This window comes from Halichoerus grypus, chromosome 11 (genome assembly GCF_964656455.1).
Source record: "Halichoerus grypus chromosome 11, mHalGry1.hap1.1, whole genome shotgun sequence".
Classification (NCBI taxonomy): domain Eukaryota; kingdom Metazoa; phylum Chordata; class Mammalia; order Carnivora; family Phocidae; genus Halichoerus; species Halichoerus grypus.
Genome location: NC_135722.1, coordinates 48411084 through 48555262, shown reverse-complemented (window position 1 = coordinate 48555262; position 144179 = coordinate 48411084). Strand labels below are relative to the sequence as shown.

At 38.8% G+C, this 144179-nt stretch overlaps 7 protein-coding genes and 1 pseudogene across 9 annotated transcripts; 5 read left to right on the top strand and 3 right to left on the bottom strand.

Moving 5' to 3' along the window:
- The first annotated feature begins 4209 nt into the window (after nucleotides 1-4209).
- OR10A4 (olfactory receptor family 10 subfamily A member 4) lies at nucleotides 4210-5157 on the top strand. Its single transcript, XM_036089256.2, has one exon. It carries the CDS (start codon nucleotides 4210-4212, stop codon nucleotides 5155-5157), a length of 948 nt encoding a protein of 315 aa, XP_035945149.2.
- A 2343-nt stretch (nucleotides 5158-7500) lies between these two features.
- On the bottom strand, nucleotides 7501-8448 carry OR2D2 (olfactory receptor family 2 subfamily D member 2). Its single transcript, XM_036089257.2, has one exon. The coding sequence runs from the start codon at nucleotides 8446-8448 to the stop codon at nucleotides 7501-7503; it is 948 nt and encodes a 315-aa protein (XP_035945150.1).
- Nucleotides 8449-10562: 2114 nt separating this feature from the next.
- Nucleotides 10563-11663, top strand: LOC118533816 (heterogeneous nuclear ribonucleoprotein A1-like; annotated as a pseudogene).
- Nucleotides 11664-36980: 25317 nt separating this feature from the next.
- On the top strand, nucleotides 36981-37886 carry LOC118533826 (olfactory receptor 2D3). The gene has a single exon (XM_036089273.2). The coding sequence runs from the start codon at nucleotides 36981-36983 to the stop codon at nucleotides 37884-37886; it is 906 nt and encodes a 301-aa protein (XP_035945166.2).
- Nucleotides 37887-44973: 7087 nt separating this feature from the next.
- On the top strand, nucleotides 44974-72946 carry ZNF215 (zinc finger protein 215). The gene is made up of 6 exons (XM_078058448.1): nucleotides 44974-45188; nucleotides 53957-54535; nucleotides 59070-59153; nucleotides 60735-60867; nucleotides 61184-61279; nucleotides 70627-72946. The coding sequence occupies exons 2-6, from the start codon at nucleotides 54134-54136 to the stop codon at nucleotides 71565-71567; spliced, it is 1656 nt and encodes a 551-aa protein (XP_077914574.1). The 5' UTR covers nucleotides 44974-45188; nucleotides 53957-54133; the 3' UTR covers nucleotides 71568-72946.
- A 4784-nt stretch (nucleotides 72947-77730) lies between these two features.
- ZNF214 (zinc finger protein 214) lies at nucleotides 77731-97596 on the bottom strand. 3 transcript variants are annotated; one of them, XM_036089259.2, is made up of 5 exons: nucleotides 97335-97596; nucleotides 96897-96955; nucleotides 96208-96295; nucleotides 85790-85951; nucleotides 77731-84652 (listed from the first exon to the last, which is right to left on the bottom strand). In XM_036089259.2, exons 4-5 carry the CDS (start codon nucleotides 85914-85916, stop codon nucleotides 82968-82970), a joined length of 1812 nt encoding a protein of 603 aa, XP_035945152.1. In that variant the 5' UTR covers nucleotides 85917-85951; nucleotides 96208-96295; nucleotides 96897-96955; nucleotides 97335-97596; the 3' UTR covers nucleotides 77731-82967. The 3 variants fall into 3 exon arrangements, with proteins under 3 accessions (XP_035945152.1, XP_035945153.1, XP_035945151.1); XM_036089260.2 differs by lacking the exon at nucleotides 96897-96955; XM_036089258.2 differs by lacking the exons at nucleotides 96208-96295; nucleotides 96897-96955; nucleotides 97335-97596 and adding an exon at nucleotides 95992-96141.
- A 14839-nt stretch (nucleotides 97597-112435) lies between these two features.
- NLRP14 (NLR family pyrin domain containing 14) lies at nucleotides 112436-143003 on the top strand (the record flags this gene model as incomplete). The annotated part of the gene is given in 13 exon segments (XM_036089278.2): nucleotides 112436-112739; nucleotides 113515-113583; nucleotides 116951-117661; nucleotides 117664-118543; nucleotides 122262-122426; nucleotides 124836-125003; nucleotides 129227-129426; nucleotides 129792-129957; nucleotides 132162-132179; nucleotides 132181-132327; nucleotides 134812-134976; nucleotides 141543-141713; nucleotides 142871-143003. Coding segments are annotated over 13 exon segments (3297 nt in total), but the record flags the coding sequence as incomplete, so codon positions are not given.
- LOC118533828 (large ribosomal subunit protein eL39-like) lies at nucleotides 130543-130715 on the bottom strand. Its single transcript, XM_078059170.1, has one exon. It carries the CDS (start codon nucleotides 130696-130698, stop codon nucleotides 130543-130545), a length of 156 nt encoding a protein of 51 aa, XP_077915296.1. The 5' UTR covers nucleotides 130699-130715.
- Nucleotides 143004-144179: the final 1176 nt, after the last annotated feature.

Sequence of the window (144179 nt, the reverse complement as noted above, 5' to 3'; positions counted from 1 at the left end):
GGTTTTTATGATTGAGGAATGTTCCCTCTATCCCTATACTCTGAAGAGTTTTAATCAGGAAAGAATGCTGTATTTTGAAAAGTGCTTTTTTCTGCATCAATTGAAGGGATCATATGGTTCTTGTCTCTTTTATTAATGTGTTTTATCACACTGATTGATTTGCGAATGTTGAACCACCCTTGCATCCCAGGAATAAATCCCACCTGTTCATGATGGATAATCCTTTTAATATATTGTTGAATCCTATCTGCTATGCTCTTGTTGAGAATTTTTGCATCCATTTATTAGGGATATTGATATGTAATTCTCCTTTTTAATGGGGTCTTTGCCTGGTTTTGGGATCAAGGTAATGCTGGCCTCATAGAACGAGTTTGGAAGTTTTCCTTCTGTTTCTATTATTTGAAAGAGCTTCAGGAAAATAGGTATTATTTCTTCTTTAAATGTTTGATAGAATTCACCTGGGAATCCATCAGGCCCTGGACTCCTGTTTTTTGGGAGGTTTTTGATCACTGCTTCAATTTCGTTACTGGCTATTGGTCTATTCAGATTGTCAATTTCTTCCTGTTTCAGTCTTGGTAGTTTACAGGTTTCCTAGAAGGCATCCATTTCTTCCAGGTTGCTTAATTTATTGGCATATAGTTGCTGGATAATAATTTCTTTTTTTTTCTTTTTTGGATAATAATTTCTAATAATTGTTTCTATTTCCTTGGTGTTAGTCATGATCTCTCCCCTCTCATTCATAATTTTATTAATTTGGGTCCTTTCTCTTTTCTTTTGATAAGTCTGGCCAGAGGTTTATTGATCTTATTAATTCTTTCAAAGAACCAGCTTCTAGTTTCATTGATCTGCTCTACTGTTTTCTGGTTTCTATGTCATTGATCTCTGCTCTAATCTTTATTATTTCTCTTCTCCTGTTTATTTTAGGTTTTATTTGTTTTCTTTCTCCAGTTCCCTTAGGTGTAAGGTTAGCTTGTGCATTTGGGATTTTTCTACTTTAGCAGTAAGGTGTAAGGTTAGCTTGTGCATTTGGGATTTTTCTACTTTTTTGAATGAGGCTTAGATGGCTATGTATTTCCCCCTTTGCAGTATCCTATAGGTTTTGGATCGATGTGTTTTCATTCTCATTGGTTTCCATGAATAATTTAAGTTCTTCTTTAATTTCCTTGTTGACCCAAACATTCTTGAGCAGAGTGGTCTTTAGCTTCCAAGTGTTTGAATTCCTTCCAAATTTTTTCTTGTGATTGAGTTCCAGTTTCAAAGCATTATGGTCTGAGAGTATGCAGGGAATCATCTCAGTCTTTTGGTATTGGGTAAGACCTGATTTGTGACCCTGTATGTGGTCTATTCTGGAGAAAGTTCCATGTGCTTTTGAGAAGAATGAGTATTCTGTTGTTCTGAGATGGAATGTTCTGTATATAACTATGAAGTCCATCTGGCCAAGTGTGTCATTTAAAGCTCTTGTTTCTTTGTTGATCTGCTTAGGTGATCTGTCTATTGCTGAGAGTGGAGTATTGAGGTCTCCTACTATTAAAGTATTATTATCAATATGTTTCTTTATTTTGGTTCTTTTCTTTTATTTGGTTAACAGTTGGCTTATGTAGCTGACTGCTCCCATGTTGAGGGCATAGATATTTACAATTGTTAGATCTTCTTTTTGGATAGACCCTTTAAGAATGATATAGTGTCCCTCTGTATCTCTTACTATAGTCTTTAGCTTAAAATCTAATTTGTCTGATATGAGAATTGCTACTCCAGCTTTCTTTTGAGATCCGTTGGCATGAAAAATAGTTCTCCATCCCCTCATTTTCAGTCTGGATGTATCTTTAGGTTCAAAATGAGTCTCTTGTAGACGGCATATGGATGGTTCATGTCTTTTTATCCAATCTGCAACCCTGTGCCATTTCACGGGAGCATTTAGGCCGTTCACATTGGGAGTGATTATTGAAAGATATGATTTTATTGTCATCATGTTGCCTGTGAGGTCCTTGTTTCTATAGATTGTCTCTGTAAATTTCTGTTCTATATTACTCTTGGGGTCTTTCTTCCTTTATAGAACCCCCCTTAATATTTCTTGCAGGGCCGGCTTGGTGGTCACATATTCCTTCAGTTTCTGATGGTCTTGGAAGCTCCTTTTCTCTCCATACTTTCTGAATGACAGTCTTGCTGGATAAAGTATCCTTGGCTGCATGTTCTTCTCATTTAGTACTCTGAATTTGTCTTGCCAGCCCTTTCTGGCTTGCCAAGTCTCTGTGGACAGGTCTGACATTATCTGATGTTCCTCCCTCTGTATGTAAGAAATCTCTTCCCCTTAGCCGCTTTCAGGATTATATCCTTGAATCTAAGATATGTAAGTTGTACTATTATATGTTGGGGCGTTGGTCTGTTCTCATTGATCTTGGGAGGGGTCCTCTAGGGCAGAGATTTTTGTTCATTTTATTTACAGATATATTATCTTCAGTATCTAGAACAGTGCCTGGAACACAGAAGATAATCAATATTAATAAATTACGCTTTTCTTCTAGCGATTGAAAAGTAGGGACTATAGTGAGTTTGAGTTTGGGAAATAGGTTAGACAAGAAGTAGATTTTGAGGGGCGCCTGGGTGGCTCAGTTGGTTAAGCGACTGCCTTCAGCTCAGGTCATGATCCTGGAGTCTCGGGATCGAGTCCTGCTTCGGGCTCCCTGCTCGGCGGGGAGTCTGCTTCTCCCTCTGACCCTCCCCACTCTCATGCTCTCTCTCTCATTCTCTCTCTCTAATAAATAAATAAATAAAATCTTTAAAAAAAAAGTAGATTTTGAAAGCTAGATCTAGCATTATATCATAATAACTATAATGGTTAGCATTTATGGTTAGCATGTGTTAGGTACCAGTCACCATGCAAGTGCTTTAGATATATTCCTTCATGTAAGTTTATAATCATCAGAGTTTCAGGGTCCCAATTTTCAATTTGTATTGATTAAACCTTCTGCTTCTTTCTCACAGGATTTAATATTATTAGTCTATTTTTTGAGTTGGTCTTTATTAACATGTAACACTTGAGCTCATATTTCTTGAAATTCAAGACACAAGGCAAACAACAAAAGCTGATGAAGGGGTTTATATGTAGTACATCTGGATTCTTTCTATGGTCTGACACTATCTTGAGTCTGTGTTCCCTTTTCTGATCATATACAGCCACATCAAGTATATTTAACCCAGGAATCAAAATAAACCACAGTCTCTATATTCCATGTCTCCTTGTGTAAACTGCCATATTCTGAGTTTGGAAATGAAGAAATACTCTAATATATTGAAGATTCCTCCAGTATACTGAAATCATTGTGAGTGTGGGCTGATTGAGATTAGGACACATTCAGGTCTCCTCCTCATGGATCATTGGTAACTGCTGGTTCACTTTCCTTGACTTTTTCTTTCCTACTCTCATTTTGCAGAAAATATACCCTGGATGACCTCACCACCTTTCATTGTGCATTAAGACCCCTCTCTTCAGAAATTCTTGGCCTGGCTTCTTAGGAACCCCAAAGGGAAGCTGTGATTTTGAACTCTGTAGAGCAAAGAAAAATCAAGGACTGTATAGATATATATGGTGTGCCTCAGTTCAGTCTGAAAACAGGTTAGGATTCTTCCAAAATATCGTGAATCTAAAGAACAGACTTATTTTTTTACATTGTGGAAGGTACAGCTTTTTTAAAAAAATTTTATTTTATTATGTTATGTTAGTCACCATACAATACATCATTAGTTTTTGATGTAGTGATCCATGATTCATTGTTTTCTTAAAACACCCAGTGCTCCATGCAGTATGTGTCCTCCTTAATACCCATCACTGGGCTAACCCATCCCCCCACCCCCCTCCCCTCTAAAACCCTCAGTTTCTTTCTTGGAGTCCATAGTCTCTCATGGTTCATCTCTCCCTCCAATTTCCCCCCTTTCATTTTTCCCTTCCTTCTCCTAATGTCCTCCATGCTATTCCTTATGTTCCACAAATAAGTGAAACCATATGATAATTGACTTTCTCTGCTTGACTTATTTCACTTAGCATAATCTCCTCCAGAAGGTACAGATTTTGATTTGAACCACTATAACAAGAGAGGTGGAGAATGAGGCCACAGGAGATTTTCTTTTTAAGGGTATAATAAAGGTCTAAATAACAGATGGAGACTTCTAACTTCTGAAGCATGAATTCTCAATGAAATCCTAGGCAGAAGAATGACGTGGGAAAACTGGACAATTGTCAGTGAGTTCATTCTTGTGAGCTTTTCAACCTTGTCCTCTGAGCTACAAGCTCTATTGTTTCTCCTTTTTTTGACTATTTACCTGGTTGCCCTAATGGGCAATGTTTTCATCATCCTGGTCACTACAGCTGACTCTTCTCTACAAAATCCTATGTACTTCTTCCTCAGGAATTTGTCTTTCCTGGAGATAGGCTTCAACTTGGTCATTGTGCCCAAGATGCTGGGGACTCTGATCATCCAAGACACAACCATCTCCTTCTTTGGCTGTGCCACTCAGATGTATTTCTTCTTCTTCTTTGGGGCTGTTGAGTGCTGCCTCCTGGCCACAATGGCATATGACCGCTATGTGGCCATCTGTGACCCTTTGCGCTACCCAATCATTATGAGCCGCAGGGCCTGTGCCCAGCTAGCAGCTGCCTGCTGGTTCTCAGGGTTTCCAGTGGCCACCGTGCAAACCACATGGATTTTCAGCTTCCCTTTTTGTGGCCCCAACAGAGTGAACCACTTTTTCTGTGACAGCCCACCTGTCATTGCCCTGGTGTGTGCTGATACCTCTCTGTTTGAACTGGAGGCTCTGACAGCCACTGTCTTATTCATTCTCTTCCCTTTCTTGCTGATCCTGGGGTCTTATGTCCGGATCCTCTCCACTGTCTTCAGGATGCCCTCAGCTGAGGGGAAACACAAGGCCTTCTCCACCTGCTCCTCCCAACTCCTGGTTGTCTCCCTCTTCTATAGCACTGCCATCCTCACATACTTCCGACCCCGATCCAGCACCTCTCCTGAGAGCAAGAAACTGCTATCTCTCTCCTACACAGTGGTGACTCCCATGTTGAACCCTATCATCTACAGCTTAAGGAATAGTGAAGTGAAGGCTGCACTGAGGCGAGTCATCCACAGGACCCTGGGCCCTCAGAAACTATGACTGACTGAGATGCAAACCAAAGGGGTAGAATGCAAGGACAAGGGAAAGAAAAAAGAACTGCTCAAATGGGTTTTGGTCCCTACTCATTCTAAGAGCCATGATATACCCCCCAGGATTTTGGACTTCACAAGTATCTGTTTCTGAATGAAAGAACATGAGTGATGAAGGAGAACTTCTGTAGGCCCAGGATTCTGTAGGACTGTGGGACCAACATATCTGAGGATGCTGCTAGTTTACACAGATTGGGAGCTAATGTGAAGGTTGACAATTGTAGTGACAATACTACAATTTGCCATTCTTTACTTGTTTTAACTTTTCTTGAACTTCTTCATCCATTTTTTTTATAATCTCCTGCTTTACATTTTCTATTTGTCCAAAAATTCTCCTGCAACTTTCAAGGATCTTTTTGCTTACAAGATAAACTTATGACAACGGTGATAATAAATAGTAGAGTTTTGTGTCATTCTTTCACTCATTTTTTGGAACTCACAATTTCAATACATTTTTATTCAGCATTCAGCATGTGTCAGACCCTGTTTAGGCCCGGAAGGCACAGTGCTGAAAAAAATAGACAAATTTCTTACCTTGTGGAATTTTATTCTAGTGAGAAAGAAAATAATAAAACAATACTTAAAAACTTCCACTGGCCTATAAAGTACCCATGTACTACTAGGCTAGCAAATGAGGACTTCTTCCTCTGCTACCATAATTGGTCTGTGCCTCATCTGGAGAAAGACTACTCCACACAGACACTGCCTCAATCTCAAATTAGTCACCTTGGATATGAGAATTGTTTGATGGAAAGGGTGTTAGGCATCCCAATTTAAGTGGACAAAATTCTAGGAAACTGCTGTGAATAACCCAAAGATTCGTTGTTAACTAGATTTTTATGTAATCATATTAGGGTTAGATGAAATCAACTGTCTTTCTTAAAGTTGCCTAGCACTCAACCAGCGTAGCAGCCCATCTTTATGATTTTGTCCAGTGAACATAGGCCAACTGTGGATTCTTGAAAAATAGCAAACTTGGGGTGTGGACACCATAGATATGTGTAAATTATTCATAAGAATTTATTGATAATTAACAATAAAAAAGCATTTACTGCATAGGCATGTCCTCTCCACAAACTATAAATAACTCTAACTCTGTGTCCCATGGAGGTACGAGGACCAGTTCAATCTCCCACACAGTGTAGCCTTCACCTTTCATGTAGCAGGGGCTCTAGAAAGTCAGCACATTCTGAATTATCACTATAAGAATTTGCAAATGAAAATGTAGATCCTGGGGTTCTGTTTGATGATAGCAATCACATACCTAAGTAGATTGGCACCATTATACATTTATAATCTCCAATTTTAGCCAAACTTTAATCATTCCTTCACATGTACTTTACTTGTTCTTTTATGGTAGGCAGAATAATGGTCCCCCAAGATGTCCATGTACTAAACCCCAGAACCTATAAACATGTTACTTAACCAGGAAAAGGACTTTGTAGACAGAATTTTCAGATGGGGAGGTTATCCTAGATTTTATTTGGAATACAGTAACAGGATAGCAGAAGGTAAGTAGAGAATGAGCTTGAAATATTTATTCCTGTGGCTTTCCCGCCTCCATACACCTAAGTCCACAACCCCTGTCTCATGGCTTTCTATATACAGCAACCCTCTCCAAGTCCAGGTTGTCCTTCAGGCCCAGGGTTGGTACCAGCTTCTTTCTCATTCTTGCTAGCCTTCCAATGTCACTATTTCTTGTTAGTTTCCAAAATCCTGTCTTTACCTTTATCTGAGATATAAAATATCCATGTCCCTAATAAGAGTGTGAGAAGGACAGCAGAACTCATATATGCTCTTCATTGTACCCAGGCTCTTCACATCCACTTCAAACACACATACAGACACATGTGCCGGCACACATACATCTAGCACCTAGCTCATAGTAAGTGAATAAGTAATGCTTGTTAATGTATTGATTGTGTGATGATGCAAAGAGATTCAGAAATGCCAAAGAAAAAAGAATTGGAGTAGGATCTGGGATAGATTAATAGTAATATATAACATGGTAAAAAAAAAAAAAAAGATGGATTTTAGAGGTACCAGTGTTCATAAAGTGTGAATGTATTTTGCAGGATTTCCTAACTCTTAGATGCCAAAAAACAACAAGAAAAAACCAGACCCTCCTTCTATTGGTCTGTGAATTACTGTCCTTCTTTCACAAAGAAAGTGCTTGATGAAGGAAGGAGGGTAGGTCCACAAGGCCCAAGGATAAGAATCTTACAATATTCCAATCTTGCTAAGGCAACTACTTCGCAAGTCTTATAAGTAGGGAGCCAAGAGGTTCTCACAGTCAGTGGCAGATTTCAAGCCTGCATGGGAAATTCCTTGTGGCTACTTTCTTCAGAGCTCCCTTCACATCCTTGTTCCTCAGGCTATAGATGAGGGGATTAAGCATGGGTGTCACCACAGCATAGAACACAGACACCAGTTTTTCCTGTTCTTTGGAAGACTTTGGTGTCATGTAGGTGACAATTGCTGATCCATAAAAAAGGATGACCACCATGAGGTGGGAGCCACAGGTGGAGAATGCCTTGAGCCTCCCCACAGCTGACTTCATCTTGATCACAGTTACTATGATGTGGCTATAGGACACCAGAATTAGGGAAACAGGTATGAGGAGAATCATGACACCCATGAGGAAAATGGCCGTCTCTGAAGTGCGGGTGTCTGTGGATGCCAGGATCAACAGTGCAGGGGCCTCACAAAAGAAATGAGCAATACTATTGCTGCCTCGGTAGGGTAACCTTAGTGTAAAAGTGGTATCCACCACAGACACCAGAATGCCGCTGGTCCATGATCCTGCAGCCAGCTGGGCACACACCTTCCAAGTCATGATGCTAGGGTAATGCAAGGGGTTGCAGATGGCCACATACCGATCATAGGACATCACAGCCAGAAAGGCACACTGTGTACATCCAAAAATGAGGAAGAGTATAAGCTGAGCTGCACAACGTGTGAATGAAATGAACTTCTTCTTGGATAGCAGGTGGACTAGGGCCTGAGGAACGATGTTGGTAGAAAAACAGAGGTCAGCCAGAGATAAGTTGCAGAGGAAAAAATACATGGGTGTGTGAAGCCGGGAGTCACCCTGAACAAGGCACATAAGAAGCAAATTTGCAAGCACAGTGACCAGGTAGACGCCCAGGAATAAAATGAATAGCAGCTTCTTGGTGTGGGGGTCATCAGAGAGTCCCAGAAGGAGGAATTCCATCACCTGTGTCTGATTTGTTTGTCTCATAGTTTGTCTCTTTTTTTCAATGAGAAGTCACCTCATGCTAAACATAGGTCCATATCAACTGTAAGATTATATAAATCAGATTTGGAGGGCTTTGGAATTGCCCTCAATCACTACCAACCATTCCAAGAATCCCCTTTATGTAGAAGAGGATCATGATGCTTTAGTTGGAACATTTTCAGTGTTGGAAAACTTAATATTTTAAGGATGGGTGCATTCATTTTTAGTGTCATCTGCAAATGTAGAGTAGATCAAAAGAATCATCTTTATTTGGAATATGAAACATCTAATAATAAAAAATATTCAATTAATCTATAAAATATTGGCATTTAATTTCATTTTATTATCAACCAAAACCCTTGAGTCTTATGCTGCTATTGCCACACTCCCCTGTCTTATGATGGTATAGTTGTTGTTTTTTTAATTCTTTGGGGATATGACTGTTGTCATATCCTTCAAAATACAGTCACTAAGATATAAGAAATTTTAAAAAGCCAAAGTACTTTGAAGAACTGACATTTTGTTTGGAGAAAATAACCTGTTTTTGAAAGAGCTGGGAAGCCAAGGAGTAATTGGGTAGTATGTCATCATCTCTTTGGCAACCCCATCCCCAGCTTCGGCTGGAACTCCCAAATATCAATCTTAACCATCAATAAACTTCCAAAATAGGAGACACACCACCACAATATTTCCATCTGATGCCACCAGGTTGACTAGTTTTCTGTGTTCAGACTAAACAGCACTAATCCACCATCTCTAGCCCATCATCTCTCACTGCCTTGCATCATCAGTCTATATCTCCCAGAGATGAAAAACTCCTATGAAAACTATATCTTTTTCATTTTTGTGCCCTTTTATAGACATGGAATAGGGATTTATTTGATCAATTATCATTAATTAAATAAGGTACATAATGATAATTTGATCATATGGTTTAGTAGGCTGGGCTGGTAGACGGGCTTTGCAGCTTCCAGTGTGCTCTGGTTAGGTCTTTGGCTGGACAGCTGAAGGCTGTATTCAGTGATGAGTGCAGCTACAAATTAGATTTCTTGCCTGAGCACAGTGGGAGAGCAGCTCTAAAGCTGGCTAAGCTCTTTGTTGTCTTTTTTTTTTTTTTATGTTCAGTTAGCCAACCCAATTACAATAGCATCAAAAACAATAAAATATTTAGGAATAAATGTAACTGAAAAAGTGAAAGTTCTCTACTATGAAAACTATAAGATATTGATGAAAGAGATCAAAGACACAAATAAATGGAAAGCTAACTCATGTTCATGATTGGAAGAATTAACACTGTTAATATGTCAATACTAGCAAAAGCTATCTATAGATTCAATGCAATCCTTATCGAGAATGCAATGACATTTTTACCGAAGTAGATAAAACACTCCTAAAATTTATATGGAGCCACAAAAGACCCCAAATAGCCAAAGAAATGCTGAGAAAGAACAAAGCAGGCAGCGTCACACTTCCTGATTTCAAGCTATATTATAAAGCTATAGTCATCAAAACAGTATGGTACTGGCATAAATACAGACAAATAAACCAATGAAACAGAATTGAGAACCTAGAAATAAACCCAAACATATAGGGACAACTAATATTGGACAAGGGAACAAAGAGTGCTCAAGGAAGGAAAGACAGTCTCTTCAATCAATGGTTTTGGGATAATTGGATATTCACATGTGTTAGAATGAAACTAGACTCACAAAAATTAACTTCAAATGAATTAGACTTAAATGTAAGTCCTGAGACAAGGAAACTCCTAGAAGAAAATATAGGAATAAGGCTCCTTGTGATGAGTCTTGATAAGGAATTTTTGGATATGACACCTACAGCATAAGCAACAAACTAAAGAATTAACAAGTGGGACTACATCAAACTAATAAGCTGCTGCACAGCAAAAGAAACTACCAACAAAGTGAAAACCAACCTATGGAATGGGAATAAATATTTGCAAACCATATATCTGACAAGGAGTTAGTATACAGAATATATGAAGAACTTAAAAACTCATTAGTCATTAGGGAAACCACAAGGACACGTATCACTGCATGCCTGTTAGAATGGCCATCATAGCTTTCAGCCCGTGGATGCCGCCGAGTAAGGAACGTTAAAGTCTCCCCTCCCACCGCCGTCATGTCTAAGTCAGAGTCTCCCAAAGAGCTTGAACAGCTGAGGAAGCTCTTCATCGGAGGTTTGAGCTTTGAAACAACCGATGAGAGTCTGAGGAGCCATTTTGAGCACTGGGGAACACTTACGGACTGTGTGGCAATGAGAGGTCCAAACACCAAGCACTCCAGAGGCTTTGGGTTTGTCACGTATGCCACTGTGGAGGAGGTGGATGCAGCCATGAATGCGAGGCCACACAAAGTGGATGGAAGAGCTGTGGAACCAGAGGGCTGTCTCAAGAAAAGATTCTCAAAGACCTGGTGCCCACTTAACTGTGAAAAAGATTTTTGTTGGTGGCATTGAAGAAGACACTAAAGAACATCATCTAAGAGATTATTTTGAACAGTATGGGAAAATTGAAGTGATTGAGATCATGACTGACCGAGGCAGTGGCAAAAAGAGAGGTTTTGCTTTTGTAACATTTGATGTTACCATGACTCTGTAGACAAGAAAATATTGTAGAAAAATACCCTACTGTGAATGGCCACAACTGTGAAGTAAGGAAAGCCCTATCTAAGCAAGAGATGGCTAGTGCTTCATCCAGCCAAAGAGGTCGAGGTGGTTCTGGAAACTTTGGTGGTGGTCGTGGAGGTGGTTTTGGTGGGACTGACAACTGGTCGTGGATGGAACTTCAGTGGTCAAGGTGGCTTTGGTGGCAGTCGAGGTGGTGGTGGATACGGTGGCAGTGGGGATGGCTATAACGGATTTGGTAATGATGGAAGCAACTTTGGGGGTGGCGGAAGCTATAATGATTTTGGCAATTACAACAATCAATCCTCAAATTCTGGACCCATGAAAGGAGGAAATTTTGGAGGCAGAAGCTCTGGCCCCTATGGTGGTGGAGGCCAATACTTTGCCAAACCACGAAACCAAGGTGGCTGTGGTGGTTCCAGCAGCAGCCGTAGCTACGGCAGCGGCAGGAGGTTTTAATTATTGCCAGGAAACAAGGCTTAGCAGGAGAGGAGAGCCAGAGAAGTGACAGGGAAGCTACAGGTTACAACAGATTTGTGAACTCGGCCAAGCACAGTGGTAGCAGGGCCTAGCTGCTACAAAGAGGACGTTTAGACAATACTCATGTGTACGGGCAAAAAACTCGAAGACTGTATTTGTGACTAATGGTGTAACAGGTTATTTTAGTTTTTGTTCTGTGGAAAGTGTAAAGCATTCCAACAAAGGGTTTTAATGTAGATTTTTTTTTTTTTTTTTGCACCCATGCTGTTGATTGCTAAATGTAATAGTCTGATCATGACGCTGAATAAATGTGTCTTTAAAAAAAAAAAAAAAGAATGGCCATCACAGGCCTGGGTGGCTCAGATGGTTAAGCGTCTGCCTTAGGCTCAGGTTATGATCCCAGGGTACTGGGATCGAGTCCCGCATCAGGCTCCTTGCTTGGTGGGGAGATTGCTTCTCCCTCTGCCTGCCCCCTCCCTGCTTGTGCGTGTGCACTCTCTCTCTCTGACAAATAAATAAACAAAAATTTTTTTTAAAGAAAAGAATGTCCGTCATAAAAAGAGAAAAGATAACAAATGCTGGCATGGATGTGGAGAAGGGAACCCTTGCACTGTCGGTAGGATTGCAAATTGGTACAGCCACTATGGAAAAGAGTATGAAGGATCCTAGGAAAAATAAATAGAACTACCACATGAGCCAGCAATTCCATCTCTGGGAATATATCCAAAGGAAATGAAAACACTGACTTGAAAAGATATCTGCATCCCCATGTTCATAGCAGCATTATTTACAATAGCCAGAACATGGAAACAACCTAAGTGTCCCTTGATGGATAAATGAATAAAGATATTGTGGTATATATATAAGGGAATATTATTCATCCATGAAAAACTAGGAAATCATACCGCTTGCAGCAACATGGATGGAACTTGAAGGAATTAGGCTAAGTGACATTAAGTCAGACAAAGACAAATACTGTATGATCTCACTTTTATGTGGAATCTAAAAACAAAAACAAACCAAATGATAGAAAAAGAGATCAGACTTGTTACCAGTGGTGGAGGATGGGAGGAGGACAATATGCAGGAAGGTAACCAAAAGGTACAAATTTCCAGTTATAAGATAATTAAGTCCTAGGGATGGAATGGACAACACGGTAACTATAGTTAATACAGCTTTATAGTATACACAAAAGTTGTTAAGGGAGTTCATTCTAAGACTGTCATCACGAGGAGAAATTTTTATTTTTCCTTTTTTTTCTTTTCTTTATTAATTGTATCTATAGGAAAAGATGGATGTTAGTTGAACCTACTGTGGTAATCATGTCACAATTATGGAAATCAGGTCATCATGCTATATTCCTTAAACTTATACAGTGATATATGTCGATTATTTCCCAATAAAACTGGGAGGGTTGGGGTGTGGAGTGTCATTATTCCTAGAGAGATTTGCAAGACTTTGGGAGCAATAATAAAATTTCATGGAACTGTTCAAAAAGTAAGGAGGGAAATTTAAAGTCTGAAGTTTAAGGCACTATGCAAAGTTTAGGCTTTCAACCCTTTATCTGTTTGGTAAAGGTGCCTCAAAATAATGTTTTAAATGCATCACATAGAATGTATAGGATTACCAAGGAAACAATTCATATCAAAGTACGGTTTTTCAAAAAAGTTTTAGAAAGCAAATATGTAATATAATAATACATGTGTTTCTCCATTAACACATTAAATTTCAAAATGTTGTGGCAGGTCTAATAACCACCTTAATTTCTGAATAATGAGCTTAAAGGAGATATAACTGCAATGTGATATAAAAATACCTGTGGTTTCTGTTGGTGATAAAGTCATCGATAACTGCTAATAATACTTTGGCTTAGTTACCAACATTCAAACAAGAAAGAAATTTTGAATTCCAGTTTAAAAAGTAGAAATAAAGAAGTAGCATTCACATCTTAATTGAGGAACACTCTGAAATTCAAGTGAAGAAGTCCTAAGCTAAAGAAATGCCCAGTTTTCTCAAAAAGACATGATCCCATTCTATGTAATCTGATAATGGAGTCTTAGGCATCTGGATAGGTCTGTGAGTCAAAGTGATGAAAGGTTCCAATTCATCATTGAAAGAATACATGAATAAATAAAACATTAATGTGAACAATCACATCTCTGCTGGATGATTGTTTATGGTTCCCTTATCAGACCACAGGCCATGTTTCCAGCCATTTTCCTTGCCACATACCTAGGACACACTGTATTTTTATACCCCACTGATTTTTGCTGGGCATAATCCCTTTATTCAGAGGTATACCCACTACTAGAGTGAGCATCACTTTTCTTGAACATTCATCACACTTTGAATATTCAGTCACCTTATTTGTAGATCAAATGTCATTGGCCAAGCACATGGTTGGTACTAGAGATACAGAAAAAAGACCCAGCTCCTGAGGCCAAAGAATCTCAGATAGGGGGGACCAAACTATAGTCACAGTTCATCCTCAGTGTCAGGGTGGTCCCAGAAACATCATAGATCTACAGCAAATAATAGTTTAATGAATGCATGTACTGGGCCAAGTGAGTCTATATGACCTAACAATTACTTAAATCTAGCTAATAAAGAATTGCTTCTAAAGAAAAATGTAGTCTACTGCATAAATAGCTGCCATAAAGTAAATTTTGAGACCACGTGCTATTTTGTTAGGTACCTTCAGAATTACCATCCATCTAGTGGAAGGTGTTACCTGGTTAGTTCTTAGAGTCTCCCCAGGTCCTTTAGACTTTGCTTCTCTCTCCACCACAGTTCACACCCCTCACAGAATAGAAATTAATGCATGTGTCTAATCTCAGGGAAAATTAAATGGTAAGTAAACATTCTCAGTTTTGATGAAAAGAGAGAAAGAGAGAGAACATACAACTAAACACTTCTCACAAAGTTTTATGTGATGCTTATAATCAGTGGTTAACTTAATGGAAAGGCAGCTACAGGATATTGCTGATTTCTATACCTTCATCTTGCTAATAACTACAGGTTTTTAAAGATTCCATTTAGTAAAAGTATTATCCAGGAACACCTTCCATTCTAATCCACACATGTTTCCCATTCCCCACCCCCACTCTCTCCCAACACATGCAGACATACAGAAATAAACACATTCACAAATATCTAGAAACTAGATAGATTAGTGTACCTTCAGCATCATGTACTTACTGCCATCATAGTTAAAAACATTACATTGATATTTGTTTCCCTGTGACAATAAGATGTTGAATGGCAGGGACCTCATCTGACGCCTCTTTATTCACAGCAAATAGAATAAGCTGGTACAGACTAAGTGTACAACACATGGTTTTTGAGGTGATTTTACTTGAGCCAAAACACTGGGAGACAGAGAGGTCAGAGTGAGTCAGAGATGAGTGTGACTTGTGATCTGTCAGATGATAGGAGCTCTCACTGACCCTGGTACAACAGTAGAAGGCTACACCCCTGAACTCTCCTGATTTGTTTTTAAAAGCATATTATTCTCTAATGCAAATTTGGAGGAGAAAATATTCCCCCAGGTGACGGTGAATCTGCCCCCCGGGTCAGGAAGCTTCTGAATGGAAATCATGTGTACTGTCAAACTTTCTCTCCTATTATTCTGCCTTATCCTTAGACTTAACATCGACTTTTAAGTTCATTTCTCTAAAAATGACATATATTATGAATTAAACAAGATGATAGGGTCAGGGAGGCATGCGTTGTCTAATCTGACATTTCTTGTAGGAAGAAGATAGTGAGGGAATCCATAGGAACCAAGAGAAAATACTAAATTTCAGTTCTGATTCTAAGATCTTTTGTGCTCAAGATCACCCATTCCCTACCCTCCATACCCACTTACTGTCTTCCAAGCCCAGCTCAACAGAGGCATAAAATTCCCACTCAAAAGATCAATACTGATTCCATGGAAGTTCTCCTTATGTCTCCTCTAGGTGAAGACCATGGCTCTTCTTTACAGAGAATTTGACCTTGTAGTTGTGGTTTGATTAGGTAAATCCACTATGGAAAAAACCTTGGCTAGATTTATTACAGAAGATTTAGCCCTAAGAATCTGATTGGACAAAATTAGTTGAATTTTAAAAGCCAAATTGGTGAAGAGATTGAAACCAATTCACTCCCAATATACACCAGGTTATTACCTTTGTTCACCTTGTGCCATCTCTTTCCATCTTTCCATTCCTTTAATAGTCTTACCAACATTTTCTCATCTGGTGAAGGAAAAAAAAAAACAAATTAACATGTCAAAGCCAGTAAAAACATCTCAGTGTTGAGGGGAAATCTGTTGCAGGTGTATTGGTTGCAGGAGTGGGCAGAGTGGAGACTGCAAGACTGAGGGTATCTTGTCATAAGTCATCTGAGTCAAAGAGCTCAGTAAAATCTCTGAGGTCAACATCAAGGACAAGGCAGAGAAGGGAATCCCCAACACTCCCTTGTCCTTTTCTTCTATCTAAAAGTCTTCTTGGGGCACCTGGGTGGCTCAGTCGTTAAGCGTCTGCCTTCGGCTCAGGTCATGATCCCGGGGTCCTGGGATCGAGCCCCACATCGGGCTCCCTGCTCGGCGGGAAGCCTGCTTCTCCCTCTCCTGCTACCCCTGCTTGTGTTCCCTCTCTCGCTGTGTCTTTCTCTGTCAAATTAATTAATTAATTAATTAAAAAAAAAAATAAAAAAATAAAAGTCTTCTTGACATCAGGACATACTATGCCACAATAGTTCCATTTAAATGAAGACAACAGAAGGATAGTAGGAGCAGTTTCTGGAGTGGATTTGTAATTATTGCTCCTGAGCACTGATTTACAGTGCTCAGGAGAATTCTGAATCACTAGGGTGGATCTTGAGCTGTGTTTCCTCTCAGAGGTTCCCAAATGGTTATAAGGAGAACAGAAAATAACATGCAGTTAGCACTCACATCCCCATTTATAGGCCCCATTACCAGTTCTTCTTACCTATCTTCTTTTTTGGGAAGTGATGTATTGTTGCAATTAAGTATTTGGTTTCTAGGTTCTAGGTTGCAGCCCAGTTACGTTACATACTCTATGTAGGATTTTTAAGAACTTCATCAATTGTAGAATGGAAATATGATGTGCCCCAGATAATGATATTCTTCAATTATTAACATTTTAACAATATTTTCTTTGTCTTTATTTATACACATAGTTATTTTAATAACTTGATGCTAAGTTGTAGACTAATGCCCAAAATATATAAGGAATTCCTACAAATAAGAAAAGTCAGAAAAATCCAGTTTTTAAAATAGGCAAAGACTAGAACATGTACTTACAACATAGGAAATACAAATGGCTAATAAGCATGTAAAAAGATACACAACATAATTAGCCACCAGAATACATAAATTAAAACCACAGTGAGGGGCACCTTGGTGGCTCAGTTGGTAGGTGTATGACTTTTGATTTCTGCCCGGGTCATCATCTCAGGTTTGTGGGATCAAGCTCCATGTCAGGCTTCATGTTCAGGGTGGAGTCTGCTTGTTCCTCTCCCTGTCTCCTCCCCATGCTCGTTCTCTCTCTTTCATAAATAAATAAAATCTTTAAAAAAATAAAACCACAGTGAAATACCACTAAGCTTCATAGAAATGGATTAAAATGACTGAAGATGTGGAGCATAATTTGGTACAATCAGTTCAAAATGTCCATTTGGAAGCATCTTTGAAAACTAACCTTAAATATATGCCTTCCCTCCTACAATCCGGTCGTTTCACTTCTCTGTGGTATACACCCATTATGGAGATGGGTGTTTATATCCACCACAAGTATGTACAAGCATTTTTATAATGGCCTTACTCATAATAGACAGAAGTGGAAACAATATAAATTTCCACAGATAGTAGAAAGAATAAATTGTGATACAGTCATGCAGTGGGATATTACTAAGTATTTTTAAAAGAATGAACTACTGGGGCGCCTGGGTGGCTCAGTCGTTAAGCGTCTGCCTTCGGCTTGGGTTTACGATCCCAGCGTCCTGGGATCGAGCCCCGCATCGGGCCCCGCTTAGCGGGAAGCCTGCTTCTCCCTCTCCCACTCCGCCTGCTTGTGTTCCTGCTCTCGCTATCTCTCTGTCAAATAAATAAATAAAATCTTAAAAAAATAAATAAATAAAAGAATGAACTACTGTTACATGCAACCACGTACAGAAAGATGTTTAGTATAAGAAGCTGGACACATAAAAATTATATTCTATAAATTTCCATTTCTATGAAGCTGAAGAAGAGGCAAAACTAATTAATATTTTTAGAATTCCAAATAACAGTTACCTTTGAAAGACTGTTGATTTGGAGTTGACTGGGAGCCTTTTGATGGCTGTGAGGGTTCTACATTCTGATCTATATAATAGTTATACAGGCATATGCATACATAGACTTTCTTGAGCTATACAAAAGATTGGTGCACATTCTGTATGTAAGTAATACCTCATTTAAAGAGAGGGAGAGGAAAGAGAAAAAAAATGAAGTTAAGCATTTAATTCAAACTACTGGGGACAGGGGTGTGGATTAGCAGAGCAAATCCAAAAGCAGAAACAGGTAAATAATAAAGATAAAAGAAGAAATCAATGAAATAGAAAACAAAATATAAATATGATAAGATTAACAAAATCCCAAAATTTTCTTTGTAATGATTACTAAGATAGCCAAAACTGTATCAAAAATTATTTATTAGAGGGAAAATAGTAAAGTAGGGAACTCCAAGTGGCCCTCCCAACAACAACAACAGCAAAAATACAAAAAAACGTGATAAATACTGTCAGAGAAAACTTTATCTGGATTCTGGAAAATAGAAGTTTATAGCAACCGAATGAATGTTTAATCAGGAAAAAGACAACTGAAACCATTTTTGTTGCTTAACTTACTCTCACCATGAAAGTGAAATGACATCTCACAAAATGGGAGGAAATATGTGCAAATCAAATATCTGAGGAGGGTCTAGTATGCAGAATATATAAAGAACTCATGCAACTCAAAACCAAAAGAGATGAACAACACAATTTAAAAATGGACAAAGGACTTGAAAAGGTCTATCTCCAAGATATACAAATGGCTGACAAGATTATGAAAGGATGCTGCCCATCATTAGCAGGCATTTAGGAATTGCAAATTAAAACCATAGTTAGAGATAGAACCTCTTCCTTTTCTACTGGCAATATTGCCAAGCCACAAAAATTAAAGCCAGGTGGCGCTGGTGGAAAAAAAAAAGGACTAAATGTGGAACAGAATTGAGAGCTCATACACTGGGTGTTATATGCAACTGATGAATTATTGAACACTGGCATCAGAAACTAATGATGTACTATATGTTGGGGGCACCTGGGTGGCTCAGTCGTTAAGCATCTGCCTTCGGCTCAGGTCGTGATCCCAGGGTCCTGGGATCGAGCCCCACATCGGGCTCCCTGCTCGCGGGAAGCCTGCTTCTCCCTCTCCCACTCCCCCTGCTTGTGTTCCCTCTCTCGCTGTGTCTCTCTCTGTCAAATAAATAAATAAAATCTTTTTTAAAAAAATGATGTACTATATGTTGGCTAATTGATTTTAAATAAAAAAAGAATTGAGAACTCTTAGGTAGACATATGTGAAATTTAATGTACAACAAAGTTAATTCCAAAAATCATATGGAAGAGGGCAAAGAGTTCAGTAAAAAGTATTGGTAAATACTAGCTTACTAGCTAGAGGAAAATAAAACTGGATTTCTACCTAACATGACGCAAGAAGGTAGACTCTAAATGGGCTAAATAACTAAGAGTTAAAATAGAACAATGACATTGTAGGAGAGAACATAAGAGAACATCTTTTGACCTACAGCAAGGAACCTTCAAAACACAGACTATAATGAAAAACTTGACGAATCTGATTTCCTCAAAATCTGGGATTTGTCTTCAAAGAACATTATGAAAAAAGTTAAGAAGATAGATGAGAAAATGGATGAGATATTTGAGCTATGTAAAACAAATAAGAAATAACTTACTATCAGGAATTCATAATAAATTCTAAAAATCAAGAAGAAAAAGAAGCAACCCCCAATAGAAAAAAAGCAAAGGATATACAATGGAATTCACAAAAATTAACTTCAAAGGGCTACAAGAATAGAAAAAAATACTGAAATTCATTAGTATTGTACAAATTAAAACAACAAAGAGATATCTATTTACCCCTATTAGGCATGCAGAAATTAGAAAGTCAGATACTGTAGAGCGTTGGCAAAAAGTAGAAGAGAGAGGCACTCATTTTCATTTGGGAAAATGTAGAGAGATACAGCCATTCTGGGAAGGAATCTGGTATTACTGGGTCAACTTATGCCTGTGCATATTCTATGATATAACAATTATTGCTAAATATAGAGCCCCAAAATTTCTCACATAGAGAATGGTACAGTCATATGGTATATTCCTGTAATATTTCTGGTTCTGTTATTTGTGTTGACAAGGTGTTGTGTAATGTGGATATCCTTCACTGGAAGATGCGATAAATGAAAATGCAAGAGATATGCACCAAGGATATTGCACAACAGTAGGGAGAAAGATTAGATGAACATGTGGCATTGTAAATGATCTTAAAGACTCAGTCAAGTAAAAAGGTAAACAAAGAGGCATATAACACAGTATCATTTATGTAAAATAAAAATATATGCACAAACACAAAATCATTTTTTGAGGACAAACTAAAAACATCACATACATTAGAATGGTTATGAGGTCAATGGGAATAAGGTATGGGTGTATATTAAGCAAACAATAAAATAAATGCATAAATAAACAAGAGAGGGGCTTTGAAATCACTAATCATACAATATGTCATATACTGAGGAATATAATTAACTCACTTCTTCACACCTGAAAACAAACAAACAAAAAAAAACAGGAGAAATTAAGATTGCATGGTACTGTACAGAAATACAAAGTCAGTGAAGGAACAGACTACAGAGTGTAAAATAGACCAAATTTAGCAAGAGTTTAGTATCTAGATGTTTAAATTCTAGATGTATCAAGATGTAAATGAAGCCATATATGTAAACAAAACTGAAAATCTTAGAAGAAAAAAAGATGATTTTTAAAAAGCATACCCTTTTAACAACAGAGACCTTTCAAATATTAACACAAAATCAAATCATAAGGGAAAAGACTGATTAAATTATAAATGTGTGATATAAAAATCCATAAAGTCAACTGGCAAAGTAGAAAAAGACTTATTTTTAACACAAAATCAAAGAGCAAATTCCTGATAATACTCAAGGGTTCTACACAGCAGTAAAGGAAAACTAGCAAAGGAAATAGTCATGTCACAGAAAAAGGAAATGAAAACGATCAATAAACATATAAAATTACGCTCATCCTTAAGTATAATTAAGATATCATATAATAAATTAACAGTAAGATACCATTTTTTTAACCTAATGGATTAACAAAATTGAAGTTTCACAATACCAAATGTTAGTAAAGGTGTAACTAAATAGGAACTTTTATGCAATTTTGATAACTGTAAATTAATGCAACTTTTTAATAGGGCAATTGACAATATCTATTGACATTTTAAAGGAATGTAACTTTAGACCCTGCAATTAAACCTCAGGAAGTTATGCTTCCAAGTATATTTGACAAGGACACAAAGATATATGTTCAAAGAAGTTCACTATGGCACTATTTTATTGTCTAAAGATTAGAAAAAATCCATATGTCCATAATACGGATATGGTTAAGTAAATTACAGCATATTTATACCATGGAACATAATCATGTATTTTTAATGAGTTAGATTTATAGGTGCTGTGAAATCAAAACTAAACTGTAAATAATGTGTAAATCAAACCACAAAACAATAAAACAATAAAATTCAAATTACTAGCATTTCCTTAAGGTGATGAATGATGTTTTGCTGAAACTAAATTGCCACTTGAAATATGATTGGGGGATTGACAACTTTAAGCCATTTCCTTGAATCCCACATGGCTATACTACCATCTGATAACCTGATTCTTCCACCTGTTTTCTCTTACACTTTTTGACCTTCAGATGATATCAATGCATCATTTGGATCTAAAATTTACCTTTTAAAAAATGTTTTCATTAGCTTGAGAGTGCTATAGTAGTTCCATTTTCATGTGCCCAAACCAAAGCCTTTTTTTTTAAGATTTTTATTTATTTATCTGACAGACTAAGAGAGAGAGAAAGAGAGAGAGAGCACACAAGCCGGGGGAGAAGCAAGCTCCCTGCTGAACAGGGAGCCCGATGTGGGGCTCGATTCCAGGACCCTGGGATCATGACCTGAGCCGAAGGCAGACGCTTAACAGACTTAGCCACCCAGGCGCCCCTCAAAGCCTTAATTTAATAGTTTAAAAGTCTCATTCTATAAGATTGTTCTTTGTGAATTATTCCCACAAAAAAAAGCTTGGACTTTATGTCCAGTAAATTAACAACTTTAATACAAGAGCCCACCCAGAACCCCTGCTATCATGTTGCTATTAAGACCATGCTAACCAAATTCAACTCCACCACTTAAGGTGATCATATGGCACCAAAACAACCATAAACCAAAATGAAAACACAAGGCCTGCAGTGCAGCTGCAGTACTCAGAAAGTTGGCATCCAGACAACCCAATATCGGCTTATTTTCACTTATATTTAATTACCATATAAATGAAAACACAAGTTTGATAACTTGTGAACCCCTGAGAATACATCTGCTGAGCTATTTGGAATGACATGGGTGTAAGGTTTGGAAGAGAGGTGTTTGTATGAGTTGGAGACTTTAGTCTGTGACCTCAAATATAACCCCGAGTACCCTAGGATGTCTCTCAGAGGATGGAAAGGTAATAAAGTTAAGGGCTTTTAAATCTCCAGGGAATGCTCTGTTTACATACTCTCAGGACCTCACCTTTAAATATATCCTTGAAGGAAAAATGCTCTGTTCCAGAACTGGGACCTAGGAGAATTGGAGTTTGCACCTTGAATGAAGTTAAGGCAGAAAGGCTGGGGGTGGAGTCAGACTCCTAGGGATGACTCTAGTGCAGGCCCTGGGAGGCATTGCTTAGGCGCCAACCCACAACGGGTGCTGTCCTTTGAGACTGGATCTGCAGGCTACAGAAATCATTCCCTCCCACACTTGATCCTCGATTCCTTCACCAGTGACCCTGCAGCCCAGAGTCTGCCTCCTCTCTGTCCTCAGGTGAGAGTGGACAAGCTGTTGATGGGTCTCAGTCTGTAGGCATCTTCAGTACCGTTTGGGGGTTGGGAGGTGGGCATGGCATTGGGAAAGGTAAATTTGGTCATTTACTTTCTTACACATCAATGTTTCTCCTTGCTAGACTCCCAGAGACAACAATTTCATTCCCACTCTTCTCCAGAATGCCAGCCCAAAAATCCTATTCCAGACTTTCTTCATCAGGAATGGGGCTCCTTCCAGAGAGATCACAGAGGCTGTGCTTCTTGCTGTTGAAAAGCAACTGCCTGATTTTCCCTTTCCCTCCTGTGTCAGCCCTTCAGGCTTCATTGTTTCTCTCAGCTTGCCTGTGTTCCACCATCTCCCATTGAACAGGCAAGGGGCTGGAAGGAAAACAGGAATCTTGCTTTGAGGAACCCCATCAAGAGCTCCTTGCTCTTGAGTGTTCTCTGGGTCTAGGAGATGTGGAGGAATCAGGACTGCACGGTACACTGTTCTAGGAAGGCCGGCACTGCTGCCTCCAACCCCCTGGTGACTTAGGGCAGACAGCAGAGCGTGGGTCCCGTTACAATCAGTGCTGTCCTTCTAGTCCCGAAGAGGATCCTAGTCCCCACTGCTGGTGCCCTCACACACACACCCCATACTGTGGTATCCTTCACATCAAGTCAGGCATGGTGGGTTCCCAAAACACCCGGCCTTGGTCAGTATCAGTATCCAGTTGGCTCAGTACCTACTCTGTGACATCTTATTGTGAAAGATTTGGTGGCTGTGAGGGTACATGTATGAGAATATGAAATACTTCAGTGAGTATATCCGTGGTGTGTGGATGTCTGCTTGTTTATATAAGATATTGTGAGCTGAGAATGTGTAGGTATATGCAGCATGTGGTGTGTGTATATGACAAGGAATAATGCCATGTATGCAATTGTGTGTGTGCGAGACAGTCACTAAGAGGAGAGATCTGGAAAGGCCATAGTTACCATGTTATTAGGGCCTCCGAGGATAAAAGATACATTGTCTGTCCCTTTGGTTTGGGGACACAGCCAGGCTTACGGATCTCTTCCTGTCTTTCTTCCTTCTTCTTTTTCTCCACATCTCTAGATTCCTGTCCTCTAAGTTCAGTTTCCGTTCCCTGATTTTTTTTCTAACTTCTTTTCTCCTTATTGTATTTTCCCATTCCGATTTTTTCTTCCTCATTTTTTATCTGAATTAGATAAAGATACATCATTGCTTCATTAATTAGTAAAGTTGACAAAGTTATATGAAATCTTTAGGACACGAAAAAATCCTTATCCCTGGCCTTCTTTGGAATGTAAATGATACTACATTTCATCATATTTAACCTCCTTTTCCACTGATTTTTATTACTCTCCTGTTTGGAGGTCTTCCCAATCCACATAGACACGTACATATGTAGATGTGCAAATCCTACCTTTAAGGGATAGAGTGATAGTCATTTTTTAAATATACTGTGCAGGTCTCCCTGGATGCTAAGTTTTTGTCACGTGTTAAGAGTTTATAAATGAGGTAAGGGTATTTAATGGAATCATCTCTAGAGAAAAAGATACACAACAAGCACACACACACACACACATCATCTGTATGAGTCATATCCATTCATGTTTTTTCACAACCCTCTTTTGAAACTCAACAGTGAGAGCAACATCGTTCTATGGAAAATATAGATCTACTTACTTTTAATGGCTTAAGGTTACTGCATCTTGATCACAACAGCCATTTAAATGTAGCTGTCAGACATTGTGTGAACTACTTTCCATTAAGTTCTTAGTTTAATCTTTATATCCATACTATGAATTTGTGGTTTATATCTATTTCACACTAGGGAACAGAGGCATAAAGGAGCTAAATCAATTGGCCAAGGCCACAGAGCTAAGAAATAGGGGAAAATGATTTAACCTATGTCTGTATGATTCACACATCTCTACTCTTACACTTTTATCTATATGGTATAGATTATATTATATAGGAAAACAATAATTTATTTAACACATAACCTATTGTTAGACTGTGAGTTGTTTTATTCTGGAAACAATCCTATATGTGAATATCCTTTGAATCAGAATTTTATGCATATGCGTAACTATTTCCAGAATGTAAAGTCCTAAAAATAGCACTGTTCAGGAAAAAAGGCAAGTCCATTTTGTAATTTTTTTTCTTATTTTTTTCTTTTTTTTTATTATTATGTTATGTTAATCACCATACATTATATCATTAGTTTTTGATGTAGTGTTCCATGATTCATTGTTTGCATTTTGTAAATTTTTAATATTCAGATTGCCTTCCAGAGAGATTTTATAAATGTTACATGCCTATATTTTTCATATCTGTTTGCCCCACTCTCAAAAAAACAGTGGGTGATTTCAATCTATTTCACCTTTGCTAATCTAATGTGAGAGAAACAATAGCTATTATTTTATTTTCTATTTCTCTGAGGAGGAACATCTTTACCCAGTCAATTTTGGGGCATTTGCATTTCTTCTCTGAATTGCCTATTTAACATCCTGTTTGCACATTTTCATTGGAATTCTTTTTATTCTTTTTAAATCTCTTTGATGTTGTAGTTTCCTATTTGATGTTTATATTTTAAATGTGTATGTTCTTTATTTAACCACTCAGTTTTACATTGTTTTATAATAAAATATCCCCATCTTAAGTTAACAGTTATGGTTTTCATGGCATCCTTAGAAGGTGCTTTCCCACAGAAAGATCACAGAAAGTATTCACTTACAGTTTCTACTAGTAATATTATAACGTCTTTGTGTTTTGTTTTGTGTTACATGAAGTATTTAATCCATCTGGATTTGGGGGGAGCATAAGAATTGATGTGAGAGTGTTTTGTTTCCAAACCAATAGCCAGGTATACTAACACCATTTTTAAGTAAAATACCTTTCTCTATTAATTTAGATGACACTTGTATCATCCATTTCCTTATATTCTTGAGTTTGATTCTTTATTGTCTACTTTATTGCATTGAGATGTTGGTTTTGGAGCTAATACAATATATATAAATTAATCAGATTTAATAGTATATGTTAATATCAGATAGGTTAAATCTCCCACCCTCACCCCCAAAACAGTTCTTTTCATTTTCCTTTTTTCAGATATTTTCCCTGAATATTTTCACATGTATTCTTCTGGATAAACTACAGAATTTTCTTGTTAAATTTCCCATCAGAAATTGCTTATGGATTTTGATTATTATTGCATTTGATTTTTAGAGTGTTTCTGGGGAGTGTGTCTCAAAATATAGTCCATGGAATAATCATATCAAAATCACCAGAATACTTGTTAGAAAGGCATATTTCTTTGTTCAACCACAAATGTACTGAAAATCTCCAGAGCCCAGAAATATTTATTTTTGACAAACTCTCACAGAGAGAATTATTAGGAACATTAATATATGAGAATCAATGGTTTAGGAAGAATTGATATCTTTATAATTTTTTAATTTCCCATCTGGGAATTAGGCATATTTCTCCATTTATTCATGTTGATGTCTGTGTTCCTCACTAGAGTGTAATTTTCCCCTTGCATTGGTTTTGACCATGTTCTATTAAATTCACAACTGAATATTTGGGAGAGGTTGCTGTTATGAACTGTAGCAACATTTAATTAATTCTCTAATTAGTTCTCATTAATATATAAGAAAAGCATATTATATGAAAATGAATTTGTTTGCAGAGTTCTTATTGTTTCTAATCAGTTTTCAGTAGATTTTATTAAGATTTCCAGACAGAAAATAAAATTCATTTACAAATAATGATAAATTTACCATTTGCTTTCCAATATTCTAGTTTCTATTTTTAATTTCTGTTGCGTAACTAACGCTTTGCAAACAGACACCTTTTCTGAACCCAGAATTTAATGTGAATGTTTCTAATATTTCACTATTGAGCATGATGCTACCTTTGATTTTAAATAATACATAATATTATGTAAAAGGAATATTCAAATTCCTCCTAAACTGAAGTATATCTAAGTTCCTGTTTTACTAAAAATGCTCACTAGAAATGAAAGATGAATTTTATCAAATGGCTTTTGCAGCATCTACTGAGATTAAATTTTTATCCTCATTTTGATCTGTTAATATGAAGAAATGCTTTAATAAATTTCCTAATATTGATCCTTCTGAGCATTCATGGAAAAAATTCACTTGATCATGGTGTTTTATTCTTTTGGGATACTGTTGTACCCTATATGCTTTTATTTTTAATTTTAATTCCAATATACTTATCATACAGTGTTATATTAGTTTCAGATGTACAATATAGTGATTCAACAATTCTATACATTACTCAGTGTTCATCAATGATAAGTGTCCTCTTGATCCCCTTCACCGACTTCCCCCATCCCCCCAACAACCCCCCTCTGGTAACCATCAGTTTGTTCTCTACAGTTAAAAGTCTATTTTTTGGTTTCTCTTTTCTTTGTTTATTTTTTTCTTAAATTCCACATAAGAGTAAAATTATATAGTATTCATCTTTCTTTGACTTATTTCACTTAGCATTATAGTCTAGATCCATCCATGTTGTTGCAAATGGCAAGATTTCATTCTTTTTTATGACTGAGTACTATTCCATTGTCTATATACACCACTTCTTATTTCTCCATTCATCTATTGCTGGGCATTTGGACTGCTTCCATAATTTGGCTATTGTAAATAATGCTGCAATAGACATAGGGGTGCATATATCTTTTCAAATTAGTGTTTTTGTATCTTCGGGTAAATACCTTGTAGTGGAATTACTGGATCACATGGCAATTCCATTTTTAAGCTTTTGAAGAACCTCCATACTATTTTCCACAGTGGCTGCCCAAGTTTGCATTCCCACCAACAGGGCACAAGGTTTCTCTGTCCCCATATCCTCACTAACACTTGTTGTTTCTTGTGTTTTTGTTTTGCCATTCTGACAGGTGTGAGGTGATACCTTATTGTGGGTTTGATTTGTCTTTCCCTGACGATGAGTGATGTTGAGCATCTTTTCATGTGTCCATTGGCCATCTGCATGTCTTTTTTGGAGAAATGTCTGTTCATGTCTTCCACCCATTATTTTAATTGGATTATTTGGGTTTACACTGTTGGGTTGTATAAATTCTTCATATATTTAAGTACTTCCCCTTTATTGGATATGTCATTTGCAAATATCTTCTCCCATTCAGTAGGTTGTCTTTTAGTTTTGTTGATTGTTCCATTGATGTGCAGAAGACTTTTCTTTTGTAGTAGTCTCAATAGTTTATTTTGCTTCTGTTTCCCTTGACTCAGGAGACATATCTAGAGAGATGTTCCTATGGTTAATACAGAGAAATTTCTGCCTGTGCTCTCTTCTAGGATTTTTATGGTTTCAGGTCTCACACTTAGGTCCTTAACCCATTTTGAGTTTATTTTTGCATATGGTGTAAGAAAGTGGTCTGGTTTCATTCTTTTGCATGTAGCTGTCCAATTTTCCCAACACCATTTGTGAAAAGACTGTCTGTTTCCCATTGCATATGTTTGCCTCCTTTGTTGAAGATTAATCCACCATATAATGATGGGTTTATTTCTTAACTCTCTGTTCTGATCTATACATCTATGCACCTGTTGTGCCAGTACTATATTGCTTTGATTACTGCAGCTCTGCAGTATATCTGGAACTCTGGGACTGTGGTACCTACACTTTTTCTTTTTTCTCAGGATTGCTTTGGCTATTCAGGTTCTTTTGTAGTTGGTTCTATACATATTTTAGGATTATTTTAATTAGTCCTGTGAAAAAATGTTGTTGGTGTTTTGATAAGGATTGTGTTAAATCTGTAGATTGCTTTGGGTAGTATGGATATTTTAACAATATTTGCTTTTTCAATCCATGAGCATGAAATATTTTTCCATTTGTGTCATCTTCAATTTCTTTCATCAGTGTTTTATAGTTTTCAGAGTAGAGGTCTTTCACCTCAGTTAAGTTAATTCCTAGGTATCTTATTCTTTTTGGTGCAATTGTAAAGGGATTGTTTTCTTAATTTCTCTTTCTGCTGTTTCAATTATTAATGTATAGAAATGCAACAGATTTCTGTATATTGATTTTGTATCCTGTGACCTTACTGAATGCATCAGTTCTAGCAGTTTCTTGGTGGCATCTTTAGGGTTTTCTATATGTAGTATCATGTCATCTGCAAATAGTGAAAGCACATCCTTACCAATTCAGATGCCTTTTATTTTTGTCTTGTCTGATTGTTGTGGCTAAGACTTCCAGTACTATGTTGAATAAAAGTGGTGTGAGTGGATGTCCTTCTCTTGTTCCTGATCTTAGGGGGAAAGCTGTCAGTTTTTCATCATTGAGTAGATGCTAGCTGTGTGTTTTTCATGGAAGGCCCTTATGTTGCGTATATTTCCTCTACACCTACTTTGTGGAGGGTTTTTATCGTGAATCGTTGTCGTATTTTGTCAAATGCTTTTTCTGCATCTATTGCAACAATCATATGGGTTTTTTTTCTTTCTTTTGTTGGTGTGATGTATCCTGTATCATGTTGATTGATCACTGTGAAAGATTTTTTTAATGTATTGTTGGATTCAGTTTGCTAGTATTTCATTGAGGATTTGTGCGTCTATGTTCATCAGAAATACTGGCCTATAGTTCTCTTTTTTTTTTGTAGTGTCCTTATCTGGTTTTGGTATCAGGGTAATGTTGGTCTCATAGAATAAATTTGAAAGCTTTTCTTCCTTTTCTAATTTTTTGGAATAGTTTGAGGAGAATAGGTATTAACTCTTCTTTAAATGTTTGGTAGAATTCACCTGTGAATCCTTCTGGTCCTGGACTTTTGTTTGCTGGGAGTTTTTTGATTACTGATTCAATTTCATTGCTGGTAATCAGTCTGTTCAAATTTTCTATTTAATCCTGATTCAGTTTTGAGAGCTTATATGTTTCTAGGAATTTTCCCATTTCTTCTAGGCTGTCTAAATTGTTGGCATATAATATTCTTCTATAATTGTTTATATTTCTGTGGTGTTGTTTATTATTGCTCCTCTCTCATTTGTGATTTTTTATATTTGGGTCCTTTCTCTTTTCTTTTGATAAGTCTGGCTAGTGGTTTATCAAGTTTATTAATTTTTTCAAAGAACCAGCTCCTGGTTTCATTGATCTATTGTTTTTTTAGTTTCTATATAATTTTTTTCCACTCTAAACTTTATTAGTTCCCTTCTTCAGCTGGCTTTAATCTTTGTTTGATGTTCTTTTTCTAGCTCCTTGAGGTGTCAGGTTCAGTTGTTTATTTGATATTTTTCTTGCTTCTTGAGGTAGGCCTATATTGCTATAAACTTCCCTCTTAGAAAAGCTTTTGCTGCATCCCAAAGATTTTTGACCATTGTGTGTTCATTTTCATTTGTCTCCATGTATTTTTTAATTTCCTCTTTAATTGCTATCTTCCTTCCTTTCTTTCTTTCTTTCTTTCTTTTTCATTTTTTAGAGAAAGAGGGCATGGGCACACATGAGCTGGAGGGGATGGGCAGAGGGAAAGGAAGAGAATCTTAAGCAGGCTCCATGCTCAGCATGGAACCAAACATGGGCCTCAATCTCAACACCCTGAGATCATGACCCGTGCTAAAATCAAGAGTCAGATGCTCAACCAACTGAGCCACCAGGCACCCCAATTGCCTCTTTGATTTCTTGATTGACCCATTCATTCTTCAGGAGCATGTTGTTTAGCCTCCATGGATTTGTGCTCTTTCCAGATATTTTCTTTTGTTTGATTTCTAGCTTCATAGTATTGTGGTTGGAAAGATGCATGGTATAACTTCAGTGTTTTTGATTTTGTTAAGATTTATTTTGTGGCCTAATATGTGATCTATTCTGGAGACTGTTTCATCTGCACTTGAAAAGACTGTTTATTCTTCTATTTTAGGATGGATTGTTCTGAATGTATCAGTTAGATCCATCTGGTCCAATGTGTCAATCAAAGCTACTCTTTCCTGTTGATTTTGTTTGGATGATCTCTTCAATGATCTATCCTTCTCGGTCTCTTGTTATAGTTTTTGTTTTTAAGTCTATTTTGTCTGATATAAGTACTGCTACGCCAGCTTTCTTTAAACTTCCATTTGCATGGTAAATGTTTTTCTATCTATTCATTTTCAATCTGCATGTGTTTTTAGGTCTGAAATGAGTCTCTTGTAGGCAGCATATAGATGGGTCTTGTTTTTTTATCCATTCTATCACCCTGTGTCTTTTGACTGGAGCATTTAGTCCATTTACATTCAAAGTAGATATTGATATATACTTATTGCCATTTTGTTACTTGTTTGTGGTTATTTTTGTAGTTTTTCTCTGATTCTTCTCTTGCTCTCTTTCATGGTTTGTTGGCTTTCTTTAGTGATATACTCAGATTCCTTTATCTATTCTTTGCATATCCATTACTAGTTTTTGGTTTGTGGTTACCATTCAGATTGTATATAACATCTTCTGCATATAACAGTCTATATTAAATTGATGGTTGCTTAAGCCTGAACCCATTCTTTACTCCTATCTGCCACCCCACAAGCACACTTATATTTTAGGTATATAGTGTCATATTTGACATCCTTTCATTTTGTGATACTTAAGTCTCACTTAAAGTCTTTCCTTTCCACTCAAAGAGTGTCTTTTCATGTTTCTTGCAGGGGTGGTTCAGTGGTCATGATCTCTTTTAGTTTTTGTTTGTCTGAGAAACTCTTATCTCTCCTTCTATTCTGAATGATAACCTTGCTGGATAGAGTATTCTTGGCTGCAGATTTTTCCCATTCAGCACTTTGAATATATCAGCCAGTCTCTTCTGGCCTGCAGAGTTTCTGTTTATCTGCTGATAATCTTATGGGGTTTCCCTTGTATGTAACTATCTTCTTTTCTCTTGCTGCTTAAATTTTTTTTCTTTACTACTACTTTTTGTCATTTTAACTACTATGTGTCTTGTGGTGGACCTCCTTCAGTTGATTTTATTGGGGGAATCTCTGTGCCTCCTGGATATGGATTTCTGTTTCTTTCCCCAGCTATGGGAAGTTTTCAGCTATTACTTCTTCAATAGATACTCTGCCCCCTTTTCTCTCTTTTCTCCTTCTGGAATCCCCATAATGCAAATGTTATTAGGCTCAATGGAGTCAGTGAGTTCCCTATGCCTATTCTCTTTTTGCATAATTCTTTTTTCTCTCATTTGCTCAGCTTGATTACTTTCAACTACTCTGTCTTATGAGTCATTAATTCATTCCTCTCCTCCTCTGGCCTGCTATTTATTCCATCAAGTGTATTTTTATAACATTTATTGTGATCTTCATCTCTTATGGATTCTTTTTTATCTCTTTCCTTAGGGTCTCACTGATGTCCTCCACTCTTTTCTCAAATCCAGTGAGTATTTATATGAACATTACTTTATTTTTTTAATTTAATTTAATTTTATTATGTCATGTTAGTCACCACACATCATTAGTTTTTGATGTAGTGTTCCACAATTCATTGTTTTCGTATAAAATCCAGTGCTCCGTGCAATACATGCCCTCCTTAATACCCATCACCAGGCTAACCCATCCCCCCCACCGCCATCCGCTCTAAAACCCTCAGTTTGTTTCTCAGAGTCCATAGTCTCTCGTGGTTCATCTCCCCCTCTGATTCCCTCCCCCTTCATTTTTCCCTTCCTTCTCCTAATGTCCTCCATGCTATTCCTTATGTTCCACAAATAAGTGAAACCATATGATATTTGACTTTCTCTACTTGACTTATTTCACTTAGCATAATCTCCTCCAGTCCTAACCATGTTGATGTAAAAGTTGGGTATTCATCCTTTCTGATGGCTGAGTAATATTCCATTGTATATATGGACCACATCTTCTTTATCCATTCATCTGTTGAAGGGCATCTTGGCTCTTTCCACAGTTTGGCTACTGTGGACATTGCCGCTATGAACATTGGGGTACAGGTGCCCCTTCTTTTCACTACATCAGTGTCTTTAGGGTAAATAACCAGTAGTGCAATTCCTGGGTCATAGGGTAGCTCTATTTTTAATTTTTTGAGCAACCTCCACACTGTTTTCCAAAGTGGCTATACCAACTTGCATTCCCACCAACAGTATAAGAGGGTTCCCCTTTCTCCACATCCTTTCCAACATTTGTTGTTTCCTGCCTTGTTAATTTTTGCCATTCTAACTGGTGTAAGGTGGTATCTCGATGTAGTGTTGAATTTCCCTGATGGCTAGTGATGTTGAACATTTTTTCATGTGTCTGTTAGCCATCTGTATGTCTTCTTTGGAAAAGTGTCTGTTCATGTCTTCTATCCATTTTTTGACTTGGTTATTTGCTTTTTGGGTGTTGAGTTTGAGAAGTTCTTTATATATCCTGGATATCAGCCCTTTGTCTAGTGTCATTTGCAAACATCTTCTCCCATTCTGTGGGTTGCCTCTTTGTTTTGTTGACTGTTTCCTTTGCTGTGCAGAAGCTTTTTATCTTGATGAAGTCCCAAAAATTCATTTTTGCTCTTGTTTCACTTGCCTTTGGAGATTTATCTTGAAAGAAGTTGCTGTGGTTGATGTTAAAGAGGTTACTGCCTATGTTCTCCTCTAGGATTTTGATGGATTCCTGTCTCACATTGAGGTCTTTCATCCATTTTGAGTTTATCTTTGTGTATGGTGTTAGAGAATGGTCAAGTTTCACTCTTCTGTATATAGCCGTCCAATTTTCCCAGCACCATTTATTGAAGAGACTGTCTTTTTTCCATTGCATATTTTTTCCTGCTTTGTCGAAGATTATTTGATCATAGAGTTGAAGGTCCATATCTGGGTTCTCTATTCTGTTCCATTGGTCTATATGTCTGTTTTTGTGCCAGTACCATGCTGTCTTGGTGATCACTGCTTTGTAATATGGCTTGAAATCAGGCAACGTGATGCCCCCAACTTTGTTTTTCTTTTTCAACATTTCCTTGGCAATTTGGGGTCTTTTCTGATTCCATACAAATTTTAGGATTGTTTGTTCCAGCACTTTGAAAAATGCCATTGGAATTTTGATCAGGATGGCATTGAAGGTATAGATTGCTCTGGGCAGCATAGACATTTTAACAATGTTTATTCTTCCAATCCATGAGCATGGAATGTTTTTCCATCTTTTTGTGTCTTCTTCAATTTATTTCATAAGTGTTCTGTAGTTCCTAGAGTATAGATCCTTTACCTCTTTGGTTAGGTTTATTCCGAGGTATCTTAATGGGTTTTGGTGCTATTGTAAATGGAATCGTTTCTCTAATTTCTCTTTCTACAGTTGCATTGTTAGTATATAAGAAAGCAACTGATTTCTGTGTATTGATTTTGTATCTTGCCACATTACTGAATTGCTTTATGAGTTCTAGTAATTTGGGGGTGGAGTCTTTTGGGTTTTCCACATAAAGTATCATGTCATCTGCAAAGAGAGAGAGTTTGACTTCTTCTTTGCCAATTTGAATACCTTTTATTTCTTTTTGTTGTCTGATTGCTGTTGCTAGGATTTCTAGTACTATGTTGAACAATAGTGGTGAGAGTGGGCATCCTTGTCGTGTTCCTGATCTTAAGGGAAAGGCTCTCAGCTTTTCCCCATTGAGGATGATATTAGCTGTGGGTTTTTCATAGATGGATTTTATGAACTTGAGGAATGTTCCCTCTATCCCTACACTCTGAAGAGTTGTAATCAGGAAAGGATGCTGTATTTTGTCAAATGCTTTTTCAGCATCAATTGAGAGGACCATATGGTTCTTCTCTCTCCTCTCATTAATGTGTTCTATCACACTGATTGATTTGCGAATGTTGAACCACCCTTGCATCCCAGGGATAAATCCCACTTGGTCATGGTGGATGATCCTTTTAATGTATTGTTGGATCCTATTAGCTAGGATTTTGTTGAGGATTTTGGAATCCACATTCATCAGGGATATCGGTCTGAAATTCTCCTTTTTGATGGGGTCTTTGCCTGGTTTGGGGATTAAGGTAATGCTGGCCTCATAGAATGAGTCTGGAAGCTTTCCTTCTGTTTCTATTTTTTGAAACAGCTTCAGGAGAATAGGTATTATTTCTTCTTTGAATGGTCGGTAGAATTCCCCAGGGAATCCATCAGGCCCTGGACTCTTGTTCAGGTCTTATGTTAAGTCTTTAATCCATTTTGGGTTAATTTTTGTATATGATGTGAGATAAGGGTCCAATTTCATTGTTCTGCTTGTGGCTATTCAGTTTTTCCAACACCATTTATTGAAGAGACTGTCATTTCCTCATTGTGTATTCTCAGCACCCTTGTCAAAGATCAGTTGACTGTATATGTGTGGGTTTATTTCTCGGTTCTTTATTATATTCCATTTGTCAATATGTCTGTTTTTAACCATTATTATATAACATGATAAACAAATTTCCCTGTGAATATTTTTCTTCAATTTAGACCATTTATTTAGAATAGATTCCTAGAATTGGATTTAGAAATTGGGATAATATTTGGGGGTATTATATGAAATGAGGCCTAGGGACTCAGGAACTCCTAATACTCTTCTAGTCCTAGTCATTCCTCTTCTTAGATTTCTACAAAAGAAACAAGAAATATGAAAAATAAGACCCTGCTTTTTATCAATTGCACTAGTCCCTAATGTCACTCAAGTTCAGAACTCTGATAAGCCTGGGTTGGAGTACTTGGCCTAGTCTAAAGTCTTTCAAAATCTTCAATCTCCCTTACAGCTCAAGTGGGACTTTGCTAAATTTATCAGTCCAGTTCCATGAAGAAGTGAGGAAATTGAACATGCATGACCTTTTAAAGCACAGTAACGCTAGCCGGTAGTAAATATGGACCAAGCAGCATCCTAGAATGTCACAAATCAGATTCTTCCTCATCGGAAAAAAGGATTAGTAAAAACAGAATTTCTCCCACCCCCATATTATTGAGAACTGGGTCAAAGTATATAAGTATTTAAATTTTTAAATATTTTTGACAAAATTATTTTCCAGAAAGATTGGACTAATTTTTTACCCACTTGCATTGTACAAAAATGTCTTTTTTTCTGCACCCTCATTTTACAGTTAATGAATTTTGCCATTTATTAATTGTGTGATTTGGGGAAGGTAGCTGAACTTTTCTGTGCCTCGGTTTTCTCATCTGCAAAGTAAGATTAATAATGTCTACCTTATAATGTTATTGGGACAATATAATTATATAGAACCCTTCCCGCCTGTCATGAGTTAAATTTTCAATAAAATACTAGTTACTATTTTGTGATGTGGGTTTTTAAAAAAATATTAACTAATTTCCCAGTAAAAAGTGTATCTCTCATTGTTGTGTTGTACTTATTTAGTTAGAATACTGAGTATTTTTCTTATATTTAAGTGCTATTTTCATTTCTTCTTTGTAAATAATCCTTGGCCCATTATTTCCTAGCCTCAACAATTGTCATAGTGTTTTATACATAATGTTAATTAAATGAAGACACCAACTTCTGTCTGATATCTCTTTCAAATATTTTCCTCAGTTTGTACTTTATCCTTTAATTTAATTCATAATATTATTATTTCACAGAATTCTTTCAATTTATGTTGTAAATTCTACACGTTTTCCTTCATGGTTTCTTAGACAGATTTTGTATCAGTTGATCCAATCCAGGAATCACAGGAATTTTAACTTATTTTTCCTATTTTCTATTGTTTTACTTTCAGTATCTTACTCTTTAATCCAAATAGAATAATACTTAGTGTATTAAATACTAAGGCTTTATTTTTAAAGCAAGAAGAATTTGTTGTTCTTTAAGAGGTCAAATTAAGTTTGACGCCTGAAAGCTGTTTCACATTTTTTAAGCATATGTTATAATTAAATATGTAGTATTTTGAACAGTTAGTGGTATGCATGTTTTATGCGTGGTAACAGTGCTAACAGTATACACAGTCGTTTTGTAATAATATGTGTACAGCCATTTAGTAAAATCCCCAGGAAGTCTAATATCCTCATATCAGAACTAGCTAAGAAGGCTTTAACAATGTCACACTCTATAAATAAGTGGCACTGGGAAGTGGAGATTTGGGAAAAAATGAAGTGGATTTACATTACAACCAACTAATAAGAATTAAAATATTCTATGTAGTATTAATTAGAATGACATGAATAGCAAAAAGCTAGGAATATCCAATTTGGTTTTAAACTGGGCTTTAAATGATACTCTTCTATAGGACTTGATGTCACAAACCCAAAGTTTGTTCTTTTTATTTGTGCAAACAGGTAAAGAGGCATAAATCTCAATGGGAGAGGAAAACCAAACCTTTGTGGCTGAGTTTATTTTCCTTGGCCTTTCCCAGGACTTGCAGACCCAGATCCTGCTATTTATTCCTTTTCTCATCATTTATCTTTTGACTGTGCTTGGAAACCTGCTCATCATCATTCTCATCTCCATGGATTCTCGACTTCACACTCCCATGTGCTGTTTTCTTAGAAACCTCTCTTTCGCAGATCTCTGCTTCTCTACTAGCATTGTCCCTCAAGTGTTGGTCCACTTCCTTGTAAAGAGGAAAACTATTTCTTTTTTTGGGTGTATGACACAGATAATTGTCTTCCTTCTGGTTGGGTGTACGGAGTGTGCACTGCTGGCGGTGATGTCCTATGCCCGGTATGTGGCTGTCTGCAAGCCCCTGCACTACTCCACCATCATGACCCAAAAGGTGTGTCTCCAGTTGGCCATAGGCTCCTGGGCCAGTGGCGCACTAGTGTCTCTGGTGGACACCACCTTTACTTTTCAACTACCCTATCAAGGACAGAACATTATTAATCACTACTTTTGTGAACCTCCTGCCCTACTGAAGCTGGCTTCAGCAGACACTTACAGCACAGAAATGGCCATCTTTGCAATGGGTGTGGTCATCCTCTTAGCTCCTGTCTGCCTAATCCTTGTCTCCTACTGGAATATTATCTCCACTGTGATCCAGATGCAGTCTGGAGAGGGGAGGCTCAAAGCTTTCTCTACCTGTGGCTCCCATCTCACTCTTGTTGTCCTCTTCTATGGCTCAGCAATATTTGCCTACATGCAGCCAAACTGCAAGACTACAAAAGAACAGGATAAAATGATATCTGTGTTCTATACAGTGGTGACTCTGATGTTGAACCCCATAATTTATAGCCTGAGAAACAAGGATGTCAAAGGGGCTCTCTGAAAACTAGCTAGGAGAAAGTCCTTTTCTCAGAGGCAGTCATCTCTGGGTCTAACCTTTATTTTATTTTTTTATTTTTAAAGATTTTATTTATGTATTTGAGAGAGAGCCCAAGAGCTGGAGGGGGTAGGGGGAGAGGGAAAGGGACAAGCAGACTCCCCACTGAGTGGTGAGCCCAAGGTGGGGTTCGTTCCCAGGACCCTGAGATCATGACCTGAGCTGAAGTCAGAGGCTAAACCTACTGAGCCACCCAGGAGCCCCTATTTTATTTTATTTTATTATTTATTTATTTATTTTTAGAGGGAGAGTGTGCACCTGCGCATGCAAGCAGGTGATGGGAGGGGCAGAGGGAGAGACAGAGAGACTCTTAAGCATGCTCCATGCTCAGCCCAGAGCTGATTAGGGCTCAAGCTCAGGACCCTGAGATCTTGACCTGAGCAAAAATCAAAAGACAGATGTTCAACCAACTGAGCCACCAGGCACCCCTCTGAGTCTGACTTTTAGAAATATGGTAACATTCTTAAAAGAGGTACAGGATTTTGGTAGATAATTATGAATTCGTTCAGGAAGCATAAAAGTGAAGGACATTTCTAAAAATCATGAATACTCCACACTAAGCTAGAACACAGAGGAGAAATAAAAGGATAAAAAGTTAGGTTTTCTTTTCTTCTTTAGAGATTTTATTTTTTATTTGATACGGGGGGGTTGAGGAGAGCACAGCAGGGGGAGCAGCAGGCAGAGAGAGAGGGAGAAGCAGGCTCCCCGCTGAGCAAGAAGCCCGATGTGGGGCTCAATCCCAGGACCCTGGGATCATGACCGGAGCCGAAAGCAGATGCTTAACTGACTGAACCACCCAGGTGCCCCAGGTTTTCTTGATTATGAAACACATCAAGTGCTATTTTGAAGTTTGTAGTTAATTCAGCTAACATGGATATGTTTAAGCATAATCACAACTGAATCTAAGAGGTTTAAACTGGATTATTTTGAAATAACATCTAATATGAGTTGCGTACATGGTTCTAACATCAAAGATATTTCAGGTTTAGACGTCCCAGTCATACAAACCTAGGAATAGGCTCTGATAGAAGCAATCAATAAATCTGGAAGAGTCTTTAATACTAGGATCATTCATGGCTTGGAGCATTTCAGCTTGTAAAATGGCACCAAAAGCGAAATACTTACTAGTTCATAATGTTCTCTACTGAAAGCTTCAAAAAATTGAGGTTTTTTTTTTTTTTTATCTTATCCCACATTTCATAGAAACATAGACTATCAGGGTAAAAAGGGAATTTAACAGTCCTTTAACTCAAACATAGGTCCAAGGTTTAAACCACTCCACAATACTTCTATTGAATAATTATCCAGCATTGGCCTAAACAAGAATACATAGCTCCCTATTCTCTTGGATCATTCCCTTTCATTTATAAGTTGATCCTTGAACAACATGTGCCAACCCACGTATTGGAAAATCCTCAAACAACTTTTGACTCCACCAATATTTAACTTCTAATAGCCTACTGTTCACTGGAAGCCTTCCCAATAACATAAACAGTCGATTAACACATATTTTCTATGTTGTATGTATTGTATACTGTATTCTTACAATAAAGTAAGAATTCCCCCAAGCTAGAATTCCCCCAAGCTAGAATTCTCCCAAGCTAGAGAAAAGAAAATGTTCTTAAGAAGATCATAAGAGCGCACCTGGGTGACTCAGTCGGTTAAGCATCTGCCTTCACCTCAGGTCATGATCCTGGGGTCCTGGGGCCAAGCCCCATATCAGGCTCCCTGCTCAGCAGGGAGTCAGTTCTGCTCCTCCCTCTGCTGCTCCCCTGGCTTGTGCTCTCTCTCTCTCTCTCTCACTCTCTCTCTCAAATAAATAAATAAAATCTTTTTTTTTTTTAAAAAAAGAAGAGCATAAGAGAAAATATATTCACAGTACTGTACTGTATCGAAAAAAATACACATATAAGGGGACCCATGCAGTCCAAACCTGCATTGTTCAACTATAGATGGTTCTTAGCTATTACAAAGACCTTCCTTATGGTAAGTCAAAATCAATTATCCTGTATCTTGAACCCACTTCTCTAGTTTTAGTCCTAGAACAATTTTCAGTATTCTATACCAGAACTCATTGAAGTAAGTTTCTGTATTGGCCCAAATTCAATTCTCACAGCCAACCACCTACTTGTTTCTTTAAAGTTCCTTTATCTGACATGCTTTGGCACCCTGTATTCATTCTGGTCATCCTCCTTCGAATGAGCCCACTTTACCCAATGAATATCTCTTCCAAAACCAAACAGAAATTGGGATTTTAAAATTGGAGTTTCCCAATCTGAGGCTGACCCCTCCATAGGCTTAGATGTCTGTAACCACGTCTCACTGTGGCTCATCGTGTCTAGAATGGTCGATTCTGGGGACCACTTCAGGTTTCATAAACCCTTAGTCCAAACAATCTGGCCAACAGCCACTTGCCTATTTTACCCGAACATTTACTCAATCACATGTTTAGAGGGGATTCCATGACAACCATTCTATAGTTGCCATGGATACGAGTCCAGGAACCACAGACCTCAGTAGTCAGGAACTACTGACTCTGCAGTAGAAGACCTCCCCAGTGAAGTAAGATCTAGTAGCTAAATTCTTATTTCTTTCATTCATGCACCCATGCATTCATTTTAAATATTTATTTTATTTATTTGAGAGAGAAAGAAAGAGAGAGAGAACACAAGAAGAGGGAGGAGGCAGAGGGAGAGGGAGAAGCAGGCTCCCCACTGAGCAGGGAGCCCAAAGAGGGGCTCGATCCCCGGACCCTGGGTTCATGACGTGAGCCGAAGGCAGACCCTTCACCCACTGAGACACTCAGGCGCCCTCCATGCATTCATTATAAAACCATTTATTGAGCTCTTATTTCATTTTATCTTCTCCGACTCTACTTGTATCCAATATGCCCAGAGCAATGACTGACATGTGTGTTTCACACAATGAAATGTGTGTTTCAGTACACATTTTTGCATTTGTTACTACCCTTTTAAAATTACTGGAGCTGCACTACAATAGACAAACTCTAATCTGGGCTGTGAGGATCAGAGAACAATCTCAGACAAACAGCATGCCCTAGTTAAAGTGATATAGACAAGGATAAAACACTAATAGGTGAAGTTGGTGACTTGGCTGCCCATGATCATCTAAATGAGATCTATTTCAGTAACAGGAGGAAAAGTAAGGAAATGTAAACAGAAAATTTTGACACTAATTTAGAGAAGTCTCGCCAAAGGGGAAAAGAAGAAAGAAGTAAGGGATGAGAAAGTGGGATTGTGAGCTTTTTTTTTTTTTAAATTAGATTCCTAGGTCACTTCTCCCATTTCCTTGAAGACTTTCACCCCTGGATCACTGTCACTTTCCCCAACACACTACTCCTGTTATAGATCTTAGGTATTCTAATTTTTACATAAAATGAAATATTCCAACTACTCTGCATTCTCAGAATTCCTTGATCTTCATTCCTCCACCGATCTCAGCCATCCACACCATAGTCATTTCTTTAATATTCCCATTACCAATGGTTGCCATCCCCACTCCAAATTCTGAAACCACAGGATCCTAAGCAAAATAAAATGGGTACTGTTTCAAGGCAGTAAGTTTTGAGGTGGTTTGTTATACAGCAATGGATAACTGAAATGCTGAGAGAATTATTCTCCCATTCCTTCCATCAAAATAGATGCCTGTAGGGCTTTTTCACACTACTAATAAAAGCTGCTATCTCTCTCAAAAGAAAAGAAAAGAAAACAAAGCAAAAACCCCAAAACATGCTATCTCTCCTGCTATGGAGGGGAGGGAATAAACGGCCAGAAAGCTTCAAAAGAAAAAATTTTGAGCATACACCCAAAATTAATAATGAAAATAATGTATAGATTAGGGTTCTTAGTTGCAAGTAACAGAGGCCGACTATGTGTGATTTAAGCTAAAAGGAAAAATATTGAATGGTAATTCTGGTCCTGCAGCCAGCACCCCAGGCCAAAATCATATAGAATGGGTGTGATGAGAACATCGCTGCCATTCAGCACTAGATGGCAGAATTTACTCTGCCAACACCATCAGCCCAGGACCAGCTGCTGGAGCTGCTGATTCACTGAGGCTGGAATTTGGGTTGGTGCTTGCTTATTCAGCCACTGACAGAAAAGGAAAGAAACTGTGTGCTGACAAACACTACATCAGTCACGTGAACAAGGTTAACAGCAATAGTGATAAGTCGCGTTGATAGTATGTACCCTTGAGGTGATGTGTTGGAAATAGCACTTTATCTTTGTGATCTTCCTCCCCTACACCCATAACCTCAGTCTAATCATTAGAAAAAGATCAGACAAATTCTACTATGTGGGCTTCCTATAAAATACATGACAAGTACTCCTTAAAACTGCAACGGTCATCAAAAACAGGTCTGAGAAAGTTTCACAGCCAAGAGGAGCCTAAAGAGACATGACAACTAAATGTAATGTGGCATCCTGCGTGAGATCCTGGATCAGAAAAGAGATAAAAGGGAAAAGAAAAGAAAAGAAAAAAAACAAGAAAGGATATCCAAATCATGTATGAATTTTAGTTAATAATAAGGGATCAATGGGGTGCCTGGGTGGCTCATTTGGCTGGACATCTGACTCCTGGTTTTGGCTCAGGTCATGGTCTTGGGATTGTGGGATCCAGCCCCACGTGGGGATCCATGCTGCATGTGGAGTCTGCTTGGGATATTCTCTCTCTCTCTCCCCCTCAATCCCCCTGTCCCTCCCCCTGCTCACATTCACTCTCTTAAATAAATAAATAAATAAATAAATAAATAAATAAATAAATAAAATTTAAAAAAATAATAAGCCATCTATGTTGATTTTTCTTAATTGTAACAAATACCAAATTATAATGTAAGATGTCAATAATAGGGGAAAGTGTGTATATGAGGACTCAGGGTACTTCTTATTTTCTCTGTAAGTCTAAAACTGATCTACAAAAATAAAGTCTATTTTTTAAAAAGAAAAGAAACAGTCTGCTGTCCTTGCTTTTTCATAGCACTAGCTCTTAATTCAGAGTCTAGACTGGGAGTATCTAATTGACTGAGTCCAAGATACATGCTATACCCTAGCTGCAGTGAAGACAAAGAAAGTGAATTTCAAGTGGATTCAGCTTGTATGAAGGGAGGCAGGCTCTAACTAGTCCAAGACTCCCAGATGACTATAAATATGCAAAGGGTACTCAAATGATCAGAAGCCAAAAACTGACAAATGTCCACTACACATGGCCTATGAAACCAAATCACCCCCACTAATGTCTTGACTACCTACACATTCCAGACTGACCAGTATAACTTATAATCTACATAACACAATATTCTGAGCATGTGTACAACACAAAATGTTGAGTAAAGAGATACAGTGGCTTAGCACAGGGAATGCTTCTGTTGGGCATTAAGATAGTCCTCATCTGATTGTGTTACTAATGTATTCCCTGCAGCTAGTACAATATCTGCCACATATTAGATCATCAATAAAAAATTGCTGAATGAATATGTGGTCTAGGAAATGGATTGGCTTAACTCAAGTTTTCTCTGTATTTTTTCTTAAATAAATACAGACAGGTTCTAATTCAGAACATCTGGATGTCATGATGCTACAAGGAAATGGAGTTTGTAGCAAACAATTGCATGCATCTCAAGGATCAAGTCCCAGATAGCTTCAGAGTCCTTTACCTTCACAGTGAAAGTCATACATTGACAGAAATCTTACAAGATTGTTCCATTAAAAAATATCTGGACCTTTAGTGAAGTGACTGCAACCTGAAAATTACCCCATTCAATTAGACAGCAGTCTTAGTGCTTCAGGGGACCTTTGAAGGCACATGGTCAGAAACCTCATATCCATAAGGTAGGAGAGAAAGCCTGGTCATTCTCCTTCCTACTTTGTGTCTTTTCCACTTCCCTGCTCTTCATTGGGTATGGAACATGTTTGAGCCTATGTACTGGCAATACTTACAAGTTAAATTTCTGATTTTGCCTAGCTACTTTAATATGAATTTTATAAAGGTCAACCTCATCACAAACAATTCATAGCACACAGTGTACCCCCAAACTTGGAAAATATCCATCCATAATTCTGCAATAACTTACTAATGGCCCCCTAAATACTGAAGTATTGAGTGAACAGCAGTGGTACAAGTAAGAAGTGAACTGAGCTTGGGGCTTAGCTTTGTCAGATTTAATTTCCAAAAACTGGGGGATGATAATCTCTACCTCATAGTGTTGTGGTGACGAATGAGACGATATTTCTAATTTGCTTAAGACAGTAGTGAACAGAGAGGAAGTTAGCAAAAAATCTTCTAGCTCCCCTTTTGTTTTAACTTGTTCAACTCATGGTCTAGATTTAAAGCTCTGTCCCAGAGAGGCTTTCCCTGATTTACTAGTTTGAGTTCTTCCTCTGGGGCTCAATCCTGGACCCTCTCCTTTTAGCGTTTTCGCTTTTTCTCTTTCTTTCTGCAATGTCATCCTCACGCATAGCCTCAACTATCATCTACCCAGAATTGACACAAATTTCATACCTCTGCCCGAGACACCTCGAAGCTCCAGACACTTCTATCCATGTCTATTTGATAATGCTTCTTGGACATCACAAAGTATCTCATACTCAACAAGCCAAAACTGAACTCAGGGACTTCCGCGAAACTTTTTACCTGGACGCAAAACAGAAGGAATGAATGAGTGACTCAATCAGTGAAAAACATGTTATACACAAATCGGTATCTTTTCGAAATTCTGCCATGTTTTTTGGTTCCACGCAAATGGGGTGGGGGTAGCACGGAGAAGGTGAGGAAGATTTTGGCCAGTTATCCGGGATGGGATGGGGGAAGCTAAGAATGTTTGACAGGCCCTTCTCCCTGCACCTCACCCTCACCTCCTCCCTGACCAAGGCCCCCATCCACCCGTTCCTGGCCCTAGTGTTGGTCGCGTCTACGGGGTGGGCGGGGTCTGGGGAAGGGGGCGGGACTTGCAGAAGCCCCCATCAAGTCCGCGGACTGGGGCCGCGAGGGCTGCTGGGGGCTCTTTCCAGGGGTGGTGCGCATGCGTGCGCCGGGGGCGCGCGCCGGCTTTTCCGAGACACAGATCTGGCGGCGGCGTTTAAGTACCTGGTGTGGTCACGGTTTCTTAGCTGTGGCGTGATTACCCACGCCGGCTCCCTCCGCCCGCGAGGCCGGCGGCCCCGCGACTCCTGGCGGATCTGGCGCCTGGGTGTGACCGAACGGAGCCCCCGCTGGGAGCGGTGCCCGCAGGTATCACTGGGTCAGCGGGCGGTGAGGACGCGGGTGTGCGGAATTGGGAATCCCGCTTGAGCGCGTCGGCTGTTCGCAGTGAGGCGGCTTCCGGCGCGGCGCTCCGCTCCGCAGTCTCTGCGGGACCACCTGGAGCAGGGCACGGGGAGCGGGGGAGGCGTGGGCTGCGCGGGAGAGCACATATACACAGCGTTTAGCGCCGGCCTCTCTTCCATTCTGTAACGGGGGGCAGTCTCCAGGCGCTCGACCTGATGAAAGTGGCTTCACCAGTCTGTTGGGGAATGACTGGTATTGATTCCTCGTGGAAATACCGAGTGTGGCAGGATCGATCAGCTGGAAAAGAAACTGGAGAAAACTTCATTCCAGCTTGCCTTCCTTCCTAGTCGTTCCTAGCCAGTCCTCCAAACATAAAACTTCAAGGCATCTTCCTTATTTTCAGACGCTTCATTTGCAAACTGCTTCTGCGCCCCTTTATCTGCGCTATTCTCCAAAGTCTGTTTTTACCTCAAGCTGTGGCCCTACCTATCAGCTGTTTGGTTTAAACAACCCTCTTTGCCCACAGATACTACCAGCGCACAATTGGCACCTGTTCAGTTTCCTCAGTGCTCTACAGTCCTTTGAACCTGTGTCACCGGGGTGGTTAACGCTCCAGATTCCTGTCACCTGCGCCTTATTGAGCCCTCCCTTCCCGTGGTACTGGCTCACACTCTTAGCTCTTCATCCGGACTGCCACCATCGTTCTGAAAGGCGTCCGTTCAGTACTTTAACCGTTCTTGACTTTGTTAATTCCAGTGTTCATCGCTTACAGACCCCTTAAGCTTCTCGCAGTCACAGCCATACCTTGCACCTTCTATCATCCAAACTGTTCTTTTTTGAAATCTTAAATGCACGCATGTCCTCCTGAACATGTCTGTCCCTGGTTCTGTAATTACTGATACCGAGTAAGGTATTTATATTTTAAGCTATAAAATCCCAGTATATTTTGTTGCTTTTTCTCACTTTGAGTTGGATATTTAATTCATCTCATTTTTCTTTAATTACAGATGTAAGGCTTTGACATTTCTAACAGTGGAACTTAAGCTGTGCTCTGTCGATTTTGATATGCAATGTTTTTACTGTTTTGAATTGTATTTTGATGCAAAGTTTAAATTTTAAATTAGCTGAGAATTCTTTTTGTTTGTATTAAATTCTAGGTTTCATTCTGAAAGTGTGGTCTGTCCCACTGGTAGATACTTTTTGTTTGAGGAGGTTGTTTTGTAACCTAATATATAGTAGCTTTTGTAAACATTTTTGTAAGTGATTGAATAGAAACTACATTCTACCTGGTTTTATATATCACAGTAAGCACGTTTTCATATCTACTATATTATTACTTAATTTTAGTTTACTTTATGTGTTAAGGATTTAGAAAGTTGCGCTAGTCACTCCCATTTCTGGCGTGTCATTGTTGAATTCATCTTTTGTTTTCTGAGGATTTTACAATAAATATATTCCAATTATGTTATTTGTTACATTTAACAAGTCATATTTCATTATAAGTTGTACCTTCAATCATTTAAAGTTTCCTTTTTGTCTACTTTAATGCATTTGTGCTTTTAAATCATTATATCCCTGCATATTGCTTACACTTGTTTATTATGTTTTTAATCATCCTTTTATTTTCAGCTTTCCAGTTCTTTTGTTTTGGATGTCTTTTGAGTGTTTATATAGTGAAATTTTTTATCTAGTACATTTACTGTTATAGTGGATATCCTTTTTATTATTTCTACCTTTAATTTTTTAAATTTTTGTGCTTCCTTAGCGTTTCATTTTATTTTTAACATTTGCCTTTGAGCTTTTTTTTCCTTCTTTCTCCCTTTAGGGTAATTTAAAAAGTATCTGGCATGTAGTTCATTCTTTGGTGGGACTCCATCATGCTTCTGAAGCACTTTGAAACTTTTTTTTCCTTTTTTTCTTTTTTAATGGACCGTGCTTTCCTTAAGCTTAGAGTGTTGGATCTCAAAATCTTCCTTCAGTTGATCCACTTTGCCCTGTGTCTGGTGGACATATAAGAGGGGCACTAATGAGCATATAAATGGTGCCAATACATCTCTACAAGATGGCGAGTGGAGAGAAACACAGTTTTTAAGGAACTGTAGAAAGGGCCACAACTTAGAATGTACTGTGAGGTAACCACAATGGAGGTGGAAGCTTCCTCTGAGTATCAGAAGTTCCAACACAGTGTGGGAGTGAGAATCCAGTAGAATAGAGGACTCGAGTGAAGGATTACATGTGAAACCTCTCTTTCCATCATCTCCCCAACTTCCCCACCCGTTTCCCTTCCCACCTATATAAAGAAGCAGTTTAGCTAAAGTGCCTTCCTCCCACAAAAAGTTTTTTCCTAAATAAATTGAATAAACCATCTGAGGAGAACTAAGGCTTTTAATGTGGGTGTTCCTTTCAAAGTAAAACCTTTTCACTCTGTTATGTGGGGAGGGAGGCACAGCCTGAGAGCCAGCTCCCCCCACTCACCCTAAATCAGAGCATGCCAATCTGTGTGTCTCACCCATATACACATGACTCTCAGGAGGATCTCTCCCATTCAGAGTAGATGCCCATTAGAAAACCAATCTACTAATCTACTGATACAGCCGAAGTAGAAATTGGTACGGCTCTCTGGAATAGTCACCCTAATACTTGATTCTTAAGTATGAATAGAAAACTAAGGAACACCAGATGTCTAAGAACCAAGATAAACAGAAGCCCTGACCACAGAATAAAAGGGAATTTAAGAAACAGAAAACTCATATTAGAATTGCCAAAGAAATTTGAAGTAATTGCAACAACCAGACAAGCACAATGCAGTGGAAGAAGAACCATCAGTGAACAAGAAAAAGCTCTTAAATTTAAAATATGACTGGTAGAAATTTTTTTTAATGAAATCTACAAGGTCAAGTGACAGAAATCTCCCATAACACAAAAAAAAATTTCCAGAAAAATCACCTCTTGGTAGTAAACCTGGGCATAGAAAAGAGGATAGGATAGAAGACTGTTGATTTTCATCATAAAAGTTCTCATGTGCTTTTGATTATTTTTCCTTTTGCCATATGCATGGATCCTTTGATTTGCAAAAAATTTTCCATAATTTTAATTTGTTTTTCACCATAAGATTTTGTTCTCCCTTACCTCAGCATTTTGGGAGAGACTTTTAGATTTGTCTATCATATCACTGGTTCAATGAAGTGTCCCTTTTGTTCTTTACTCCTAATCAAGATTGTCAGTCTCTTAATCCATTTTGATATTTACCTTAATCTCATCCTGTTTTACTAAATGGCTCCCTAATTCTGTTTCATAAATTTACCACGCATCCTTTTGAATCTGAATACATCAGGCAAGTGTCCTTTAATTTTTTAAATAAAATTTTTATTTTACAACAATTTCAGATTTACAGAAAAATTGAGACTATAGTACAAAGAGCTCCCATATACCCCATATCCGTTTCCCCTATTAGTAACAAATTAGTATGTTAATTAGATCTATTAATTAGATCCATTAACTGAAGTCCATTCTTTGATCTTATTTCTTTAAATTTTGCCTAATGCCCTTTTTCTGATTCAGCATCCCACCCAGGATGCCACATTACATTTAGTTGTCATGTCTCCTTAGCCTCCTCTTGGCTGTGACAGTTTCTGAGACTTGTTTTTAATGACCTTTACAATTTTGAGGAGTACTCTTCAGGTATACTATAGGAAGCCCATCTATTAGAATTTGTTAGAATTTTTCTCATGATTAGACTGGGGTTATGGGTTTGGGGAAGGCAAATCACAGAGATAAAGTGCTGTTTCTACCACATCATCTCAAAGGTACATACTGTCAACATGCCCTGTCATTATTGATGTTAACTTTGATCACATGACTGAGGTGTATTTTTTCAGGTTTCTCCACTATAAATTTATTCTTTTTCCCTCTTCCCATATTTACTCTTTGGAAGGGATTCACTATGTAGAGCCCAAACTCAAGGGATGGAGAGTTATGTGCCACCTCCTGGAGGACTGAGTATCTACACAAATTATTTGGGATTCTTCTGCATGAGAGATTGGTCTAGTCTTCCCCATTTACTTACTGATTGAGTCAGTCATGTATATTAGTATAGTTTATGAGTATTAATTTTATACTTTGGGTTATTTATTGCTCATATTGTTTCAGCTTTGGCCATTGGGAGCTCTTTCACTTGGCTCCTGGGTGCCTTGGACATGCCCCAGTGAATGTGTTTTTGTTTTTGAGCTCTGATCTAGTTTCTAGTACTTCAGGGTGCTCCAAGCTCATCTTGTATATATATATATTTTTTTAATTTTATTTATTTGAGAGAGCACAAGTCGGCTAGAGGGGCAGAGGGAGAGGCAGAGGGAGAAGCAGACTCCCTGCCGAGCAGGGAGCCCGGTGCAGGGCTCTATTCCAGGACCCGGAGATCATGACCTGAGCCGAAGGCAGATGCTTAACTGATTGAGCCACCCAGGCACCCCCATATTGTATATTTCTTGCTCCAGTTCTAGAATAAGTCATTTCTCCATGAAGCCCTGGTTCCTTTATTGAAGAATGGTATTAGAAACTGAGATCTGGGAGACCTTTGACCCCCTTTACCTATTTCTTCCACCTACCACTCTTCTCTGGCAACCACCAATTTGTTCTCTGAGCTTGTATTTTTGTTTGTTTGTTTTTAAGATTACACATATAAGAGAGATCATACAGTATTTTTCTTTCTCTGACTTTATTTCCCTTATCATAATTCCCTCAAAGTACATCCATGTTGTTGCAAATGGTAAGATTTTATTCTTTTTATGGCTAAATAATATTCCTGTGTGTGTGTGTAGATAAATTTCTTTATCCATTCATCTGTTGATGGACATTTAGGTTGTTTTCATATCTTGGCTATTGTAAACCAAGTAAAGTGCTGCAATGAACATGAGGGTGCATATATCTTTCCCAGTTAGTGTTTTCAATTTCTTTGGATAAATACCCAGAAGTGGAGTTGCTGGGTATAGGGTAGTTCTATTTTAATTTTTTAAGGAACCTCCATACTGTTCCAGAATGATTGCCCCAATCGACACCGCCGTCAGCAGTGCACAAGGGTTCCCTTTTCTCCACATCCTCGGCAACACTTGTTATGTCTTGTCTTTTTCATAATAATCATTCTCACAGGGCGCCTGGGTGGCTCAGTTGTTGGGCATCTGCCTTCGGCTCAGGTCATGGTCCCAGGGTCCTGGGATCGAGCCCTGCATTGGGCTCCCTGTTCAGCGGGAAGCCTGCTTCTCCCTCTCCCACTCGCCCTGCTTGTGTTCCCTCTCTCGCTGTGTCTCTCTCTGTCAAATAAATAAATAAAATCTTTAAAAGAAATAACCATTCTCACAGCTGTGGGTTGATACATCATTGTATTGTTTTGATTTGCATTTGCCTGATGATCAGTGATGTTGAGCATCTTTTTATGTATCTGTTGGCCACCTGTATGTCTTCTTTGGAAAAATGTTCAAATGTCTTCTCTGGAAAAATATTCAAATCTTCTGCCTATTTTTAAATCAGATTGTTTTTTGTTATTAATTTGTATGAGTTCTTTATGTATTTTGGATATTAATCTCTTACCAGATATGATTTGCAAACATATCTGCAAATCAGTCAGTGTGATACACAACATTAAGAAAATGAAAAATAAAATCACATCATTTCAATAGATGCAGAAAAATCATTTGACAGGATTCAACATCCATTTATGATTTAAAAAAAAAACTCTCAACAAAATGCATATTGAGTGTGTATTACCTGTCAAGAAGTGGGTGAGTGTTCTTTTAACCCCTGTAATTCAATCAGATAGGTTACAGTTGAGAAAACTCACGGTTTGGTTAAATAATTTGCTTAAGTTCATACATGTAGTAACTAGTACAGCTGGGATTTAACCTCATGTCAGTGTGACTCCAAAGTATGTACTCTTAGTCACTGTGTATTCTCTATAGCAGGATTTCTTTACTTTGGAATTTCTGACACTTTGGGCTGGACAATTCTCCATTACAGAACACTGTCTTGTGCATTGTAGGATGTTTAGCAGGATCCCTGGGCTTCTCTCACTAGATGCCAGTAAGAGCCCCCAGTTGTGACAGCCAAAACTGTCTCCAGACATTGTCAGATTTCCCCTGGTACGAGATTGCTCCTAACCCCTGGCTTAGAGACGTGTAATAAAATGAACCCTGGAAGTTGAATTGCATCCATACTGGGAGAATTGTCAATTGGGTAGAAAGCTGTTTCCAAACTTCCCTGAATGTAATGACTCTTATATTTGGGCAAGCTCTTTGGGGAACAGTGAGTGCTCTGCTCATAGTTGTTAAAAGAGATACTGGCTCTTGTGGGAAGGCTTTTCAGTCAATATGCTTTCTGTACAACCTATGTGAATCTCTTGACTTGGCTATATTGTATGAAGACTCCCACTGAAGAACAGTGCCAGTTACTCACTCTGCTAGCAAGCTGTGTTTTCTGTTCAGTGGCCTTCTGAGCAAACTGGTGCCAAATACAGCCCATGTAGTCTTGTGAGTCTAAATGTTTAGTTGAGCCTATGACCTCCCTGGTGGACATTGCAGACTGGCCCATAGTGAGTCCTAACAAATGAAAACTTCTAATCATTATAATCTGGGAATGTACTAATTTTAATTAAAATAAAATTGACATACAATATTAGTTTCAGGTATACAACATATTGATTCTGCAGTTCTATACAGTACTCACCACGATAAGTGTTGTTACCATGTGTCACCATGTTATTATATTACTACCTATATTTCCTATGCTGTACTTTTCATCTCTGTGACTTATTTTGTAACTGAAGTTTGTACTTCTTAATTCCCTTTATTTTTCATATCTCCCCCCGTCCCCCACCTCCACTCTGGCAACCACCAGTTCTCTATATTTAAGAGTCTTTTTGGTTGGTTTGTTTGTTCATTTGTTTTGGCTTTTAGATTCCACATGTAAGTGAAATCATATGGTATTTATTTTTCTCATCTTATTTCACTTAGCATAATACCCTCTAGATCCATCCATGTTGTTGCAAATAGCAAGGTCTCATCCTTTTTTATGGCTGTGTAATATTCCATTATATATGTATACTACTTCTTTATCCATTCATCTTTGGTTGCTTTCATATCTTAGCTGTTGTAAATAATTCAGTAAACATAGGGGTACATATATCTTTTCAAATTAGTGTCTTCATTTTCTTTGGCTAAATACCCAGTGGTGAAATTACTGGATCATATCGTATATCTATTTTTAATTTTTTGACAAACCTCTATACTGTTTTCCATAGTGGTTGCACCAATTGACCTTCCCACCAACGGTGCACAAGGTTCCCTTTTCTCCACATTCTTACCACTTGTTATTTCTTGTTATTTCTTGTCTTCTCCACATTCTTACCACTTGTTATTTCTGGTGTGAAATGATAGCTCATTGTGGTTTTGATTTGCATTTCCTGATGATTATTGATGTTGAGCATCTTTTCATATACCTGTTGACCATTTGTATATCTTCTTTGGGAAAATGTCTATTCAGGTCCTCTGCCCATTTTTTAATCGAATTTGTGTGTGTGTGTGTCAGTGTGTGTATCGAGATGTACAAATTCTTTATATATTTTGAATATCAACCACTTACCAGATACGTCCTTTTCAAATATATTCTCCCATTCAGTAGGTTGCCTTTTTGTTTTGTTGATGGTTTCCTTTACTGTGCAAAAGTTTTTATTTTGATGTAGTCCCAACAGTTTATTTTTGCTTTTGTTTTTCTTGTCTGAGGAGACATACCCATAAATATGTTGCTAAGGTTGATGTCCAAGAGATTACTGCCTGTATTTCTGTTAGGAGTTTGATGGCTTCAGATCTCATATTTAGATTTTTAAATCCATTTTGAGTTTATTTTTGCATATGGTGTAAGAAAGTGGTCCAGTTTCATTCTTTTGCTTATAGCTGTCCAGTTTTCCAGCACCATTTATTGAAAAGACTGTCCTTTCCCCATTGTGTATTCTTGCCTCCCTTGTCATAGATTAATTAACCACATAGGTATGGGTTTTTTCCTGTGCTCTCTACCCATTGATCTATGTGTCTGTTTTTGTGTCATTGAAATGTACTTTTTGATTTATCCCTGACAATGAAATGACTCACATTATTTTTTAAATAATTGTTTCTTAACTTAATTTCTAGTGGTATTTCCAATTTTACTCATTTTATATAATCTTATTGATATTTGGGTGGCTCAGTTGGTTAAGTGTCTGCCTTTGGCTCAGGTCATGATTCCAGGGTCCTGGGATTGAGCCCCACGTTGGGCTCCCTGCTCAGTGGGGAGTCTGCTTCTCCCTCTCCGTCTGCCTGCCACTCCCCCTGCTTGTGCTCTCTCTCTTTCTCTCTGTTAAATAACTAAATAAAATTAAAAAAAAAATAAAATAAAGCAAAAATGTGTTGTCACCTGGTACAGGAGAAATCTAATTGCAATTAAATTATGAGGTTTGTTTTAAAAGGACTATTTCATTTATCACTTTTTGTGTGATGTCTGTGTTTTCTGTCTTTTTGATGGGTGGTGAAGGGAAAGAGACAGTATATTTTCTTGTTATAAAAAAGGGAAACAAGAATGGAAGAATAGTCCATAATATTTATCTTATTAGACAATTTTAAGAATATTATTTGTATTATTTTATCTTTTAACACTATGCTAAAACGTGTTCATTAAATATAGGTCATATTGGTGTCTTTTTTTCATTCTCTCAGGTACCTGAATGTTAGCTTTCTGTCTGAAGCTCCTGGAACTTTTCTCTTATTGAGATAGAACTTGGCTGAAATCACATTGCACATATATTGCACACAAGTGCTTAGCCCAAGCCCAAGAATTACTAGAATCCTCTAGTTAGACAAATTCAAACTACAGTGGGAGTTCTGTACAGGAAGATGCAGCCTCTGAACAAGTTGATGGCTATCTCAAAACCTCAAAACCTGATTCTACATGAACAAAGTGACGCCCCGAGAGTAGATGTGTCCTGGCAACAGGAATCCATCCCAGTCATGGAAACCTACGACTCTGAGGCCTTTCGTCAAAGATTCAGAAATTTCCAGTATTTGGCAGTGTCTGGGCCTCATGAAGCCCTGTGCCAACTCTGGGAGCTCTGTCTTCAGTGGCTGAGACCAGAGGTTCATACAAAGCAGCAGATCCTAGAGCTGTTGGTGCTAGAACAATTTCTGACAATTCTCCCTGAAGACATCAGGACTTGGGTGAATTTACAACATCCAAGGAACAGCAAAGAAGTGGTGACCCTCATAAAGGATGTGATTGAAATACTTGAAGGTGAGAATGTAGAAAATTGGCAGTAGAATAATAGTTGACCCTTATGTGGAATCTAAAAAAAAAAAAAGGAAAAAATGAGCTCATAGATACAGAGAACAGATTGGTCATTGCCAGAGGTGGGGGGGGGGGGGGAGGATGGGCAAAATGGGTGGAGGGTCACAAGGTATAGAAACTTCCAGGTATAAAATAAGTCATGGGGATGTAATGTACAGGGTAGTGACTATAGTTGATAATACTGTATTGCATATTTGAAAGTTGTTAAGACATTAGATCTTAAGAGCTCTCATTACAAGAAAAAACTTTTTGTAAATATATATGGTGACAGATGTTACCTAGACTTATTGTGGCGGTCATTTTGCAATATACATAAATATTGAATCATTACATTGTACACCTGAAGCTAATACAGTTGACCCTTGAACAACATGGGTTTAAACTGTGTGGGTCCAATTATATATGGGTGTTTTTCAATAAATACAGCACAGTACTGTAAATGTATTTTCTCTTACGATTTTCTTAACACTTTTCTCTAGCTCACTTTATTGTAAGAATACTGTATGTAATATATATATATAATATGCATTAGACTGCTTATGTTATTGGTATGGCTTCTGGTCAGTGGTAGGCTATTAGTAATTAAGTTTTGGGGGAGTCTAAAGTTATATGCAGATTTCCAACTGCTCAGGAGGTTGGTGCCCCGACCCTTGTTGTTCAAGGGTCAACTGTATGATGTTATATGTTAATTATACCTCAATTAAAAAGAAAAAGAACCCTAAAAAAAGTAATTGACTCTTCCCATATGAAAAGAAATTATCTTGGGGTGCCTGGGTGGCTCATTCGTTAAGTGTCTGCCTTCAGCTGAGGTCGTGATCCCAGGGTCCTGGGATCGAGCCCCACATCGGGCTCCATGCTCAGCGGGAGGCCTACTTCTCCCTCTCCCACTCCCCCTGCTTGTGTTCCCTCTCTCGCTATGTCTCTGTCAAATAAATAAAATCTTTAAAAAAAAAAAAAGAAAAAAGAAATTATCTTTTTCTGAAGCTAAGAGGGTGTCAAGGGCCAGAACATGAAGGACTTTACTATTTAAGGAAGCACGGATTTTATTCTGTAGGAAATAGAAATAGAGAATGAGATCTCACAGCATGGGTAGGGAAGTAAAATGATTTGATTTGCATTTTAAAATGTTTTTGGGGCGCCTGGGTGTCTCGGTCATTAAGCGTCTGCCTTCGGCTCGGGTCATGATCCCAGGGTCCTGGGATCCAGCCCTGCATCGGGCTCCCTGCTCAGCAGGAAGCCCGCTTCTCCCTCTCCCACTCCCCCTGCTTGTGTTCCTTCTCTCACTGTGTCTCTCTCTGTCAAATAAATAAAATCTTTTAAAAAAAATAAACTAAAATATCATTTTGATATCAATATAGAGTAGTGGTTGGCAAACTATGGCCCAAAGGCCAAATGTTTTTGGAGATAGTGTTTTTGGAACACAGCCATGCTCACTGATTTACATTTAGTCTACAGTTGCTTTCATGCCATGACCAGAGTTGATTAGTTGTAGCAGAGACTGTATTGTCTACAAAACCCATAATATTTACTATCTGGATCTTCACAGAAAAAGATTATCAACATCTTGTTTAAAGGATAGACCTGAGGACTCTGAAAACAGGAAAATCAGTTAAGATAGGTGAGGTGTTAAAGGATGAGGGAGTATTGGGAAAACAGGAGTTTGAACCTAAAGGAATTATGGACTGCATATAAGGTGTGAGTGGGATAAGAAATGTGCATGTTCTGCCATACATGAATGGGCATAAGTAACAGATTTTATGGGAGGGCATTTATACAGTAATTATGTGGCATGTTGAATTTGAGATCTCTGTGGGTTTGGAAAGTTACAGGTATGAACAGAAGTAGGAGAAATACATATCCTTAGGGAGCATCAATACTTAAGGGCTATCATAGCTCTAACTACCCATTACAGGAAATACAAAGGATGGAGGAACATGTTAAATTATATCATGGGAATGCCATTAGTAAAATCTAAACTCTGGGAAACTACAAGATAATCCAGTTTCTAAAACAAAATAATTTTATTTTTTTTGAAGATTGTATTTATTTAGAGAGAGCATGCATGCACAAGCAGGGTGAGAGGGAGAGCGAGAGAGAGAGAGGGACAGAGAATCTCCAGCAGACGCTGCACTGAGCACGGAGCCCAGCGTGGGGCTCCATCTCATGACCCTGAGGTCACCACTGGGCTGAAATCAAGGGTTGGACATTTAACCTGCTGAGCCACCCAGGCACCGCCCTAAAACAAACTAATTTTAAGGGAGAAGTGGGGATATGGACGAGGGATTTAGAAATTAAACATAAAAGATGTATAGCCAATCACATGAATGTGTGAACCTTGTAAGTCATGAGGCAGTTGATTGGATATTTTACAAGGAATTGTTGACTGGGGAGAGTGATGATATTGTTGCTATATTTAGTCCTTATTTGAAAAAGAAATAAAGGATTAAACAGAAGAAGAAAAGCCAGGTAAGCAGGCTAGAAAAGCATAATCTAGGACATCAGAGAACCAAGAAATGTTAGTATCTTGAGCTAAGAAAAGAGAAATCTTCAAGAAGGGAGTGTTCAGCAATGCTGTGACAAAAAGCTTCTCCTATTAAGATGAATATTGAAAGTAATTTACTGAAATTGTTGATTATGAAGTAATTGTTAAGCTTTAGAACAGTTTCAGAGAAGGAGTTGAGGTGGTGCTTATTTGTAGTTAGTTATATTAGTTTTCTATTTTTGTCATAACAAATGACCACAAAGTCAGTGGCTTAAAACAATGTGAATGTGGAGGGGAGGGGCAGAGGGAGAAGGGGAAGCAGACTACTCGCTGAGCAGGGAGCCTGATACGGGACTCTATCCCAGGACCCTGAGATCATGACCTGAGCTGAAGGTAGACAATCGACTGAGCCACCCAGGTGCACACAAGGTCCTCTTGATACAGAAAAAGCATTTGACAAAATCCATTGCCCTTTCATGATAAAAGCACTCAATATACTAGGAATAGAGGGAATTTCTTCTACCTGATAAAGGGCATCTATGAAAAACTTACAGGAAGCATCATACTTAATGGTTAAAGACTGAAAGCTTTACCCTTAAGGATAAGGAACAAGACAAGGATGCCCACTCTGGCTACGTCTGTTCAACATTATACTGGAGGTACTAGCCAGTGCAACAAACAAGAAAAAGAAAGAAAAGGCATCCTAATTGGAAAGGAAGAAGTAAAGTTATCTTTACTGTCATATGATCTGTTCTTATGCAGTTGACCCTTGAACAACATGGGTTTAAAATACATGGGTCACTTTTATGTGAATTTTTTTTTAAGATTTCCTAGCAAAAGCCACAAGGCATTTACTTACAACTGCCCACCCCAGTCTCCACAGGTCCAATGGAAGACGACTAGTTCAGAGTTCGCACCTACTGCCCTTTGAGTACCCCGAGAGGCCTGCAGAGCCCGTCAGCAGCCCTTGGGATCCCTTGGACTGGGTTACCTGTCAATTTTTTTCATTAAAAATAATTTTAAAAAGACAGCCTGTGTTCATGTATTGGATGACTTAATGTTTTTAAGATGATAATACTCTCTAAAGTGCTCTGCAGGTTCAAATGCAATTCATAGCAAAATTCCAGCTACCTTTTTTTGCAGAAATAGACAAGCTGATCCTAAAATGCATATGAAGTTACAAAGGAGTCCAAATAACCAAAACAGCCTTGATGAAGAACAAACTTTAAGGATGCATATACTTTCTTTTTTTTTTTTTTTTTAATATTTTATTTATTTATTTGAGAGAGAGAGCACAAGAGGGGGGAGCGGGAGAGGGAGAAGCAGACTCCCTGCTGAGCAGGGAGCCCGATGCGGGACTCGATCCCGGGACTCCAGGATCATGACCTGAGCCGAAGGCAGTCGCTTAACCAACTGAGCCACCCAGGCGCCCGAGGATGCATATACTTTCAATTTCAAAACTTACTACAAAGCTACAGACTTTAGTTAGGACAGAATTAAAGTTATTTTTTGGAATCTGCTGTAGACGCAGATGAAGCCTCAAAATATTATTTTGGCCTTCTTCTCCCTGATCCGATACTTTTCAACTTCTGGTAGGATATCAGAATCATTTTTAGAGCTCTTATTTTATTTTTATTTATTTATTTGAGAGAGAGAATGAGAGAGAGCATGAGAAGGGGGAGGGTCAGAGGGAGAAGTAGACTCTCGCCCGAGCAGGGAGCCCAATGTGGGACTCGATCCTGGGACTCCAGGATCATGACCTGAGCCGAAGGCAGTCGCTTAACCAACTGAGCCACCCAGGTGCCCATTTTTAGAGTTTCTAAAACCTTAACATCTGAGCCCCACCTTTGGAGATTCTGATTGCTGGTAGGGCCTGACGACATTATTTTTCCGAAGCTCTAAAGATGATTCCTATGAATAGCATGTTAAAATGACTACTATAATCATTAAATGTTTCTCCAGGGCAAATCTTGTCTCCCTAATGTTTTCCTTCATCTTCCTCAGAGATACCCTGCAAGGATTGTGTCATCCTCCAGAAGGGGAATATCAAGGAGAAAATGGAAACTGACTCACTAACTAGCAATTCTCAGGTGAATTAGGATTCCTACTCTTCACTGAAATGATCTGCTTTTTCTTTTTCAACTTTTGAACTTTTGCTAAATATAGGTCCGTCTAAGGACGTAAGACTGTTACTTCTCCCATAGGACATTGGATCTATTTTATTTTAGTTGATGATACACTCTTTGGAAAATACTTAATCTTTGTATTTATCTGTGCATCTGTTCCCTCAGGGTTGTAGACAATAATCAAAGCCATAGAAATAGAGCCCACCAGAGAATGTTTAAAATTAAAAGTGAAGGGAGCCAAGGGCAGAATCCTGAGTAACGTCACTGAATAGGCAGGAGCAGAGGAAACCCCAAAGGATACTGAAATGAAAGCATCAAAGTGGTAGAGGAAAACCAAGAAGATACCATGTCACTGAAAGCCAAGGATGAGAGTATTTCAAGGATAAATCCTTTAAAAATTCAGGAAAATTCAGCCTGAATATACCCATTCCCTTAACCGTCACAGAGATACTACCATGCATGGGAATAGAAGCCAGGTTGCAGAGGGTTGAGGGGAAAAAGGTGAGGAAGGAGGCAAAACTAACGTAGATGATTTACTCAGAGTCATCCGATGTCTTAGAGTTGTCTGGCTCTGCGGTAGAGGGAGGGGAGAGATGTGTATTTCATTGTGACTGAAGGTGCCCATCACGACAAGGTTGGGAATGCTAGAGAGGGAAGTGCAACACATGATGGTGTGAAGGCCCTCATAAGAAACACTTATGTCGTGGGCACCTGGGTGGTTCACTCGTTAAGTGGCTGCCTTCGGCTCAGGTCATGATCCCAGAGTCGTGGGATCAAGTCCCACATCGGGCTCCCTGCTCCACGGGAAGCCTGCTCTCCCTCTCCCACTCCCCCTGCTTGTGTTCCTGCTCTCACTGGCTCTCTCTCTGTCAAATAAATAAATAAAATCTTAAAAAAAAAAACCTATGTCGTGTCTGACCTGCACTGCTGAGGGGAACCGAAAGGAAAGCCTCTGTGGAGATGCCAGTAGATGCAGACAGGCCCACAGGCAGACAGGCGCAGGTAGTAATAATTGTTACAAAGAGAGAAAGAAACATAACGCAGTAGAGACTGATGAGGGGGTGGCTACTTCGTTTTGGGTAATCAGGAAAGGACTGCCTGACCTGAATGGGAATGAGTTAGCAGGCTGCCTTTCTTAGTTAGAGAAAATGCCCTACGTCTGCTGCTAGCTGTCTTCATTACAAATTCCCCTCAAATCTATCCGAAACTCTTCCTCTTCTGAACTCCTCTTATGTCAGGTACTTTTACTCTGTAGTAATTTTTTGTTCCACAATTATTCCAACTGTTCTTTTTTTTTTTTTTTTCCCTCAACCAAAATAAAAGTTAATTTAGGGTTAGGACTGCACTTGATTTTCCTTTGGCAGCCCTCACAGAGTGCCAAATTGATAGGCCTCTAGTATAACTTGATTTTCATCACTTAGAACCCCAAACGTTTGTCATTTTCTTACATATTCTGACGACCTACCCTATTCTTTCCAGGTTCATTTCTGCTCTAGTAATCTTTTTGGGAGTGACCTTTGATTAAAAAGAAATTTAATGTTTTAGGAACCAATAACATTCAAAGATGTGATTGTGGAATTCAGCGAGGAAGAGTGGGGACAACTGGACCCTGCTGTGAAGACCCTGTACAGGGATGTGATGCTGGAGAACTACAGGAACCTGAATTCATTGCATCAAGGTGGCTTCTGTGTATTTACCTCCTCTGCCTGTCAGTGGTCTCTTCACCTGCTGCTAAAAACTAGAGGACAGCTTCAGCGGTTAAGGGCACTTGGGTTCGGGTTTCCTAATATCCTTTGGGCACAATTGCAGATTTTCCTGCTGTGTATCTGAGTGGAAGTCCTTCTGTTGGAGAGCTAGATGTACGCAGATCCGTGGTGACCGCTGGCCTTATCTTTCAGCAGCTCTTAGAGAACTACGGAGGGATGGAATCTCTTCCCTATAAAAATGGCTGAGGTGTCTGTTTGTTGTTGTTTTTTCATTTTCCCCATGAACAGAACATCTACTTTACAAGCCAATTGAGATCTCCAAGCTGGAGAGTAAGGAAAGAAGATGGACAGTGGAGCAAGAAATCGCAAGCACATCTGTTTTGGGTAAGAACCAGGCAGATATGAGGCAGCCATAAGAAGCTTCTGTTTGTTAAACACACAGTGTACTGTTAGCAGCCTTCGAGTAAGAGTCGGGGAGGCGACGACAAAACCACCGAAGCTTTGAAGGAAAAAAGTCACATTGCCTTTTGTTCACAGATTCTTTTTCTTCAGTGGATAGGCAAAAGAATGTTGCAGGTGATGGGCACCTGGGTGGCTCAGTCAGTTGGGCGGCTGCCTTCGGCTCAGGTCATGATCCTGGAGTCCTGGGATCGAGTCCCACATTGGGCTCCCGGCTCAGCAGGGAGCCTGCTTCTCCCTCTGACCCTCTCCCCTCTCATGCTGTTTCTCACTCTCTGTCTCTCTCTCAAATAAATAAATAAAATCTTTAAAAAAAAAAAAAAAGAATGTTGCAGGTGAGGAACAAGACGCTTTTAAAGCTGTGTGGCCCAGAGCAGCCTACCTGCCAGTCTCCTGATCTGTAACATGGAGTTAATAACACTATTTACCTCCATGTTCCTGTGAGGCTTAAGTGAGTCATATGGGGAGCACCCTTAGAACAGTGCCTGGCATGTGGTTAGTGCTACGTAAACAAACATTAGCCAACCCAGCATGAAATCATATTCTTTCTTTTAAAGAAAACTTTATACAGAGTGACTTTAGTAATCTTCCGTTTTTCCATTTTTCTTTCGTTTACTATAGAACTTCTTGTGCCCTAACTTTCTATCTTCATGTAATCTCTTTATTCTTATTAACATTTTGTTTGTGGGAGATGATCAATTATTGTGTGCTTAATGTAAATTTTAGTACATATGGAAACGTATGAAGAGGAATAGAGGTCACCCCATTACCTCACTCCCCAGAGCTATGCAGTATTAACATTTTGATTTATTTTCTTAGACTTTTTTTCTTTGTGATGATGTGTCTCTGTGGCTTGTGAAGATTTGTTTTTTTCCAAAATTGGGATCATCAGGGATATGTCACTTTATATTCTGCTCTTCTCACCTAATATGATACCATAGGCAATTACCTGTGTCACTAAATAGTGTGTGAAAATGTGGTTTCTAATTCACATGTAACATTCCATCATATACATGTATCATAATATATTTAACCATTCCCCCTCAGCTGTTGGACATTCAGGTTATTGCCAAGTTTTCAGGCATATCTGATAAGTTCTACATAAGATATACCTTGTTAGAAGAGAAACTTCATCATCAAAGGGCATGAGTATATTTAACAGTCTTGTTACATTGTGCTGTATTGTCTACAGAAAGGTTATACCAATCCATACTGTCACTAATAACGTATTATCTATTTATTATTATCAGTCTAGCACCCTATTGTTTACCTGAAATCTTTATTGGTTTGATAGGCAAATTATTCAATTTCTTCCTTTCTAAGGTAAATTCCCCCACCCCCACCCTTTTCCTTTGGACCCCATTTCTCCCTGTCTTTTTTCACTTACATTTTTACCATTTCTGCCTCATCTTCCCATTAGTTTTTCAACATTTTCAGGTCATTACTGATTTAAAAAATTTTTCTCTCAACATATTACTCTATTTCTCACCTATTTATAGCCAATCTTCTCAACATATTTTATACTTTTCTCATTTCCTCACCTTCTATTCCTTACCCCATTCCAGTTTAGTTCTTATTTCCAGATCTCCTCTGAAACAGTCCTTACTAAGGTTGTAGAAGACTTTCTTGTAGCTAAGTCCAGTGGATATTTTTTCGTTCCTTGTCTTACATTACCTGCTCCTCATTCTTAAAACACTCGTAGGTTCTTATAGTGCATCCTATTTTCCTCCTCTTTCTGGCCTTTCTCTCTCAGTCTGGTGGAGACTTCTCTTTCTCTAGCTCTTAATTTCAGAGTTTCTCGACATGTCTCATTTTGTCTTCTTTTCTTACTCTCTTTTCTTCTCTAGGTTATCACATCCACAACTGCAGCTTCACTTACCACACACGTGTAGGTGACTTACAAATTTGTGTCCCCAGCCCAGGCTTCTTCTCCGAATTGAAAAATTTATAGACACGTGACATTTCTCTTGGATGTCTTAAAGATGACTCCAGCTCTTTAAAACCAAAGTCATAACTTTTTCCTTTCCAGTCTTCCTCCATTGTTCCCTGAGCGAATGGCACTGCCATCCATCCAGTTACACAAGTATAGTGTATTATCCTTGACACAATTTCTCCTTCACCTAAGACTTGGTTTTATCTTTCTAAATATCCCTTGAATGTTTCCACTTCTTTCCATCTGTAGTGCCACTACCCTAGTCCATGTTCCATCACCGTCTCTCATCTCAGCTATCCCTGCAGTCTCTTAATTCATCGTACTGAAAGATCTTGCCATGCCTCTTTGCTCTTTTCCCCAACTCTAGTGTTTGAGCCACATTGCAATCAAAAAGATCAAATTCTGTCACGTACTTGCTTAAATCACTATGCTGACTGCAGTTTTGCTTGCTTCAGAACACAGTAGTCCCTACCTGTTTCTCCAGCCTCGCCTCACACTGCATCCTCCCCTCACTCTTTGCACCCAAACCACACCGCTCTGCTTCCCGTCAGCAGCAAATATGTATTAGTATCTCCTGGGTCCTAAGCACCCTGATAGGTGTTGGAGGACTGCAGAAAAAAGAGTTCCACAAGACACACATTCCAGATGTCCCTTGAGTGGGGCTTGCCCTCAATCTCAGGGCCTCTGTACATGTGGTTTCCTTACATAAAATGCTCGTTCTTCTATTCTTTGCCTTGTTGATTCCTCATCTTCCTTCTGATCTCAGTTTCACATTTCCTCAGGGAAGTCTGTCTTGATCCGTTTTTTTCTGTTATATACTCCCATACGATCATAATCTTGTCTTTTTAGCATTTATCACAATTATATTTTGCTTGTATCTATATAAGTCTTTTCTTCCACATTAGGCTTTATGTTCCTTGAGGGTTTTGCCCTACCTTTATATCTCAAGCTTTTGCACATTTACAGGAACCAAAGGAAAAAACTGGATAGATAAATATTGGATTATGAGAAAGGTAAAAATGATCTTATTTGTTTTGGTCATTTGTGATTCAGTAAATGGTTTTATGTCCTTTATTAAGATTTTAGAGGTTTTTAAGTAAGATCTCATGGAAATTCCCACTATTGATCAATTACAGCAGATGAAATATCGCTGAAGTTTTTTTTATTATTTTGTTTATGGTGCCTGCCATACATATTTTTAAATTTATGTTATCACGTATCTTCCCCCCAGTGCTTTATATCTGTTAGTTCTAGGCATAAGAATTTTTCCATACCCAAAGTAGAAATATATTTCCTGATTTTTTTTTTTAAGATTTTATTTATTTATTTGACAGAGAGAGACACAGCGAGAGAGAGAACACAAGCAGGGGGAATGGGAGAGGGGAGAAGCAGGCTTCCCGCCGAGCAGAGAGCCCGATGTGGGGCTCGATCCCAGGACCCTGGGATCATGACCTGAGCCGAAGGCAGACGCTTAACGACTGAGCCACCCAGACGTCCCATATTTCCTGATTTTATTCTGATTTCATCTATTTCCTCATTTAAGTAATACTTCAGTCAATCTGGAATTTACCTAGAATTTACCTCGGTAAATGTAGCTTATCTACCAAAACAGTTAGTAGACTACAGTGGATTAAAGGTGGCTACAGAATCTTTGTCACTCTCTCCATCAAGATGTAGCCTTTGTACACCTGAAGCTAATGTAACACTGTGTGTCAACTATACTTCAGTTAGAAAAAAAAAGAGGCAGACTTTGTTTGCCCGCCCTTTGAATCTCAGCGGGCACTAGACTGATCAAGAAAATGGAGTAGAGGTGACACTGCCGGTTCCAGGTGTAGCCTGTGATAGGACCTGGAGCTGCCACTTCTTTCTCTTGGAAGTTAGCAGCCACTACTTCAACTAGCTTGACATTGCTGTTTGTGAGAAGCCCAGCGTAGCCACATGGAATGTACATACTTACACATATGCTCTTTAAAGGCTCATCAGATGATCAGAGGCACATCTAGATTTAAGTGCTAATGACCCAAGTTTATTATAAACAGTTTAAGGTAAATTTGGATAGAGAATATAAAACCAAATTCTGGACAGCTTAATTAACTAGTCAAAACCTATGAAAAAAGAATCCTGTGGATTTTAATCTGTAAACACAGATAAGCCATTGGAATGGTTTGAGTAGTTGGGGGAAACTCACATAGGCCAAGGAAAGGCAGAGATGGTTTGGCATGGCTGGTCTCCAGGGGACTTGTGAGCAGACACCCAGGATTGGGATGATAGGCTAAGGTTTAAAGTGTTCCTTTTTGTTTCAGTTTAGAGATAGGAACAAAGTCTTGTAGGTAAAGCATAGTTTCTGAGTTTGGGATTAATAGGAATAAGACATTGACTCAAAATCTGTTTAGTGCAAAAGGCGAACAAATCATGGGTGTAAAGATAAACAGTGGTGTTTCCACTAAAATCAATAGATAAGACTGTTCCTATAATTATTTAATGTTGACCTGAAAGACGTCACTAATAAATGAAAAAAAATGAGAAAGTTAATTAGTAGAAGAGAGGAAAAGCTATTATTTGTAAACGGTAGCTTTCTACTTAGAAAATCCAAGAAACTCATTGTCAAAACTATTATATCTGTTAAGAGTTTTGTAAGGTGGCCAGATATAAAATAAAAATATTGGTAGCTTTCCTATATGTTAGAACTAAGTGATTTGAAAATAACAAAATACATGAAAGTGACTTTAAAAATAGGAGTAAAGAAGTTATATGAAAAATGAGTCCTAGAAATATGAGAACATCAGAGATTTGCTTAGAGAAATACATTTAGGAATTTTGCCACTCAGTAAATACTTCTGGAACAACTTCTGTTTCAGTGACCTATTGTTTCTAACAAATTGCCCCAAAACTTACTGACTTGAAACAGCAATCATTTTATTAACTCACAATTTTGTGAGTTGACTTAGGAGTTCTCAGGATCCATATGATGTTGACTGAGGATACAGTGTTCTGCTGGGATGGAATGGTCAAGGTGGCTCATGACATGGCCGGAAGTTGATGCTGGGTGTCACTGGGGACTTTGGCCCTGTGGACCAGAGCACCTTCATGTGGCCTCTCCTTGAGGCATGGACTTCTCATAGCATGCCAGCCAGGTTCTGGGAATATCCTGAGAGGAATTCAAAATTTTCAGTCTCCTAAAGGCCAGGCCCAGAAGTGGCATAGTATCACTTCTACCGTATTCTGTTGGCTAAGCAGTCACAGAAGTAGCCCATTTTCAAGAGGAAGAAAAACCCCACTTCTCTATGGGAGGGTGCCAAAGAATGTACATCTATCTCTTTTTATTACTCAAGTATAATTAATATATGGTATTATGTTAGTTTCAGCTGTACAATATAATGATTCAACAATTCTGTACATTATGCCATGCTCATCATAAGTGTCCTCTTAATCCTCTTCTCCTGTTCTCACCTATTCCCCCACTCACCTTCCCTCTGGCAAACACCAGTTTGTCCATTATATTTAAGATTCTTTTTCTTTGTATACACACACACACCCGTATATATATCATATCTTCTTTATCCATTTCTCTGTGAATGGACATTTTGGTTGCTTCTGTATTGTAAATAATTCTGCAGTAAACATAAGGTTGCATATATCTTTTTGAATTAGTGTTTTCATTTTCTTTGGCTAAAACCCACTAGTGGAATTACTAGATCATACAGAATTTCTATTTTTAATTTTTTGAGGAACCTCCATACTGTTTTCTACAGTGGCTATACCAGTGTGCATTCCAACCAACAGTGCAGGAGGGTTCCTTTTTCTCCACATCTTTGCCAACACTCTTATTTTTTGTGTTTCTGATTTTAGCCATTCTGACCAGTGTGAGATGATATCTCATTGTGGTTTTGATTTACATTTCTCTGATGATGAGTGATGTTGAACATTGTTTCATGTGTCTGTTGGCCATCTAATGTCTATTTTGAAAAAATGTCTATTCAGGTCCTCTGCACATTTTTTAAATTGGATTGTTGTTAGTTTTTTCGTGTTGAGTTTTATAAGTTCTTTATATATTTTGGATTCTAACCCTTTATTGTATATATCATTTGCAAATATCTTCTCCCATTCAGTAGGTTGTTTTTATTTTGTTGATAGTTTCCTTAACTGTGCAAAACATTTTTACTTTGGTGTAGTCTCAATAGTTTACTTTTGCTTTTGTTTTCCTTGCCAAAGGAGACATATCTAGAAAAATATTGCTATGGCCAATGTCAGAGAAATTACTGCCTATGTTTTCTGTTAGGAATTTTATGGTTTCAGGTCTCACATTTAGGTCTTTAATCCATTTTGAGTTTATTTTTGTATATAGTGTAAGAAAAGGGTCCAGTGTCATTCTTTTGCATGTAGCTGTCTAGTTTTCCCAACACCATTTGTTGAAGAGACTTTTTCCCATTGTATATTCTTGCCTCCTTTGTCATATATTGATTGATCATAAAGCTGTGGGTTTATTTCTGGCTCTCTGTTTTGTTCCATTGATCTGTGTGTTTTTTTTTTTTTTATGCCAGTACCATTCTGTTTTGATTACTACAGCTTTGCATAGTATGTCTTGATACCTCCAATTTTGTTCTTCTTTTTCAAGATTGGGTTTGGCTATTCAAGGTCTTTCTTGGTTCCATACAAATTTTAGGATTCTTTGTTCTAGTTCTGTGAAAAGTGCTGTTGGTATTTTGATAGGGATTGCATTAAATATGTAAATTGCTTTGAGTAGTATGGAAATTTTAACAATACTGGTTCTCCCAATCCATGAGTGTGGAGTATCTTTCCATTTCTTAGTGTCCTCTTCAATTTCTTTCATCAGCGTTTTATAGTTTTCAGAGTACAGGTCTTTGACTCTTGGCTAAATTTATTCCTATGTTTTTTATATTTTTTTCTATTTTTGATTTAAATTCAACTTAACATATACTATATAATTAGTTCCAGAAGTAGAATTTAGTGATTCATCAGTTTCGTACAACACCCGGTGCTCATTACTTCAGGTGCCCTCCTTAATGCCCATCACCCAGTTACCCCATCCCTCCACCCACCTCCCCTACATATTTTATTCTTTTTGGTGCAATTGTAAATGGGACTGTTAGCTTCCTCCCTCCTCTCCCCTTCCCTCCCCTCCTCTCCCATTGGGGTTGTTTTCTTAATTTCTCTTTGTGCTATTTCATTTTAAAGTATAGAAATGCAACAGATTTCTGTATATTTTGTATCCTGCAACTGTACTAAATTAATTTATCAGTTCTGGTAGTTTTTTGGTGGAGTCTTTAGGATTTTTTTTATATAGTATGTCATCTGTAAATAGAGTTTTACTTCTTATTTACCAATATGAATGCCTCTTACTTCTTTTTCTTGTCTGATTGCTGTTGCTAGAACTTCCAGTACTATGTTGAATGACAGTGGTGAGAGTGGGCATCCTTGTCTTGTTCCTGATCTTAGAGGAAGAGCTCTGTTTTTCCCCCTTTGAGTACAATGTTAGCTGTGGGTTTTTTTATGAATGTGCAGCCATTTTGATCTACTATAGTCTGTCCTCTGGCCACAAATTATTTTTTTTATTTTCCCCCCTCGTTAAATACACTTACTGTCTCCTAAGAGATCTCGTCTCATTATGGCATCAGGCTTGAAGTCCAGGATCTTACCATCTAAATTAAATTAGGTCTAGGTTTGAAGAGGTTTCTCTCTCACTGAAGACCTGTGAATTAAATTACAAGTTATCTGCCCACACACCCAGTATACACTGGTGAGGCAGAAACAGGGAAACTACAGTCAGTACTCTCATTATATTCCTACGCTCTGCTCTAGGAGATTGTTTTAATAGTCTAGTTTCCAGTGTGAGTATTATACAGACAGATAATTTGTGCTAGAAATTAGACTAAATCAGGCTGAATTAATAGGTATTTGACAAAGTTGGATGCATCAGTGGGGCTGCTTTGAGGCAAAAGTCATTTCATAAAATAATAGTACCTCAGGGCAGATTAGATACAAGGGATAAAGAGCAATGTTTATTCAAGATCTCTTTGTGGACTCTAGTGTAAATATTAGAAGAACAATGACTCACTGAACAACTGAGGACATTGAGGGAAGTTCTTTCAACATGAAAGATGAAATTCTCAGTCTCATTTGTTGAGTTGGAAGAGAGTAGTAGGATAGCCAAGTGGCATTGTCTTGGAGACAGGTAAAAAAAAAAAAATGTGAGGGCGCCTGGGTGGCTCAGTTGGTTGAGCGACTGCCTTCAGCTCAGGTCATGATCCTGGAGTCCTGGGATCGAGTCCCACATCGGGCTCCCTGCTCAGCGGGGAGTCTGCTTCTCCCTCTGACCCTCCCCCTTCTCGTGCTCTCTGTATCTCATTCTCTCTCTCAAATAAACAAATAAAATCTTAAAAAAAAAATATGTGAGATACAAAGCTGAAGATGTGTTTTGGCTTCCAATAAAGTGTAGAAATAAAGCATTAGATAAAGCTGAAGTTATGTGCGGAAGGATAATGGGAGTCAGTGAAATTCAGTTATTAAGAAATTGCTAGAATATATAGTATATTGGACGTATTTATACAGAAACTAAGTGAGAAAGGAATCTTGAGAAGGAAAGTAAGACATTAAATGAAACAAACTGAAGACGGGTGAAAACAAGAGAACTGAATCTTACCTGGAACAGGTAAAATTTTGAGTTCTAGGAAATACACAGAAAAATAACATAGCACCGTTTGAATCAGGAGTGATTTTGAGCCCAGGAAAAGGGGTGATTTCTCTGCTACTTCTGATTACAGTTTTTTTTTTCTGCCTTTGTTAAATATGGGGAATAATTGCAGCTTGTATGGAAAATAGAAGCACTGATTGCAAGTTTGTTGTAGCTGGTTAAGATGTGCCTGTAAATGTAGACATGTTTTTAAAGATATGATTAAATTGCTATTTTAGAAGGGTGTATTTATTACTGATGAACAGCGTAGGTTAAAAGAGACAAAGACAAGATGCTAGAGAAAGGAAGGTTAGGTATAACCCACACAGACTAGTTACAAACAGTAATAATTTGAACTATGATGTGCCACCCTATCCCAGTTCATATGCTGGATATTTTCCTAAGCCCTATGTATTCTCTCTAATATTCCTGAATAGCTCTCATATTTTATGACCTCCTAACGTCCCTTTTAATACTTTTATCCCTTTTATTTCTTCTATAATTCTCATTTTTCTAATCTCACCTCACATTTCCATTCTGTATTTAAGGCCTATAAAATATGCATATTCCCTTATGTGGTTTAGCATCCCTTTCCTAATTAAACAATTTCCCTTTTTCTAGTTCATGGAATTTTTTATTTCTTTTTAGGCAGAGAGGTAATTTCAGAAAACCAAGATTCAGTTCCAAAGCAGAGAACTTCTGGAAAAGAATCACCTCCTGGAGTGATTATGACAAGACTGACCAAAAGCGGATCCCCTTCTTTAGATGCTTGGATGAGCAATGATTGGTTATATAGGAACCAGGAACACTGGGACATAAATTTGCCAGAAGCAGCTTTTGTTCATAAGACAGTCTACACTGAAGTGGGAAACTTTGAAGGTAGTGAGAATAAGAAAAGTTTAGATGTTAAGTCAGTTAATTCAACTTTGGGTATACAACAAGGAATTCCTATGAGAAAAGGGTCCTCAAAATGTGGTAAGTTTAAAACTAACTTCAAATTTAATTTAGACTCCGGTAAGCAATATTCAGAATATAATGAATGCGGGAATGCCTTGAGCCTGAGTATAGATATTCAACACCCAGAAAGTCATACCTTAGTGAATTCCTATGAATGCTATCAATGTGGGAGAGCCTTCAGTCGGAGTTCATCCCTCATTAGACATCAGATCATTCATACAGGAGAGAAACCTTATAAATGTAGTGAATGTGGGAGATTCTTCAACAGACGTACAAACCTTACTAAGCATCAAAAAATTCATACTGAAGCAAAGGTCTGTGAAGGCAATAAATGTAGAAAAGCTTTTAGTGAGACTGAAGACAGTAATAAAAATTCAAGACTTCATTCTGGAGATAATCCCTACGAATGTGTTAATTGTGGAAAATCCTTCAGCCGAAGCTCTTCCCTTATTCGACATCAAATGATTCATACAGGAGAGAAACCATTCAAATGTAAGGAATGTGAGAAAACTTTCAACAGGAGTTCAAACCTTAAAAAACACCAAAAACTTCATACTCAGGAGAAGTCCTGTAAAAGGAAGAAACCCATGATTAACTACATCAATGAATTTATACTACAGGGAATCCTGTAAATAGAGTAAATGCAAGAAAACATTGGTCAGGGATTCTTCTTTAATTGATATGACAGAATTAATATTGGAGAGAAATCTGTTATTGGGTAGGAATATGTTCCCAAATGAAGCCACAAAGGTTTGGAGTTAAATGTATCACCATACAAGTCTTTGCCTATCATTATTCTGATATCCATTGACATCATCATTCCTAGTTCATAAATGGGACCTATGGCATCCTTATATTCACATGATTTATTGAAGTAGATATTAGGGAGGAGCCAGACAATACCCTTGCCATTGATATTTAATGAAACTCAAACTTTCAGTCCTTATAAGAAGGTCATGAGAAACCAGGAGCTCACAAGAATATAGGAATACTTCTAAGGACTGAACTTTCTGAATTAATGGCAGAGACCACAGGAATGGCAAATTACTCCATGATAATATCCTTGGCCGTCCTGGTGCTGAGTGGGGACTAGAATTGGAGGAGGGTTATCAATTGCAGTGGGAAGTGGATTCTATATATAGTCGTCAAATCTGCGTTTTTAAAAAGTACTCTTTGGGATCTAGGCCTGAGGGACATCCATAGTCTTGGGTCTATCATTTATTCTAAGCATTAAGAGGTCAATAAAGTGTCTTAATACTCTATGCACTAGTTTCCTCTTTCTTCTATAAGTTATTTCTGTAAGTTACCTTTGAGATCCTGAGCCAAGAAATTTATCTTTAATCTGCCCCAAAATAATCATATTGGAAAGATTCCCAATGAATGAGGATGGTGGCTTTTGGTTAAAGCTCATATCTTACTCAAAAACAGAAAAGGTATACTGGAGTGTGAACACTTACGATTAGTTAATGTGCAAAATTATTCTATGTTCATTTGTTCTATGGTTTCAGGTCTTTAATCCATTTTTTATTTAATTTTTGTGTATGGTATAAGAGTGGTCCATTTTCATCCTTTTTTGCATGTGACTGTCCAGTTTTCCCAACACTGTTTATTGAAGAGACTATCCTTTCCCCATTGTATATTCTTGGCTCCTTTGTAACAAATTAATTGACCACATATATATGAGGGTTTATTTCTGGGCACTCTGTTCTCTTCCATTGATCTATGTGTCTGTGTTTATGCCCGTACCATACTGTTTTGGTTACTATAGCTCTGTAATATAGTTTGAAGTCAGGAAGTGTGATACCTCCAGCTTTGTTCTTCTTTCTCAAGATTGCTTTGACTGTTCTGGGTCTTTTGTGGTTCCATACACATTTTAGGATTTTTTTTTTTTTTTCTGTGAAAAATGCCATTGGGATTTTGATAGGGGTTGCATTGAATCTGTAGATTCTTTGGGTAATGTGGACATTTTAACAGTATTCTTCTAAGCCGTAAGCATGGAAGATCTTCCTTATTTGTGCCTTCTTGTTAAATTTATCCATAGGTATTTTACTCTTTTTATGCAGTTATAACTGCATACCTATGGATAAATTTAACCAAGGAGATGAAAGATCTGTACATTGAAAACTATCAGACATTGATGAAAGAAACTGAAGAAGGCACAAATGGGAAGATCTTTGCCATTCAGCCTCAGTGCAGGGAATGGCCCAGTGTCTAATCTCAAAAACCTGCCCCCTCTCTCTTTGCCCATACGCCATATCCCATGAATTACTAAGGCATTCTGCTAGTTGTTATCTATTATATTTATTAATTTTCATTGTTCTAGAAGTTTAGCTGGGCACATAGCCACCCAACTTTAAATTTCTGTTAGTAAGTCCTGGTCGATGCATGGATGTGAACAGAAGTGATGTATGTCACTTCCAGGTCTTGCCCTTCAAGCAGCTAGGCATCATTCTATTCTCCTGACACCTTTCCCTCTCCCTGCTGGCTGGAGAACCGTGAAAACTGTAGTAACTGCAGTGGACTACAAGTGGGAGCCAGTATGGGCCACCCATCTACCTCCAGATGGTTAGAGAGAAATAAACTTCAGTCATGTAGAAGCTCCTGGTTTTGTTGTTTTCTTTTGTACTACAGGTTGCCCTATATCCTTAGTTAATATGCTCACCAAATCTTTAGACTCTTCCTTGTATCTCTCTGCATATATCCCTACTGGTACTATATTTATATTCTGGTTACTATCCTCTCTCACACATTACTTCAACTTAGTGTCTCTGCCTTGAAATTCTGTAAAATGCAGGCAGAGGATCTTTTTGAAATACAAATTTTGATTATTGCACACAAATGCTTAAACCTTTCAAATACTCCCTGTGAACTTTTAGGTGAAATCTAAACTCTGAAACGACTTACCTTGGCTTTCATATTCTAATGTTCTCTTGCACCGCACCCTTTGTACTCCATGTGTCAGCCATGCAGCAGCTTCCAGCTTCCCATCCACCGCATGTGCTTAGCTCTAGGGTTTTCCATATATTTCCTGTTCATGGAGACCTCCTCTTCATCTAGCTAATTTTCACTCCTTCAGGTTTAACTAAAGAGATTTCTTTCTCTAGAAAGCCATCTCTGACAACCAAAGACAGAAAATCTTATGTACTGAATTCCACATACTTACACGTTTACAGCACTTACAGGAATTCTATTACAATTATTTATTGGACTGTATCCCCTAACTACTTAGTATGACTTGGGGGGACAATTAGTCTGTAAGAAGTAGGATACTGGCTGGCAACAAATAGTATTGAATGTGAGTAGGAAATAGACCTGACCACTTATTTTTTACATCTCAGTGTAAAACGATGTAACCAAAGACATCTTTTTTAAAGATACTATTTACTTTGAGAGTGCATGAGCAGGGGTGAGGCACAGAGGCAGAGGGAGAGAGAGAATCCCAAGCTGATTGCACACACAGCGTGGAAACCTGAGGGACTTATCTCAGGACCCTGAGATCATGACCTGAGCCAAAATCAAGAATCTCATGCTTAACCAACTGAGCCACCCAGGTGCCCCTCTCCAAAGACATTTTTAAATGAATACTAATGATCCCATCACTATAACATCAGTACTTTTTTCAAATTTGTGTATTTTTTTTTAAGATTTTATTTGAGAGAGAGCAGATGAGAGGGGGTAGGGTCAGAGGGAGAAGCAGACTCCCCACTGAGCAGGGAGCCCGATGTGGGACTCCATCCTGGGACTCCAGGATTATGACCTGAGCTGAAGGCAGTCCCTTAACCAACACAGGTACCCACAAATTTGTGTATTTCTTTGAATAAAAAAATACTTTGTTGTTCACACTGAATTAGGATTGAATTATGATTAGTGGCCCTGACTGGGCTCTGTTTGCTGTCATCTTCATAGATGTGAGTTTTGAATTTAGTAATTTACCAATACCAGTTCTGCTCTATCAATCGTCTCCAAGTACTCCTTGATACCCAAGTTGTTTATTCTTGCCCCCATTACTTCATTTTGATGTTGTAATGGCTGAAATAGGCTATTAAAAAAGATCCACAGTTGTCATAGACATTAACTATGTACCAGTCTAGCAAGTGAGGAAAATCGTATTAGTTACAGAATTTTCCTTTACATCTTCATTGAGGCAAAATGGTAACATCTCAGTGGGTCTGACTTCTGAATGAAAAGGTGTAAGAGGGGGAGGGGCCGGAGAAGAGTGTAAGGACAGTCCCTTTTGCAGTCTTATGAGATCACTTCTCTAGGAGAGACACTATAAAGTGATCTGAACTCCCACATCCTTAAGGAATTAGATGGATTCCAAACTCCTCCCGTCATTTCCAGAATAAAATCCGCCTGGCTCAGCCTCTAGTGGTTTGAGCTCACTGTAGGCAGTCCCAAGAGCTGCAAGAAGTTCCGGTAAGTGCGTCTACAATTCGTAGCTTCACCCTATCAACAAAAACAAGAAATCAAGCCTAAACCTCTGCTTGCCCTGGAAGCGCCTCTAGTGTGAGAGGGCAGGGCAGGCTGGAAGGTGCGAACGGTCAGCCTACCACAGCAATAGTACTCAACTCCATCCCTAAGGGCCTCTCAAGCCAAGGTAGCCTTAAGGTTTTATCCCGGCCGGAAGGCACCGCCCCCGTGGGGTCTGGGCGGGACAGGAAAACCGGAAGTGGAACGTCGCGGAGCTTGCGTGGTGGTCTGCGGCTGCGTCCGTCCTCCTGCGCAAGCGCGATGGGGTTCAGCTGGCTGGGTCGGTTTACCACCCCTATCTTCGTGTCCACTCTGCGGTCCTGGAATTGACAAGGTTTCCCAGAAAAACCGGGTAACCGTTCTGACTTTTGGGCTTCTCTTCTCTTGCACTTGTTATTGGAAGTGTACCGAGACCTCTAGTCCCCAGTGCCATAAAAGCCGTTGCCATATGGTGTCTGAAGACCTAATGGTTTGCGGCCGGCTGGGCCTCTCCACTTGGTGTGTTCGGGCCAATCGCGAACCTTTTTGAGCCACGATTTTTCTTGACTATAGCGTGCGCTTACTAGGACCTTTCTTGAAGTGACTGTGAAATTAAAATGACATTAAACTGTTAAGATTTCGCAGAGTGTGCTGTGAAAATTAATATTTTATTATGTGGTATGCACTATTTTAGAGTTCATTAGGGGGACTTTAAGACTCTTGTTAATTCAACCTCTATAATTTACAGCTAAGGGTACTTAAACTCAGAGAAGTCAAATGATTGTCCCAATACCATGCCATCGATAAAAGTCAGACCCTAGGTTAAACTTAGTCCTTCAGATCTTTAAGCCACAGTGCTTTTCACTGTTCACCAGGAACTTTTTCAAAAAAAATGTTACAGTTAGACTTCATTTGACAATTAACGGTAATGTTTAGTGAAAGACACCTGTACAAGTGACTCAGAGCGGTCCGTATTATAAGTTCTAGAACCTGCGAAGATGAACAAAAACACGCTAGTGTTACTTTACCTTTTGGAGTGGATCGCATAAGCCTAATACAATACTCAATAGGTATTAAGATCTAATTAATTTGGTAGGCATTTCTGGCAGATTTGCCTGACTCTTGATAGTTGGCCTGATGACAGTCTGCATTACTCCTGGTTCACACTGACCCAATGATTAATTTGACATTAGGTGGAAATATACCTTCTTTTCATAGTAACTGATGTGAGCTCAGGCAACCTAGCTCTTAACCATCAGGCTATACTTATTCCTAAGACTACATATTTTGCTCAGTCTGCTTGAAATACCTAACTGCCTCCCCCCCAGGTTATTTCAGTTTATTCGGACTAAGATTGGAATCACACCCTAACTCCTACCCAAGGTTGGGCTGGACTAGTCCTATGGCACAATTTGAACTTCATATTATCCATATAAAAAAAACCCTACATCTGTAGGAGTAGCTCAAACTCCAAAATGAAATCATTAATCTAGACAGAATAATTTCACTCTTCCTAAAACCCTCTTTGCTTAACTACAAGTTTTTACAAGCAATTCCTCCTGTCTGTAAACTATTTTGGTCTCCTTTTTACATATTAAAATGCTATCCAAAGCCCAGTTTTAGAACTACCTTCTGATATATTCATCATACTCAAAAATCTATCCAAAATTTGATTATTTCTCTCACCTCCCCAGTTAATACTAGGTTAACACCTTATCTCTTGTAGGCCTTACTGCAATACCTCCTAAGGAATCCTTGCTTTGCCTCTAGCCCCTACCTTTGGTCAATTCTTCACAGCCTTCAGAGTGACCCTGTTAAAATTTAAAGTTAAATCATGTCCCTCTCTTCAGTGGCTTTTCAGGCTATCTTTAACCTTATTTTTTTATTTAAGTTCAGTTAATTAACATAGTGTATTATTAGTTTCAGAGGTATAGTTCACTTAACCTCATTTTTTAGTATGTTTTCCAAATTTACGCTGGTGAGCACACAAGGGAAAAATAAAACGAACAATTAAAAAAGGAAACTATCTCCTACTGTCAAAACTCAATAACACCACCTAGTGGTGTACTAAATGGTCTTGTGGCCTCCATTCTTGCTCATTCTCTTCCCCTCACTCTACAACATACCCAATCTCCACACTGTTGTTAAAATCATCTTTCCAAAACGAGAGTATCGCACCCTCCTTTAAGATTCTTTAATATTTCTTCATGACTAACAAATTTTTTAACTTGACGCAGGGAGTCCTTCATGGTCGGGCCATCCTCTAACCTCTCCTTCCAATCTCACACTTCTGCACCATCAGTGTCAGGCTACTTGTAGCCAGTCGTCTACATCATTTATTTTCATGATTTCATTTCTTTGCACAAATTACACTTCTGTGACCTATATTTCAATCCAATAATTGAATGTAGAAAATTATAAAAGTTGACAAAAATAATCGGAAACTTCATACACGGTGACATGGCAGTTAAATTCATGATATAAAAATGAAAAGTCTGAATCCCTGATAATATAGAGAGAATTAAGCATTATGGTATGGTAACACAATGGAATATCATGTAACCATTAGCATTTTAAATAAGTTGTATGTAAAAATGTGATTTTATTTATGAAAATAAAACACCAATAAAAATATGAAAAATACAGGAAAGTATGAAGAACATAAATATAGCCACAATCCATCCTATCAAATAGATCCACTAATAACATTTTTTTGTGTGTATATATATATATATATATATGCATATAATCTCCAACTTTTCCCTGTGGGAATATCTATATAAATATATATATATTATAAATAGAATCTTACCCATATACAGTTCTGTATCTTGTTTTCAGTAGTTTTCAATTGACACCATAAGTATATTATTACAATATTCTTGGAAAATATAAGTTTGAATGACTGCATAACATTACACATATAGGACCTTTCCCCTATTGGGGGGGGGGGAGTGCAGCATAAAAAATACTGCAATAAATATCTTGAACATTTATTTATCTTTGTGTGTTCTAATGTAGTTCAGAAGGCTTAAACCTGCCACTTTCTGGGGAAATCTCTTGGAACATGAGCCCTCAAGGGCCATGTTATATGCCTTATTATCCTATCCCTGGGCATGTCTGAAGGGACCAGAGTGAACATCTGATACAAAGCTAGCCAATCCAAAGGCTTCCCAGTAGCCTGTGGTTTAGCCTGGCCTCAAAGGCTTGTGTAGAGGTAGTAATGAAAATTGAGCCAATCATCTTCCCCCACTCAGAAATGTGAATAGAGACCCAGAAGGAAGTTACAAATCAGTGGTAGGCAATAGAATTTAAAAACATATATTCATGGATGTGGTGGCAATTCTAGACCTGCAGAGTAAGTAAACAGGAGGTCAATATGTAGAGAGGAGAGGCTACTGAAAGAGAAACAAGTTTTTCAGAGAGTGGCTTTGTCTAATGGCTTTCTAGAGCAAGTTCCCATATGAAAGCTTCTGTCCTTGGATTTTTTCTGGGAGATTTTAAAACATGAATGTTATATAGCTCTATTTTTGAATTAGATAACTTAAGTGGGTCTTTGTTCTTTGGAAATAGAATCGCTCTAATAATGTGTGAGCTATTTCCAAAAAATATATGCCTAGACATGAAATCACTGTCGGAAAGAATATCAACAATTTTAAGGCTTTATGATTAATTAGCCAAATAGCTTTCCAGAGTCTATCAATATATACTTATTGTAAGTAGTGTATAAGTATCGATCACTCTGTACTCTCACTGAAAATAGCTATTATAAGTAATAGAAGTGGTATTTTATTGCTTTAATCTGGTGATGTCCTTTGCCAATTTTTAGTAGATGTCCATCTTCCTTATTAATTTATAAAAGTTCTTAACTGTCATAATCATATTTTCCCTATTGTCTGATTTCCATGTTTTTCACCTACAGTTTAGAAAATTTTATGTGGCCAAATTCTTAGGTATTTTTTCTGAGTTCTTCCTTTTTATCTAATTCTCAAAAAATGCATATGTGTATGTGTGTTTTCAACCATATAAAAACCCACTTTGGTGAATTTTAAATATTTACGTTAAAGCAGCACAACCCTCTTTAGAAAGAAATCTTATGCTAATCTTGAATATGAATCAGATAAAAATGGGGTTAAATTTGTAGTTCATTTCTGACACACCAGCCTTCATGAAACCACATGGAGATTCATGGAAGTCTGCCTGAAAACCTGTGCTTTAAATAGATATTAGAACAATATATATACGATGTATGTCATGAAAGCCCAATTTTGTTTTTCACCAGAGTTGTCATTTTCTTAGCACCATTTACTGAATAATCCTTTTCCTATTCATAGATCTTTTTAATATGTAAAGTATATATGCATATATACTAAATATGTTATTACATATGTTATCCATATGCTGGTCTGTTTCTAAGTGATTTACTGACTGAGCATTTTGAACACTTTTTTCAAATGTACAAGTTCTCCATTAATTTCAGTATATCATTTACTTTTTATTTTAGGGCAATCTCATTGATCTTATAAATTATCTTTGCTCTTCTCCAATGTCTGTTTTACTTAAAAGACTTCAGATTTTTTTAAAATTTCAAATCTCATTGGAGTTTTGATGAAATTTGAAATCTATAGATTAACTTAGGAACATTTCCTCTAAAAAAAATTGTAAGACTTCTCTATGCAAGTCCTCTTTTATTTTCCTCATTTTTTCATTATTTTCATCTATATTTTTACTTGTTCTTTTTTAGAAAAGAAATTTAAGTGTTATTATAAACCATACTTTTTTCTACCCATTATATTTTCTGATTATAGCAAGAATTTAGGAAACTACTGGTTTTTGTGGGTAAACCTTTAGTTCATTTTTATTAACTTTTAAAAACATATTGTAGGCACTCCCTTATGTTTGTATAATAAACCTTCACCTATTTTTTTGCCTATTCTTTTATATCAATAAAATTAATCAGTAAATTAATATTGAGCAATCAATCAATTAATAAGTTACCGATTAATATCATTTTGCTTTAATTTTTTTGTCTTTTGCTAATAGGGACTAAATAGTCTTTGTTTTTATTTTCTCCTGTTTTGAAAGGCATATGTGCTTTAGTTCTATTAGTTGCCAATTTCTAACTTTGTAAAAAAAATATATATTTTTTATACCTTTATTTCTTCAATTGTTAAAGAAGATGTAGAGTCCCTATTTAGGATCAGAAATGTAGCACATTTTCCTTTGCTGTTCTTACCCCCATAGGGTTGCCGGATTTCCAAATAAAAACACAGGATGCCTAATTAAATTTGAATTTCATATAAGCAAATAATTTCTTAGTGTAAGTCCCATTCAATATTTGGGATATACTTATACTAAAAAATTATTCAGTGTAGATCTGAAATTTAAACCCATGTATTTTGTCTGACAGTCATAGTCTCCCTCTCAGGCATTTATATATAATCTGCTTTTATACTCAGCATTTGTATATTAAATATTTTTTTTGCACAGCTATTTAAAATTTTGGACATTTTGTAAACAAATTAACAGTTATTCTGTTTAACTGATGTTAGTGCTCATTACCAGTTTTAGGCCATAATTTCCACATTCTTGAGCTCTCTTTAAGAAAGGAACATGTAAAAAAAAAAAAAAGGAACATGTGATGAGCACTGGGTGTTATATGCAACCAATGAATCATTGAACACTACATCAAAAACTAGTGATGTACTATATGGTGGCTAACTGAACATAAAAAAAAAAGGAACATGTATGATGTTTCCTGTTTTCTTATCTAATCTGTTACCTGCACAATTTAGACAATGACAATTTAGTTGATTAAAAAAAAATACCATAGGTGATAATGGGATTTTAATCTCACAATTCTGAAGGTGTCGTTCCACCGTCTTTTGACATTTACTTTTGAAGTTCTTTATCCATTCTCTTATCGCTGGCTTTGTAGATAACCAGAATTTTTCTTTCTGCATGCTTTCAATTGTTCTTTTCCCTAAGCTGTTTCTAAGCATGGTTTTTATATTGGTTTTGCCTAAAATCTAGTGAGCATATATACGTTTAGTTCAGGTAAAATGTCTTAATTTCTTTGATCATTGATTCTATTCCACATTCTTTTATCTTCCTTAGAAACACCTTTAATTCCTACATTGGATCTCCATTCTTTGCACTTCCTATCTGTATTTTCATTGTTTCCATCTCATTATCCTTTTTGTATACATTGAAGATCAAGTTTATTCATTACAGTATTTGATATTCTGCTTCTGTTGCCTTTCACTTTGATCCATTTTAAATTTCCCTGTAGTCCTTTTTCGTTATTTTTATTTTAGAGGCTCTTCTCTACTTAAGGATTTCTGCTTTAGTTTCACTGATTTCAGGTTTTCTGTCATGCTACTCAAGACACCAGTTTTTTGAAAATTTCTTCAGGAGACTGAAATAACTAATTTTCAGGGCTATCGGGTTTTAATTCTTCATGGTGGTGTTCTTTCTTTGGTACTGCAATTCCCTGTTATTTCCCTGAACAAGTCCACTTAATTTAGTTTCTCTTGGGCAGTGATGTCTAAACATATTTATATTATCAATAGTTAGGACTTGTGTATTCCTGCTGACTCTACTCCATTTTACAATGGCCAAATTCTCTCTTCTTCCATAATTAGGTTATTCAGTTTTGCACATAGATCTGAGTTTAGTTCTATTTCTCTATTACCTCTCTGTTCTGAGAATAAATCAGTCTACTGCTTAAATCTCCAATTCTGAACAGATGGAATATCTTTAGTTTCCTGAAGATCCACTTCTATTAGGTTTTGCTGACATCTTTCACACCCTATTTAGAGACATTAAATATTGGACTTCTTGTTATGTGGTTCTGAAGCTATGAATCAATGTGGAATCCTGGGGAGGGGGTTGTGAGAGTGCACTGTGGTAACCTCAAAGTGCAGCACCCCTGCAAAAGATGGTTCCTTGGTTCCTGACTTTTCTGGTTGACAGAGATAACATCCCTGAGACATCCTATCTCAGATAAAGGGTCATGCAGTGCTTTCCTATCTTATGTCATAAGCAATCGAATTGTCCTTCCCTATAGTTGATTCTTCCACATTTGAGCAATAGGTTATCTACCAGTTTGAGTTTCAAGTTTTGTGTTTTTCCTGTGGCTTCCTAGGGACTTTACAGAGGAGTCAGAGTGCTATTTCATAGCTAGCTAGCCAATTTCCATTTAAAACAAAATGTTAAGTAAGTGTTTTGAAGTCAGTGAAAATAGAGTTGAATATACAGTAAGATTTCATACACATGAAAATGCACAAAAAAAGGCTAGAATAAAACAGGATCAAGAGTTTTCTCCTTGAATCTTTCAGATATTTTATAATGGATATGTATGATATAATAGAAAAAGTAAATACACTTTCATTTTAAATATATAGGCATCCTCCTAAGGATTTCTTCTTGAAGCAAATGATTCTTAGTGGGGGTTGAGGGAAACTATAAATGTTGCTTGGGATTATTTGGGTAATTTATAGAATTTTCTTCCCAGCAGTATTTATTGGGCTTAATGTTAAGCTTTAATTAAAGCGGTTACCTAAATGTAATTATAAGGTTTCTCATGTGTGATTATTGTGAAGATGTGAATTCTGATCAAATCCCTTATAATACTCATGGCACTTATGAGGTTTCTCTCCTGTGTGGACTCTTTGATGAATTCGAAGAGCTGAGCTATGACTGAAACCCTTGCCACACTTCGTGCATTGGTAAGGCTTCTCTCCTGTGTGGACTCTCTGATGAATGTGAAGATTAGAGCTGTGACTAAATCCCTTTCCACAATCATCACATTTATAGGGTTTCTCTCCTGTGTGGACTCTCTGATGAATGAGAAGATGTGAACGCTGACTGAATCCCTTACCACACTGTTCACATTTATAGGGTTTTTCTCCAGTATGTACTCTTTGATGAGTATGAAGCTTCGAACTCTTGCTGAAGCCCTTCCCACATTCATGACAAGTATAGGGTTTCTCCCCAGTATGGACCCTCTGATGAATACGAAGATCAGAGCTGTGACTAAAGTCCTTCCCACAGTCATCACATTTATAAGGCTTCTCTCCTGTATGTACTCTTTGATGAATTTGGAGATTTGAGCGCTGGGTAAAGCCCTTACCACAGTCATCACATTTATAGGACTTCTCTCCCGTGTGGACTAACTGATGAATTCGAAGATTTGAGCTCTGACTGAAGCCCTTGCCACATTCATCACATTTATATGGTTTCTCTCCTGTGTGGACTCTCTGATGAACATGAAGTACTGAACTCCGACTAAAACTCTTACCACACTGATCGCACTTAAAAGGCTTCTCTCCTATGTGAAGTCTCTGGTGAATGTGAAGTAATGAATTTCTACTGAGGTCCTTATTACATTCAAATTTATAGAGTTTCTCTTCTGTATGCACTCTTTGATGATTGTGAAGACTAGAGATCTGACTGAAGCTCTTACCACACACGTGGCATATATAAGAAACTTCCCCTGTGCAGACTCTCTGATGAAAGTGAACACCTAAGCTTTGACTGAAGTTACCATCAACTTCATCACATCCATACAGCTTCTTACCTATGTGAATTCTTGTATGTCTGTATAGGTCTGATTTCTGAGAGAAGCATGCTGTGCTAATAGAGCATTGATAGAACTTTTCTCCACGTTGATTTCTCTTGTGGAGAACACACTGTGAGTTCCAATAATAAATTTCTTTACATTTATTACATCCACAGTATTCCTCTTCCATAGAGTTTTTCAGTAGGTCATGTTGACATAGGTCCCCAGTGTACTCCGGAAGGGCTTCTACTGTTGGGACGTAAGAATGTTGAACTATAAGCTTCTGTTCTTTTTCCACAGAGAGATTTTTCCTAGATATGCCAAGATGGCATCTGCTTCCTTGAAAACCATGTGAATCATTCACATTGATTTCTCTAGCATAGTCTCGAGGGGTATGTTTTGTTTCGAAGGACTGCCAAGGTATAAACTTTGTATATTTTAAGTTTCCGGGACTTTTACCTTCAAAAGTCATTTCATAGTTCCCATACCCTGGTACTTGGGTGGAGAGTATTAACCATTCTGGATGGTGGGAAAGATCTTGTTGCTTTAGGTCTTTGGAATCTATTCCTTGGACAGTTTCCACATAGTTTCTATTCTCATATATCTGAGCGCTGGCATTCTTCCAGGCTTGCCAGCAGGGAAGATTTTCATGTTCTAAATATCTGAATCTTTCTTCTTGGGGTTTGTAGCTCTCTTTCCAGTTTCCTGGAATAAGAAGAATAAGCAGATAATCCATTGGTGAGATAAAGGTGGTTTTAAAAAATGTCCAAGTATCTCAAGTATCGACTTCCAGAATTATAGGAATATATGTGTGGGTGGGAGTGGGAAAGGATTATGACTTAGGCTGCTCCATATCTGGTCTGAAATTCATGTGTTTGTTCATTCATACATGTATTCATTCATTCATTCACTTATTCAGTCATTCCATAGATATATCTTGAGCATCTACTACTTACCAAGTACTGTTAGAAATAAACAAGTAAGGCTGAATGCTTCATGGAAATCATCTTAAAAACTGAGATTTAATTAGGTTACTCTAGTTGGGGCATTATTATAAGAAATAAAATATTGTTTCTATTTTTCTGTTCTAGCAGAGTGTGATAGATTGTGTGAAAAAATGGCTGCATGAACTCTGTACCTTTGGGGGTTCCCCTTCCATGCTGACTTTAGCTTGGCTAACAGTTTGCTTTGTTTAATGGGACAGTAGCAAAAGTGATACAAGCAGAGACTTGAAGGAGCTTGCATACTGAGGCTTGCCCTCTCTCTCACTAGTTATGAAAATCCTGTGACCACCACCATGTAAACAAGCCTGAGCTAGCCTGCTTAAAGAGGGACATATGGTCAACACATTCCCATTATCCCCACTGATATCAACCAACTGCCAGACATGTAAGTCAGACTGTCCAGTCTCGTCTTAGACCATCGAGCCCCAGTCAGATCACTCTATGATAGGAGATCCATCTAACCAATTAGAATCATGAAAAATAATGTTTAAGTCACTAAGTTTGTGGTAGTTTGTTATATAGCAAAAGCTAACTTGTATAAATAGTATGAAGAGAGAACAAATTTAGGACCACACAAAATTGATTACGTGTGGAGATCTGTATTTTAAGTGTAATCCAGAAAATAAATAAGAATAAAAATCACAAATACCTATTAATTACATAGCCTAGGTGTCTTGGGAGAGGTCTTGCTCTATCTTCTGTCATCTGATTTATGACCCATTTCTGAGGGTCGTATTTCTTCTATCTCAATACAATACCTAGATAAAGAACCAAAATACTCAACAAAACTGGTCCCAGAAGAAACTAATTCTATTACCTAAGAGCTGGATAACTTTACCTACTGACATGACATTTGTGTAGTTCTCCCACATGACCTCTCTGTAGAGCTTTTTTTGAGAAGAATCCAGGAATTTCCACTCCTCCCAAGTAAAAATAACAGTCACATCTTCAAATGTTACTGCCATCTGGTCAAAGATCAGGTTTTCCAGGAAGAAGAGATCTAAGGGAGAAGATGGACAAAGAAACAGCCATTCAGCAGGTAACATAAGTGACAAACGAAATAAAAAAGGAAGAACTTCAATAATGAAGAAAAACAAGAAAGGTTAAGAGTAGACATAATCACAGGGATGGCTAAATAATGTATGCAGTCACTGAAGCCCATCACAGTCATCAGAAACATTTATATAGCATCTGTCTGCTAACCACTGGGCTAAGGACTTCACATATATTTCAAGTAGTCCTCACAGCCACCCTCTCTTGTAGATACTATTATTATCCCAGTTTTAAAAATTAGTAAGTAATGGTTGAAAAAGATTAAGTCAATTGATCCCCCAACCCTTTTTATTCTGGAAATGTTCATCCTCCTGCTCCAATCTGGGCTGGCTATTCTTTAGTGCTCCATTTTCAAGATCATATACTTCTTCCCCTTTTGTGATTTACTCCATTAATTGGGAGGTATACACCCAAATGAGTTCAGTCAAGCTTATAAATGTTAATTCCATGGCCACTGAAAAAAAGCAAAGGTGAGAAACAGGCAAGGTTTTCTTCAGGACACACATTTGGTTTAAAGGAGAATCTCCAAGCATGGTTACAGTGTATGCTTGAAGTCCTTATCATCACTCACAAGTGGCTGGGTATCAAATTCTAGAGTGAAAAGAATTTTTCTCAGAATTGCTTCACTGTTCATATGCCTTCACTGTTGTTTCTAAGACCTTTTTTTTTTTTTTTTAACTCTAATTCCTTTGCAAGCAACTTTTTCTTCGCTCTCTGGAAATATCTTAGGATCCTCTTTTGACTGGCCCTCAGCCTCCAGTGGTGAGGATGCATCCTCAGCTTCCTTGAAGTTCACAGGGCTTATCAAATCCTTCTGGTGCTTATTCCCCTGTGGAGCATTCCAGGATGTAATGTTTTTAGCCCTTGCGGCTCTTACCACTGTTTCTCCTGTTGCTTTCCAAGTTTTGGGTTTGTTTTTTGTTTTACTTATTTATTTATTTGTTGAGAGAATGAGTGTACATGCGGGGGTTGGTGGGGTTGCAGAGGAAGGAGAGAAAATCCCAAGCAGACTCTGGGCTGAGTGTGGAGCCTGAGGTAAGGCTCGATCCCACCACCCCGAGATCACGACCTAAGCTGAAATCAAGAGCCAGACGCCCAACTGACTGAGGCACCCAGGTAACCCTTCCAAGTTTTTGTAGAAATTCCTCATTTGCTGATGGCTCTTTACTTCATCATTGCAGGTTCATACAGTTTTTAGTTTCTTATTATCATGAAGTTTTAGAAAGAAGAGATAAATATATGTATTCAAACTGCCTAAAAATACTTTTAGTGGAGAGAACAGCTCATAAATTGGTTATGTGACAAATTCTTTGAATTTCTTTGATGACATTCTCAATTCTAAAGTTCAATTAAAAATGTTTAGTAAATACTATGAATAAAGGAAAAAGATACTTTTCATGGAGGAAAACTAGAATATCATCACTATCAAATCACTATAATCATAGCAGTTAAATATTATCAAGAAGTTATGTGAAAAGGGCTGTTATCTCATTATCACAACAATCCTAAAAGGTAGAATTATCAACACTAAAGGAATAAGGAAACCAACATTTAACAAGATTAAGTAACTTGTACAAGGTCATGCAGTTACAAAATAGTGGCATACCTACTAAGTCAAAGTCAGAGGAGTCAAAAACAACTTGGTAAAGGGTTGTAAATAATTTCCATGTACGTCCTTATTGTGTTAACAAAAGGACAATGGGAAGATGTACTGATATTCAAGAATTCAAAATACACCACCCAGGTACTGCTTTCCAAATAAACTACATGAAAATCCATGCCTAAACAATGAAGTACTAACCACAAATAAGAACTCAAGAATGAGAAAATTCAATGCTATTTTTAAATGTTTATAAAATAAATGTTAAAAACTTAAAATATATGTCTTTTAACACATACAAATGAAAATATAAATAAAATAAGAAAAATGGGATGCTTAGAAGCCCAGACTGCAGGACTAAAAACTGGAGTCAGAACAGAACAGAAATGAACTCACTGGTTCCTTATTTTGTAAGAAGTACAGAAAAAAAAAAACTCAGCCTGTTATTGGCTTTGTTATTTTTTTAAATATTTAAGAATTTCTTTAAAAAATTATACTAGAGGGACACCTGGGTGGCACAGTCAGTTAAGAGGCCAACTCTTGATTTCAGCTCAGGTCATGACCCCTGGGTCCTAGGATCGAGCCCCACCTCAGGCTACATGCTCAGCGGGGAGTCTGCTTGAGGATTCTCTCTCTCTCTCTCTCCCTCTACCCCTCCCCTTGCTCATGCGTTCTCTCTCTCTAAAATAAATAAATAAATCTTAAAAATATATACTAGAGATTTGGTCTAGTTGCTCTTACTGAAAATAAATTCATAAAATTTTTAAATAATTCTGAAGTAATATAAGTAAAAACTGAAAGCCTACCCTCCACAAATAACTTGGAGACATTGGAAAGCTTCACTAGGGCTTAGTGAAGGATAGTTTCTACTGGGTCCTTTCTGATTTTTTTTCAGGCATACCCACAAACATACATACCCCACTGACATTTTTTTCTTAACAAAGACATCATAACTCTGGTTTGCATTTTTCACATAATATATAATGTACAACTTCACATTTCAGTACATACAGGTCTATCTTATTTGTGGTGGTTTTAAAATATGTCCACAAATTATTTGATTCCCTTCCCTTCAAGAGGTGTAGCCAGTTCCCCACCCTTTGAGCGTGGGCTAGACTGAAGGACTCACTTCTGATGAATATTATATAAAAAACAGAAGGGGAAGAAGTAATGGTGTGCAGCTTTCAAGACTAGTTCTTAAAGGTACTGCAGCTTCCTCTCTGCCCTTTTTCTTAGCTCACTCACTCTTGGAGAAGCTGCCTTCCATGTGGGGAGAACACTTAGGAGTCCTGTGAAGAGGCCATGTGGCAAGGAACTGAGGCCTTCTGTCCTCAGTGAGAAATAAGGCATCCTGCCAACAGCCACATGAGTGAAAACCATCTTAGCAGAGGATCCTCTGGCCCTAGTGAAGCTTTCCAATGTCTGCAGTCCTGCTGACAGCTTGACTGCAGCCTCATGGGAGACCCTGAGCCAGAACCACACAGCTATGCTGCTCCCAGCTTCCTGATCCTTAGAAATTGAGTGACATAATAAATGTGTGTTATTTTAAACTGCTAAGTGTAATTTACTATGCAATAAATACTATTGTTCTAGCAAACATTCTATTAGCGGTTAATTACTATTACAATCAAATTGTTTTAGAAAATAGAAAGTGAAAATTGCTAGCTTATTATGTGGCTAGTGTAATCTTGACTCCAAGACCAGATAAAGATAATACAAAACAGATTAGAATCCCATTTGTAAATTTTATAAATCTATAAAAATCCTAAATATTAGCTAATTGAATTCAGAAATATATTAAAAATATGCATCATGATCAAGCATGGTTTATTATAGGAAGGAAGGACAGTTCATATGACAAAATCTATCAACATAATTTACTATATTAATAGACTACAGAAGAAAACCATAATTAACTGATGAAGAGACATCATGTGATAAAGTTTATAATGTTCAACACCTTTATATGGTCTTTAAAAACTTTTAGCAAAGTAGGAATTAAAAACCCTCTCAACTGGTAAAGGTTACATATTAGGAACCTATATCACACATTAAGCTGAATGGACAAACTTTGTATGTGTTTCTTTTATTATGGTAAACAAGGTAAGAGTGACTACCATCACCATTGCTTTCAACATAGTACCAAAGATCTGACAAATACTGTAAGAAAATGAAACAACAGGCATAAAGATTAGAAGTAAAAACAAAAAATGTTAACTATTTGCATATATTATGGCAGTCTACCTAGAAAAACCAAGAGTACACAGATAAACCATAAACTAATCAGAGCTCAGCAAAATTACCAGATACAATAAAGCATAACTGTATCAGCAATCAATTGCTAGAAAATAGAGGACACCATTCACAAAAAGCAAAACAAAAAAACAAAAAACCCCACTAAACCAAGAATATAAAGAACTCTTTGAAGATAACGTTTAAATTAGAATAAGCAGGAAGAAGAAGACCTAAATAAAAGGAGAAGCATACTTCCATGTTCTTGGGTGGGTTGAATTAAATTCAATACACCCCCAAATTCCAACTGGATTTTTTTGAGGAACACAATATACTTTTTCCCCTAAAATTTACAGGGAAAGAAAAAAAGGGTATAGTATAGACACTTAAGTAAACCAAGCAGGAAGACTTGCCCTACCAAATAGTGACATACTGCCAAACTACAACAGTAAAATCAGAACTGACAAATAGACCAGTAGAACAGCACGGAAGATTCAGACTGTGCTTGTTTATATATGACACATTAATAATAAAGATGGCATTAAAAATAAAAGGAAAGAATGGATTGTTTACTACATGGTGTTGTGAAAACTGAGTAACTATGAGAAAAAATAAAAGTGGATTCCAACTTAGTATCATATACAATGTGGACACTAGATGGATTAAACACTTAAAGTGGGGGGCACCTGGATGGCTGCCTTCGGCTCAGGTCATGATCCCAGGGTCCTCGGATCGAGCCCCATGTCGGGCTCCTTGCTCAGTGGGGAGCCCGCTTCTCCCTCTCCCTCTGCTGCTTCCCCTGCTTGTGCTGTCTCCCAAATAAATTTTTTTTTTTTTAAAGGGAAAGCTATAGAGTAAGCAAAAGAAAATGGTGGAGTTGAAAAACATTTACCATTCTGAAATGAATCCAAGAGCCAGTTCTTTGGAAGAAAAATATTAATAAAATAGATAAATTACCAGCTAGCTAACCAAAGGGGGAAAAAGGAGTGAGCATAAATAGAAAAAGTTAGAATTGACATTGGGGAAATGGCAACAGATAAAAATTTAACTGAATGTTAGATGGGCACTTTCCACAGCTCTTTAAAAATAAATCTTAATCTTAATAGGACATATATTTTTTCCTGGAAAACCATTCAATATGTCATAAAGAGAAAATATCTGAACAGGTCAGTTTTATGAAAGAAATTGCTCAAGTTATCAAAGAACTATGACCTTCAAAAATAACCAACCCGAAAGTTTTCTTACATAAATTCTTTCAAATTTTCAAGGAACAAATTTGGAGTTATTAAATTGTTCCAAACATATAGAAAAACTAGCAAAAATTTTAAAACATTCAGGAAAACACTGAGATAATAAAAGTCAGAAACTATAGATCTATATTATTAATGAATATTTATATAAACTTCAAGAATAAATAAAGGAAAACATAAGGCCAATAAAATCCAGCAACACCTATTATTTATAACATACTGCTACAGAACTAATTACTCCAAAATGTGGTGGCTTCACACAACAATAATTATTATCTTTCATAATTTCTCTGGGTCAGAAATTCAGGAATGGCCTGGCTGGGCAGTTCTAGCTCAGATCCCTCATGACATTGTTGAGTAGTGGCTTGATTGGGCTGGAGGATTCACTTCCAGAGTGGCTCACACACATGGCTGGCAGGCTGGTTGTGACTGTTGATGGAAGGTCTGTTTCTTTGCACTTGGTTATGTGGCCTGGGCTACCTCTCAACATGGAGGCAAGCAAAAGCTGCATCCTTTCTATGACTTAGCTCTCGAAGTCACATAGCATCACTTCCACTATACTCTACTGGTGAGGTGATCACAAGCCCCAGCCAGATTTGAGAAGCGGGGACACAGATCCTACTTTTTGGTGGGAAGAGTAAGTCACATTGTAAAACAAGCATGAAGAGTCAGATATGTTATAGGTGTGGCCACCTTTGGAAAATGCAAATGCAATCTGCTAAAATACCAAAGCACATTATAGCATGATGGAGTGGTAGTTTATTCCAAAAGGTAAAGAAAGGTCCAAATGAAAAAATCTATTAACTCTAACTGTCATAATAATGTCAAATAAGAAAAGTGATATATTTTAATCAGTGCCAAAAAGGTACTTCTTAAAATGCAACATGGGTCCTTCATTTAAAACTACAAACAAAGCAAGTTAGCAAAACAAAAATGAAGACATGCAAATATATCTCATATCCAAAAGTAAAACATTAAAAGCATTCCCATTAAGACTGGAAACTCAACCTTTAAAGATACTGCAAATTCATTATTTTTAAACCACTAATGAAAGCACTTGACAATACAAGCAGACAATTATAAAGGATATGGTTGTACATAGGAAACCCAAGAAACTCAACTGAAAATCATTAGTAATTATAAGGAAAGTCAATGTCCCAGAAATTTTAATACTAGGTTTGTACCCTAGAGAAACTTACACATACATACCAGAAGATATGTACAACATTTTCAGTATAACTGCTGTAATAGCAAAAAACTACAAGCAATACAAAAGGCCCAACAACAGTAGGATGGATAAATAAGTTGTCATTCTGTGAAACAGTACACAGCAGTGAAAAAAGCTACAGCTACATAAATCAACATGGACGCACTGTAAAAATTAACATTATACTAAAGAAACCAATCACCGAAGAATATATACAGTGATTCCATTTAAGGAACAATAAACACAACATTTAAGATAGCAGTTGCCTCTTTAGGAAAAGGAGAGAATGAAATTGTGGGGTCACTAGGGGGGCTTTTAAAAATATTGATAGTCTAGGCTATTGATAGTCTATATAAAACATAATATTTTAGTATATTCTTTTGCATGCATGTAATGCATCACAATACAAGTTCAAATTAGTTAACCATGTAAAATACAATTATATAATTTAGAAAGTTCAGACATATAATCATTAAAAGGTATTTTAACCGACTGAGCCACCCAGGCACCCCTTTTAAAAGATGTTTTTAAAATGACATTTATGGGGGTGCCTGGGTGGCTCAGTCAGAGTTAAACGGCTTCCTTCGGCTCAGGTCATGATCTCAGGATCCGGGGATAGAGCCCTGCATCAGGATCCCTGCTCAGCGGTGAGTCTGCTTTTCCCTCTGCCCCCACCCATTGCTCGCTCGCTCTCTCAAATAAATAAAAATAAATAAATTTTTTAAAGTGACATTTACAATAGCAATTAAAAAATATAAATCCCAGGGTGCCTGGGTGGCTCAGATAGTTGAGCGTCTGCCTTCAGCTTAGGTCATGATCTCCAGGTCCTGGGATGGAGTCCAGGACCATGTTGGGTTCCCAGCTCAGCAGGGACTCTGTTTCTCCCTCTCCCTCTGCCTCTCCCCCTCCTTGTACTCTCTCTGTCTCTCTCTCAAATAAATATATATAAAAATTCCTACAAGCTTAACAAAAATACTTAGAACCTAGATAAATGTAGCTTTTGAATTTAGAAGACACTCTTCAATCTTAGGTAGGAGAAATAAACATAATTTTGTTATCACTAAACTTATCTACATTTTCAATGATACAATAGGTTTGGGGGAGGGTCTGAGAAACTGATTTTCAAGTACTTTTGTGAGGAAAAGGAAAAGTGTTAAAAAGAAATAATGAGAGGAGACTAACCCGATGGTATATTAAAACTCTGTAACTCTTAATTATAACACCATGAGTTTGACACAGGAATAGAGGAGATCAATAGAAAAGAATAGAAATCTGGAAATGGACCTAAATATAGCAGTAAATTCTAAATATGGTAAAGGTAATATCAAATTTGTGTGGATAAGATGGCTTATATAATTAATGATGCTGGATCATCTGACTAGCCTTTGGCCAAAAAAAAAAAAAAAAAAAAAGGCTAGATTCCCTGCCTCAATTCTTCTGTCTTAGTGACTAGAGTTGTATCAGATATGCATTATATTTTAAACAATAGCTAACATAATAGTGACCATTGTTAGTGATTCTGTTTGTCAGGCACTGTGCTGGTTTTTACATGTTTACATCTTAACCCTAGTAAGTTCTATTTCCCCACTTGAGAGTTGAGAAACTGGTTAAGTAATGCAATCTATTTCACATAACTCAGAAGTGGTAGAGGCATGAAACAATCTTAGATAATGGGTCCAGAGCCTGTATTTTGACCAATAAGCAATACTAAAAAAACATACTGAAAAGTTAATATATTCAATATCTAAAATTTATTATAAGAAACTTTTACTTCTTTTCTAAAATGAGCCATCTTCCTTTTCTTTATCCCTAAATGTGGAAAAAGAAAGGCTAAATTCCTCTGCATTGCCCATTAAGCATACTACGTATAAAGGAACAGAATTAAATACACTTGGATAGCAGTATAAGAATTGAGAGATGGGTCCATGAAACAGGACAACCCCTAAAGTGGTCTGTGTGTACATTTGTATATGTGTATGTGTATGTAAAAAATTTAGTAATTTGGCATATAAAAAGGTAGCACCACAATCAATGGAAAAAGTAAATGTTACTGGAAAAAAATAACTAAGTGGGAGGAAAAATGTTTAAGTTCTGTCATTTCTCACACCAAAATAAACACCTGACAGGTTTCAGAGTTAAACTTTTAAAATACCTGAAACTATAAAAAACAGTTGAGAAAAACAAAAGTAATTATGTATTATATTTGGGGGTGAAGAAGAGCTCTCAAAGCATAATACTACATAAATAAAAAGAAATAAGATTTCACTTTATACAAATGTGAAACTCCTATAAACAAAGAAGTCCTTAAAAGCAAAAGGCAAACAACTGGAGAAATAGAGCCTTTAACAAATGGTTTATATCTTTTACATACAAAGAATATCTTTTATCAAATACAAACAAAAAATTTAGTAGGAAAAAAAGTAATGCATGTCAAGAGGCATACATTACTTATGTCAAAGAAGGAATGCAAATGACCAGTAAATGTATGCAAAAAATGGTCAACCTTACTAAAGATTAAAGGGATGCAATTCAAGGCAAAATCTTAATACTCAAAGCTGGTAAAGGTTCAGAAAGATAATATCTTTCCTCAAATGGTTATAAAAGTTAATTCATGTAGTATTTCTAAAAAAGGAACTTAAGTTTTTCAAAAGTCTAAAACATGTTTATATTCCTTTACTCTGTTATCCTATTTCTCAGAGCATATCTTGAGGTTATAAAGAGATACACTAAATAAATTATGTATAAGAATATTTAATAGAAAAATTTTATGACAGCAAAATATTGAGAATTACTTAAGTTTTTCCCCAAAAAAGATTTAAATAAAGTACATATAGCTGGAAGGGAACATATATACCTAGAATAAAGCCCATATATCTGGAATGGAATGATACATACTTGGAATGGAATATTATATAGTCATTAAAACTCAGGCTACCAAAAAATATTTGGAAAAAATGTTAATTATATTTATATATAATATATATTTAACAATGAAAAAATTATACATATAACAGCTATCCATACATCCAACAAATATTCAATGAGGGCTTACTACATGCTAGGCATAGTTCTATGTACTGGAAATGTTCTCTGCCCTCATGGAACATATTTATCGTGTTCAAATTTTTTTATATATACTAATCTCTCTACATACATGTATGTTAGATTACCTATGTGTCTATAGTTGTATGTATGTGTACATATATGTATATATACATATTAGTGTCTGTACAGATTGAGTGTGTATGTATGTATATCAAATATTAGATAAAAGACTATAAGTAAATAGATCCAAATGTCAGTAATGGCTGCCTCTGTTGAAGTGCAGAGGACTGAGTGGTGCACAATAATAAGTAACCAATTAAATATGAATAGCCTTCCACAATGTGGCCTCACCTCATATATGCATACTTAAACACTCTCCAGTTACTAGCTCAGTTTTCTTATTTTCCCCTCAATTTCTGCCTAAGACTAAATGATCATCTTCCTGTCTAGAATAATATCTTCCTGTTCATGATGATTTTTCAAACCTGAGCTTCTGTTTCTGTCTTTTAAGTGCCACTCATTCTGACACTGTTTAATGTATGATAACTTGAGACATTATTATTAACCTCATATGGCTTATCTCCCCAATGTTAAGAAAAGACATTCTTATATATTTCCTTATCTCAGAGCATCAAGAACATTATACAACAGACCTGGATGATGGCTGAATAAATGAGTAAATGTTGGAAAGAGACACTGGATGGGAGGCAGGGAAATGCTACATAGGAGGCTTGGACGCTTCTCAGTCAAGTGAGGAACATTTTCTATTCTATCTGGTCCATCCATCCCCATTGCCGCTTCCTCTTACTCCCACCACCTGTGGAGAATTCAGGGGCATTTTATAAATGAGAAAAGACAATCCTACTCACCTGGGATCAGTCTTGAGGAAAATAGTGAACATTCCTTCCTTGTTTATGCTCCTCTTTTGGGGAAGGGTGGAGTTTTGAGGAGTCTGAGCTGAGGGAGAAGAAAGGAGGAATGAAAGATTGGGCATGCCTTGCAATTCCCAAACTCACTACAATCCCCATATACTAACTGGGTGTGACCCCCCCAAACCTCTTAGGAAGAGGCCAGAAAGAACCCAAGAACACTTCTGTTCCGTTTCAAGGGCCAGATAGGAGAGTTGTGAGAATTGGCACCCAAGACTTTATTCCTGAACCTTTAAAAACTTCAAAGGTACAGTTCTAGTTTGGGCATGAAAACAGAATTTGATCTCACAGTCCCTCCAGGGATGCAGATGCTCTCTATGTAATTTAACCTGAGTCTCAAAGCTTTCTTAGTTAATTATTAACAAGAATAATAAAATAGAAATGCGACACTTAGTTTCTTTCTAAAAGTATTTTTCTTGTTCAATCAATAAAGTAGAAAGATAATTCCATTGCTCTCCTGTACTTATTACAACAGAAATACTGGATTTACTATCAGAGTACCTAGAATCTTAAAGGATCCCAGATCTAGCGTTCCCAGGACCTGATCAGTCTCAAGTCTATTACTAACCACTTGTAGAACTTTGAAAATGACCAAACTTCTAGACCTCCTAGGGCCTCACTTTCCTCACCTGTAAAATGGGGACATGAGCCTTTGCTATCCCGGTCCTGCCTTGGTGATCACAGGTCCCTGGGGAAAATGATAAACAGTTAAGAGCCCTCTATCTCTAGCGGGGAGGGGGGGGGATGATTCATGGACGTTTCGAGAGCAGCACACGTTTGGACTCCCCCAGTGCGCCACGGGCTGCCCGAGTGTTTTTGGATTCAGACACCCAAACGGTTCTCAAGGAGTGGGATCTGCCCGTCAAGGCCACGGATCTGCGCGGCCTCCACTCCCGCAGCGAAGACGCGCGCGGCCTCCGTTCCACGTCCAGACCCCCGACCCGAGCTCCACCCCAACACTTTCCAACCCCGAGCACCCCGGCTCCAGGGTCCAAGCTGCCTCTGTCTTCCTCTCCCCTTCCCCATATTCGGTTCTAACTTGAGGAGGGCGGCTGTGAAGGACCCACCTACACCGGTGTCTTCGAGATTTCTAAGCCGGAGCCGCTTCTCGGCTCCTCACCCTCCCTTTTCTGCCACTCTTTCTTCAGCCACAGCTCTCCCCGCCCTTGTCCGCTTCTGGCTCGGTGCTCCCGAGAGTCCGCGTCACTTATGGAGCCTCTGAGGGGGACGGGACCGGCCAAAATAGTCCGTCTACACAAACAATAGCCGCAGCCCCGCTGGACCGAAATGGAAGCCCCAGGCCTCGGAGTAGACACTCGGAACGTTTCCATGGAGACGGAGGGGCGGGGCGGGAAAGGAGAGCGCTTGAGAACGTGGCTCCTGATTGGCCAGAAGGGGTGCGCAGGCCGGCTCTCAGCCACCCGTGTTCGTGGGCAGAAGACCTGTGCTCTTTGTGCTCTGAACAGAGGCTGGGGTCCAGTCACCCCCAATGCTAAAGAAATAGGAGTGTTCTAGGAGCTTTTAGGGCCCCTGAGAAGGGGGCGGGCCTGGGGATTCTGGGCCATGAGCGGCTGACCTCGAAGAATTCTGGGACTCTCAGAACCCGCAAGTGGGGAACCCCCCAATAGGAATCTGGGGAAACCAACTGCTGTCACTTCGCCTTTGGGGGCGAGGGAGGGTTGCACCTGCTGTCCCGCGCCCTCGGCGGAATAGACACCCCACTAGCTCTGGCCCTAGCATTGTCTCTAAACTCGAGGTTGGAGTCGCGCAGCCGCGAAGAGGACCTTTCAAATTCCAGGTTGCTGTTGCCCGGGACCCGCTTGGCTCCTGATGACACGGTGGCGGGTCGCGCTTTCCTCCTTCCTCTTTTCTTGCCAAGTCCTGGACTTTTCTGCAGACTCCAGGCAGAGAGGAGAAAGACAAGGTGGGACCGAGGCGGAGCCATGGGAAAGAGCCCCAGAAAGAGATCTGACCACTTGCTCTTCTATTATCTTGTTCAATGTTCCCTTAGGAAAATGTTTTCATTTCCTTAAATCACTTCTCCTCAAACTTAGGCTGGATCAGTAGTATTCAACTATTAGGTAAGGAACGCTTTCTAGGGTAGTCTTTAAAAGCAAGGGACTCCTTGGATTCTATTCTGACAATACCACCCACTCATGATGTGATCTTGGCTGAATGACAATCTCTTTGTGTCATCTTTAAAATAGGCACAATAGGGGCGCCTGGGTGGCTCAGTCGTTAAGCGTCTGCCTTTGGTCATGATCCTGGGGTCCTGGGATCGAGCCCCACATTGGGCTCCCTTTTCATCAGGAAGCCTGCTTCTCCCTCTCCCACTCCCCCTGCTTGTGTTCCCTCTCTCGCTGTGTCTCTCTCTGTCAAATAAATAAAAAATCTTTAAAAAAAGTAGGCACAATAATAGTAACTATTTTACAGACTTGTTGTTAGAATTAACTGAGTTAATGTCCTCAAAATGCTTAAACCGGTCCCTGGCACATAGGAAGTTATATATGTTAACTATGTTTGCAGTTTAGCAGAAGTAGGTGGTCCAGGGCATACCCCTCTGGCCTCCACCAGGAAATGAACACTTGAATTTCTAGGACTCCCAAGATCACATTTTGAAAATCATTGTATGGACCCTTCCCTGGCTTACACATTCAGAGTCTATATGGCACAGTGTTTAAAGGTTGGGGTTTTGCTGTCTAATAGAACTGACTTTAACACCCCTTGTGTTACCCATTAAGTGATTTTGGGCAAGTTATTTAATCTTCTGCTCCCAGTTTTCTCATCTGTAAGATGAAGATTTTAATATGGTTAAATAGTTCTAGTTAAGATCCTGAATGCACACATTTTACAGAGAGGGCATGAGCAGGAGGGGCAAAGGGAGAGAGAATCTTAAGCAGACTCTGCACTGAGCGCAGAGCCTGATGTGGGGCTTGAGGTGGGACTCTACATGGGGCTCGATCTCACAACCCTGAGATCACAACCCTGAGATCATGACCTGAGCCAAGCCAAGAGTCAGACACTTAACCCACTGTACCACCCAGATGCCCCTATAGTCTCATTTTTTAAATGTGCTTTGAGACTAAACTTGCGTATCAGAGGATCTCAGAGGTGTGACTGGGTCTCCTGGATTTTGAGCTTTTTTGAACTTATTTTGAGAGGGAAGTGAAACCAGAGTTTTGTTTCAAACAACTGGAATCCTTAAGACCTTTCATTCCAGAAACATGTCTTCTCCATTGGGCTTTTTCATATAAAAGAAAGTGAATGGGTCTCCCATTTCATAAGGTCATTCACAGAAAAGAGCTCTCTACTAAAGTTAGATGTGGATCATGAAGGAGATTTGTAATGAGCTCTTCTATTCCCTATTCTGGTGTCTGCTTCTCCTAAACCAGAGAACTGGGACTTATGGAGAGAAACTGTGAGTTCAGAGCACTGGTTTAGAAACCTGATGTTGGATCTCTCTCTGTCCCCTTCTTTATGGGCTAGATAAGAATGTGGAGAACAACATCAGAGCCTAGGTGTGCAGACTTGAAAGTGGGGTTTCTTGAAAAGAGCCTAGACCTTAGGTCTGTGGACCCCTTAGGAGATCTGTATAAATTTACTGGGGTTCTTTGAAGAAGGCCAAGAAGAAGCTGAAGCTGACTGTCTCCTGTGCTGAGTCTGAGAGATTATAAGTAGACTAGAAAGCAAGAGGGTTTGGGGGCGCCTGAGTGGCTCAGTTGGTTAAGCAACTGCCTTCGGCTCAGGTCATGATCCTGGAGTCCTGGGATCAAGTCCCACATCTGTCTCCCTGCTCAGCGGGGAGTCTGCTTCTCCCTCTGACCCAACCCCATCTCATGCACTCATTCTCTCTCAAATAAATAAATAAAATCTTAAAAAAAAAAAAAAGAAAGCAAGAGGGTTTTATCCAGGTGCCTCAGTAGGAAAACTGCAGGATTCATGCTTCTTACTCAACAGCTAGCTGCAGTAAAGGCTTCCTTGCCTCTTTGTCTTCCCCTATCTATGGGACTATTACCACTTAAAATAATCCATTAACCAGACTTGAACCTCAATGAAATGACAAAACAAAACAAATATGCAATACACATATATGTATGTGTGTATATATGTATATACTTTTAAAAATAGAAATTTAAATTTAAAAATATGTAAATCTGTATCTACCTATATCTTCCTAATTCATCAATTTAGCAAGTGAATTGAAATGGTCACTTTTGAGACCTAAGAAGTAGCCTAGATAACTTAAAGAAATACCCCAAAGCATAGAGGAAAAGAGATAGGAATCATAAAGAAAAAAAAAAAAGATAATAGGTTTAAAGGATAGATCTCTGAGACCTAATATGCAGACACAGAAGTTCCAGAAGGAAAAAAGGAGTGGATAGAAGTGAAAAAATAAATAACAAAATAATGGAAAAATTTTCTGGGCTGAAAAAAATTTTAAAGGCTTGAGTCTGTAGATCTAAAGAACTCACTACATTCCAGTCTGGATTAATTAGTAAAGATTTACACTAGGCATATACAGATATCATTCCTACATGCTAAGAAAAAAAAACTCATAAGCTTTCAGGCAGAAAGGGCAAGTTATCTAAAAAGAAAAATAACATTAGACTTCTCATTTGTAATGTTGGAAACTAGAAAACAGAGGCTATTGACTGGTAAAATAAAGGGGCTGCAATCCATCAGCCAAAATATACTCACCTGTCTTCATGAAATAAATATGTCAGGATTTGCAAGAATTCAGAGTCTGTATCATCCAGGTCTCTTCCATCTGAAGAAACAGTTCAAGAAAGGACTCTAGGGGCACCTGGGTGGCTCAGTCGTTAAGCGTCTGCCTTCGGCTCAGGTCATGGTCCCAGGGTCCTGGGATCGAGCCCCACATCGGGCTCCCTGCTCAGCGGGAAGCCTGCTTCTCTCTCTCCCACTCCCCCTGATTGTGTTCCCTCTCTCGCTGTGTCTCTGTCAAATAAATAAATAAAATCTTAAAAAAAAAAAAGAAAGGACTCTAAACAAATAACAAATAAACTAAAGATGGAGATAAGTCAGAAAAATTATGGGAAAGGAAACAGAGAAATCCATGATGTAAAATAATGAACCCAAAGTAACATAAAGAATGCAATAAATTTTCAGTCCACGTGCTAAAGGTGAATGGACTGAATTTTCTTATATAAAGGCAGAGACAGACTGGGTCAAGCAAAGAAAATCCAGACATATGCTGTTCACAAGAAACACCTGTGAGGTTGGTCGATAAGCTGCCAAGCAAACAAAAAACAGAAATTGCAGAAAACTAATTGAAAGTTCAGAATCAGAGATGGATTTTATACATTGAAAAAAGGCACAATTTATGAGGAAGTATAATAGTATCCAGCCTGCTAAATACATAGGGCAAAAACTTATAAATCTGAGAACTTGTTAAATACAGTTCTGTGGGAAAATTCAATACATTTGTGTCAAGGTTACATCTAGGGGACAAAATATAAAGTCCTACAGAAATTGAATAGTATAAAAATCTTGATTTAAGAGTTATATAGAAACTTATATCCCTAGAAGACAGAACATATTTTTGTGTCCATAGGAAATTAACAAAAATGAATTATGAGCTTTGCCATCCTCATCCACATATGATGAATGTACTCTTAATTGCCTTTATTATTTTCCCACCTTCTTAGTTTAGTTTTATGAAGAATAGTGTCTCTCCAGCTGCAAGGGCATGAAGAGACATCTTAAAATTTTTTTCTAAGATGCCTCTTGCTAGTACTTGTTAAATAAGTAGACTTGCATTTTCCATTTTATTATTGAGAGTTTTAAGACAAAGAAGGCCTGAAAAATTAAATTTTAACAAAATAGAGAAACAACAAAACCGAATTTTCTTTAACGATAATGCAATAAAGGGCAAGTGATGCTCTTCCTCACAAAGGTTGCTCTCTATGGTAGGGCAAAAAAGATGGCACTAAGATGTATAATACTTAAGCGTTTTTGTAAAATTAAATATGCCAGGTATATGTAAATTAAATGAAAAGGGGGGAGTCTAATTCACTTTATTAAGGCACAGTTTGGGACCCTCAGCTTCTAAAACTGTTACTCTGTCTCCTCAATTTATTTTTCATGGAATGAATATGTTCTATTTCATGGTTTTATAAGCATGCTAGAAACGGCTTTGGAACCCAAACCTATAACACTCATATTTTCTTTTAAGATGTATGTACTTGTGAACTTCGGATGTTCTATTCCAGCTAGAAAGGGCCTAGAAGACTGCCAGGCCCGAAGTAGGTGCTCAGTAATTATATGGTTTACTGGATGGATGAGTAAAGGGATGCAGCTTATTGGGAGTCAGCCTGTCTGGGAAAGGTCCTCCGCCGCCACAGTCCAGCTCCCAGACCCCCACTTTCGCGCGTGTTCTCGGTTATCGGGAAAGCAAGAAGGCTGTGCGCCCACAGGTGTGCTGAGCGCAGAGCGCTGAGCGCAGGGCGAGCCTGAGGACCCGACGCCCCCGACCCCCCAGCCAATAGGAAGAGCGGCTGCCGGGCCGGCCCGGAGGGTCCCTCGGCGCACGCTTCTGCCGCTGCTCTCTGCGCATTCGCTCGGCGCGCAGCCGAGAGAGCTTGGGAAAGGCCAGAGAGCGAGCTCCCGTTTCGCATCAAGCAGCAGGTACTTGTTGAGGCGTTTCTTTCACCTTTTCCCTTCCTTCTTTGGCTCGTGGATTTCAGCGCTGGGATTTAACTTTCGCCCCCGACGCCCTCTGTGACCCGCGGTATGGAATGACCCTCCTCTTCTCTGGGGGTGTTTTGTTCGCTCTAAAATAGGTTAGGTCCGGTGAAAGTCTTCCCAGCGCCCACAGTCTTCTGGAAGGCAAGGAACGGAACGGAGACCCCGACCAGAGGTCCAGGAGGAGAAGCTGTCAGGCGTCTGGGTGGAGAACGCGGCGGGCATGCTGGGGCTGGCGGTCACGTGCGCACGTGGGTAAAGAGACCACTTCGGGTGGGGACCTCGTGTGGCCTTTAACCCCCGTGCAGTACCTGCTTCTTAACTGTCCTGAGGGCAGGTGGTATGATTATCCTCACTTTCGCCAAACCTCAATTCGGGCACGCCTCTCACCTCCCTACCCGGGAAACAGGTGTGTAGCCTTCAATCTGAGAATATTCCCTCCACCTGGGCTCCGCCGTCGTTCCTCCACTGTGTGCCTTCTCTCAGCCCCTCTTCCTACCGAAGACGAAACAACCAAAAACTTTATAGACCCTGTGCTCCACGCTACCAGTTTCTCTCTTCCTAACTAGCAAAGTTCGAGAAAGAATAGCGCATGCTTGCTTCCTTCACTTCTACCTATAGTAGTGGGGCTTTAAATAACTCCCACCCCTGTCCCTCAGCAGTGACCTAAAAGTGCCCCCTTTAAAGTGGTTGCCAGTGAGCTCCCACCCGCCAAATTCAGGTACAGTCAACAGGCTTTCCAAGAGAGCAGCTATTAACATTTATGCTAACAATATCTGCTCCATTCCATTGTCATCACCATATTGTATTGTTTTTTACAGCTGAATTTTTGCAATTGTGAAGTGATATCATCTGGTTTGTATTAGTTTTGATCTCTCCTTCAGCTTGAACATTTTCTGAAATACTTGTTAGCCATTTACCTCTTTCCCCCCTGTATGAATATAGGCTATTAGCAATAGTCTGCTTTTAGTGCTTTTCTAATCTATTTGTATTATGTCTTTCTGGTAATGGGATCCTTTTTAAAACTATATTTTAGTGTGAACTGTAATTCATATAGAAGACAGCATTAAACATAAATGTGCGGCTTAGTGAGGGATTACCAAGTGATCATTCATGTAAACCAATAAAAGTCAAGTAAAAGAATATTGCCAGTGCCCACGCACCCAGGGGCATTTCCCTGATCATGAACACCTCCCTCCCTGCAGAGGTGGTGTTAAATCAACTTGTGTACGTAGTTACCTCCTTACCCCTAGCCCATTTAAAAAGTATGGCTTTATCACCTATACATGCATCCATGAACAGTGTAATTTAGCTTTCTTTTTTTCAGTTTTGATCTCTTTATAAAGTTTATTAAGTAATCTCTACACCCAACGTGGGGCTCAAACTCATGAGATCAGGAGTTGCATGCTCTTCCAACTGAGCCAGCCAGGTGCCTCTAATTTTGATCTTTTTATAAATGGAATTATATGGTACATAATCTTTTTGGGTTTGGCTTCTTTCACTGATTATATTTGTGAGATTCATCCTAGCAGGTAGCTGCATATCCTATATTTTCATTGCTGTATAGGATTATATTGTATGAATTTACCACAATTTACTTACTGGTTCTACTATAGGTGGGCTCTTGGGTCTTTTCTAGTACTTGGGAATTACAAATAATGCTGCTGTGGCTATTCTTATATGTCTCTTAGTATTTGTGCACCTACGTTTCTGTTGGGTGTATTCTGAGGGCTGTAATTGTTAGGCTGTAAGGGATGTGTAACTCCAATTTAAAAATACTATTTTAGGGGTGCCTGGGTCGCTCAGTCGTTAAGCGTCTGCCTTCGGCTTAGGTCATGATCCCAGGGTCCTGGGATCGAGCCCCGCATCGGGCTCCCTACTCAGCAGAAAGCCTGCTTCTCCCTCTCCCACTCCTCGAGCTTGTGTTCCCTCTCTTGCTATGTCTCTCTCTGTCAAATAAATAATCTTTAAAAAATAAAAATATTATTTTATTTTAAAATAGTTTTAGATTTGCAGAAAGAGTTTTTATATACTCCTTACCCAATTTCTCCTATTTTAACATCTTGTGTTACTATGGTAGATTTGAAACCACTAAGGCAATTAAGACTATCAACTAAGTCACGCTTATTTCACATTACATTAGCGTTTCCTAGTTCTTTTTCTTTTTCTGTTCTTGGATCTTTTCCAGCATACTTATTACATTTGGTCATCTTGTCTCCTCTGGTCTGTGACAGTTTCTCAGTCCTCCCACCCCCTCCTGCCTTTTTTTTTAAGATTTTATTTAAATTCAAGTTAACATATAGTTTTGTTTTTATTTAGTAGTGTTAGTTTCAGGGGGAGAATTTAGTGATTCATCAGTTGCATATAACACCCAGTGCTCATTACATCACTGCCCTCCTTAATGTCCATCACCAAGTTACCCCATCCCCCACCCACTTCCCCCTCCAGCAACCCTCAGTTTGTTCCCTATAGTTAAGTTTGCCTCCCTCTCTGTATTTCTTATTTTATTTTTCTTTCCCTCCCTATGTTCATCTGTTTTGTTTCTTAAGTTCCACATGAGTGAAATCATATGGTATCTGTCTTTCTCCAACTAACTGACTTCACTTAGCACAATACCCTCTGGTTCCTCTAGTTCCATCCACATCCTTGCAAATGGCAAGATTTCATTGTTTTTGATGGCTGAATAATATTCTATTGTATATATGCACCACATCTTCTTTATCCCTTCATCCATCAATGGACATCTGAGCTCTTTGCATATTTTGGCTGTTGTGAACATTGCTTTTATAAACATTGGGGGTCATGTACCCCTTTGAATCAATCCTTTGGATAAATACCTAGTAGTGCAATTGCTGGGTCATAGGGTAGTTCTATTTTTAATTTTTTAAATAACCTTCATACTATTTTCCAGAGGGGCTGCACCAGTTTGCATTCCCACCAAGAGTGTAGGAGGGTTCCCCTTTCTCTGCATCCTCACCAACATCTGTTGTTTCCTGAGTTGTTAATTTTAACCATCCTGACAGGTGTGTCGTTGTATCTCATTGTGGTTTTGATTTGTATTTCCCTGATGATGAGTGATGTTGAGCATTTTTTTGTGTGTTGGACATTTTTAAAAAATATTTATTTTTAGAGGGCGTGCACACGAGTGAGCAGGGGGAGGGGCAGAGGGAGAGGGAAAGGATGAGAGAATCTGACAGGCTCTCTGCTGAGGGTGGAGCCCAACGGGGTGCTCAATCTCAGGACCCTGAGATTATGACCTGAGCCAAAATTGAGAGTCTGACGCTTAACTGATGGAGCCACCCAGCCACCCCTCTGTTAGCCTTTTGTATGTCTTATTTGGAGAAATGTGTGTTCGTGTCTTCTGCCCATTTCTTTTTTTTTTTTTTAAAGATTTTATTTATTTATTTTGACAGAGAGAGAGGGAACACAAGCAGGGGGGAATGGAGGAGGGAGAAGCAGGCTTCCTGCTGAGCGGAGAGCCCGATGCGGGGCTTGATCCCAGTACCCTGGGATCATGACCTGAGCCGAAGGCAGACGCTTAATGACTGAGCCACCCAGGCGCCCCTCTGCCCATTTCTTTACTGGATTCTTCTGTTTTTTCTGGGTGTTGAGTTTGATAAATTCTTTTTTTAAATTTTTTTTAGATTTTATTTATTTTGAGAGAGAGAATGAGAGAGAAAGAGTACATGAAAGGGGGGAGGGTCAGAGGGAGCCTGATGCGGGACTCGATCCTGGAACTCCAGGATCATGACCTGAGCCGAAGGCAGTCGCTTAACCAACTGAGCCACCCAGGCGCCCGAGTTTGATAAATTCTTTATAGATTTTGGATACTAGCCCTTTATCTGATATGTCATTTGCAAATATCTTCTCCCATTCTGTCAGTTGTCTTTTAGTTTTGTTATTTCCTTTGCTGTGCAGAAGCTTTTTATCTTGATGAAGTCCCGGTAGTTCATTTTTGCCTTTGGAAACATGTCTAGCCAGAAGTTGCCATGGCTAAGGTCATAGAGGTTGCTACCTGTGTTCTCTTCTAGGATTTTGATGGATTCTTGTCTCACATTTAGGTCTTTCATCCATTTTGAGTTTATTTTTGAGTATGGTGTAAGTGTCTAATCTATGTAAGTGGTCTAATTTCATTCTTCTGCATGTGACTGTCCAATTTTCCCGACACCATTTGTTGAAGAGACTGTCTTTTCTCCATTGGATATTCTTTCCTGCTTTGTCGAAGATTAGTTGACCATAGAGTTGAGGGTCCATTTCTGGGTTCTCTGTTCTGTTCCATTGATCTATGTGTTTTTGTGCCAGTACCATACTGTCTTGATGATGACAGCTTTGTAATAGAGCTTGAAGTCTGGAATTGTGATGCCACCAGCTTTGTTTTTTTTTTCAACATTACTTTGGCGATTCGGGGTCCTTTCTGATTCCATACAAATTTTAGGGTTGTTTGTTCCAGCTCTGTGAAAAATGCTGGTGATATTTTGATGGGGATTGCATTGAATATGTAGATTGCTTTGGGTAGTATAGATATTTTAACAATATTTGTTCTTCCAATCCATGAGCATGGAATGCTTTTGCATTTCTTTGTGTCTTCCTCAATTTCTTCCATAAGTGTTATATAGTTTTCAGAGTACAGATCCTTTACCTCTTTGGTTAGGTTGATTCCTAGGTATCTTATGGTTTTTGGTGCAAATGTAAATGGGATTGATTCCTTGATTTCTCTTTCTGCTGCCTCTTGCCTTTTTTTTTTTTAGATGACCCTGACAGTTTTGAGAAGTACCGGTCAGGTATTTTGTAGCACATCATTTTGGGTTTGTCTTGATGTTTTCCTCATGTATAGACTGGGATTTAGGTTTTGGGGGAGAAATAGGACAGTGGTGACATATCATTCTCATCACATAGTTATCAGTGGTACATACTATTAACAATGACCTATGACTGATAACCTTGATCGCCAGGCTGAGACCATGTTTATCAGGTTTCCCCACTTAGCAAATTGCTAAGTACAGTCCACACTCATGTATAGGAGTGGAATAGGGTTAAGATTTACTTCCTGGAGGAGGGAATATCTATGTAACATATTTGGAATTCTTCCGTAAGAGAGATTGGTCTTTTTTCCCCCCATTATTCATTACCCCCCATTTATTAATTGGTCTTTTCCCCCCCATTTATTTATTCATTCAGTCATTTATATCTGTATGTACTCTTGGATATTTGCTTTCTGCTTTGGGTTATAATAAAATAGTATGTTAAATAAACTCAAAATGGATGAAAGACCTAAAACAAGAATCCATCAAAATCCTAGAAGAGAACACAGGTAGCAACCTCTATGACCTTAGCCAGTGGGAGCTCTTTCCAGTTGGCTATGTCTTTTTGACCTACCGCATCCTTTTTCCTTTCTGGTACTAAAGCTCTAGGCTCATCTTGTATATTCCCAGCCCTAGAATCTGCAATTTCTCCAAGAAGCCCTGATTCCTCTTATTGGAGAACAGTATTAGAACCAAGATCTGAGTCTGGGTACATATCTACAATTTTAGTAGTTAATGTCAACAGTTCTGAAGTGGTTTTTACTGATTTATACTCCAACTATATTTGCCAAATTTCCTATAAAATTTTTTGCTACTTTTTTATTCTTATGGACAAGAGGCTGTAATTTCAACATAGTTAACTGTATCGTCTAATAGTCATCCAGATTTTCAATCATTTCCCTTTTGTGCCCAAGCTGGTAAATCCTTCCTCTCCTAAGGTGTAATGAATATTCTCTGCTATTTTCCCCCCCTCTGGTTTGAAGTATTATTAATGGCTTACTGATTTACTCTGAGCTTTATTCTGTAAGGATACTAATTTTTTCTGAATGGTTTACCAGTTGTCCTAATAATCTGCACTGAAATGCTTCCCTTTTCAATTACAATATTCCTTCTGTTATACATAAAATCTTATCAGATTGTCTTTTCCTGAGTTATCTACTCTGCTGCTTTGATTTGTTTGTTATGGTAGCATCATAGAGAAGGATTGATTGAGTTACATATTCAGCAATAGAGGGTAAGGCTTTGGAAGTGGTTTCAACCTGGGGCAGTTTGCTGCCCTGGGGACATCTGGCAATGTCTGAAGATACTTTGTCACAACTGTGGGAGACTGAAAATTCTAATGGTATCTAGTGGGTAGAGGCCAGCAATGCTGCTACACATCATATAGTGCATCTAAGTGTCCCTCAAATAAAGAATGATCTGGCCAACAACGTTAGTAGTAGTAAGGTTGAGAAACTGCTATAGGAGATTCCATCAGAGCAACCAAGAAAGAAAATCAGGCAAGAGTGTATGAAAAGGGTGAGAATATCCTGTTTTCTAGATAAAATGTCACTTCCCCCAAACTTTCTCATCTCTACCCTTTCTAGAAAAGAATCCCTCCTTCGTGTTCTAGAGTACTACTAGAGCTCAGAAAAATTGCCATTACATATTTAGAGGTCCTCCTCTTCCCAAAGCCCGGTGTTCAGTGCAGGGTCCAGTATCACAGAACATGGTCACACAGATTGCATTTAACCCCGAATTCCCTGTGTCTAGAAAAATAAAGTGAAATTAAAAGGCAGTGTTACCTGGTAGAAAGAGAATGAGCTTTGTAGTTTGATTGGCTACTTGTCAACTCTGTAACCTAGGCAAGTTTCAGGACTGTTTTTAAGACTAAAGAAAATTTTCATAAAGAACCTATACACTGTAGATCTTCAACAAATGTCATTATTGTGCACTGAATGAATATTTTGAACAAATGTGCTTTAATTATAAGGGGCAAACATTTACACCAATAAATTTGCAAATTGAAATAAATCCTCTTAGACCATTGATTCCCATTTTAGTTCAGAATATGTTGGAATTTATGATATGCCTTGACATAAGAAGAGCAACCCCAGAGAAGTTTTCCTCTTCCCAAAAATATAAACAACGGAAGACCACAGAACAAAAATAACAGTTCCTTTCAGAACAGCATAAAACCTTTGGGAAGGAGGCCAGAGTATATGGTACTTTCTCTCAGAATAGTAGACCTCATGTAGTAGTAGAAACCCAGTAGGATTCAGAACCATACAGATCTTGGCTCACAGAGACGCCTGAAAAGACAAGAGGAAAATGAAGAAAGTGTGGTATTATGAAAGCAAAGGGGAAAGAGAACATCAAGCAGTAAGGCATTGTTAAAATAGTAATTATTATATGTATGGCACCCTGTAAGTTAGGTGCGTGCATTAACTTCTAATCTTTGCAGAGGTAGGGACTGTTCTTTTTCTTGCTTATAGATATGACCGTTGAATCCAAAAATAAATACCTATTGGGTTTTGCAACAGGGTGGTAATTGGTATAAGTTATCTCAGTGGAATTCTGGTTGCAAAAGTGAGATTGCAGTGGATTGTGGAGGAATAATAGGTTACATATAGAAGACTCTGAAGAAGTTTGAGCATGAAGATGAAGCAGAAGTGGAGTAAAGGGAACATTTATGTAAGACTAGAGTTGGACATGTTTATATGTCATTGAGACTACTGAGTGGTCAGGGAGAAGCCTTTTGGTCCTGGAGAAATTTCAGTGTTCCTTTGAAGTTTCCTCAAATTTATTCCTTTTTGCTTCTTCTTAAAAAATTACTATGGAACCTGTTTTGGTCACATCCTAATCTAGAATCTAGAATATTTCTTCAGTGCAGTTAAAAAAAAAAAAAAAAGACAAGTTCCTAAAATAGTTGATTGCTTCCTAATTACTGTAGGATAAAGTCCTGATTTACTATGTAATTTTGAGGTAATTCACTTTCTGCTTAAGAAGTAAAATCCCCCTTCTGTACATTTTTATTTCCCTCATCCTTCTTTTACAGGCCCATTACCAAGATTAGGGTTAAGTATTTTGGAGGACGGAAGGATCTCAGTTCTGTCTGTATTACTTACTAGCTCTGCCTCTCTAACCAGTTACTCAAAAGGAGATGAGGCACTTGACACAGTTTAAGTGATTAACTGGAGGTACCTGTGCTGAATAAGAAACTGTATAAGGCTCTTAAGTGGCTGATAGATAAAAGGAAAACCGCCTCAAAAGAAGAGGATTTGATTGTATTGGAAGAACTGTCACAGTGGGAGGGAGGGCAAGAAATTGCTCCGTTACCTGGAAGGTATTAGGAGAGAATGGGTTATAGGAGCCTGCGGGTTAAGTGTAGAGTAGTCCTTGCTGATAAAGTCTGGAGTGAGCATCAGAATGAAATGTTGGAGTGGAACATGGTCATGGGAGCTGAGGTCAGTGATGTGAGAGAATGTGGTTTTGGGTGAGCTTTAATGTGGAACACTTCCAGAATATGTGCAGTGTTGGGGAGTGGGTGTGGAAGGAGCTCGTGAGCTGGAAACGAGACCCTCACTGGCTGTGTATGGATTTGTGACCAGAGATGACAGGACAAAAAGAGCTAGATGGTGGCATATTCCAGTTGTTTGTTCTTCAAGAGTAATGATGTGTTGGTGGGGGTGCAATAACAATGCTTTATGGGCTGAGATACATGTTGGGTGTTGGTCAGGGAGTGAAGGCATGAGGAGAGTTGCCGGTACTTAGGAGCCTGGTCTGTGCCAGGTGATAGATGAACTCTACCTCATTTAATCCGTACTGCAGTTCTCTGAGGGTGATTCTGATCTCCTCACTTCAGGAGAGTAAACTGAGGCTCAGAGAGATGAATTGCCTTTATTTCTTACAGCTCTTAAGTTGTGGGACTGGGAGTAACTTTGGGAAGGTGGAAGAAACCTACAGTGGTCTGTATTAAAGGAATGTTTTTGTGACAGCAAATGTAGTACAGGGGACACCAAATACTGAGCCTAACACTGGGGCTTCAACACGTGTTTGTAGAATTAATCTATATTTTTATAGGCATTTTGTTTTCTAATCCTTTCCATCAGTCCTGTTTATTCATATTCTTTTTTTTTAGATGTTCCTGTTCTTTATTTTTTTTTTAGTTTAACTTTAGCTCTTTCTTTTTCTTTTTCTTTTTAAGATTTTATTGACAGTGAGAGAGAACACAAGCAGGGAGAGCAGGAGAGGGAGAAGCAGGCTCCCCGCTGAGCAGGGAGCCTGATGTGGGACTCAATCCCAGGACTCTGGGATCATGACCTGAGCCGAAGGCAGATGCTTAACCGACTGAGCCACTGAGGTGCCCTAGCTCTTCTTTTCCCCCCACTACTCCCCCAGCCCCCCTGCTCCTCCCTTCCCTCCTGCTCCCCCCGCCCCGCTCCCCCTCTCCTCCCCCACCCCAGAGAGAGGGTGTTCAGGGGGGAGGGGCAGAGGCAGAGGAAGAGAGAGTCTTAAGCAGACCCTGCACTGAACTTGGAGCCCTACACGGGGCTCCATCTCACGACCCTGAGATCACCACCTGAGCAGAAACCAAGAGTCGGACACTCAACAGACTGTACCACCCAGGTGCCCCTATTCATGTTCTTCTGATTGTTTTTCTCCCACTGAAGCCTGAATACTGATCCGTGAGCAAGATAACAGATGGGTCGTCGTCTTCCTTCTTTCCTGACTTTGGGCTGCTATTGTATTTAGAAGAGCTAAACAAAGAGGAATTGAATAAATTCAAGTTACTTTTAAAGAATGAGACTGTGGAGCCCAGGGACTGCCAGATACTCTGGGCTGATGTGAAGAAGGCCAATCGAGAAGACCTGGCTAATTTGATGAAAAAATATTATCCCGGGGAGCAAGCCTGGGATGTGGCTCTCAAAATCTTTGGCAAGATGAACCTGAAGGATCTGTGTGAGAGAGCAACAGCAGAGATCAACTGTGAGTGATGCTGGGGACCTATCTGGGGCTGGGGGAAGGGTGTGCTTCCTGACGCCCATCAGCATGATTCTCTGAAAGGGACTTGGGGATTAAACCATTGTTGGATCATCTGAAAAACCCTGAAGACGCAGGAGGATTTTGAGTGCTATTACTCAGCCTGGCTCCTTAATTGGGAGTAATTCAGCCATCTTGTACCAGTTAGGATGATTAAAGGAATTGAATGGTAAGAATTGTCCCGTCTAGTGTTCCTTTGCCTGAACTGCAAATAGTCATAGGTTGCATTAAATTTTAAATAACTTAAAATAGGATTTAAAATCTTTGCTAAAATATGAGGAATGGGCAAAATATTAAGGGGCATAAGCCAAGCTGATATTTTTGGTCATTCCTAAGTATGAAATATTAGACATCAAAAATTTCTTTCTTATGTTCTTTACAAGGCTTTACAGCTACAAAGTTGTATTCATTATTTCCCTGGAGCCTCACCATATTCCTGTGAGGTCAGTGTAGACAAGGAAGCAGGTTTAGACTAAGGCACCTGCCCTCATGTTACAGGATGGAGGGTCTGGCAAGAGGTCCCTGCTCCAGTGTTGTTGATACCACATCACTTCTCCCTTAGCTAAGCTGGTGGAGTCTGAGGCTCTGTTGGCTCCAGTTTTCTTAAGCCCAGATGTCATAAAAATGGACTGCTGAGGACAATTCTGGCCCCTGTTCTAGCTATCACTAAAGCTCCCCTTGTCTTTGGTGAATCTCCCAATGCTGTTGGAACCTGTCACAGGGACAGCCCAGACCATGGGACCAGAGGATGCCAGGACACAGGAGGAGCATGATCAGGAGGCAGTGGAGGGTGAGTAGATGTGTTTTGTTTTCAGATTTGGGAGGAGCTTGAGGGTTTGAAGTGTAATAGGGGTTTATGCCCCAGGGGACAGTTGATGATTATTCAAAAAGAGTCAACAAAACTGGCTGTCTGGCCAAGGTCAGAATCAGGGCCATGTTAATTCAGGGCCTCAGTAAGAGGAGTATTTGGAAATGCCCAGTTGGAAGTTCATAGTCTGATGAAGAAGGGTATATTCATGTCTCATTTTACAGATTAAAGAGTCCCTGAGTTTGGAAAGGACTGTTGGGTTTATCACAACCACTTTCTTCCTTTAGAAATGATCCTGTAATTAAGTTCCAGGAGTGGTGACCAACTAGTCCATATAGAATGTAGTTTCTAGAACCAGGTCTTCTTAGTCTTACTTCAATACCATTTCCATTCCCCCTAATTTGTTTCAAATTCTATGTAGTTGAATTCTAGTTTGTATAAATAGAATTACAGTAGAAAGAAAACTGGACCGGGCGCCTGGGTGGCTCAGTTGGTTAAGTGACTGCCTTCGGCTCAGGTCATGATCCTGGAGTCCCTGGATCGAGTCCCGCATCGGGCTCCCTGCTCGGCAGGGAGTCTGCTTCTCCCTCTGACCCTCCCCCCTCTCATGTGCTTGCTCTCTCATTCTCTCTCTCTCAAATAAATAAAAAAAAAAAAAAAAAAAAAGAAAGAAAACTGGACCAGGTGAGAAATCATTCTTAACCCAGCTATGCTGTTTTCTGATGGGCCACATTATTTCATTCAAGAAGTAATTGAAACCTAGTTTATTCCAAGCACTAATAAATAAAAATTGCTTATTGTGTTAAATGATCTTGAAGATAACTTTCTGCTTTGACCTTAATTTCTGATTTGGTATAAGGAAGTTTATTCTTATGGTATTTATTACTGGCCATAAATTTAGGAAATCAGGATTCCACCTCATAGAAGTTAGCTGTTAGAAAATGGAAGATAAATAAAAGTATAACGAAGAAAGTAAAAATCATCCTCATAATCCCAATTTTCTTTTGAGTACTGCACTGTACAAGATATCATACCATAAAGAGTATCTGCCTTGTAATACATACCTTCTGGAGGAGATCTAAGCATAAACTAGTGGGACATGAATTATGTTAAATGTTTGTACTGAATGCCCTGGTAGAACAAAGAAAAGAATTACTTACTTTAAAAAATATACTTTGTGAGATATGCTGTGAAAAATATACCATGTTTTGAGAAATATGAAAGAGAACTATTCTAGCATTGGGGTTCACAGAGGGTTTCTCTGAGATAGTGACATTTAAGATCTAAAGAAGGAATCAGACTTAACTAGGGTGAAACGGTTTTCATTCTGCTTGGACACTGGGGAATATTTTTTGAATTTTAATTCCAGTACAGTTAACACAGTATTATATTAGTTTCAGATGTACAATATAGTGATTCCACAATTCTGTACATTAGTGTTCATCACGATAAGTGTCCTCTTGATCCCCTTCACTTATTCCACCTATCCTCCTACCCCCCTCCCCTCTGGTAACCATCTGTTTGTTCTCTATAGTTAACAGTCTGTTTCTTGGTTTATCTCTTTTTTTTTCTTGGTCCATTTATTTTGTTTCTTAAATTCCACATATGAGTGAAATCATGTGGTATTTGTCTTTGACTTATTTCACTTAGCATTATATTCTCTAGATCCATCTGTGTTGTTGCAAATGTCAAAATTTCATTCTTTTTATGGCTGAGTAGTATTCCATTGTATACATACACCATTTATTTATCCATTCATCTATCAATAAACATTTGGGCTGCTTCCATGTCTGGCAATTGTAAGTAATGCTGCAATAAACATAGGGGTGCATATATCTTTTTGAATTAGTGTTTTCATATTCTTTGGGTAAATACCCAGTAGTGGAAGTACTGGATCATATGGTAATTGTTTTAAATTTTTGGAGGAACCTGCATACTGTTTTCCACAGTGTCTGCACCAGTTTGCATTCCTACCAACAGTGCACAAGGGTTTCTTTTTCTCCACATCCTCACCAACACCTGTTGTTTCTTGTGTGTTAATTTTAGCCATTCTGACTGGTGTGAGTGATAACTCAGTATGGTTTTGATCTGCATTTCCCTGATGATGAGTGATGTTGAGTATCTTTTCTTGTGTCTGTTAGCCATCTGTATGTCTTCTTCGGAGAAATGTCTGTTCCAGTCTTCTGCCCATTTTTAACTGGATTATTTGTTTTTTTGATGTTGAGTTGTAGAAGTTCTTTTTAATGTGAAGTAATCCCTACACCCAACATGGGGCTTGAACTTACAAACAAGAGTCAGTCACATGCTCCACCGACTGAGCCAGCCAGGTGCCCTGAGTTGTAGAAGTTCTTTATATAGTTTGGGTACTAACCCTTTATCATATATATGCTTTGCAAATATCTTCTCCCATTCAGTAGGTTGTATTTTAGTTTTGTTGATTTGCTTCCTTTGCTGTGCAGATTTTTATTTTCCTGTGGTCCTGGTAGTTTATTTTTGCCTTTTGTTTCCCTTGCTTGAGAAGACATATCTAGGAAAGGGAATACTTTTTTTTTTTTAATATTCTTCAGGCTATGCTTCAATGTTCATTTCTATTAATGTTTTACTATAAAGTGGATTATTTTGATCTGTGGATTCAGATATATCTTCAGGTCCTCCCTGGCTGTCGCTGTTAATTGTGTTCTTTTTTCATCTGGATGATGACTCTGTTCTCCATATAGTCTTCTTTTTTTTCTCTGTAGAGAAAAGTACAAAGAAAACCTATTTCTTTTTTTGTTTTATTTAAATTCAAGTTAGTTAACATACAGTGTATTATTAGTTTCAGGAAGAGAAATTAGTGTTTTATCAGTTGCATATAACACCCAGTACTCATTACATCAAGTGCCCTCCTTAATGTCCTTCACCCAGTTACCCCATCCCTCGCACCCCCCCTCCCCTCCAGCAACCTCAGTTTGTTTCCTAGAGTCTAGCATCTCTTATAGTTTATCTCCCTCTAGATTTTCATCTTTTTATTTTACCTTCCCTTCCCCATGTTCATCTGTTTTGTTTTTAAATTTCACATATGAGTGAAATCATATGGTATTTGTCTTAAGAGAACATATTTCTAGTGTGAATCTAATTTTTACTTTCCACCCCAGATTCATCCTTCTGCATGACCAGTTTTGTTTTTTCAGTTTCTTATGCGGGTTTTAAATCTACAGGAACCTTTGTTTGTTTTACTTACATTCTTTTCTAAACCAGCTGCACTTTGATTTGAGCTGAGCTGAGTGTTCTTAACACTGCAGTTCATAGAATTTGCTTTGATCATGTGTATCTTTGTTTTCTTTTTTTTTCATGCTGTATTCTGACTTAGGTGATGGAACAGAATACAGAATCCAAATAAAGGAAAAATTTTGTATCATGTGTGATAAGAAGTGTTTGTTGGGAGAACCTAAAGATTCCCATCCTGGAGTTGCTCAGGAAGATCGAGAACTGTTGGAACATCTGTTCGACGTGGATGTGAAAACCGGTGAGCAGCCACAGACAGTCGTGCTCCAGGGGGCTGCTAGAGTTGGGAAAACAACCTTGGTGAGAAAAGCAATAGTAGATTGGGCCCAGGGCAGTCCCTATCAGCAAAGGTTTAGCTATGTTTTTTATTTCAATGCAAGAGAAATCAACCAGTTGAGAGAACGAAGGTTTGTTCAAATGATATCCCAGGACTGGCCCAGTACGGAAGGCTCCATTGAAAGGATAATGTCCCAGCCGAGTAGTCTCCTTTTTATTATTGATAGTTTTGATGAACTGAACTTCGCCTTTGAGGAACCTGAGTTTGTGCTATGCAAAGACTGGACCCAGGTACACCCAGTGTCCTTCCTTACGAGTAGTCTGCTGAGGAAAGTGATGCTCCCTGAGTCGTGTTTATTGGTGACAACGAGACCTATAGCTTGTAAGAAACTAAAGCCTTTGTTGAAGAACCAGCGTTCTGTAGAGCTGCTGGGTATGTCCAAGGTTGCAAGAAAGGAATATATTTACCAGTTTTTTGAAGACGAGAAGAGGGCCTTGCAGGTATTCAATTCACTAAGAAGCATGAGATGCTTTTCAGCATGTGCAAAGTCCCCCAGGTGTGCTGGGCCATCTGCACCTGTCTGGAACAGCAGATGGAGATGGGTAGTGATGTCTCATTAACCTGCAAAACAGCCACAGCTCTGTTCACTTGCTATATCTCTAGCCTCTTCCCACCAGTAGATGGAAACTGTCCTAGTCCACCCAACCAAACCCAACTGAGGAGCCTGTGCCACTTGGCTGCCAAAGGAGTGTGGACTATGACATCTGTGTTGTACAGGGAAGATCTCAGAAAGCATGCGTTAACTAAATGGGATGTGTTGATTTTCCTGGACATGAGTATTCTTCAAAAGCACACGGAGTATGAAAATTGCTATGTGTTCACCCAACTGCATGTTCAGGAGTTTCTTGCAGCTATGTTCTATATGTTGAAAGACAGTTGGGGGACCAGGGACAATTCCCTTCAGTCTTTTGAAGATTTGAAGCTATTGCTTGAAAGCAACAGTGATCAAGATCCCCATTTGATGCAGATGAAATGCTTTTTGTTTGGCCTTTTGAATGATGATCTAGTAAAACAACTGGAGACAACTTTGAACTGTAAAATGTCACTGGAGATAAAAAGGACGATCCTTCAGTGGCTCGAGATACTGGGGAACAGCGAACATTTTCCAGCACAGCTAGAATTTCTGGAGTTGTTTTTCTATCTGTATGAGACTCAAGATGAAGCCTTTATAAGCCAGGCAATGAGATCTTCCCAAAAGTTTGTCATTGATGTTTGTGGAAAAGTCCATTTACTTGTGTCTTCATTCTGCCTTAAGCACTGCCAATGTTTACGGACCATTAAATTGTCTGTAACTGTGTTATTTGAGAAGATGTTAAACTCAAGCCCCCCAGCTGAACTTCGGTAAGTGGGGAAGTGCCCTGTCAGGGGAGTGAGGGAAGGAAATTTCATCAGTGGGAGGGGAGGGGAATTGTTTAGCAGAGGTCCCAGAGCTAGGATTACCCTTTAGAGTTGTCCCACCTTGAGGCAAGGAGGCCAAACACTAAAATCCCTCACTGACCAGTCATGGTTAGTGGTGAGGAAAGGACAAAAACTTTTCTGAAGTGACTGTCTTGGCCTGAGAGCAATCCCAAGAAAGGGGCATGGCTGAGAGCAATCACCTGGCAACACTCTCAACAGCTAGAAATAATCTTTAGTCCTCAGGGAGGGATGTGACCTAGCACAAAGTTGGATCCACTATGGTACGTATATTTAACTTTTAAAAAGAATGCATTCTGGAAGGACTAGGGACCAGGAATTTCTTGCTAAAGCTATTTGACACAGGGCATCTGTCTGGGCTATGTCCCTCACGTTCCCCATTGCCTAGACATAGGTCAGCCTTTGCTTTGTAGTTCATCAAAGGTCTCAGCCCTTTAACACCTAACAGGAGAGTCTGATTTGGGTAAGAAATAGTAGGAGCCGAATGAATATTTTGAAAGAATAAATGAATCTAAATAATCTAAAATAAATGAAGTGTTTGATGCCTATTTTACCGTCTTCTCTTCCATGAGTTGTCTTTTCTGACTCTATCCATCTACGTCTAAGGGAAGAATTGAACTATGGGATTACCTCTGGATCTAACTGAAATTGAGGGCTTACTATGAGGTATATAGTTATATAGTACATGGGGTATTTAACCAATTATACAATTTGATGCTGGTCAAAAGCATATCTCAGTTTATTTTTGAGAATACCAAACTGCAATTCAGAGAAGTTCACCTAGAAAGTAAGTGTACCATTATTGATTCAAGCACACATCAGATAATAGCTAGCATCTGCTTGACACATGCCCAACAGTCTTCTGAGGCCCACCTCAATTCATCTCTCAACAATCCCAGGAACATGCTGTTATTTCCATTTTGCTAGTAAAAACCCTGAGGTACCAAGAAGATATCAACTTGACTGAGGTCACACATCTGATTGTCAAGTCCTTGGTTTTCCAGCTTGACCCACGCTGCCTCCTTGCCTTTACGTACAGTTGCAGAACCACATCTCTTATAAGGACCTACATTTTTATTTCTCTTCCACTGTGGGAGTAGAATTGTAGGCTGGGATGCTGTGACCTTTACTGTCCTTGGGGTGTTGTAAATAATCTCCTTTAGTCTGTTTTCTCAATTCTGACTTAGTGGTTCTGTTAAGAGCTGTGATTGAACCCAGGGCATTAGAACGTATTTTATGCCTAATAATATTAGGAAGGCATTCTGGCCATTATACTGTTAGTCCTCATGCTACCTTCCCCTCATCTGTGTTCTAGTGTTACCTAATATTAGAGTTGGCATTGTTGCTAAAGTGAGTCTGAGAACCCAGTGTTTTGAGAGGCACATTATAGGTCAGTCAGTGTCTTCTATAACATAACAACATTGTAAATTTAACAGTATCTCTGTCTTATTCACCATTAAACCCTATGCATTTTTACATAGTAAGCACTTAAATGTTTGAATGATTTATTGCCTAGTTTTGTCAAATTTAAGACCTCAGGTGATGTAGAGACCAGCACTCTGCAATGTTATTCAATCCAAGGTAAGTAAGGTATGGGGGTATCAATATTTTTTTTTAAAGATTTTATTTATTTGACAGAGAAAGAGAGAGAGAGACAGTGAGAGAGCGAATACAAGAGGGAGAAGCAGGCTTCCCGTAGAGCAGGAAGCCCGACGCAGGGCTCGATCCCAGGACCCTGGGACCATGACCTGAGCCGAAGGCAGCCGCTTAACGACTGAGCCACCCAGGGGCCCCTGGGGGAATCAATATTTATTGAGTAGTGACTGAGATCAGGATATGCCACCTCAAAATACGTCACTTTTCCAAAAGAAGTATTTTGAGCCGAAGGCATAGGAGTTCCTGAAACCCCTTACCTCCTAGAAGCAGAACCTCCAAAAAGAACTCAACTGTCTTCAGTCCCCTCCCTGGAAGCAATTTCTCTACTTTCTTCTTGGAGACAGAAGTCTGGTGAGGAGAGCAATCACCTGGTAATTCTCTCAACAGCTAGAAATAATCTTTAGTCCTCAGGGAGGGATGTGACCTAGCACAAAGTTGGATCCACTATGGTACGTATATTTAACTTTTAAAAAGAATGCACTCTGGAAGGACTAGGGACCAGGAAATTCTTGCTAAAGCAAGGTATGGCCCCATACCCAGGCAGACACTGTCACAAACTATCATGTCTCATCTGTTCTCTTTAGGGTCGATTTATCTTTCCAACAGGTCATTGGTTTTTCCACAAGTGCCTTTTATCCCCCTGCCTTTTTCCTGCTGAATTAGTTATATAAACCCCAAATTCTATCTACCCCTTTAAATTACTCCTCACTAATTTCACCCATGCGTATCCGCAGTGCACATGCTAATACAACTTGTATGCTTTTCTCTTGTTAATCTGTCTCTTGTCAGTCTAATTTACAGGGCCCCAGCTAGAAGCTAGGAGGGCACAAGGAAAAAGATACTTTTTCCCTCTCCTACAGCAGCTGTTTGTATAAGGCAACATGCTAGACTTTTATATATTTTAATATGAATGAGGGCAGCTACCAATTGTAAGCACTTACAGGGGAAAACATTTGCCAACCATTTTCTGCAGATTGTCCTAATCTTCACAGTAATCCTAAGAAAGAGATACTATTCTCTTCGTTGTTTCAGAAGCAGTGCATAAGTTAGTAGCACTGCCGGAATCACCCATGTTAGTGAGTGGCAGAGTTGGGACTCAAGACTCTCTTATAGAGCTTATGCTTGTAATCATAAGGCTATCCTCTGTTTCGTTCCTTATTAACCTGTGTTTATAATGAGCTTATTGAAAATATGCCTAATAGTTAAATTATACAACATTTACAGATTTACAGAGTGCTTTTGCGTATGCACTAAACTTGACTGTTAGATCCTCACAATCCTGTGAAGGGAGATGGAATTCGCATTTCATAGATGAAGAAAGCTCAGAGTTCATAGAACTGATGTGACTTACCTAAAGTCAGGTAGCTAGTAAACTGGAGAACTGCAGCTCGTAACCCATGGTTCTTAATCTCCACCCCCGTGCCTGGATCTCTACCCACTACACCTATGCTTACTCTTTGTGGTCTTAGATTATTTTTCTTCTTGATACTTGCTCTTTGGCTATTGGAAGACCTCTGTCATCCTTCCTAAGTCTCGTCCTCCAAAACGAAGTCTCTAGGCTAACTTTGTGTGTTGTGTTGAAGGGGTGAGGGAGTTATTGGGCGAACAAAGCCTCCCGGAGTGCCAAGAGGAAGACTGTTGGGTGGACTGCACCCACGCAAGACCTGCACTGATGCACTCGCCATTTCTAGAATAACTTACTTCCACCCAGGGGCTCCTGGGTGGCTCAGTCAGTTAAGCGGCTGCCTTCGGCTCAGGTCATGATCCCAGGGTCCTGGGATCGAGTCCCGCGTTGGGTTCCTTGCTCAGCGGGGAGCCTGCTTCTCCCTCTGCCTGCCGCTTCCCCTGCTTGTGCTCTCTCTGTCAAATAAATAAAATCTTAAAAACAAAAAAACAAAACAACTTCCACCCAATACCATCTTCTGAGACTTGCCTGGGCTGAAATAGATACATCGATCTTGTGTTTTTCTTGATTATTTAGGCGAAGGGATGGTGGTCACTTTACTCATTACTGGCAAGATCTCTGTTCTGTGCTTCATACAAATGAGCACTTGAGAGAACTGGACCTGTGTCATAGCAACCTCGATGAATTAGTCACGAAGACTTTTTATCAAGAACTGAGGCACCCAAACTGTAAACTACAAAAACTCTTTTAAGTTTGGCATGAGAAAATTTCGTGGAGTTATTTCAACTTCTTTCTTTGTCCCACCTCCCGCTACTACTTATTAGGGAGATCCAAGGATAAACAAACACTTAAAATCCACTGTGTAAAATATTCTAAGAACACCCACAGTAGAAACCTCAGGGGATGTGGGAGCATAACTAGCTTGTTCTGGGAAAGATTGCTTGGAGCGTAGAAGCTATTGACATGTGGTTTTTGAGGCTTGATAGGAATTTTCTAGATGAACAACACAGAGCTAAGGCATTCTAGGCAACTCAACAGAGCACTTTCAAAGCTAAGTTCTAGAGCATACTATTTCATTTTTCTATTGAGTAATTTACATTTAATAAAATGCACAGTTATGTCTAGTTAAGTTTTGATGATTACATATACCTATGTAAACAATACTCAAGATAGAAAACAGATCACCTCTGGAAGTTTCCTTCTACCCTCTTCTATTCAGTTTTCTTACCCCATGCAGTCTCAGCAGCAACCACTTTCTAACCTTTTATCACTATAGGTTAGCTTGTGCTGTTCCTGTAAATAATTGAGATTGTTTCATACAGTCAGTATGTACTTGCTGTGTCAGTATTCTTTTGCTCAACAAAATATTTTTAAAAATTTACCCATGTAGGTAGTTGCATGTTTCAATAGTATATTGCTAATGAGCATGCCATTGTATGATAGATTGCAACTCCTTCATTCTCTTTTGAATAGACCACCAGGCTGTTTCCAGTTTTGGCCATTATGAATAAGGCTGCTAGGACTATTCTTGGACACATTTTTTGTGTGTGATACAGGTTTTCATCTCTTGGGCTAATATTTCAGAATGGAATCGCTAGTTCACAGATGGGTGTTAACTTGTTATAGGAAATTGCCGACTAGCTCTCTAGAGTGTTTGTACCATTTTTCAGGCTTACCAGCAATATATGAAAGTCCCCGCTGCTCCTCGTCCTTGCCAACATTTGGTATTTCGGTCTTTATTGTATCTTAATTTGATTCTACAGGCCCTATCACTTATTTACATTAGCTGGTTTACACATCTTTCTCCTTGTCTACTGGCTGTACTAGGAGCTGGAACTGATCCTATTTAGTCCTATATTCAGTCCCCATCAATGTGCTCAAGGCCTAATCGGTGCTCAGTAATATGTACTGAATGCTAAACAAATGATTAGCACTGGAGATTGATGTTCTTTTTTTGGGGGGGCAGGCTTCCCCCTAAGTATTTCCGTTGGAATCTCCATGTTTTTAGTGAGATTGATCTTATGTTCCGAGTAACCAGATTTGGCCTGGTTTTGCACATCGATGTGAAAGGCGACTGCACAGAAGTCTTGATTAAGGGGGATTCCTGGAAATCCTCTTCCTTAACCCCCAGACATCTCCCCTACATTTCCCTTTCACTGCATGTCACCAGTCTAAAGCCCTAACAAGAGCTACTGCCTTCTTTTGGGCTAAATGGCTTCCTCTTCTAGAATGCGAGGGCTCCTCGAGGGAGGACACCATGAAGGCGGCACTTAGTCTTTCCCACCATAGAGTGGCCTTCCTTTCTCAAGTCCCTTTTCCTTAACACATGAAATTGTACTTTCAATTTATATTTAGTGAGTGCTTCAGGCACTTTTACCAGATGATGATGGCTAGTGATGTAACAGGTAAAAGCTTTGTTTTCTTGTGCCTGGCCAGAAGGAGGGTGAGGGTAAAGGGTAGGTGGTGGGCAAAAGGGAGAAGAGGTGATATTACAAAGGGATGTTTTGAACAGTTAGCACTGTGAACATGCTGGGCATTGGGGGCTAGCAGAGGCACTTAGGGAAGAATCAGATATAGCTAACAGTGCCTGAGTAGCAGGTAACAACTAGGAAGAAAGATGGGCGTATTTAATTTCCTCCCATATTTAGCTGTGGGCTATCTTTGTACATCTAACAAAGTCCATGAGATGACAGTGTATTTTGCAGTAATATGTTTTGCTAATGATGCATCTCAAACAGTTGATAGTAACTATGAACTCACCTTGGGTTATTTTAAGGATTAAATATTGTGAATTAATGCTGTAATTGAAATATTTGGAATATCCCCCATTATTTGAGGTAGTTCTTACGGATTTGAGTTCAAAAACTCCCCTTCTGCTTTTCCTGATGTTATTACCTTCTTTTCCCTCAAGATCAAAAGAAGTTGAGAGTATCAGTTGTCAGGATGTAATGGACATCTAAGTTGTAATCCAACTGTTTTACTAAGCAACGTCCTGAAACTGATTTATAGCCACCCGTGAAATAGGAGAAACTCAAAGTAAGATAAGAAATGACAGGAATATTTAGATATCAAAGAGTTGGATTTGAAAAGCAAGGGAATGCTGTAACCAGGACAGAGATAATTTTGTAATTCCTCCTGCATATTTTTCCTCTGAAGGATGAGATTTCTTTCTTTCCCTGGTGGTTGTCAGGATATTGCTAGTTCTTTGACTCACAACCAGAATCTGATGCATCTTGATCTGAAAGGGAGTGATATAGGGGACGATGGAGTAAAGTCATTATGTGAAGCCTTGAAACACCCAGACTGTAAACTACAGAATCTGAGGTAAGTCATGAGTTATTTTTGTTATAATTGAGACTTTTGTCTGTCCAAATAGAATCTTACAGCCTTGATTTGCTGTTCATTGGGCCAGCTTCAATCTATTTTCACGATATGGAATAGCAGGAATCAGTAGATTCAGCGTGATTTCCTCCTGATAGGACTTTTAACTGCTCCCATCCCTTCACTGAGGACACCTCATTGTACAGTTCCATCTCTCCATTTCCTAAATTTAACAAAAAGACCCAGAATTTATAAAGATTTAAAATTTTTCATATTTCAGTGCAGCCATATGTTTATTCATTGTATCTTTGAATGCTTACAGGAAAGAATGCACTAGTGGTAACTAGGGGCAATGCTAAGCAGGCTCAGTTTTACCTTTTTTTTTTAAGATTTTTTTTCTTTTAATTTTATTCATGAGAGACAGACAGAGAGGGAGGCAGAGGGAGAAGCAGGCTCCCCATGGAGCAGGGAGCCCCATGAGGGACTCGATCCCAGGGACCCTGGAATCACGACCCGAGCCAAAGGCAGACATTAATCAACTGAGCCATCCAGGCGCCAGCCCCGCCTTTTTTTTTTTTTTTTTTTAATGAAGATGAGCTTTCCTTGTTTTGATAGTGAATCACCGTCACCTTATAATTGCAACTCGGTGACCCATACAGAAGGCCGAGGAGGAAGAGCACGGCACCTGGCAGCCGGCACAGTACTCCTGTGCCCTCACACACTGCGGAGCCTAGTGGTGGGTCTGCTTTTTTTCTGCAAGTGAGAGGGCTGGCAATCCTACTTGGTCCCCACACTGTGTGACCGAATTCAAGGGAGATCTTATTTTCCAATGAAAGGTTTTTAATTCAGTTTCTTACAAAACAAAACCAAAAGCAAAACAAAACAAAAATCCTTGCAGTAAATTTTACCTTAGAAGTTTTTATAATCCCTGGATTCACTTGGGGGTGGGGGAGGGTGGAGGGTGGAGGGTGGGGCAAGACAGAACCTCGATGTATGAAAGGCCAAGATAGGTCTGTATTTGTCAGAAGCAAATTATAAACCATACAAAGCACAAGGAACAAGACCTCCTTTTTGACAATAGGCAGGTGAACTATATTACCACTGGAGATTCTTTAAGTCTCACCAGGTTTTGTAGGATGAAATTCACTTTAGGGCATGTCTGGAAAGTTGCTGGATGCTTCTTGAACATGGGTTGAGTTCAGTTGTCAGCAGACCAGGTTGGTACTGGTTTTACTGTCTGTGAAGTAGTTTTAAGACATTGTGAAGAATTTTCAGTAACCTGCCACCTCTAGTCTGGAACCCAGGTGAGAAGTAGGTCATTGGTTCTTGCTACTAACATGTTAGTGGCAAAAAGCTGTTAAATGGAGGGGAAGATGTTTTCTCACGGCGGGAGCTGTGGGTCCAAGACAAAATGCCTTGGTACTTGACAGAGCAGCAGGACTTGGTAAGATCTTTTTCATCAGTTGACATTTGAATGTTTTCCACTGATGAGCCTTGATGAGACCCAGTTAGTAGGCTTTCAAATAGGAAGCCATCCATCTGGGTCAATTAGTTAGGGCTCCTTGTACCAGTAAACAATGTTTTGGCAGCAGAAGTCATCAGAGCTTTGTAATTCTTGAACATGGCATTATGTAGGATTGGACGTTCTCCCATTGTGGCTGACCCCTGGAAGTAATCGATAGTCTTATAGACCTCCTATTAACACTATGGGAAAAGTTTCAGTTTTATGCTTGCTTTAGACCCCATAACAGCTATGGACAGTCGACTGGCCACAGTAGTCTGGTTTGTGCATAGATCATGCTGAGCTCAACATTGCAGAATTGCATTTTGATATTTTAGTTTCCCACTGATTCTAGATGATGTGAGCAGTGAGAGTATTGACAAATTAGTAGGTCTTTGCCAGGCTGCCTCACAAAAATATCCCCAATTACCATAGGGACTTTGCAAATTTTAAAGTATTTAAGAAAACTTTAAATTGCTGAGAGACTCCTATTATCCCTTGTACATGAGCATACTGGAAAGGTACATATAATCACGAATTTTCATGTGACTATTTCACTGTAATATTTACTAAATGTTCCCCTCTGGTAGGGGAGAAAGATCTATTCTCCTTGTCCTGATAACTTTTCCACATGTGGGCCTGATAATAGGGTAGCTTTTAAAATATGTTGAGCAAATAAGGGAAAAAACAAAAATCTTGGGCATACTAGTAACACCTCGTTGTGCCCAGAAGAACTTCTTTTTTTTAAGATTTTTTATTTATTCATTAGAGAGCACAGAAGAGGGCAGGGTCAGGATAGGGAGAAGCAGGCTCCCCACTGAGCAGGGACTCTGGGCTCAGTCCCAGGACCCCAGGATCATGATCTGAGCCGAAGGCAGATGCTTAACCAACTGAGCCACCCAGGCACCCTACTTTGTCATTTTAATCTTTTTTTCCCCTTCCTTTTTGGGGTGTTTCTCAAATTGTCATTGATTTTTGTTCTTTATTGCTTGAAATACAGATTTCAGTTTTCTCTTTTTTTAAATCTGTTGCACTGTTTTTATCTTAAACCTGCTCCCTTTCTCGGTTGGATCTCCACTTAGGATGTGCTCTTCTTTCAGAGAATTTGCATCTTTTTATGTACGTTTAAAATGTAAAGCAAGCCGTTCTAAACATTTTCCTCTGTTTCCCCATTTTCTCTTTTTCATAAATGTACTTATTTTCTGTCCCTTAGTTAAGCTTTAATATTTTATCCACGGGCCCCATAATATTGGAATCTTTTTCCTTCTAGAGGAGCTCTGTCCAAATCCAATGTTTCCCTTGTTTCTCTAACTGCCTTCTTGGCTGCTGATATAATATCCCTTTGTATCACTCTATTCGGGCTGCTATAACCAAATACCACCGACTGGGTGGCTTAAACAAATCTATTTCTCACAGTTCTGGAGCCTGGAAGTTCAAGATCAGGGTGCCGGTGGGGTGCATTTCTGGTGAGGCTTCTCTCTTAAGCTTGTAGGTAGCCCCTTCTCACGGTGTCTTCACGTGCCTTTTTTGTGTGTGCACATTCCTGGTGCCTCTCTCCTTATATGGACACCGGTCCTGTTGGATCAGGAGTCCCCTCTTATGACCTCATTTAACCTTAATTATCTCCTTAAAGGCCTTGTCTCCAAATACAGTCACATAGGGAGTTCAGGCTTCAACATATGAATTTTGGGGAACACAGTTCAGTCTGTAACACCTTTTCAGGGCAAGTTGAGGTTTTCAGCCTTAGGCTGTGTCCTAAGTCATCCATTGAGGTCTAATTCTGGACTGAGGAGGGAGCTTCTCTTTCCTACCTATATACACCCTTATTTTGATGAAGAGAACCAATTCCTGAGAGACTGAGTTGATAAGTGCTTGATTCAAAGAAGTAACTAGAGCAATTCCAAGTTCCTGGAACTCCTCTTATTAGGAGCTGGTATCAAGCCCAGCCTTCTCCCAGCCCAAGCTATCTCTAAATAGGAGTCTCTAAGAGTATAGGCCCTACATGCACTTCTTCCTTCTTCTGCTTCCCTTCTTTATTTTTAGAAAGTATATTATTTCTGATCCTCTTCTTGTTTCTACTCTTAAGGACTGGGTTCCTCAGAAAACATGAATTGACTCCTGACTCCCATGAATAGGTGAGCTCTTACTGTGGGAATCACAGCTTTTGCTCCTGACTTCCTGCCCATTTGTTTCAGAAGTCAGAGTGTAAGGACACAGCATCCTTCAGTGCACCTTCCATGTTGTAGTTGGAGGAAAGTCCTCCTAGCTTAAAATAAGAGTATCATTTAAAAATATTTTTTAAGGGGGCCCCTGGGTGGCTCCATCAGTTAAGCGTCTGACTCTTGATTTCAGCTTAGGTCATGATCTCAGGGTCATGGGATCAAGCCCCTCAGTGGGAAGTCTGCTTAAGGATTTTCTCTCTCCCCCTGTCCCATGTGCACACTCTTGCTCTCTCTCAAATAATAAATCTTTAAAAAATACTTTTGGTGTGTTCATATGTATTTTCATAGGGAATTGGGGAGGTGGGGATGGAAGAGACAGGCCTCCTACCCCTCCCTTCCTGATGCTCTATCAGAGCCTTGTGCTAATTAAAGAACTCACTCCAAGTACGGAAGCTGGTCTTCAGAATGGGTCACAATGCCTGGGAGACACCACCATTTGGCTGGGTGAATGGTGCTCATAGCTCTTCTCTGAGGAGGGTCATCTCTTCTGTGCTGTTTTCCAGCTTGGAATCCTGCGACCTAACTACAGTTTGCTGTCTAAATATCTCTACGGCTCTCGTCAGAAGCCAGAGCCTGAGATTTCTGAATTTGTCGACCAATCACGTATTGGATTATGGGATCAAGCTGTTGTGTGAGGCCTTAGGACATCCCAAGTGTCACCTAGAGAGACTATCATTAGTCTTGCTGATTTGTTTTCCCTGGGGTCCTTCTGTGCAGTCTTGTGTGGCTTAGTGAAGAGCTGAAAGGGCAAAACTGCTTGGGCCTTGACACCACTTGGCTCATTTGTGAAGCCTGGATGAACTCTACATGAAGGCCACCTTTGCTTCCTCTTTTATTTGACTTTTAAATGCTGCTTTTCTTCATGACTGCTTATTTTTACTATTTTCCTCCTTCTCCCCTCCCCTGTACATAGTTTCAGTGGCATTTGTAATTTCAGTAGGTTTGAAAAGGTTGATTCTATGGTAGAGGTGTAGGGGCTGTAAGTACCAGCTAGTGTCCCTGCAAAGGAGAAGAGAAACAGGAACTTTGGGATTTGATCCCTTTACATCTGTTTCTCCTTCAGCCTAGAAAGCTGTGGCCTCACAGTGGCTGGTTGTGAGGCTCTTTCTTTGGCTCTCATCAGCAACAAAAGGTTGACACATTTGTGCTTGGCAGACAACATCCTGGGAGATGATGGAGTAAAGCTTGTGAGTGATGCTTTGAAAAATCCACAGTGCAATCTCCAGAGCCTCATGTAAGAGTCTACTAGTTTTCATCCTTCTGATGTATATTACATTTTTAAATATATCTTATTTTTTTTTAAGATTTTATTTGAGAGACAGCGAGCACGAGCAGGGGGAGGGGCAGAAGGAGAGGGACAAGTAGACTCTCCACTGATCCGGGGAGCCTGATTCAGGGCTCCATCCCAGGACCGGGAGATCATGACCTGAGTGAAAGGCAGGCACTTAACTCACTGAGCCACCCAGGCACCCCCTAGCCACACTTTAAATACTTGGTTGTGGAAGGACATTTCTATCACTGCAGAAAGTCCTATGGGACAGTGCTATGTGAGATCTGACAGGAGGGGGATTTCAGTACTTTACAAATCAGAACACAACAGCAGTTCAACTGAAAGGTCTCACATTTATTACTGAACCAACTTACTGGGGTAGAGGCATAGTAACAGAGAAAAATCATTTCCCTGATAAAACATGTGTATTGGCCAGGTAGGAGGGATGTTTATAGAGTTACAGAATAGGAACACGTGGGAAAAAAAAGATAGGAACATGTGATCTTCATGAAGCTTAAACATGTGTGCCATCTCATGAAGTGCGATGCCTTATAGACCCAGCTTGGTTCTTCTCCAGTGACGCCTCTTGGAGTTGTACCTAATTTTATTACCGGTTTTCATCTGAATCCACTGGGGAATGGGACGATTCTGCTTTTGTTTCTTGGCCAGGAATCTCTTGATTCTGAAAGTCTTGTGAGAAGACATGGCGAGGAACGGTCAACCACACACCAGGATGACAGCAAAAAGGAGAAAAAAGCTGAAATATATTTTAAAAGGGAGAATGTTACAAACATATTCTGTCCCTTGCTTTTTCCCTTCTGTTATCCATGATGATAATGAAAATGACAAGGATGATGGTATTAATAACTGCCATTTATTCTGTCCTTACTCTGTGCTGGGCCCTATGCTAAATTGGTTTAATCTGTACAAAAGTACCTGTTGGTGTCAAATTGGCCACCTGAGTTCTAAGTGCCTCATTGGACAAGTAGGAAATGTGAGGCTTAGAAAGATTATGTTGCTTGCCTAATGCTCATAAGAAGATAATGGATTCAGGACTAAAGTCTGCCTGTCCAGCTCCATATTCTGGGCTTAGAACAGGTAAATACATATGAACACCATTAAACAGAACTGTAGCATCCCATGGTATGGCTGGATCAGTGTGATTATTTTCTTCATTGCTCTTAGATAATTTTAGACATGGAATTGATACCAACATTTTTATCTTATCAGATGTGGTTAAATTTTCTCCAGATTGTTCATATTTCCTCGGCAGTCTAGTGGCCTGTATTTTAACATCTTCACTGGGTATCTACTATTTTTTTTCATCAGTATTATTTAGATAATTGAAAATAACTACAAGTAATTTGATTTTGAGCATCTTTTCAAATGTTTTTGGCTTTTAGTATTCTAGGAATTGCCTCTTCATAGGCTCAATTTTCCTCTGGATGTTTTCTGTTATGTATGTTATATACTATGGTTATTAATAGTAAATATACATTATAACCATTATTTTTTATATATTGCAAATAATTTACCTAGCATGTTGCTGTATTCCTTTCTTATGATCATTTTTAGAGTACAGGAGTTTAAAATTTTTGTGAAGTCAAATTATCTTCCTCCTCATAACTTCTCAAAGTTTTGTCATAATTGAAAATATCTTCCTTTAAAAAAAAAAACTGTCATACACTTTATGGTTTAATTTTTGAAATGTTAAATTATTCCTAATTTGTTATAAGGCTTAAACTTCCCCCATATGTCAGGTCTGCCTTCCCAAATTATTTATGGTATAATAGATCTTTTCCCTACTGATTGTATGTACAAAAAGTACTTTATTGTGATTACTCTCATTCTGTTCCATATGCCTGCTCTTCTGGTCTATGTAGCTACTTCTGCAATAGGGCACTGTATTTATGCACAGTGTAAAGAGGTTAACATTTCATTTATAGTAAGAAACATTCTGAAGAACATGGATCCAGTATGTGCAATTTGGTGCAAACCTAAGTATCCCAAGTGAGACCGGCAAAGAGGTAATAAGGGAAGAGGGTATTTGATGAGATGAGTGTTGGCAAACAGATGTAAGGGACCAGAGCATGAAATCTTCTCAAAGATAAAAACCTCTGGGCAGTAAAGCAGTGATTCCATCTTTGCTCACACTGTCCTTCCTATAGGCTGAGGCGTTGCCACTTCGCTTAGCGGTGAACATCTCTCATCTGCTCTCCTGCGCAACAAGAGCCTGACACATCTGGATCTGGGGTCAAACTGGCTGCAAGATGATGGAGTAAAGCTTCTGTGTGATGCCTTTCCGCATCCAAGCTGTCACCTTCAGGACCTGGAGTAGGTTTTCTGTGACTTTCCTTTGGGTGCTTTCACTACTGTGAGGGCAGGGGAGATGAGCAAAGAAGGGATGAGCTGAGTGTCAGAAAAAAGAATAAACAGCTGATTCCCTCTCTCTCCCCTTGCCTGAGACAAGCTGGGGAAGTACGTTCATCAGATTTTTCTTAAACAGTTACTACAGTAATTCAACCTCCCTCAGGGAAGGAGAACCAGAGACAACAGACTGAACAGCAGCCATTTTATGTATTTTTTTGGTTGTACCCCCAATGAGTCTACTGTGTGTCCTCTGCTGCCTTACATCCATGAGGCAGAAATTGTGCTCTATTAGTTGTTCTTTCTTCAGTTCAGGTTTATAACTAGGTCAGCTTCTAAAGAAACTAGGAAGGGACTTTTTTTTTCTTCTGGAGAGAGTATGCATGCACGAGTGGGGTGGTCGGGGCAGAGGCTGAGAATCTCAAGCAGACTCCATGCCCTGCAAGAAGCCATACGTGGGGCTCTATCTCATGACCCTGAGATTGTGACCTGAGCAGAAATCAAGAGTTGAATGTTTAATGGACTAAGCCACCCAGGCACCCACTAGGAAGAGAATTTTTTAAAAATACCAACAAGTCAGTCATCATTAAACAACTGCTTTTATTCTTATTATGTTCTCTCTGATTCTGTGGGTGGGTATACACACATGTATGTGTATATGTAATTGTGATTACTGTATAGATAGGACTTTGGGGTTCCTTTACATAGGATAGTATTTTAGAATCATTTAAATACTTACATACAGTTCTCTTATTGGATATCGAATATATTCAGTATATATTCAATATCTTATTGAATATATATTCAATATCCTATTGAAAAATGGATGCACTAAATTTAGTATTTAATATTTCATTATGTAAATACTGTGGCTAGAGTGAAGCAACATAGAGGTGTCACTTAGTGATCTCAGCTCACTTTCCCACCAGGGCCTCCCATGGGACTAGTCACCTGAGTCACTAAGGGTCTAACCTCCAGCACTGTTTTTTTTTTTTTTTTTTTTTTTAGAACTATAAACTCTAGATGGTTAGTATATCCAGAGGTGTTTGCCTTGACTGGACTGACTCAGGATAACCAAATTTCCACAAGAGTTTAATAGTTTTTTTTTTTTTTTTCAAGTTTTTTTATTTGACAGAGAAAGACACAGTGAGAGGGGGAACACAAGCAGGGGTGAGGGAGAAGCAGGCCTCCCGCTGAGCAGGGAGCCCGATGCGGGGCTCAATCCCAGGACCCCGGGATCATGACTGAGCCACCCAGGTGCCCCTAATAGTTGATTGTTACATTGGTAAACACCAAGGTGATTGAACCCTTGGGTCCAATAAGTACCTGTACTTTCTTTAGGAAAACATATACAATGTGATTCTCTGAAGTTTCCTTGATTATTATTCAACTGGAAGACAAAATTTTACTTCATGGAAATTATCGTTAAATCCAATACCTTTATTTTAACCACAGTTTCTAAGTGACCTATACACACAAGATGTTCGCTTAGTTCACTCTCTCTCCTTACCATTGCTGTAAACACATAGACAAATCTGTGCTCTTAGCTACTTTCACAGCCTGTATGCAGGCCATGCCAATTCTCTCAACTAAAATTTACAACAAATACAAGCTACATTCTGAGGGCATTAAAGATTATTACTAAGGTGATGCACTTGCCCTTCAGTAACTCATCAAATGCTGATGGCAGGGAAATAAATGCAAAGCCAATTAAAACATAGTCCATGTATTATTATAAGATAAAAGTCCCAAGGAGCAAGGAGTGGGACAGAGGGGACTGAGTCACCTTAGCCTTGAAAGATGAAGAGGATTTTGTTGGGTGCAGAGATCATTGGCAGAAGGTAGGAAGAGAGAAGGGACATGAAGATAGATGTGGTAGATTTGGAAAAAAAAAAATAGATGGGTATGCTTGATGAATAGGATGGGGATGAAATATGGAAAGTGAACACTTGAGGGCAGATTGTGAATGCTCTTGAATGCCCTACAGAGGATTGAAGGAAATATCTTCATATATGTAGTCTGCTGCTTCTTGGAAAACAGCACTTTAGGATAGATTCCTGGAAAGTTTTTTTTATTTCAAAAATATATTAGAAACGGAAAGCACAGAGATCTGTGGGTTCCTTGGGTAAACTTGTATCCTTTTTTTTTTTTTTTTTTAGTTTTGACAGAAAAAAGTGTTTATACCCTTGATTTGGGAAGCTTGGTGGACAATAACCTATTTGTGGGAGAAAGCAGCTTTACCCACTGTTGTTGTTTTTTGTTTTGTTTTTTTTTCTGCTCATTAAGAAATCCCATTTGTTTCTGCTGGTAATATTAGACATTCCTCTGTGCATCCTGGACTGTGGAGAGAAAAGGGTCAGGAAAAAGGCTCAGATACCTCAGCTTCTCTCCTAGGAATAAATTAATGAAGCTTCACAACTGAAGGTCTCACCTCTTTTGTATTTCTTGCAGACTGATGGGCTGTGTTCTTACTAGTACGTGTTGTCTGGATCTGGCTTCTGCTATTCTGAACAACTCACACCTGCAGAGCCTGGACCTTGGATACCTGCAGGATCATGGAGTAAAAATTCTGTATGAGGCTTTGAGACATCCAAACTGCAATATTCAGAGGCTTGGGTGAGTTCAGTTTTCCATCAGGAAAATGATACCTATTTGGTGGCTAGTGTGGCTAGAAGAAATTTAGTACATGAGAGAGGATGATAAATGGGATAGAAAGTAAGTTAGTCTCAGAAATCAGAATCTGAATTTCAAATATATGGATCAATGTGTATTATGTGATGTTAGTATTGAAGCCATATTTCACATTTCTTTGTGTCCTCCTTAGTGCCTTGGACAGAATAGGTATTAAGTAAATGGTACTTGCTTTAAGGTCTTCCATGTTCTATCATTCTTCAGATATTCTATCTGTCTTTGAATTTTTCTAATTAAAGTGAAGATCTTGGGGCACCTAGGTGGCTCAGTTGGTTAAGTGCCAGACTCTTGATTTCAGCTCAGGTCATGATCTCAGGGTCATGAGACTGAGCTCCAAGTAAGGCTCCGCACTGGGTGTGGAGCCTGCTTAAGATTCTCTCTCTCACTCTCTCCCTCTGCCCCTCCTCCCCCACCCCAGCTTGTGCTAGATCTCTCGCACATGTGCTCTTTCGCAAAAACAAAACAAAACGACTGGCAAAATCTTATCTGGAAAAATGCTATCTATCCTTTTTTTATTTTTTAAGATTTTATTTATCTTAGAGGGAGAGAATGAGCAGGGGGTGGGGAAGAGGCAGAGCGAGAGAGAGAGAGCGTGAGCGAGAGAGAGAAGAGGGAGAGAATCCCAAGCCGACTCCATGCGTTGAGCCTGATGCAGGGCTTGAGCTCATGACCCTGAGATCATGACCTGAGCTGAAACCAAGAGTTGGATACTTAACCCACTGAGTCATATAGGCGCCCTGCTATTTATGCTCTTAAGGAGCCTGTGGTCTAATAAAACCTTATCCTATGTTTTGAGTACTTTTTATGTTCAATCATATATTGTTTAGGTTTTTTTTTTTTTTAAATCTTGAACGGATATTGGCTAGTACATTTTTACTTCTATACCATGAATTACTGACTTCTGGGTCAAGAATTTTGCTCCATATGTGGGAAACCCAAACATTAGATGTCTCCCTGACTCTTACAAGAAAGTGCTGCTTTACCTATGTATCCATTGACTGTTTATATATTTTTATCACAATGATGATACTGTAACTATTGGGTCTGGAATTTAATTTTATCCTGCATTATAACCTAGTAAGTTAGCCTATCAGTATTTCCTGGATACTGGCAGGAAACAGAGAATCCCATCAGAGACCGAGGACTTGATTACTCCTAGCATTGCAGCATAAGCACTACTGTTTCTGTGTCCATTTCCTTCGTCCCCCAAGTCCCACAGGGTGGATGTGGACAGCTCGGATGGACACCTGCACATGGTAGTGGGTTACATCCTAGGAGAGAAACATGGAGCTTGAGAGACCCACCATTTTATAGCAGGCACTAAGCAAGCCTGCTCTTTGTCCTGGAGGGAGACATTACCTCATCCCTCGAGGCTGCTTACTGCACACACACCCTAGGAAATGGCCCAAGTGAAGAGTTGTCAGGGTCTTGCATTTTTGTCAATGAAATATGTAGGAGAGCAAAATACTCCTCGTAATATTCATCCCTTTTCTCTGCACAGTACAGTCTTGGTTAATTTTCACATGGATATGCCATTCCACTGGCCACTCTCATTAATCTGACCAACAGAAGCCGGGGCCAAATCTGTTCAATTTGTCTCCTACACAGTTTAATTAGGGCCACCATCATTAGGACTCCAAGCGCAGGATGAGGTCAAATTGCAGTGTTGATTTCAGCTGTGCCCTCAGCATCCTGGATTCAGCCAACTGAATGAGACCCAGAGAGGACGAACAGGTTTTGTTATTGATTACAGCTCATGAAAGGGGGTTTGGGTTGACCTGCTGATCTTGGTATCATTGGTAATAAAGGGAGCAAAAGGGGCGCCTGGGTGGCTCAGTTGTTAAGCATCTGCCTTCGGCTCAGGTCATGATCCCAGGGTCCTGGGATCAAGCCCCACTTCGGGCTCCCTGCTCCGCGGGAAGCCGGCTTCTCCCTCTCCCACTCCCCCTGCTTGTGTTCCTGCTCTCACTGTGTCTCTCTCTGTCAAATAAATAAATAAAATCTTTAGAAAGAAAAAAAAGGGGGAGCAAAAAATTGGGCCAAACCAGTCCCATCCCCAATAAAGAGAATTCAGGGGTCCATACCTCCACATATAACAAACAGCTCACTCCAATGTGGGATGTGTTGTTCTACTGACTTGGGTCACCATTACAGTGGTTTGGTCATGTCAGGTGGGTAGGCAGTGTCACTAAATAGTTACAGCTGCCTTGTTAGCCATACGTGACATAACTCGGAGCTGGACTGGCGTCAGGAGAAGCTTATGAGTTTGTATCAGTCAGACTGAAACAAGGTTGTACCGGCTGTGTTTGTACACATGTGACAGGGGTCCAGGTTTGGGGGCTGCCACTGATGACATCAGGCACAGAATAGTTAGGACCTGCCATGCCCACTTGAGATTTTGCATTTTCACGGCATGTGGACAAACTCGGCAGCGGGTCAGGTTGCCAGCTGCAGCTGTACTGAAGCAGACCACCTGATTTTGCCAGGCAGCAGTGTTGCGTCTAGGGAAGGAAGAGAAGTCATTAATTGTCCTTCCTACTCCCTGCACCTTCCAGGTTCTGAGATGTTCCTTCCCCAGGTGTTGGTGTCACTGCTCTTCCCCACAGTCGTGAAATGAGTGTGTCCCATCCCATTGCCTTTAACTTGGCTTTTTCTCCAATCACCCCTAAAGATCTGCCTATGTTCATCTGTTTTGTTTCTGAAATTCCACATGAGTGAAATCCTACAGTATTCATCTGTCTTTGATTTATTTCCCTTAGCATAATACTCTCTAGCTCCATTCATTGTTGCAAATGGCAAGACTTCATTTTGATGGCTAAACAATATTCTGGTGTGTGTGTGTGACACACACATATACACACCACATCTTCATTATCCATTCATCAGTTGATGGACACTTGGGCTCTTTCCATAATTTCACTATTGTTGATAATGCTGCCATAAACCCCGGGGTGCATGTATCCCTTTGAATCAGTGTTTTGCTGTCCTTTGAGTAAATACCTAGTAGTGCAATTGCTGGATTGTGAGATTAAAAAAGAGAGAGAGGGGCAAACGTAAAACAACTCTTAATGATAGAGAACAAACCGAGGGTTGATGGAGGGAAGTGGGTGGGGGATGGGCTAGATGGGTGATGGATATTAGGAGGGCACTTGTTGTGATGAGCACTAGGTGTTGTATGTAGGTGATGAATCACTAAATTCTACACCTGAAACAAATATTATGCTGTGTGTTAACTGAAATTTAAATAAAAACTTAAAGAAAAAAGAATGTTTATATACAGAAAAAAAATAAAGATTTGCCAAGTTCATATTTTAAACAATTTCACTATGAAATATAAAATACATACAAACAAGCAAATAAAACTGTTTTAAAAAAATGTGCATAACCTCATCCAGGTCAGTAAATTGAATTTGCCCAGGAAACTAAATTCCCTTACTCCTCCCTTATAAATTGCTTCTTCCCTCCTCCCTAAGAAGTAACCATTATCCTGATTTTTGTGGCCATTATTTATCTATACAGTGACTGAGTATATATAGTCCTAAGCAGTATATTGTTGAATTTTGCCAGGTTTTGCATTTTATATACAGGGAATCCTACTCTATATTCTTTTGTGTTATGATTTTTTTTTGCTCATTGTTATGAGTTTGTCATCCAGTTGTTTCATGTAGTTGTAGTTAGTTAATTTTTATCGCAGTTAAGTATTCCAGTGAATGACCATACCACAAACTATGTAACCATTCTATTATAGGTGGACTTTAGTGTTGTTTTCATTTATTTTATGACCAGTGCTGCTGATGAATATTTCAGTAATGAATTCTGAGGCACATACGTATATATTTATCTAGGGTAAATAGGGGTGGATTTGTTACATCATGGGGAAAAGGTCTTTAAATTGATCAGATATTGTCAAAAAGATGGTACTAATTTATTCTGCCCCTGGTAATGTATTATAGTTCCTGTTCTCTATTCTTGCCATTCTGTCTGACTTTATTTTTAAAGTTTTAGTGAATCAGGTGTGTTTTGGCATCTCATTGTGGTTTTAATTTATATGTGTCTGGTTAAAGAGGTTCAACACCTTTTCAGATGCTTAATAGCCATTTGGATTTCCTCTTTTGTCAAGTTCCTTTTTTACTTATTCATTTTTCCATTCAGTGAGCCATTTTTGCCCTTACTGATTTGTAGGGTTTTTTTTTTTCCTCCAATATATTCTGGTTATAAACCCTTGTCACTTATATATGTGACAATAACTTGGGCTTTTCTTTCCACTCTTTATGGTGCCTTTTATGGAACTGAAGAACTTAATTGTAACATCAGATTATTCTTTTATTGTTAGTGCTTTTTGTAATTGTTCAGGACATTTTTCCTGACACTGGGATTACAAAGACATTCTACTATTTTCTAAATGTAAAAGGCAACTTATGAAGCATTTGAGACTTTAAAATATGGTTGGAGGTCAGTCCAATTTAATATTTTTCCTATGTGGATACTCATCTTTTCTGGCAAAATTTTACTGACTCTTTTTCTTTCCTCACTGTTTGGCAGGGCCACCTTTGTTATAAATCAAGTCTTCATTGGTGCATGGGTCTGTTGCTGGGTTCTCCCTTTGCATTTCCAAACAAAATTTTAAATATCGGCTTACTAAGTGTACCCGTACCTACCCATATGCTGGCACTTTGATTGGAATTGCATTGAATCTATCAATTATGATAGATCCTTGTTTACTTAGCTCTATCAATAAAGCTTAGTAATTTTTCCTGTAGTGGCCCTCTATTTTGCTGTTTAACTTTATTTCTAAGTACTTGCTATATTGCAATACTATTTGGAAATGGGTATTTTTTTTTTAAAGATTTAATTTATTTGACAGAAAGAGAGCACAAGCGGGGAGTGGCAGGCAGAGGGAGAAGCAGACTCCCCACTGAGCGAGGAGCCTGATGCAGGACTTGATCCCAGGACCCTGGGGTCATGACCCGAGCCAAAGGCAGAGGATTAACTGACCGAGCCACCCAGGCGTCCTTATTTTACTGTTCTTAAATTCTTGAGCTGGATGCTTAGCTCATAAATATTTCCTCCTTTTCCAACACTTAAGGGTGTGCTTTTCCTTCAAATTATTGCATTAACTCCATGCTATCATTGATACTATATGTAGCATTTATTTTTGAGGCTAAAATATTTAACTCCCCTTATGATTTTTTTTCTCCAATCCATTGGTTATTTTAAAGTGTATTCCTTAATTTGCAGACATAAGAGGGGTTTCTTGTCATCTTTTTATATTTAATCTCTAGCACTGTGGTCTGAGAACATACTGTACATGGTTACAGTTCTTTGAAATTTGTTATTTGCTTCATGACCCAGTATGTAGTCCGTTTTTATACATGTACCATAAATGCACTTAAAATGAAGAGTTGTTGGTTGCCATATTGTATATGAGTTAATTAAGATTGTTAATTCTGTTATTCAAATCATCTATATTTTTAGTGATTTTTTTCCCAGATAATTCAATCAATTGCTGTGAAAAGTATGTTAAAATCTCCATTATAATTGTAGAGTTGTGTCTTTCACTTTGTAGTTCTGTTAGTTTTAGTTTTCTTATTTTGAGACCATTTTTAGTGACTGCAAACTTAGAATGATTGTTTCCTGATGAATCCTTGAAACCTTTTATGTCTCATAGTGCTTTTTACCCTATGGTTTATTTTGTGTGATATTTATCTTGTGTCATAAATAGTGGGAGTTGCTCTACCACATTAATGCCAGTTCCACGTAGGTAGTAACTTAATTTTTTTTTTATACTCAGCACCTATATAGGCACTCAATTGTTGAATGGCTTGGTAAACATAAGGTGCAAATTAAATTAAAATTAGTTGGTTGGGGACATCATCAGGCGTAGAAGGTTGAGTTTAACATAATTCCTCAGTTCATGGTATTATTATATTATTGGTTTATGCAAGGGTCCTCTAATGATTATTGGTTGGTTAGTTGGTTAATTTATCTCCTTTTAACTGTTCTCCTTCCCTTGTATAGGCATCTGGCCTAGTGTGTTTGAAATACTGTTTCCTTGTAAAAGATATAATGTTTTTTGGCATATGCATTTTTATTTGCATAAATGGCGTCATGCTAAGAGACCTCACTATATACCTTGCTTTTGAAATACTCAATATCATATTTCAAAAGTCTACTTATGTACTATATTTTTAATGATGATCAAAGATTCAACTGCTTCAGCTTTTCTTAGTGTGCTTTCCTATTTATTCCTTGGACTATAATTATGAACTTGCAATTCATGATTTAGGAAGGAATATATTCAGTCTATAAATATCTAGTAATAATGAATATTATAAGTACTTACATTCTTTGAATTTACCCTAATTGTGCTCCCCCCATTTTTTTTTTTTTTTAAGCTTCTGGACTCATCCTACACTCCCAGCTCACAGATCTCTTACATGCTTGCTCTCTGGGGTAAAATTAATTTTATCTTTAGTCTCTCTTCCCTTCAGGTTGGAATACTGTGGTTTGACCTCCCTGTGTTGTCAGGATCTCTCCTCTACTCTTAGAAACAACCAAAACCTGATAAAAATAAACCTGAGACAGAATACTTTAGGGAATGAAAGAATGATGAAGTTATGTGAAGTCCTGAGGTCTCCTGAATGTAAACTGAAAGTTCTAGGGTAAGTCTTCATTGGCTTCTCAGGGCGAAAGTTTCTTCTAACAAGGGATTTGGGAAGCCACTTGTTTACTGCAGGCCTAAGGATCAACCTGATTGTGGATCCCTGCATGTTTTTGAGGCCCTTATTTGTTTTTCTCCCATAGGACACTGAATTTTGAGAGACCTACTGTAGCAAAGTGGTAACAGCTGAGAACCCTAAAGCCAGACTACCTGAGTTTGAAATCTAGCTGGAACTTACTAGATATTTGAACTTACACTAGTCTCCAATCTCTGTGTTTTGGTTTCCTTATCTATAAATGGGTGAAATGATAATATCTACAGTGGTTTATTGTGAGAATTGATCAGCTGAGTCAGTAAGGCAGTACAGGTGTCCTCCTACTATCTGAAGGTAGAGTGTTCCTATGAAACCTTTCGTAAGCCAAAATGGTGTAAATCAGAGAAGCAATTACCATTAATTTAAATGGAAAATTTTTTGAGCATTCCTGGACCCAAAAAATAACCTCTTTTAGGCTTTTCTGATACCTTAGGACCTTTGCACAAAATAAATTGATAGCACAGATAGCCACAGACAGTTCAAAGCTGTGGCGGCCTGGTGCTGAGGTGCACTGTAGGTCCTGGGGAAGGAACTTGGGCCGCTCTTGCTGCTTGGGTTCCTGCTGCCTCTGTAACGGCTTGCTGCAACCCAAATGCCAAATGCTATTTTTGCTTTTTACCTGTGTATGTGTTAAAACGCAAAAATCTTTGGACTTGCTTCAGTTATCAAAAACAGGTGCTAATGTAGTTCTCTCATAAAGGTGAAGTGGTGTAGCCACGACCTTTGGAAAAGCAGAGGTATGGTACCTGTATTTAGAACCGTGCATATAACACCTAACTGTTAGTGTTAACTGCTGTCATCATGAGTAGTACTATTTTGCTTGAGTAGAAAAAGGCTCTTGGAGGATCCTCTTAAATTTTAATCTATTTCTATTTCTACTCTATAGTCCATTTTCCTTCCCCTGCTGCGTTCCCTCAGTGTATCCCTCACACTTTCCTTGCCCCATTTCCCGTGTTCATTTGTCTCTACTTCAACAGTCTTTCTCTGAGAAACAAATTCTTCAGAGAAATTACAGGACTGTGGGAAAGCTGAGTACAAGAAGAGGTGTTCCCTTGTTTTCTCAGGGTGTGCAAAGAGGCGTTTGATGAGGAAGTCCAGAAGCTGCTGGAAGCTGTACGAGTTAGCAATCCACACTTTATCATTAAGCATGATTATAATCACAAAGATGAAGATGGTTCCTGGTGGCGGTGTCCCTGATTTGAAGAACCTGGTGTTCTTTTAAAAAGTGAAATAAAGGCCTCAGAGTGACAAGGCTTGTGGGTCTTAGCTTTAGAAGCTTTGTGCCCAGACAGTGTTTGATGTCTGTTAGATGTAGGGGAGTCACTTCTCTGTAAAATGTCTGTTCTACTTCACATGGTGGTTGAGAGACTAAAATAAAATGAAAAACATAAAGCTCTGTGAAAGGTATAACATGTGTTTAACTGGATGCAGAGCTTAAGAATTCAGATTTGAGAAGCCTGGAAATGAGACTGGAGGACCAGGCCAGGGCAGATTATGTTAGAGCATCTGGTTTCCTTTCTCTCCCTTGCACGGATGGCTGACTTCACAGCCTCACCAGCTCCAGCATGTTTGACTGAATACTTCTGTTTGTGTTCCTGGGACCACTGGGTCTAAATCACTTGGGTGTTTCTTAGAATGCAGATTCTTGAGCCCCATATCAGACTTACTGAATCAGAATATCTGGATGAAGGTCCTAGGAACTGGTATTTTAAATTATTTCCCAGGCAACTTTTAGATATGTTACTATTTGAGAATTGCTGGTCTCAATTGAAATGGGAGTCCACTTCCTCAGTGAACATCTTCTGTAGCATGTTGTGAAAATATAAGTAGATATAGGATTATTGGGATTAGAGCTAAAGACATGTTCCTCCATTTGACAGAAAGCTGACACAGTAACATTTTCTGTGAAAGACTATTAAATCATTTCAGAGCATCATTGAGGAAGGTAACTTTACCATTTTCTTTTATAAGGCTATAAAACTTTGATAGTAGAACCTCAAAAAGATAGCACTATAAGGAAATTCAGTCAGGTGTTATTTATGAATATATATATGCAAAGACTAAATATAAATATTTGAAAATTCCAAAATTCAATTTAAATATACCATGAATTAGGGGTGTCTGGCTGGCTCAGTTGATAGAGCATGTGACTCTTGATCTCAGGGTGGTGAGTTTGAGTCCCACGTTGGGTGTAGAGATAACTTAAATATAAAATCTTAAAAAATAAATACTATGAATATATTATAACTTAGAACAGAAGGATGAGAAGACAAATATTAGGAGGAATGTTATAATTTATGATATCAATCGACTGATGGAGAAAGACCAAATAATCACTTCAGTATATGTTGATGAGGCATTAAATAAAATTCA

Bases quoted from the DNA above. Each gene is read 5' to 3' on its own strand.
- OR10A4 (XM_036089256.2), top strand. From the start codon at position 4,210: ATGACGTGGGAAAACTGGACAATTGTCAGTGAGTTCATTCTTGTGAGC.
- OR2D2 (XM_036089257.2), bottom strand. From the start codon at position 8,448: ATGAGACAAACAAATCAGACACAGGTGATGGAATTCCTCCTTCTGGGA.
- LOC118533826 (XM_036089273.2), top strand. From the start codon at position 36,981: ATGGGAGAGGAAAACCAAACCTTTGTGGCTGAGTTTATTTTCCTTGGC.
- ZNF215 (XM_078058448.1), top strand. From the start codon at position 54,134: ATGCAGCCTCTGAACAAGTTGATGGCTATCTCAAAACCTCAAAACCTG. The intron at 54,536-59,069 runs GTAGAAAATTGG...TCTTCCTCAGAG, and splicing joins AAATACTTGAAGGTGAGAAT to ATACCCTGCAAGGATTGTGT. The intron at 61,280-70,626 runs GTAAGAACCAGG...ATTTCTTTTTAG, and splicing joins CGCAAGCACATCTGTTTTGG to GCAGAGAGGTAATTTCAGAA.
- ZNF214 (XM_036089258.2), bottom strand. From the start codon at position 96,130: ATGGGGATGGATGGACCAGATAGAATAGAAAATGTTCCTCACTTGACT. The intron at 85,952-95,991 runs GTCTGTTGTATA...CTTCTCCCTTAG, and splicing joins TTTATTCAGCCATCATCCAG to ATCTCTTCTTCCTGGAAAAC. The intron at 84,653-85,789 runs GTAAAGTTATCC...TTCTTATTCCAG, and splicing joins CACAAATGTCATGTCAGTAG to GAAACTGGAAAGAGAGCTAC.
- LOC118533828 (XM_078059170.1), bottom strand. From the start codon at position 130,698: ATGTCTTCTCACAAGACTTTCAGAATCAAGAGATTCCTGGCCAAGAAA.